The following is a 144,179-nucleotide window of genomic DNA, read 5'->3' as shown; positions in this document are numbered from 1 at the left end:
AGGATTTTGCAAACACAAATTGAAAAGGCTGCTCTAATGGTAATTAGGGGGCAGACTGCATAATAAGACATGAGAAAGAAAAAAGTAAAAGGTGGGATGAAGGAACAAGAGAGGAATCTTTGAAAGGAAACTGGAAGAAATGGGGACATTTCAAGGTAAAGTTCATAACACAGTGCCAGGTGCATATCATCTGGTTTGTATTGAAAGAGTTGTTCCAGGGACCAGATTCATCATGGAAGCAGCCCTAATACTACAGTAAAAGACCCTAATTTTGTTTTTGGACATAACACCCTGGGCACAGTGTAGGGTGCTGATGTAGTGCGCTGATGTAGTGTGCTGCTTGGCCATGATGACTGAGTCAAGAGTAATTATGAATAGATTTGTCTGCATGACTAGAAATATAGACGTGATTATAAAGCTGAAATACAGCTAACTGTATCATAGGCAAGACAGAATGGAAAAGTGTCTAGTATTCAAAGACTTTAGCAAGTCGTGCTAAAGAAAGTAAAGGTATTAGAAATGTTATACAAAACCATGGTTTTGTTGTAGTATATTATGGTGTCGACAATCCACCACTTTAATAAAAACATTTGCTTTTCAGTCTGCAAGTAGAGAACCACTAGTATTTGTTATATGAGTTCAGCATCCTGAAGAAATAATCTCTTTTGTGTCTGATACAGCATTCATTCTCTTCACCATTAAAGTACACGTGCATGTGAAAAGAGAAGTCAAACAAGACACTGGTTTCACAGGAGGTGTGGTAACTTTGTGTTTCCTCAAGGAGAGGTAGACTGATTTTACTGTACCCTTTCCACATAGATTAGCAAATGGATTTTGTGAGAATTCTTAGAAGATAATTATGTATATAACTGTATATCAAGTCTAAGAGAGCTATATATTCTGAATTATGGCACAGTTTTGATTTGAAATCTAAGTAGTGAAGAGAACATTTAAAGAACTCTTTAAAATCTTTTCTGAGCCCTAGCTTTTTCATGTCATAGGTTTAGATACTAAAATATAGATGCCAAATTTATCTCTTTAAAACATACTCGGCAAATCCCACTGAATATAGATATGAAATATAAGCACAGGGGTGTGGCAGCAAATGGACACAAAAATGTTGTAAGTGCTACATCTGAAAACCTGACACAGCCATCTGTTGGTTTTAGACCCAGGGAAAAGCCTGCTTCATATCTCTAACACAATGCAATGTATTATTTCTGCTCTATTCTAAAGCTTATGATTGTAATCATGAATATGGTAGCAAGCCATTCACAAATTTTTGCTTTCTTCCTCCTCTTTCCTTTTGCTCACCATGTTTCATGGTAGGTCTTCCACAGTGTTACAAACTGTCCCTATAATTTCCCAACTATAGTGCACCCTTGGCACATTTGTTTTTAACAAAACCACCTATCACTTGCATAAAAATCAGGGCTGATTGGAGAAAGAGTTCATTGAAAGTCAGATGACCTTGATGTTCACTGGAAATGCTGTTACCCATCGCAGGCACAAGCTATCCGCCTTCACAACTTCTGACTCCAGTGCCCTGCCAACCGAGGGAGCACATGGCATGGGACTGGCAGGGATGACATTGCTACTTGGTGTGGGAAAACCTTCTGTGCTACAGGCAACGGGAAAGCATAGGACTAGTTCTGCCAGGGGCAACTTGGGCTTACCCTTTTCTCTCCCCCTGCATTTTGTCCTGGCTGGTTATTTTCCAGTTACGACTAGACACATGATGCAAGAATTTTTAAGGCAGTTAAGACATATTTAATTTTTCGACTGTTTTATTTTCTTCTAAATCTTTTAATTTCTTTTATGCCTCACTTCATCTCCCCTTCCTTCTGTGCTATAACCTTGCTGAACTTAAATAAAACAGTCCTGGATCCAAGTCTAGACAGTTATATTCAGATTATGAACACTAAGTCAAAATTTTTGCTAGAAATTGATAGGTTGGTTAACCCAAAAATTGAGATAATCTTTAGTACCTCTAAAAGCAGATATTTGAACTCTACTTCTACTCAATCTACTGCATAATGGAATGGGTTGAACTGGTACTCTTTTCTTTCTGCACCTATTCGCATTGCAATTGTTCTCTCAGAAAGTGATTTGTTTTGTGCTGCTTTCCATTCACATCACGATCCAATCAAACCACAGAATATAGGAAAGATCAAAGTAGTACAGCATACTCGCCTACAGTAATTCACAGAATATATGAGGCATTAAAATTTTCATTCCTCATTCTCGTAAGACTATAAAGGAAACAGAAAATGATGCAGAATATGAATCTGTTCTTGAGACAATGATTGTATCAAGAATGGGAAACAGTATAAACCAACAGACCCTTTCTTGTTACTAACTTTATCACACAGAATTCAGCTCACACTTGGGTTGTTCACATTTTTATTTCTTTTTCATATTCTCCTGGTATATTTTTCTTAAACAGAAAGCACAATTGAACAAAAACACCTTTGCACAGGCTTTGCAGAGGCTAATAATTTCCCCTCTTGAAATGTCTGATTTTACTTAGAAAAATTCTGCCTGCTACCCAATAGAAAAGAGGGGGACAGGAAGGAAAAAAGTTGTAATGAAAATGATTTAACACACAGTCCAGATCCGAGCTGCGTCTACAGACCAGATCTTACAATGTAAAAGAAGTCTGCAATTGGAAATAAGTGGAAATAGTCAGTGAAAATTCAAGTCTGGTAACAGTTCACAAAGATTTTTTCCACAATATCTAAATGCCGAATTCGAAAATGTGTACCAAATATGAAGGCAAACCTAGGAAAGTATTTACAAAATTCTTCATAATAGATTTTTTTTTTAAGTAGTTGTGTCTCTCTCTCTCTTTTTTTTTTTTTTTTTTAAATTTTAACTCCAATGTGAAAAACAAGTGTCATTTGAGTTCCTGGAAGATTTTTGTTCATTACAGGGGATTCTAGTTTGCAGAAGAATTATACAGAACTGTGGCAAAGAACAGCATATCAGTGGATCATGAGCTGGCTATGACATTTCAACTCCATGCCACTAGCACTTGAAGTGCAACACTGTGCATTAACACTGTGCTTTAGAGATTGCTCTTGTAAAGTACGGATCAATTTGGTCCTCATTATACCAAATCTGTTTAACAAGTGCTTACCTTCAACTACAAGGTTCTGTTTAGTCATGACTGGTGTTTTAAGATCATTCATATACTTGCTCATATGAAATTCCACAGTGAGATTTGGTCACAATTTTTATGGTCTATCTGTCCCTGAGAGTACTCAGCTATGTCTCACTCTTGACTCATTTTTATTTGGCTACTAAAACTCAACATCCTTTGTATCAGCTCTGACTTTAGAAGCTATACTTCAAAATCAAATTCCCTTGCTTTGGACTCTGTAATTGTACAGATTCAGTTCAGATACACAGGTATTTGGGGTACTTAAAGTGCATTAATATGATCATTATTTCATATTTCATAATTATTACCTGCTCACAGTCAAGCAAGCATTTGTGCCACTATTTATTTAATGCACTCTGTACAGTCCCATGTTTATTTGGCAATCAGTATTACCATTCCACTCTTTCTTGTATTACACAACATTTGCTAATTTAAAATACCATCAGTAGCAGAAAACAAAGTTCATGGTGTACATTCATTTTTGAGATTAATAGACTTCCTTACTGCAAATAAGTCTGCAATTAGATGTCCTACAAAGACACAATATGCCTTATCATGTATACTAAACTATAAAAACTATTTTATCAGAAATAAAACAGGCAAATATATTTTTTTTTAAAGATAGCTAGATCCACCATATTTAGACATCTCATATGATTAGGCAATATGCCATCCAAAATTTAGCTTGTTAGACTTAACATAGATGGCAGTCTCCACTAACTGTGAAAGGACCATCTGCTCACCTTGAGAATCCTTATATCCACAAAGTATAAAAAAATCAATAAGAAATATTAGCAGTTTTGGGCACAGCAATATGAGAAAGATAGTAAGCTATTAGAGAGCTTCCAAAAGAGGGTAACAAAGATGATGAAGGGCCTTGAGGGGAAGCCGTACAAGGAGTGGCTGAGGTCACTTGGTGTGTTCAGCCTGGAGGAGAGGAGGCTGAGGGGAGACCTCATTGCAGTTACAACTTCCTCATGAGAGGAAGAGGAGGGTCAGACACTGATCTCTTCTCTGTGGTGACCAGCGACAGGACCTGATGGAATAACCTAAAATTGTGTCAGGGAGGTTTAGGCTGGGTATTAGAAAGAGGTTTTTCACCCAAAGGGTGGTTGGGCACTGGAACAGGCTCCCCAGGGCAGTGGTCAGAGCACCAAGCCTGACAGAGTTCAAGAAGCGTTTGGATGAGACTCCCAGGCACATGGTGGGACTCTTGGGCATAGTCCCATGCAGGGCTAAGAGTTGGACTCGATGATCCTTCTAGGTCCCTTCTAACTTGGCATGTTCTGTCATTCTGTGATTCTGTGGTTGTCTGCATACTTTGTCAGTGTTTCTTTTCTGGATACCAATCCAATAGAAAGAATGTAAGTAGAGATATTATCCCACCTATCTGCATGGGCTTTTACCTTCTAATCATCTTTGTAAGATATAAAAATACCGAGAAATCTTGAGGATGATGTTGCAAATATTTTTTATTTCCCTTGGATCTGATTTTTATGTTTAGCACATTTGCTTTAGTTACAAGGGCTCAAGATACAAACATTAAAAAGGACTCCGTGATCGCCAGCTGAATTTACATGTAGTACAGACATGTAATTTGCTTTGACTTATCATGAAGATTCAGGCAGAGATCAGGTTTCTGTCAACCTCGTCTAGGCTGCAACAGAGATTTAGGAAAGTGATAATGTCCATCTTTTCAGAACAGGAACTCAGTAAGTAAAAGCTGACAGTATAACGAGTAAAATGCAAAGGACTTCGATTAGTAACCAAGTACCTTATGGAGATAGGTGACAAGTGTGCTAGGGGTTTCTGGGAAGGAAGCAGATAACTGGGTAGATTTAAGCAAGAAGCAATTCATCCTGATTGTAAAAGAGGCTTCATGACAGATAGGGACTAATTAGTAAAAAATACTTGCTAGTATCTAACAACTGATATATAATATGTTTCTTATTACACACTTCTTAAACATCAACAGAGCAGTTTAAATAATGTGTTGGTATTTCATTCAAATAAAACTGTCTTACTAAACCTAAATTAAATTCTTATTTGAGAGACTTAATTTAAAGTGTGACTGTTTTCTCTAATGAACTACCAATTTGTTTTCCCCCTAATGTTCTAATTTATGCTTATAATGATGTCTAAAAACATATGGGTACAAAACGTTGTTATGCCTCATGCCTATCAACCTTGAGATATCATAAACGTCCCTTAAATTTTTGCAGTTCTCATTCTAGAGATGTTAGTTTACAGAATACAACCCACACCCCCAAAATTTTATCAGATGAATTTATTGTGATAAGCACAGTGGATAACTCCAGTTAGTCTGTCTGGAATCTCTCTCCTCTTCAGATAAGATCAATCCCTATTCTCATAATTTACAAATTGTTCCCAGATACCAAACATTATCAACCTTGTTATTTTCATACTGCAGTAAACACAAAAGCTGAAGGAGACATAAAAGGTAAAAGGCTTTTTGCGACATAAAAGGGAATGCAAGGTTGATGTATCCTTTGCTCGTGGTATTTTTTGGCAAAAGATACAATAATGCAAGTATCTTTCTGATTGATTAAAGTATTGAAGCGGATTCTTTGCTTCATAAATAATGCTCTATTACTTTTCTTCAAAGACAAGTAAACCTTGACAGACTGACCTTTTTCAGGGCAGAGAGTTGTTTCAGTGCCATAAATTATACTGTAAAACTAGTGGAAATGCTACTGAGAAGTGTGTGACAAAATAAGATTAAAGATTACTACACACAAAAGATTGTTGTTTTATTAATGGAGTCCTGTCAGTAGGATGAAAAATTCTCAGCTTTTTACTGGATGCTGAGATCACGTCAAAGAGAAAATTATGAATGCATTTTCTAAAAGACAACCAAATATGTCAAAAAAACAATATACTGATTAGTTACCCTCCCCCTACTTTTATGTATTCACTTAAAACAATTTCAGTGCTTTTCAAATAAAGTTTAAGTGGTGCGGTTCAGCTTGTAGTTCTAAAGGATCATACAGCCTGTTGGCCTGCGATGTTACAGGCATGTGTATGAACATTACAGGAAGACACTTTCCTAGAATTGAAGCCTAAGAATCTCCTTTGTCAGGATATATTATACCAAGGGAAAGAGCATATAGTATTTTTGTGTCCATTATTGTAAACAGTGAGCACTCAGTCTGAGAAAGATAGCAAGAATTTGAGAAAGCAAGACTGAGATAACCATGGAAAAATAAACCTAGCTTAAATAAGTAGCTTTAGGCTTTGCTTTAGTATTATTTGATAACTTGCCAAATGGCTTTGTCATTCCTACACATGAAATCTTGTGAAATGAAAAAAAGCAAACTCATTTCAAATGGAAGAGTTTGATGTGTTTGTATATAGGAAGTCTGGGGATTTGTTTTGTTCTATGGTTTTCAATCCCTTTCAATCAATTTACCTGAAAGTTCAGATCAATGACTTTTGGATCAGTGATATTTATCGAAATTAAAAATTATGTTGGGAAGTCAAGGAAAATTACTTGGACCCAAAATGAACGGTATGGAATCAAAGGTTTTCTTGACATCTGAATCAGTACAATTCACTCAAATAATAATTAAAAAAAACTGTAATAGTGCCATGAAAAAAACCCATGTTACACAGAGTCATTATAAATCCCTACCCAGTACAGAACATTATTGGATAAGATGCCCATGTATTGGCTTTCATTATTGTTAGCAGCAAAGACCTGGATCAGAATTACCCCTATTACTGTAAGCCCCACAACAATGACAGCATGTGTCAGAAGCTGTAAACACATTTCAAAAGACATGACAGTTCTTGGATACAGGAGCTAAAGGCTAAAATAATGATGGGTTTGCTCACAACTCACCACCTAATGCAAATGCTGTGTGGTACCTTAGGCCAGCCCTGGGCACTGCACTGCCATGAGAGAACTGAAGGAGCCCCTGTCCTCTAAGCCCACTGGTCTTTTTCCGTACATTTCTTTTCCTTTTTTCCACTTTCAAATTTCTTATTTGGTTGAACATACTGATATCAAATGTCTTCCAAGAAATATTTATATAAAGCTTGCTATTGTATATGACCTTTCTGTTGAATCTTCTTTCTTTTCATATTTCCTACAGTCTTTCTCCTTTCTGCTAATAGCATATCTGATCATACATCATCCATCCTGATTCTTGATATTTCCCTTCAGATTTATTCTTGTGAAGAATAAAATGCATCCCTCTTCTTGAATTTCACCAGCTATCTCCACCTTCTGACTCTCTCTTTGTTCAGTGCCCTCCACACAGGAGTCCCTCGAGTCCTGGCTCTCCTATTGTCAGCTGTCCTTCCATATTCTCCTTTGCAGACCTGCATGTGAGCACAGACACGGTATTTTCCAGATCTGCCAGCTCCAAAACATGTTGTCTTAATTTTGTAAACAACATGCAAACAGCTACTGTTCCCTTCAGCCCATTGTTAGTCATGTCTGTTCATTCTCCTTCCTATGAAACTCCTCGCGAAATTAATAAAGAACTGCATCTGAGTTTGGGAACTCTACAGACCTTATTTTTATCTACAAAAGAGATCTCACACTATTTTAAGATTTCACTGGTATATTTCTGCAGATTCCCACACAGCTCTGTTGCTACTCTACAATACTCTAAAATACTACAGAATTTATCATAAACCCATACTTGATGGAATACTTTATATACATAAATCCTAAGTACCCTGCTGCATTGTATCTCCATTCACAAGCACGCTACATCACGTGGTTGTTCCCCACAAAGAGCAAACCCCTCATTCACAGGTTACTGGCACTCCCACTCCCAGAGTGTGCTCTCTACAGCAAAGGTTTTCCTGTGTGCCAGGAGGCTGCTCAGAGGAATTACTACCCTTCCCCTTCCACCAAGTGAACAGGGTAACCTTCCTAAATGGCTTGTGTGAATACCAGCTAATTTGTTGGGTAATTTGAATGAGCAAAGAGAGATGAATACCAGACTCCAGGCTTCTTGGCTGAATACACTAAGCCACCAAGGTCTGGGCTTAATCTTGTGATTTCTAAGGGCAAATGAATGAGGACAAGAGGACACTGGAATGGAAGGGGATCTCATGTTCCAATACAGGCTCATAGCATGGGGAAGGTGAGTCTTAGATATAATGGACTTAAGAGTGTAAATTTGAACACCCCTTCGCAGAGGATACAAGCTCATACTCTTTCAGCTTTCTCATAAATTGGACAAACGTTGTGTGTTTATTTTAAATCAGATATGAATTTTGCAACATTTGGAATAATGTGTTCATTAGTGCTTTTTTTCAATGTTAACCAGATCTGGTTTGTTTTTCTTGGCCATGTGGTTAATTTTTCCTCTTGCCTTCTCTATTCTGCAGCCACATGGTCTGTCTGTAGGGTGGAATCAACTATCTTTATTCCAGATGTTTAGAAAAAGACACAGACTACAAAGGCATATACACATAAAGAAAGATAAGCTTGCTAGTGCAAGAGCTTCACATTTGTTATTTCAAAGCTTCTGTCATTGGCTACAGTTGCACATACTTCCAGCAGTTATTTGGAAACCATGAGTTCTCACACAAGGGAAACTTCCTTTCTATGCCAATCAGCAGTCATCTGTTCATCTACATTAACTATGAGCTATTTGGACATTCAGTTATAATATTTAATCTCTTATCATTCTGCAGCATTTATGACTCAGAGATTTAGAGTATATCTTGGATGATAAGCATTGTTAAATTCATAGCCACAGCAGTGACTCAAAGTGAAGCTGGAAAAAAAAACATTGCAGCAACTATATATGCAGAATGCCATTGACTCAGAAATATGAGATGTTACTTTGATAACGTCAAGCACTGGAACTTTATTAATTCTGGTTATGTACACAACAGGCTTCAGAATCTTAACGAATCATATGTAAAATTAATATTTTAATGTTTTTGAAGTCATAATCATCTTAATGGCATTTTAATTCAGAGACCTGTGTTGTCTTTCCCTAATGTGTCTCATGTTTTACAAAGAGTTGACATTTTTCTTCAAACTTAATTGCAGATATCTAATTAATGTACAGAAATCCTTCATCTGTGCACTTAATGGTCACTTGTACTCCTTACATTAATAAATCTTTCACGTGCTCCACCTCGCTTTCAAGTACATTAAAGCATAGAAACAAATGTCATTTCATGCTGTGACTTTGCTTAGTCAATGCTGATCTACTTCAACAAAAGGAATGACATAAACATAGGAACCATTCTCCTCCCTATAACACATACAGCAGGTGCAAGAAAATTTCCATACCCTCATATTCTTAATCTTATAGAAAAATTACAGTTTCACGCTTTATAAATCAAATGAATAAATATTTCCCTAAACTGATTCCAGCCAGAGCAAAGAGGGAGCACAGATGAATTTGCCCCACTGAATTTTCAAATCATCGTGTTAAGATAATTCTAAGTTACACAGCATTTTATGATTCCAAGAATTGCATTCTGACTTGGATTTGTTTTGAAATATTATGCCAGACATCAGAGCCAAAAGGTTTATAAAAGAGATGAGAATACAGTAAAACTCAAAAATTCATTTTATTATTCTATCAGTTTAGCTTGACCCACAGCAACCATGCAAAGGGTTTCTATTAGACAGTTCCTCACTTGCTAAATGAATTGGACCAAAGATGATTTTCTTGACTGAGAAAATTCACTAATGTTGACTAAAGAATTTCAGCTCTGTCTATAAATATTAATGTACTTAGTAATAAATTACACACATGAATGACACTTTATTACTTGAAACTAAACTATTAAGAGCCTTATTTAGATTGCACAGAAAAAAAAAATAATGTAATTAAAGTCAGCTAAGCAAAGCCAACCTTACACATACTAAGTGTCCTGAGCAAAATCTGGGCTCAACCCATGTCTCTCTACTCATAACGAAGTGTTTTCCCACACCAAACTGCTTCAGTTATCAACCCAGTATTCCTGCTGTGTCTTTTCCACTTGTAAAGCATTTATGTCTGCTCACTCACCTGGACCTTTCATTCCTGTTTCTGATTTACAGTTTGTGAAAAGACTGTAAGAGGGAGTGCTGAAATAAGTGTGCTGAAAAGGATTCTGGGATCCATGTGAAATCCAGAGATATCCACGCTCTGTGGCAGAGAACAATCCCTGAGAATCTCTGTTCAAAAGAATGGAAGACTGAAGGAAAGACGGAGAGAAATCTTAAAAAAATGACAATATAAGTTCAGTGCTGACTTTATTGTGAATGGGGAAAGCATTTTCAGCATCATTTCAGTCATATGTGGAAATGTGGCACCCTAAAACCTACCAGCACAGACAGCTTTTAAAGGTCTCTCTCCAAGTAATTAACAGAGAGTAAATGTTTCTTATAAAAAGGAATTACATTGCTGTAAGTAGATATCCTTACTTTTACCTATTAAAGTATGTTTCAGAGAAATAGTTACTAAGTAAGCATGTCACCATCTCAATAGATTGTGTTCCTGTGTACTTTTCTAGTTTCATCTGAGTGAACAACACAGACAAAACATGATTAGGAATATCTTATTTCTTGAGCAGCACTGTAAAAAGTGCTCTGTCTGTTCCAAAACTAGGCCTAGGGGCATTTCTGTGCTTACAAAGCTTTCATTGCTTGTGATGAACAGAAAGGAAGAATCCAAACTGACTCTCACACGTGCAGCTGAATTTGAAAGGGTAAGATGGAGACTTAGAAGAAGAAAATGAGTTTTCGCTGATCAGAATTTCCTTGAAAGTAGTGAAGAGTTAGAAATATAGTGCAAACAGATGCCCAGCTGAGTTTAAAAAGACACTTAAGCATCTCATCTAGCAGGAACCCAGTCTTATTTATATACACTATTAAGTGCCAAAATGCTTTAAAGTGCTGTCCTTATCATTATGAAGCACATTCCTTCAGACTGTCTTCATTTCCTATCCTTCACGCCACAAGAATCATTAATGTGAACTGGACTTTCAAGGTGTGGCTGACATAAGTGTTAAAAAAATGCATTATGTTTTAGCTCACAAGCACTACTAGTGGCCAAATATTCCTCAAATACTTATTCTGATTTGTGACAGACTAGGAAAATTAGCTGTTATAAATCCTTAAAATAATGAATCCTCTCCAGAAAATAGAAAGTAATGAAAAGGTTAGAGAATTTAGTATGAGAATACCTTGCTCTTGCACGATAGCATTGAATTTCATTTTAGTAAGAATATTTATTGTGTGTCAAGAAACATGTATATACCAAGTGATACCCATTTGCATAGTTTTTCAATAAAAACCATTCAAATAACATTGTTGGAAATTCAGTAACACTGGGGCTTACTCGCTCTTCAGTGAAAATGCTGCATTTTTATTTGTTTCTAAATTTCCACTGAAAGTTTCTAGAATTTCTAAAATGCAATTAAATACTAAAAATATGGGTAAAGAAATATGATAAATACTTATGCTTAAGATGATGATGTATTTGTCAATATCCAGAAACCAAAATACTCACTGAGCCTGATAGTCTTAGGTCACTGACTCAGCTTCCCTGAAGTAGATAAACTGTAAGAGGAAAAAAAAATAGCATATTTTCTTCCTTGTTTCTGACAGTTACTTCTGTTGAATAGGTGATTTCATCTTTTCTTTACTCTGTTTATTATTCTAGGACAATTGCCAATGACACATTTTCACAACTATTCAAAGGCATCATTCAAGACTTGTTTGCACAAAAATTGTCAGAGAAAATATTCACCTGGAGTACAGTTTCCCATTCTCTGTGGTCAGTACTACCCATCAGAAGTGCTAGGATTTTATTTTTTTTTCAGTAGCAATTAATAGGAAATTGCCACCATCCATCATTTTTTATACAACTGATATTCATATCCACTAGGGAAATATATGAAAGACAAATACCCGAATTGCTGAAGGTTGATCTCAAGGTCAGTCAAAATGATCCACAGGAAACATTTGCAGGCAGCTGAAATTGCTTATAATTTGTCAGTAATCTTTTGGAGCAGTCTATTGTAGATAAGTTGTGTCTTGATAATTTGGAGTGGCCAACATGAGTTTTGATTCAAAGAGACAGGCTTTGAGTAGGTTAAATGAAAGAGAATACATTTATGTAATCTTAAGCCTTCCAAGGCAGAGATCAGTGGTAGACATCTCCCAGTGGTGCTCTCTTACGCTGTGTGGGTTGATGCACTAGTTTGATTTAATACCAGATTATAGAGCCATAACCTTGTACTTCTTTTTTGTTTACTGCATAAAAAAAAAGCACAGTGATTTGAAAAGATGACATTTGTGTGTGTTTATAGAAGTTCTGTGAATATAGCATATTTGAAACAAATATCTTAGAAACATATCAAACCTTTACATTGGATATGCAACTGTATTTAATATACATTTTGAAAATGTCACTATTTTCCTCATCAGAGATGATGACCCATCTAGAAGTTTTGCATGCAAGAAGTAAGACACTAAGCAAAACAGAACCATTGTATCACTATAGCATTGAAAATTCAGGAACATAAACTCCAGGCAGAAAAATAAATATGTAATTTTTGTTGGGCTCCAGAGAGGAGCGATTTATGGATCAAATCACCGAGGGAGTCAAAAGAACAGTCAGAGTAAGTATTAATGTAGTGGAGCAGTCATCCAGTGTTAAGATTAAGGGAAAAGAACTAGAGGGCATTTTCATTTTTTTAATGTTAACATTTGTCAGCTATAAAGAAGGATAATATCAGAAAGACTCAAGAAGATTCTATGATTTTGGACACTACACCCTCAGCACTTGGAATTAACCTTTTAAAATTCAGTCCTTTGGGGATTTTTTTTCCTCCCAAATGCTTTCCTTCCCCTTTATCTTTAAATGAAAATACTATGCCTAAATATTAGAGTACTGGGCACTTCCAAACAGCCAAAGATGGGAATATAAGGGTGGTTATGAATTAACAGCTTTATTTTCTTAAAGTCAGGAGAAATCTCTGAAAATTGTTAGGATTTATTCAGATTCTTCTGCATAAACTGAAGGAAATTAATCCCTGTTCAGTTTTTCTATGCTTTGCAGTCTGCATCTGAGAGAATTCCAACTGAAGAAGATGAAAAGCATGTGATAAATTGCCCCATTTTTCAACACTTTAATTTTTTGTTCATCTTGCTTAAAATTCCAGATTATTTTCTTCATACAATTTTTAAAGCATCACAGCCTCCTAGGAAAAAACTATATAGTTCATTTGTGAGAAAAAAAATTGTGTTTTTCTCACAAGCCTGGTAGCTGTTCTCTGCACCTCTGCTAGCTAGTATCATTCACAGATTTTCGTTTCTAAGGGAAATACCTCTATCACTGCATGTTACGATTGCATCTGTTCTATTTATTTAATTTGTTGGTTTATGTTACACAGTTTTGGCAACTGGGAAGCATCCTCTGGTAAAGTAATCTATCCAGTCCTTCCCTCAGGCATTTCTACATGATGACTCCTAGTTCTTAATGCTTGAAGTTTGTAAGTCCATAAACTTCCACTTCCTATTAAGAAGTTTTATCCTGTTGCTGTTATTCAAATACTAAGGATCTTCTGATACTTTCTAACACATCTTATCTTTGCCAACAGATTTCATCAGCCACCTCCCAGTCTTTGTGCCAAAGTCATCAGTGAAATTTTAGATCACATTGCTCCCAGCACTGAACTGGTGGGGTTCCCATTGCTAATTTCCCTCTGGCCAATGTTTGCTTTTCATCAGCAGACTAGTATCATCCTTTCTAGCCATCTTATGATCTTTCCACTCTGTCTGCTCCAACATAACTTATATTTTTCCATATTGTACCACATCAAATACTTTATTACATCGGTACTGCTGAGATCTCTCTGTCGGAAAAATCTGCTGTCTCAAAAAGGGAAACATGCCAGTTTAGTCTGCACACAATAATATATCTTTGGCAAATTTGTATTTCGTTATAAACACATCTCTACTTATTACCATAGTATTAAATGAGTCTCTCCTTCAGAACTTATTTCCACATCTGGAATAAAGTAAATGTTGAGCCGAGAAATGTATGGTAAACCAGGTAATTTTCCTTTCACTTTTAAGGACAGCATGTGTGTTTTCTACTTTCCAGTTATAGAAAGCATGATATACATGTAAGGATAAAGAAAATAATAAAAAAATAATGGAGTTCCTTTTTACTTTTGAAATTAAGTTTGTAAAGACTGGTTGATCTCTGTCTCACAAGCAAAAGTGCAATTTCACCCCAGTGTAAGGCAGAAACTTTAATAGCTACTCATACACTTTAAGGAGAAACCAAATACAACTTAAATGACATCTAGGCCTTCCCTCATTAATGGTATGATTAAATTTGTTTTGCTACTGAAGTATTAGAAATTTCGCACAAAGATTAACAGATCTCCCATAAGTCTGGTTACTCAAATTGTGGAACGCCTTTTTTCTTTCTTGTATTATTACTGATTAAATTTTTTAAATTTCATTATTATTTATGTGCTAAATTGCCCTTTATGATTATGTTTGTTCTCCATTATTACTAAATATTTCTTGACCACCTGTTTTGAAGCATGATATCTTGTGTCAAGCCAGTAATGAAAGAACTCCCTTTCCATCTGAGAGCTACAACAAAGCCTACATATTATTTATGTACTACTTGTTAGTACATAACAGAGATGAGGCTGCCACAGCTCCATGCCTCCAGGTACAACCAGCAATGAGGCTGAGCATGTGTTCCCAGTAGGCACATGTGCACATATCACACACATATCTAGATATACCCAGATATACATGACTAGCTACAGAGATCAACACCCACAGACACACAGAGCATTAACATGAACATAAGCAGCATCAGCAGGCTCATCCTGCACCCCTCTCTGGCTGTGCAGAACAGAGGGTCATTAATGGCAAAGCTCTGTGTGTGTGTCAAGAGCGGTTGTGCTTCCAGAGCAGTCATGCTCCCTGACCTCTGAACACTCACTCCCTCCAGTCACTGTGACCACAGACACACAAGTCCCTCAGACCATGGTCTTGACCCCATTTGCTGGCATTCACACCCTCATAGACATACACACACACACACACACAGAGAGAGAGAGAGTAGGGAATACAAGACAGGATAAAATGCCAATCAAAAGCATGGCAGGGCCAGGCAAGCGTAGTTACCAGGAACACCCTCACACAGGTCCTTTATGCCTCTAATTTCCCATTCTTGTTTCTCTCCACTAGATCTGCCTCTTTCTCTGCCTTTCGTTCCTCCTCTAAACATCCCATAGCACATCTTGTGCCATCCTGAAGTGCTCTTCTCTTGTATACCCCAAGGAGTCCCACACTCCTAGGCTGTGACCTCCTGAGTCAGTAAATCCAGAGACCCTCTCCCCTTATCTCACCATGATGGTCCATGGGGTGACCACTCTCCTTGATAGCCCTGTTAAGTGTTGTGCCCCTAACAGAGTTGAATTTTCACCTGAGCTTGTGCAGCAACGCTCATCTTTGTCTTTGCAGACACAGTGTGAGGAACAGAAGAGCACCCTTTCACACGCTCTGGTACTTTTAGGAGTAAGCAAAGGTTTCGCCATACTTCTTTATGTTCCAAACATGAACTCTAGCCATAAGTGATTGACCTCTAAGCCTGTAAAAGATCAACCCAAACTGGAAATGCAAGACTAAACCATTCCAGGTATGAAGGGCTCCAATAACCTGTTTTGATAACACATGACCTTGCTTTCTGTCCCTCTCTTTGGTAGTCTTCCTTTGTCAGCTTACCCCATGTCTCCTCTTTTAGAAGACATGTTATTTCCCTTATGAAGATCAGCAAAAGCAGATCTGACTTGCTTAAAAAAAGGAAGTATTGCCCTCTGAATAGGCAATCTGTAGTCTTCTGTGAGAATGGTGAGGCACTGCAACAGGTTGCCCAGAGAAGTTATGGATGCCCCATGTCTGTAAGAGTTCAAGGGCAGACTGGATGGGCTTTGAAAGGTGTCCCTGTCCATGGGAGAGGGACTGGAACTAGATGATCCTTAAGGTCCCTTCCAAACCAAAACATTCTATGGTTCCATGGTCTCTGCAGCTTCAGGAAGCATTTTAGTAGTAGTTCAGTATCTAGGAAAAAGCCTTGTGAGCTCAATTTACACATTAACTTGCAGAATTTCCAGCTGACTTTTGTGCCTGTTCCCATGACAAGTTTGCACTGAGTTACATGCAGTTTGTCCCACACATTTTTGCAAAGACGGAGTCAAATTATTGCTTAGGGCAGGACCAGGGCTGAGTAAAACACTGAACAATGGGTGAACAGATCAGGAAAGAGTGAGAGGGATTCAAAAGACTTTGAAAAACCTCAGGAAATCTTATGAGAAGAGAAAAATATCAGTCATTTTTTTAACCTACTTTTACATTTTATTTCAATCCTTTTTAACCAGGAATTCTATTTCTTGGCAGAACAATTGGACAAAAGTAGGTCTTGTGCAAGTCTCCAATGGTGTTACAGTGAGTTATTGCACATCTGATTCTAACTTGGATAAAACTCAATGAAGTGCTAAATAAATCAATGGTTTCTACTTCTTCCTAATAATATTGTCATGGAATCATTTTATAACTGTGATAAGATTTCAGCAGTGCCTGTCAGTGATCAAATAGCAATTTCTCTGGTAATGCAGCCAACTACTAATGTTTAGTCAGATCCACAGCAATATACAAAAGGAGCAAGAATACCCTAATGAATCTCACCTTGTAAGATTTTACCATCTGCATGGAGTACATTTAAGGTATAGTTTCTGAATTCCAAACAGGAGAACAAAGACAAGAAATGCAGTGACAATTTTCAGATGAGATTTCCAGGGTAGATTTCCATAGTGTAGTTTTGGCATTCACCTTTGGTAAGCACATGGACTTAGGTTGTACATGAGCATCTCTTTCCACCACTGCCACCACTGATAAATAGTCAAATCCACACACAAATTCCCGGGTAACTTTGAGGACAGAAGGTAACATCTCAGTAGAGAGAGAGAAGAGAAGAGAAGAGAACAAGGGGTGTCTCCTGAAGATATTTCATGGTTTCACCTTGACTGTCATCTCTAACGTGAAGGCTGTGCAAATGCTGGCATATGATGAAAAAGCCTATACATGAGATACGGAGCTCAAAATTCATAGTTAATATCCACAAGGACCTTTAGTACTTCGCTAAGAATGATCACCTGCAAGCCCAAATAACCCAATAATTTTGGTAAATGAGACAGCTCCTGAAATATTCTTAGACACAACTAAGAAAGTTTTTTTAAAAAAAAGCAAAAACCATACAAGCCATAACATGAACACATCAGAAAATGAAACAGAAACACCGGAACCATGTAAAGCTTGGAAAAAAAATAAGATGTCAGTATTTCTATATTATTTTTTACCATTTATAAGAAGCTTTTCAGTTAAAATGCTACTACTATTCAATTGTTCATGAGCTACAGAAAAATAATAACAGTTTCCTAAAAATAAGTTATCTGTTTGATACCAGCAAAATAGAAGTTGCATGTGTAGAGCATGACTAGTCTTAAGGGAGTGCTGGTATGGATTAGAAATTAAATTACTAAATTTATTTCTCTCTTTGTCCTTAAAATAAAAAATATCTGCAGATAGATTGTCATATCATACTAAGAAAAGGGGAATCCAAATGAGTTTCGTACGCTTGAATTATTTATTCTTATAAAATATTGTATTCCTTCTTGTCCTTCTTGTTGTGACTTCTAGATTTTTGATGTAAGTCTGTGACATAGCTTCAGATCCCCATTGAAGATCTTTTTTACCACTAAAACATTAGAATCACTAGGTAAATAAATATAGGAGATCAATCCACTGGCTTTTAGAAATAAATGTCAAGTACTTTGTGATCCTGAAGAATCCAATAAGAGGATTACTGAAGACATGTTTCTGATACATGTGACTAATTGCCAAGAGAAAGTATAGATACAAAGAATTATTTAATAAAAAACAAAAATGCACTGACTGGGGGATGAATTTGTATGATTGAAGGTAACGCAGTGAAGTCCAGATGCAAAGCTTCAACCACTGCAAAGCTAAAAGTATTCAAGAACACTTATTGAAGGTGTTCTGGACCTCAGGGTTAGAGTCTGTTCTCACAGACCTTCACGGTGCTGCCTTCCTGTCCCACTTTCTCCCTGTTAAACCTTTGTCCTGTCATAATCATATTGGCAGCTCTGCATCCCTGCTCAAAGACAGAATTACAGTAAAACACTTTCACAGCCCAGGAAGTGAAATAAGGTGAGATGTATTTGAGTTCTATCTAGTCTACCTTTATACGTAAGGTTGCATTTCTAACCCATTCAGACGCAACTGCCTTTGGTCAAGAATACTCTTTTTTTTTTTAAATTCCATGTCAAAATTTTTGTCCCTGTATGATAAGCAGCCACATACATCCATACCTGAAGCATCTAAGGGAAGTCATATTTTCCTATTGATCAGTCCCTAAGATTTGGATCTGATTATGACTTCAGTGTTAGTGTACTTGTGCACATTTTTAAATATTTTGCTAGATTTAGTTCTTTGGATGTAACCTCAGGCAAGTATCTCAGCATCTCTATGAACCAGGATTTTGATGTAAAATGAGATTAAGAATGATTTTCCATCTCTCAAGAACCTTGCAAGAATAGTCTCTCAACATATAAAAAAGCCAAGTAGTATTAATATCAGTTAAGACATTTAAAATGAAACACTGATGAGAGAAAATGAATGTAAAATTTCCCTTCTCAACTTATCTAATACTTTCTTTGCAGAATATGAAATATATTATTGAAATTAAAGTAAATAACATTGAAAAGTTGAGAAACAGACTACACTATGAATTAGGATTATAAATTTTTCAGTTATGTTTTTTGCATTTCCCCTGTGACCATGAAATACTTATGATTCCCAGTTAAACCACACCTCACATTTCTCTGCTGCTGTCTCAAAAATAAATTATTCTAAATGCTCATGTTCCACTTCAGATGAAGGAACAGAATTAGGTAAAGAAATCTTTGTTTTGGGGAACAAAAAAAATAAGGCACACCGTGCTAACAAAAATGTCCTTGTATTCTCTTTGGCAATACAAATGACAATCCTGCCCACTTAATCTCTTCTGACTGACTGTTGTCAATTACTGTGCATACATCAATCTTGACAAGGTACACCTTAATATTTTATTTCTTAAGTGCTATTGAGTTTTAATTGTTGTTGCACTAGCTAGCATTTCTTCATGTATTTGAGTTAAGGCATTAATATTTCAAATCATGAAATGACAGGACTCTCTTTCTGTCTTTTATAATTGGTACACTGTTATTTCCAAACAGTGCCTTTTATATGAAGCACTATTTCATACAAGCTGACAACTTGATCACTGTGATGCTGAAATATTAACTTATATTTTGGCAGGATGACATTTCTTGTGACATACATACATTGTATTTATTTTGATTTTATTCCTAATCCAAGAAAAGTGCAGTGCTGTTCTCTTACCAGAGAAACAAATAAGATATTTCATTGGAAGTATGCTTCCTAGAGATGCTATTTAAGAAATAACACACTAAAATTACTCATTACCTCAAAGCATAAACATTGGCTTAGAAAGATAATTTATGAAATAGCTAGAATTTCCTTTAAAACATTATTACAAAAATAAATATAATAGCATTTAAATGCAAGAAAAAAAAATTGCTGCTAAGTTTAATTGTAGCCATTGGTTCCTTTAACGAAAGCTCCCTAGAGGTAAAGTGATCACTATTGATGCTATTTTCTTTGTTGCAGTTGAATATGTTTCTTAGCCGGTACTGGTACCAAATTGTCCTGTGCTGTTAATTCTGAAAATGATTGCCCTTGATGGTATATACATTAAAAACTCATTAGCATAACTGTGACCATCACAGTGTACCTTGCCAAAACCAGTGCAGATCATCTCCTTCAATCCTTCTGTTGAGTCAGTCATGGCTGGGCTTCGCAAACGAAGATTTGGGAAGGCTCTATCCACATTTGTTACAGGCATGTTGGTGGCTAATCAGGCCAATACGAGACAGACATATCCAATTGCAAAAGGCACAGCAGAAAGACTCCTTAGATGGTATATTCTGCAAGACACGATTCTTTCTGCATTGTCTTTTCTCCTCAAGAGTGATCCTGCGTGCTTTCTCAAAGGAGACAGCTGCGTTATAGATGGTGTGTCTCCAGGCCTCCCAGTTTGAGGCCAGAGTAGACCAGTTATGTGGTCTATCAATATGGCTGAGGCTGAGATGTTGTTTCAGGGAGTCCTTGTATCTTTTCTTCGGTCCAGAGACATTGTCTTTGCCTTAAATGAAGAGTTTATTATAAGAGATTCACATGCACCTTACACATATGTAGAATATTGATTTTGTGTTGTCTTGAAGGTCTTAGTAGCAATCAAAAAACTAGCTTGACCAAGATAAATGTGACTCCATACCAATTTTGTAGGCTAACAGGCTACAAACCTGAGACCATACAACTTGCATTAGTGCCACTCAAACCAGGACAATATTGCAAATCAGGCTACTCAGTAAAGAGGTAAATAGATGGGACTATACAAGGATAAGGATTTTACAATTTGGATAATAACATCCACAATTATCCAGCAAGGTCTTTTTAACTAGCTGAGCAGACAAAAAAATAGAGATATGCTTCCGAGCACTGAACACTAAACCCTTACCAACTGTGGCTCAGTAAATGAGAAGAATTTCTACTTTACTCTGATGCTTTGACTATTCATAGGCAGAGAACAGGCTCACTTTACTATGATGAACTCTAAGACTCTCATATGTGGTATTAGCTATTTTGTAAGTCTTGTACAATTCCACAATCATTACTTTCTCTTGGTTTTAAACAAATAGAGATGTAATTTATTGAGACACTATTTAACTTAAAAAATCTGTCCGCAGCATAGCCAATGCTTAGTTCCCCCAAACAGTGCATGGTTTGTCTGTATACCCTGGGACAGAAAGTCCCCCTTGTGCAGCGGCTTGCTTCCAGCCACCTACAACTGCAAATTCCCTAAAAAGAGATGTAAATACTCTAGTCCCACTGAGTGTTACGCTCTCTAATAGCAGGTGCTGACAAAAGAGGCTCCACTTAAACACTGCAGTGGATTACACCACCCATCTCTTCATGAAAAACTGTTAGAAAATATGCCACAGACAGTAATAATTGTTCATTAAGCTGTCAGATACTCCTCCTATGTAGCTATCAATTTTGTCTCTCTAGAAGAACTGAGAATGGAAAAAAGGAGGAAGTGTTAAAGGTAACAACAACAGAAAAAAAAGTGAAGCTGTATTATTGCTGAGCAAATATTTCACAATGAATTATTTACCTAACCCGCTTAACCTCCACATCTGTCTGTGCAGTATCCGTAAGCAAGTAAAAGGTTTTTTCTCAATCAACTACATTTGTTGCTTAAAATTAACCACATTTTTAACTACATTTTGTTTAAGAGCAGATCAAACACAGAAAGTCTTTTGCAATTATTCTCTGTTTAATAACTTCTATTTTGTCAATGTTAGCTAGTCATCACTTATTAAATAAATCATGTGTCATTGTCTGCTTCCCTATTGCACACAACCAAATTTGGTGCAAATATTTGCATGTGGAAATTCCAAAATTGTTTTAATTGCATTTGTGTCAGTGTTTTCTTATTAGCAAGAGGGCTAATGAAAAATCAATGCAGAAGAGGTTCAGGCATGGCCGGAGCAAAAGTCATTTAAAATACGAAGGAAAAACTTGTGGGGCAAAAGTAGCAGTCTACTTCCACCTTCTATATTAGCCTGGCTGAATTTCAAAAAAATGTAATAGCAAAAGTCAGCAGGCACCTGTAATTTGGTGCACAATATGTTTTAGACACACAGTAGTAAATCACAGCCCATACTATGTTCATGAATCTCGGGGAAGATAGCAAAAATTATGAACTTCATCCATTCATGATGGGATGCCTAAGAAGTTAAGAAATGGGAAGTTAAGAAATCTGACCATGATGGGAAAACCTTATTGAGAGGACTCCCTGACTGAAAAACATCGTACAACCAAACTCCTTTTATGCTACAGACTTTAAAAAAACTTCCATTTTGGAGCACAGTGTGTTGTATGTAGTTCAAACCTGTGAAACCAGTATGCTAATGGAACCAAACTACAGAATGGAAGCCTGAACAAAGAGTGTGCCAAAACCAGAAGAATGGTGAACCCCCATTGCTTTCTAATTTTGGTTGCTTTGGAAGAGGAAGATACCTGATTTCACAAACAACATGTACACTCAAAATTATTGCCATCCTGCTAGGGGACTTGTTTAGTGCATAGTATGCATTATTTATTAGGAATGATTTCTCTCTCTTTAGTAATTATTAAAACCCCAACATTTGCTACCAGAGGCTATACATTTGTCATATGTATATTTATTCATGCTTTACAAGGGAAAGGTAGTATCTTACACAGCATTTCGTTTCCTTATTGGCAGTGCTTGTCGTACAATTATTTACATTTCCAAAGTATCTAAAAAAGACAAGTTATTGTTAAAATAAAACTTAAACTGAAACAAAACAACAAACCAAACACAGTTAGAATGTATCACAGATGAATTTCTGTGCAATACCAAAAGCAAAATGTGTATAAGTCTGTCTTACAAGACATGGAATTTTCCTAGAAATCAAACTGTTGGCACGAATATGTTGTGTGAAGAGGAGCAACTTGTCTTGTTTTTGCAGTATTGCAAAAAAATCTGAGCCATCCTACTTGAAAGGTTTGCAAAATTTATTACCTAAAGATGCTCAAAGAGTTGACAATGCTTGAGGTGTTGAATCCAAGTGTAAGAAAAGACTTTCATGGAAAAATCATTCTGGATGACATGGACTGACCTCATCTCACAAAGACACTGCATTTTCCATTCTACTGAGATCTGATCATCAAGCCAGGCTAACTGAAATAGTTAAAACATTAGCAGAGCTGAGTATCATAGCAGTCCTACTAATGCCTTCCACAGGTCAGCTCAAAACAAAGGTGAGTCATGCAACCATAAGCATTTATTTTACAGGTTGTGCCAAGCCACATATGATTTTCTGTGGAAAATTTTATTTCCCTAGTACTTCATTAGATTTGACATATTTTAGCTCATTGTCTTGCACGGAACTTAAAATAGCCTTTCTGCAACATGAGAAGAAAATTCAAGGAAAAGAAAAGCATGTGGAATTCACCCAACAAAGTGTCTAGAGTAGCTGAAATTTGTATATTGTGATGAAGAACAGGTATAACTTAGGCACTTTGGATGCTGTCATCAATTCCTTTTGCTGGAGTTCTGCCTCCTCAATTTGTTGCCCTTCTTCATCTCTCCCACACAGGGTTTATGCAATGATTACTCAGCATTACAACTCAACCTGTCTGATGGTTAGTGGGAATACACATACTGTGCAAGTGCTGCAAAGCTTAAATTTACAGAGCTTGGTGAGTCAGCTGGCCCTCAGCTGGAGTTGCTGTTTGTTTAACATTATTTAGATATATGCTTAACAGCTTCTCCTAATGTTTCTCATAATGTATGTTTTAGCAGTTTCTCATCTGTTTCTCATAATGTGAACTAATGTATCTGACTAAACTAATAAGGGAATGTGGAGGATGCTGAACACAATCTGCCAGCCCTGACTCTCTTCCCACGCATCACCATCCTTTCATTCAGCTTCCTTTTAAGTGGGTGGGGGGAAAAAAAAGAATTATGAGAATACAAAAAAAAAACAGATTAAGAAAATAAATTAAAACATCAGAATGAATAAATGTGTCCAGTGTTCTTCAACAACCTTGCATATGTATGATGCCTGGTTATACATTTACTTGGACTCATCATCTTATGAAATTGCTACATTCAGTGACACTATCTGCTACATCTTCTCTTAGCGGTTTGTCTTCTATGTCTCATATGTTGAAATCAAATGTCTGTGCACTCTAGGAAGTACAGTTGGCACCAGGAGACAGTATGGCTACGGACCTTTCCTCAGACGAGTCTAATCACACATGTGGTAATACAGAGCATAAATCCTTTGGTTCATGAATTTTCTTCCCTGTCTACCTGTCAAATACCAAGCTCATCTACTTTCCCTCATCAGTAAGCCACTACATGGAAGGAAAAGGTTAAACACTGGATTACAATACCGTCATTTGGATTCTATATTTTCTACTCAGTTGTGTGTCAGTAGTGGAGACTTGGAAATAGCACTTCATTTTTTGTTAAAAATACGGTGTAAGAAAAACTTTTACAACACTGTGCTTAAGCATTCTAGTTTCAGTTGCTTGTGTTGCCTGTTCTTTCAACTTGTAAGGCGGTCAAAAGGTATGTGATGAGGGGTTGTTCAGATGTGCAATTTTACCGTCTTCCACTGGCTAACCAACAATAGGAGACTGCCAAATCAACAGAAGGGCTGAACAAGGTTGCTGAAGTCCAAATGGGATGGAACACAGTGAGTTTGAAACAACCTCACACTTTGTAGCCATCATATTCTGCTTAAGACTGAAAAAAATCAAAAAGACAAAACAAGAGAAAAGGAAAAATTACAGAAATAATTGGGAATGGGTTACAATAAATATTTATATGGTGTAGAAAGGAAAAGAGCAAGAAAATGAAAGAAAACACCTAAAAGGAATAAACATAATGATAACTGCACAAAGATCAGCTAAGCCTTTTAGTAGGTGACCCATATCTAATATATAATAGAAACACCCCTTTAGCTTAAAAAAAAAAAATAAGGTCAACATTTTTCTTTTAGAAACTGATTCACCCTTGGGCTACAATAAAAAAATAAAAAAATAAAAAAATTAGGGATCCTACATTACAGCATGAGCTGCTGACAAAAGCAGAATGTTTAGACAGAGCTCATCCAGTAGCGATACTGTTTGTCTCTAGAAGGGCTTCCACTGGATTCAGAGGACTTTGGATGAAGACCTTCCAAAACTTCCAAAGAGATCAAGTGCCTTTCTTATACAAATTCTAGCAAATGATCAGGTATATACATACCTAACCCTGCTTGCCATATGACAGCTAACAGCTTATTTATGTGGATTAAGACTAGTTTAATGTTACCAGGTAGTATGGGAAAGGTTTTGATCTGATTCACAGGACATTATTTGTGTTTCCTGATGGATTCATAGTAGGTGTTCGGATAGTTAACATCACTCACTCATGCAGTGATGTGAAATATTTCCTTTGTCCTAAATGGAATAAAAGCGTAGCAATCCAGCGCAAGGGGCTGGTTTGCACTCATTTCGACCAGAAAAAGAAATACCTTAAATCTCATCAGAAATCATACTCTTGTATTATTTCTAGCTCAGTTTTATGGAGTGGAGGATTGGATAAGCTTTGGATAAGCCTAAATGAATCAAACCAGAACTCTGAAACTTTTAAAGACCACCACCAACTCAGGACAGATTTGTTTTCAATGACCACAACTTCAAGCAATTCCAAAAGCTTTTTGACCAGACAGAGGTAGTGACATAAACTGTTATTGACTTATTTTTTTCATTTGTCAGAGAAGATAGTAGGGTTGTAAGTACTCATACTAAGGGCACATCATTTCTGTAGTAGTGTGATTATAGTGCAGTGGAGTCTTACAGTGTTACCTCTGTTCCTCTGGCCTTTTTTACATCTTGTATAGAAATCACAGAGGTGTTAAGGATCATTTGATAGGCACGAACTCTGACTCTGTTATCTACCTAAACTTGTTAAAAAATGCCTAAACTGCTGTGTAATATGTGACTTGCCAAGTTTAAAACCCAGTGGGAACCAATGTCCCCTCTCTGAAGAAAGGTGTTAACATGCAAGGTGGTACACAGGCTGAGGCATCTGCCACCACTGTTATAATCATTACCAAATGAAAATAAATTTGAAGTGTCTGAAGAGTGATATGTAAAATCAAATTCTGTTCTGTTTCTGTATCATTAGTATTACCATTAAGGAGAGTTTTTAAATGACCTGCATTTACTTTAAGGTTAAAAATTATTTTCTAGCAGGTAAAATGTAATGCAGGGTTTGAGTTTGGTGATACAAATACAAAGATGAGTTTTACCCATTGAAGCAATTGAGTTTTAAATGCCTATAAAGATTGACAGATTTAACAACACTGTGAACACAGACTATAAAAACCAGATCAAAATAACAGAAGAGGTAGGAAAAAATCAGTTCTTTGTCTTCCTGCATTGCTTTACCACTACAGTTAGCAGCAAAGTTGCTTTAATCTCTGGAGTACAAGAAATACATAGCCAATGATGTATGCTGGCAAAGATGTGTACACATATAGTTGAATAAGTGTCCTGTAGCCTTCACAGAGTCTTACAAGAGTTTGTAACTATTTCTGCAGAGATGTCCTTAGCTCAGTGTTTGTGGGACAAAGTTATAGCTCATAAAGGTTATTGGGTCTGTGAGACAGGAAAAGTATAGGGAGTCACTACAATCATTCTTTGAAATGTGTGTGCTGAAACAGACTTTGTCTCCCTGAATTACATGCAGCCAACAACCAAGTTCTTGTCACGTAAGATAAGGCACTAGGTTTTATGTTGTGGTTTTTTCTCTTCTAAAGGGTTTGCTTTTTTGTTACAACAGGACAGAAAGTTTTCTTTTGTGAGAGGTAAGAATGAATTCCTCATCCTATATAACATAAAATTTATAGCTAAGTAATCAAATTATATTCATCTATAGTGGTAGTAATATATTATGGGCCCACAAAGTGTTATAATGTTGTGGTAATATTGAAACAGACTTCTACCTTGTTAAAGGAAACATTCTGAATTTTCTAAACAGAATTTCAGTTTCCAGAATGACTTTATACTGAAATATTTTAAATTTCCATAGTCCATCAAAATTTGAATAAAAAACAAGTTTTGAAATTATGATCTTCTGGTTGAAGGAAATCTGTTTGGGTTTTTTTTTTATGTGAAAGGGAAAATCCGTAATCACCACAAGCCACCAAGCAGCTGCTTAGCTTGTCTTAGTTTAACAGCTCAAAAACCAACTGCCGTTTCACTTCTTATACCAAAGAGGGAGCTGTGAAAGCTCATCATAATGATAAATTTTCTGACCTGATTCTTATCCTGCCTCTGTCCCTGACCCTCACGTGGTACCCCAGCACTTCACTGCACCCTATAACGGGCCTTAGTCCTACAGCAAGAAGTCTGTCAGGGACTGTAATAAGTTACAATTTGGTGCACAATTTGTATTAGCTACCCTTGTAGTCAGATAGACCTTGTGCAATTATGTTTGTAGTCTCGCATAATATAGTTTTCCTTGTAATTGTCAGGTTATTAGTATAGTGTTTTAATTTTGCTTTCTCACAGTTATTTGCATGTTTCTTAATTGAAAGTCATTAGCATATGTAAATACTCTATTTCCATGGCGTTTTGCAGCGTGAGCTCATAGTGTTGAATTAATTTGGTAGCTAAATAACCCTAAATGTGAAAAGAAACTCGATGTGTACATACAGTGTATAAATATATATACAAATATACAAGAAAATCATATTTTTGGGGGTTGTTTAAAATCTGAATTTTAAATGGAACCTGTCTAACTTTAATGGTTCTAAATACATTTACTCGATTACATAATTGATTATAGGAATCCCATTCACACACATAAAGAATAATATCTAAATTGCTTCCTTTTCAACAGAATTAAATTACTTTTATATCATAACATAAATTATTGTTAGGCAGCTGAAGAAGATACTTAATGGGTCAACATTTACCAAAGGTTAACACAGTTATCACAGATGCCTGCTATTTAGAACTGAGTGAAAAGCTACTGTAAATATATGAATATTTAATTGAAATAGGACTTTCTAAAGGAAATCACAATGGAAAGGTTTAGCCAATGCCTCTTGGAGCTGATAGATCAGTTTTATGTTCTTTAAAAAAAAAGTGTGAATCACTTTGGTAATTCTAAGTAAAGAAAAAACAGCTATAATAGCCAGGTTTATTTAGTTAAACTTGTTGCTCATCTTTAGTTCTACATGCAGTAGACTTTCTGCTCACAGGGCACTTTACATTGACAGGCTGTTGTTTAGTAGTCCAGATAAGTTAGGACTAAAAGCGTTCTAGTACATAACCTTTGGCACTGGACACCAGAATGTAGCACTGAGCTGATCTGCAGAATCGGCACGAAAATATAAACTCAGAGGCTTGACAAATTCATCAGTTGATTTTTGCTATAAGAGCTGTGGTTTATAAGTGTTCTGATAATTCAAAGGATTAAGACTGTTACCAGCAAAGTGTGGCTCACAGATATCTGCATATGCAAATACTCCAGTAGATCAAAGGACATGTCACAGCATTCTTGCTAAAGTAAAATAGTTTTCCATGGGTAAGGGAAGGGAAAGGGAAGGGAAGGGAAAAGGAAGAGAAAGGGAAGGAAAAGGGAAAGGGGGCTTTCCTCGAATCCTACCCTCAGAAATTTGTACACTCTTATGAAAATTATTTGCTCTTGGTTGAGGTTTTCATCCATCTAAATTTGTTTGGCTAGAATAGGAACTGATCACATCATTTTTTCCCCATAAAACAGTGGTGGTATGATTGTATTTACAGTACATCCAGATTCCCACATACTCTTTGAGGAGAGCAAGACAAGCTGTTGGGTCCTGCCATACCTATCTCTAACGTGACGGAGAATGTTACCCACTGGTTTAATCCATTAATTTTATTTCATTATATGCTTGCTGTAGGAAGTACACCTATCCCATAATTGTTTAAAGAGCAATGGTATTTAAAGGTCTATCTCATAAAACTTTTGCATGTATTTAGCATTAACCTTTAAAGATTTCCCCCTACCCACCTCAGTTATTCATCCTTGTTGCAGCCCAGCTGTTTGTCAAGTCTCTTCAGACAAAAGTTTTTCACAATTGTCCTAATAGATTCTAAGAAAAAATAAAGCAATACAAAAAGAAACAAAAAGATAATTTTCGATAATTTCTTAACAAAACTATGCAGCATCAGGATGATGCTGGTATGTGCCACAAAATTCAAAGCAACTATTTGGCAATAAACAGCACAGGAAAATGGCCGTGCCATGATATTTCAAGGTACCAGAACCTTCTACTCCCTATTTGCCAACATTCCAGTGATAAGTCATGGAGAAAGATTTTATTTTATCTATTTATTTATTTACTTATTTATAGACAGGCAAATGGCACATTGTTCTATTTATTCTTGAGAAAGTGAATGAAGCATTTTCACAGCTTTTTCTTTTCTTTGTTTCTTTTGCTGTTTCACTGGGCTATTCTTATCAGCTTATGCCTTTACCTCTTGTACATTCAACTACCTTAATTTAGAGAAGACAAGGTTTCAAAGCTTCTCCAAAGCTTTTTGTTCTTAGCCTTTTCTCCTCTGTAGTGCCCCTTTCTAACCTAAGGAATAACAAGACCCAACTACCATTTCTGTAGTCCTCTGATGACAAATTACTGCTTTATCTCTCTTTGTCAAATCATGTCTCTAGTCATTCACTGGAGCCTCTTTGGCTCTCTCCCCAGGCTTTCAACTTGAATATCCCAACACTACCTTAAATGGTCCATATTAAAATGAAACTCCTTGCCTTGTTTCACCAAAACTTAGCCTGCCTTTTCCCTTTTCTCCTATTTCAAATACGTTTATGATCCTGCTGCTCATCTTGTTTCACAAATAGTTTTATGCTTGATACTTCTTTCATGCTTAGTTTCAAACCTCACATCTTCCCTCCAATATCTCAAAACTCTCTATTTTATCTCATTGCCTGACTATAGAGTTGAAGTCTTTGTTCAGAGTCTGAATTAATCAAGATAAGAAACCACTGATCTCTTTTTCTCTCAGTTGTAGTCTACATTCTGCACAAGAATGTAGACTTTTCTTTGTTTTATTAAGGTAAGGAAAGACTTCCTAAGTTATCCTTACCACAGAACAGCTTCTCCCACTTCCCTCTGCTGTATGATAGGGCCTTGAAATGATCCCTCTACCTTATCAACTTTTCTCTTTTTCATTTTCCCACTAAAACACACTCCATCACTCCTTGTCATTACCTTCTCACCTTTTAATTTTCCCCATGTCCTAATAAAATCCAGTCCTGTATAGAATGAGCAGCCTCACTTCTCTCTTTTCATACCTCTTTTAAAGGTGCTCCAAACTAGACATACATGAATTCTTATCTCAGCTTTCTGGATGGACCTGATTTGTGATTTTTTTATTTATATTAGAAGTTTTTGGAAGGAACCAAGAAACTATATGTCTTTAAAAGTGTTTAAGATACTTTCATTGCTTGACAAGCAATTATTTGTTATTTATCTTTCATTTCAGAAACATATATATAGTTTAATATAGTTTAAACTAATGAGTATAGTATTGCATATGTAGCAGCAGAATTTTAAAGTTAGAAGGCAAATAAGGCTCTTCATTACCATTTAGATAAGCCACAAAAATAATCACACTCTGACATAGCTGTTCTATAGGAAAGACAAAGGTTAGCTTTCAGTTGTTATTAACATTGTCCCTCACTTAAACAATGCACACTTAAACAATGCACTCCAAAATCCACAGAACTACATTTCTAAGGGGAGTTTTCCTTTTATTCCATAACATAGTTGAATTTTGAAGATGATTTTTCTTCATCTGCTAGTCATCTTTCTTTTGATCATTGCAAAAGTGCGACCTTGACCAAGATGTAGAGGTTGGACTATTGTTCCAGGAATGTGCTGTTTGAAGAGTTAATATTATATTGGTCTCTGTAAAAAATCCCAAATCTTTCACACAAGTGAGGTTGCATAAGCCAAGAAATACATATCCCAGTACTTTCACTTTTATGATTTTGGAAACCATTAAATAGCAAAAAAAAAGAACATTTGAAATGTAGCCAAGTAGTCAAGAAAAGAGGACTCTGTGTCTTTAAGCTGGGGAGAAAAATAAAACCCAATCATTCCAAATGTATTGCTTTAGTCATCTGGTTTCATTCTATTAATGACCTTTAACATCTGCAAAAATATTGTGAAAAGCTAATTTTGTTTATACTGAGGTGGTGCAGAACAGTTTCTGGCTGTCAGTCTAGGATGTGCTATAAAATAAAATTGTCTTTCAGGGAGTCTGACAAAAACCTACTGTACAGATTCAGTTTATTTACAACAGCATGAAATGAAAAGAAAACAGAATTTTACAACATGCCAACATTCAAAAAATGAATAGTACTTACATATTTATATATATATTTTAGTAATAAGTTTTCAAGATATCCACTGAGATTAAGGGATCTATTTTGTATTTTGTGGTATTCCACAAAAATTTAACCAGGGCAAAATATTTCTCAGCGAATGTTCTTCTCTAGAATTGTAATAACCTATTACCCTGATTTTAAACAGAGCCCTCCTTAAAACCAGAGTTAGCTCAGGCACAATAGGCCTTTAATTAAACAGAAAGCCTTGCAGAGAAAAACCGTCTGTCTCATGTCTTTGTATCGTAGTCATAAAAAAAAAGTGAAGCGTGGTAGAAGGGGAGTGGTGTGAGGCTGTTTCAGCAGACAAGGAGCATTTACCTTCTCTACCTCCTTCCAGTCCAGATAAGATTCAGGGAGGAGACAGAGGAGGGGCTGAATTAAAATCAGATGAACTTTTGCATTGTACTCTATCCTGAAAGGGCAAATTGTAACAGGTATCACTGCAGACGTGGAGCTCACCCCACACACACACCCACTCGCCTGCTCACCCTGTTCCACCATGCAGTGAGGCTGGGGTCTCCCAGGGAGGTTCTGATCACGGCCCCATGCAGTCTGCTTAGAAGAGAAGCATAAACACTTTGTGCAGAAAACCACATTTTTGCTGGCCTGGAAGTGAAACACAAGCTCACAACAGAGGAAAGCTTCTTTTATGCATTGGAACAAAAGTTAAAACTGGTGACTTCAAGGTGAAAAGCATTGTATCCTAGTAGCAGTCTCTAGGTCTATCCCACATCAAGCATTTTATCTGAGCTAATAAGGTAAAAACCCTATTTTTATTTGTTAAGGGAAGGAAGTTTAGTAAGACACTCAGATGACTACAACAATCTTTCTTCTTAACTGCTTACAGATGACCATAAAGTGACATCTGGGATAATCCCAGACATGAGTACAGACTGGGAGAAGAAGTCACTGAGAGCAGACCCAAAGGTAGGGTTTTGGGTGTTCTCGTGCATGAAGAGCTGGACATGAGCCAACAGTGTGTGCTCACAGCCCAGAAAACCAACTGCATCTTGGACTGCGTTGAAAGAGGAGTGGCCAGCAGGTCGAGGGAGGTTTCTGCCCCTCTGGTCTGTCCTCGTGAGACCCCACCTGGACTGCTGGGTCCAGATCTGGGGTCCTCAGCAAAAGAAAGACATGGACCTGTTCAAGCAGATCCAGAGGAGGGCTGCAAAGATGATCATAGGGCTTGAACACCTCCCCTACAAAGACAGGCTAAGAGAACTGGAATTATTCAGCATGGAGAAGAGATGGTTTTGGGGAGACCTCATTGCAGCTTTCTAATACCTTCATGGGGCTTTTAAAAAGGAGGGAGAGGGACTTTTCATACAGGTTGACAGTTATAGGACAAAAGGCAAGTCTTTAAACTGCAAGAGAGAAGGTTTAGAATAGATGTTAGGAAGAACTTCATTAGTCAGAGAGTGGTGAAGCACTGGAACAGGTTGCCCTGAGAAGCTGTGGATGCCCCATCCCTGGAAGTGTTCAAGGTCAGGTTGGGTTGGGCCTTGGGCAACCTTATGTAGTGGGTGGCATCCCTGCCCATGGCAGGGGGTTGGTATTAGACGATCTTTAAGATTTTTTCCAACACAAACCATCCTATGATTCTATGACATCTCGATGTATTATTTCCTGTAGAGCTGACCACAGTCTGAGGACATCTATGAACAATATATATCCCCTTTGTCTCTAGACTAACTCAGTTCTACTCATATTCCCCTAAGTTATCCAGAAATCAACAATAAATTTTCTTCTCAATTCATAGATTGACCAGAATACTAAATACCAGTAAAGGCAAAGAGGCACAGTAAATCGCACGCCTTGGTAAACTGCAAAGGTGTAGTGTGATACAGCCAAAACCAGTACTATGCAAGGTCTCTGTTTTTCAGCTGATTTATTCATCATTTGAATTCTATGCAAAATATTAAGAACAAATTATGTGTTTCTCAGTGCATAATTTGGGGACTAATGACTAAAACTGTGGTAGTGCTTTCCTTACACATGACTTTGGTGAAACTTATAGTGGAATTCTGAGTAGAGTTGTGTTGTCCATAAGTTTTGAGGAACACTGAAAATCTTGGTGAGGAAGCAGAAAATAACTAAAAAAATTGTTTGATGTCTAGATAAAATGTCTTGTAAGCAATGTTTTTAAAAGTCTGATTTAAAAAAAATAGTAATAATGTTGCAGTGGCCTAATTATGGTATGGTATGTGTCTTCTGGGGGAGGAAGCAGTGAGCACGAATTTCTTTATACAGAGATAAAGATTAGCAAGAATTAATGGCCAAAATTTTCTGACAAAGTAATTAATATTGGAAAATTTTCCAAAATGTACTGTATATAGGTGCCTGGAACAAGAGAAATGGTAACTTCACCATTGCTTATGTCTTCTACTCATTATCACAGAACTCTGAAAATGCTATTTTTTAACTATTTCTTCTAAATAATTTCACCAAAAATATTCATATATGGATTGTTTTTTTTAGGACTATATTCTGCAGCTTCATATATAGCCTGTATATGATATTACTCTTTGAGGGGGGAATTATGTATGGTGTCTTGTTTACTTTGTAAAGCATAAAGGGCAGCTTCTGTGCAATACTAGTTGAGGCATCTTATTTTTGACCTTCCTTGATCAAAATGTCACTAATCTTTGGTGTGGCAAAACACTTAGACACAGTAACATTTTGAATAAAATGGAAGATAAACCCCTTGTCTACTAATTAGGGAAGTAGGTCCTTTCAATATTCTTGTTTTAGACTGGTATTGTTTTTCTAGGATATTGAAAATAGTGGCTCCTCCAATTAGTACACTGAGTTGATTATGTAAATTACATGCATCCCATCTTGTTTAAAACAAGCTGTATAGACACATATAATGAACAACTTTAGGGAAAATCATGCTGATCCAAAAGGATGGATGGCTAGAACATAGAATCTAACACATACTGTCTAAAGCAAAGAAAACACAAAACCCCGTGGTACATAAAAATGTTTGCAAAAACCATGAGAGGTTAAAGATAAAAACAAGGAGTTAAGCAAATCAAGCATAAATGTTTCTGAAGCAGTTCTACTGTCCAAGGACTGTACTGAAATGATATGTGGCAAACAGAAAAGACTAAGATTACAAACGTATAGACAAAAATTGTTATATCAGAAATCAATTGTAATTAATGGGAAAAATAGAGAGTAGGGTGTTTTATTCATTGCCTTTTGATTTGTCAATAATGACTATGGAAGAGGTGAAGTAAGAAGTGAATTTTAGCATCCTTCTCATAGATACTAAACTCCACTATGGCATCTTCAGGTCCCTGTCATACTATTTTATGCAGTAAGTCTGTCCATACCGAAATACAGAGAACAATTCAGAGAGCAGTCACCTCTTTTGGTGACTTTAGTCCTGAAGAACCTCTACAACACATAACTGGTTCTCAGTTGTGGGGGTTTTTGGCTACTCTTTAGCCTAAGTTTGACTTAGTGATCTATTACACGTTGGTAGCACGCATTAATCTATGAATAAAAAAACATAGTAATAATGAGGTCTTTAAATAACCTCACAAAGTTATGGAATTTCATAGAATCATAGAATCGATTGGGTTGGAAAAGACCTCCGAGATCATCGAGTCCAACCCTTGGTCCAAATCCAGTCCATTTACTAGATCATGGCACTCAGTGCCACGTCCAATCTGCATTTAAAAATCTCCAGGGATGGTGAATCCACCACCTCTCTGGGCAGCCCATTCCAATGCCTGATCACTCTCTCTGTAAAGAATTTTCTCCTGATATCCAACTTAAATTTCCCCTGGCGGAGCTTAAACCCGTGTCCCCTTGTCCTATTGCTGAGTGCCTGAGAGAAGAGACCAACCCCCACCTGGCTAGAACTTCCCTTCAGGTAGTTATAGACGGTGATGAGGTCACCTCTGAGCCTCCTCTTCTCCAGGCTAAACAACCCCAGCTCCCTCAGCCTCTCCCCATAGGACTTATGCTCCAGTCCCTTCATCAGCCTTGTTGCTCTTCTCTGGACCCGCTCCAGCACCTCAATATCCTTTCTGAACTGAGGGGCCCAGAACTGAACACAATACTCAAGGTGTGGCCTCACCAACGCAGAGTACAGGGGAAGGATCACTTCCCTGCTCCTGCTGGCCACACTATTTTTGATACAGGACAAGATCCCATCAGCTTTCTTGGCCACCTGGGCACACTGTTGGCTCATGTTGAGTTTCCTGTCAATTAGTACCCCCAGGTCCCTTTCTGCCTGGCTGCTTTCCAGTCCCTCTGTGCCCAGCCTGTAGCGCTGCATGGGGTTGTTGTGGCCAAAGTGCAGGACCCGGCACTTGGCTTTATTGAATTTCATCCCATAATTTGCTAGGTATAAGAGCAGTGAGCAAGAACCTATGCTGTTCTGCTATATTGATTATATTTTCAGGAGGTCAGACTGAAAAGTTAAACTGAGAACCAGAACCTGATATTTTCTTTACAGTATTGGTTATTCTTTTCTACAAATTTTGCATTTATTATTCTCACTCTACCTCCAGGACTCTAACATCAATAAAGTAGATAAACTTGAATATATTTCTCTTTTCTATAAGCCATCTGAAATCCTGTCAGTCAAAGGATTTTTCTTCAAATATTCTCTGCTTTTGAAAGGAATAGGAATAAGGAGTGTTATTACAAGGCTTAATTACTATGCTATATTAAAAATGCTTTGCCTCTTGTTCCTTCTTTTGTATATTTAACTTTGCCTAAAATTGTTGTAATGGTAACTTTATGTCATGAAACTAAAGAAGTCCTCTCTAATTAAAATTTGAACCTTTTTTGATTATTTAGTGTTGGTCCTGTTAACAACTTTGAAGCCTATATATTCCATCAAAATCAATGCAACAAAACACTGTGAGTACAATACAAAAATCTTGTCTACTTCATGCATGTTTCAAAGCTTAGTCTTTGCTCCTTCCCTCTTACTTTAACGCAAGACATACACAGAACAGGTTTTGTCTATAAAGCTGTTATTGATACCAAAATTAGTTTTTCACCCAGAAATTATTTTGCTTTTTATTTTCTAGTATTCTAGTCCAGTATTGTTTCCTGAAATGTATTATGTTATCTGAGCAATTAACAAGAAACTGTTCTATAGTTTCTGCCACTCTGCCAAACACATACTTGCTTTGCACATTCTCTCAGTGCAGTTTCCTTTTTGAAGATTCCTTCACAGACTTCTTGACAGAGCTGCCAGAACTTCAAAAAATATATTAATGAGTCAGTGTGTAGGCTGAGGAAGACAGTACAACTACTTGTTCTTCATGTAAGCTTGCTGGTGGTTTCAGCAACTCAGATCCATCCAGTTTCAGACAATCATACTGAAACACTAAATGATGGGAGAGAAAGGGCTACAAAAGATAACCCAGAGACAAAGGTCAATGGGGTTGCCTTTTTAGTCATTTCCTTTGCTTTGGAAGCAACACACCTACAGAATCTGGGTTAATGCACAGATGCTCATTGTGTTGCCTATCAAAAAGTGAAGCTGGTGATTGCCTGTAACTTTCTTGCTTCTCTAAGTGCTGAATGGAGATCATTCTTGATATAAATTATGCATCATCTGCTTTGCTAGTATTAGTTAAGTAGCAAAGATAAACATATTAAAAAAGATGAGGGAAGCCATTCTAAATTTAAAAAAAAACATACAGGATCAAATATCACATCATCTGAATGCTCACGGAAGAAAACCTTTTGAAATACATACGCTTCTTCAGTCCTCAAAGTAGTGATCTGCATCCATGCTTGTAGCCATTAATGTAAATTCATTGGTTTAGCCAATTATTTATTGCATCTCCTGTATTTTGTATACTTGTGTTGAATAAGATCACATTCTTAATAAAAAGGTAGGGTGAATGATGAGTCAGAAATACGAACTTCTATTCCTTTGGGACCTGTCATCTCACCTTTCTAGTCATGTCTCCAGAGAGGGAGTATGAAATGTATAAACACCCATTACCAATTAAAAATGCTTGCCATGTGGCCCGTAGTGTTCCTGTCCTTTACACTGTCACTTAGTACCAAGCCAAGATTTGTCACTGTTGAACCAGACTGCTCTGTAGCTCTGTAGGCAGAGGTGTCACATCCTTTCTACCAGTCATCTCCCTGCATTGCCCCTGGGAAGACCCCACAGCAGCAACAGTCATGGAGCTGCTGGCTGCCAGCCTAGTGCAGTGTCTGGTCCCTGCACAGAGCTTCCCTCCCTCTTGGGTCTTGGTTGTGGAGAACATTCCTGTGTCTGAGGATCCACTGCCACCACGAATCATCTCAAAATGTACTCATTTTGTGTGGGGGAGACACAGGAAATCCTCCAGAATATCCAAAGAATCTTCTGCCCCAACTTTTGTTTCACTTGCATTGGGGAAAAAGAGAAAAATTCTCCCTTGCTCTCAGCAAAAATGGGGAATAGTCCAAGGAACTGGCAAAAAAAATAAGCCAAATTTAAAAAATAAATAAGTAAAAAACCTTATTAGCTTCTTCTGTGAAAAGGGAAGCATGAGGTTTTTTAGAAAGTTGAAACAAGTAAAAGAGAAACATGCATTAAGGTTAAATAAACTCTTGATCTGTGCTGGCACTTTAGCTCCCTTGTTTAGAGACACCTTTTTATCAAAGCTGCAGTCTGTAGCCTCGGTGAAGCCTTAGCACCTGGTGTAAATGGAGGGGGGAAAATGGAGGATGATACGTCAGCTCTATGGATGGGATTTATATCCTTCTTGGAGTCACTGTGGGTAGGTCCCTGACTGACAAAGAATATAGAACACAAGGTACCTGTAAACCTATCTAGTCAGGTTTTGCTAATACTGACTGGAGCAATTCTCTTACCCACCCTTGGCTAAACCAGTTGCCAACTTCAAGAAGAGGAGACAATTTTCCCACAGATTTAGATAGAAGAGACCATGGGATTCTTCTACTGGAGGTGCTCCTAGGATCCTTGGGGAAATTTAGTTAAAGAAAACTGACCTTGTAGGGGCATGTAGCTTGTATTTACTTCTGCTTTCTTCCTGAGAAACAGTTAATAGTTCCATCTTGGGTTTTCAGTTTCAATCTTAAATTTGTTATAGGGTGGTTGAAAAATGGTTCACAAACATTTCAATGGATTCTTTTTGACTATGTATTTACCATTTATCCAGTATCTCCCAAAGTTTCTCTAAAGCTAATGGATCAATCCTGATTTCTTGAGAAAGCACAAAATGTGATCAGTGTGGTATGACCTTTTTGGAGGGAAAAAGTAGGACTTTGATGTGCAGATATGCAGTCCATATAGGTACTAACATTTTTGGTATATTAATGTTTTATGCAGAAGCCTTTGCTTTCAGTCTGGTACAGAAACTTACATTTTCAGGAAGATCCGACAGGAGCTGGAGAGTTCATTCTTTTTCTTTCTGGGCAGTCACCCAATTATTCAGGCAAAAAGAAAGAACTTGTTACACTTGCAGGCAAACCTCTGTGGGAAACCTGATGTTTAGATGGCAGTTGCAAAGGGTTTTCCACCTTCCTCCAGAGCATCTTGTATGGAGTGGAGACATTCAAGATAAGTTGAAAAATTAAACAGACCAACTCCATGAAGCCAATTATTTTTATACTAAAAACTAGGAAAGAAGTGGGAAAAAAAACCCTGTTAAAACCTAACACAAAACTTGAATTTTATGCTCTTTATCAATTGCCAAAGCGGAAAGGAGGGAAATAGATTAAAATTTTCCTCAATAGTCTGAGAACAGCTGAGCCTGCCCATACGACCTCTGTAACTCTTTGTAACCTTCCAGAGACAAGTTCTTTCTTCCAGTCCCACCTCCACCCTATAGAGAATATCACCATAAATCTGCTTAGTTCAGTACAAGCCTCATACAGTTCCATACAGTTTCCAGCTTTAAAGCTCCAAAGAAGCATATGAACAGATTTCTCTTGCAACTATGTGATCTTGTGTGGTCTTTCATAGGAACAGGATGCTGCAGTTAGTGGACTATGATGCAAGATGATAATTCTGCCCATCTAAGCCTAGAAATTGTCGCCAATGTTAAAATTCCCAAATAACCCACTGTCACAATTTATTTACTATTGGAAAAGAAGTAGAAACTTACAAGAGAAAATTTATAACAAATGTTGAGATTTATCAAAGGATTTGTTGATCCCTTCACTGATAAATCACCCAAAAGTTTTTTAAAAAATTAGCTGGGGCCTGTAATTAATCAGAGCATCTGCCATGGCAGCTGGAGCGGCCCACCAAATAGATGAGTGAAAGCATCCTCCTGCTGAATAGTATTGGGAAAGTAAAAAATAATGGGTTTTAACTAAAGGGATGTGTGAAGAGCAGGACAGGATGGGCAGGGAGATTGTTCTTGTTCTATTGACAATGTATGCCATAAGAAGGATTTTTATGTAGATTCATTTAAAATTTTATCTACTTTGCCTACCAGGATGTTTCCTAAAGATCCAATCAAAAATGTTTATAGATAAATGGAAGAACTACCACAGGCATCATAAATAAGAGGTCCAACTCCGAGGCCCATAAAGCAATCTATAGGAACATTTATATGATAAAAAAGAGATGACATTTGAGTATACTGGTAACTGCTGGTACTTAGTTCAAACAGAAAAGTAGAGCCTGAGATGAGTAAAACTTTGATCACTGATCCTAAGGATCAAACTCTTGTGAGGTTAGTCACTGCTGCTTCCCAGGAACTGAGCTCTCTTCTGTCTGAATAAAGTGTAATATTATGATAATCTTTTCCTAAAGCCTATTCCCAGTCTCATCCTAATATTTTTTTAAAGAAAGTTTCTACTTCTACTTTTCCTGTGCCAAATGAAAAATTAAAAAAAATCATTTATTGCAATTTTCACTTTATCACGTGTACTTTGTTTCCAATAGACAACTGAGTGTTCAACATTATAACATTGATAGTTTCTGACATTGTAATTCTGACATTGTGATACTAATTTTAATTGTAATGCTTTGATGATAAGTATTTATTATATAAAAAGTCATGCTGCTTCATTAGGGATAGGACATAATGAGCTGCCTTATAAAAATCTAGTTGTTAACACACTTTCTTAGAAACTTTATTCAGTTCCCAGTAGCAAATCAATGAAAGGAGAGATTTGAGGGATGTATATTGGACATTTCTTCCTTCTGTGTGTTCTTCAAAGGTAAAGACACCTTTCCTGTCATCAGCATGATGACAATAGCTCTGAGTGACAGAAACGTAGTGGATTTTATAGCCAGAAATATTGGTGCCTATGGATTTGAGGCAGTTTCTGATGGATTCAGTCCTTAATCATGAAGATAATGTTTGCCTAGCACAATGCAGTGTCATGCAGGATATTCAAATGAACCCTGAGGCAGAATAGGAACCAGAAGCAGAACAGCACCCTTAACACACCACCTGTTTATCTTGTCCACGTAGGAGTCTACACACAGTAGAGTTAGTCTAATAACCTAATAAGCTACTCAAAAAGATTCTAAATCTACAGTAGATTCATCCTTGAAGCTGTGAAATTTGGAGCATATGGAAAAAGTACAACTGGTTCACAATTGATTCTCTCTGAAGGAAAATCAATTCTCTGCCCCTGTAGGCAGATGCACCCCTGGGGGAAGGATGTGGGAAATACCCTTTTGTAGTATGAAGAATACTTTTGTCTCCTTGTAGTTTTTATTCTTTTAAATAGCAGTTGTTTATTTAGGGGGTTGCAATTTTAGAAAAAAACTGGGCACATCAGTTACTGGGTAAAGACCAAGTAAGGTACCAAAACAATCATAGGTGTGTTTAGGTGTCTTCAAAATTCAGTTCCACACTAACTATGAATACAGAACACACAAATGCATGGCTATAATTTATTAAAATCTCGTGTGCGTAAAGTGGAAGCTGCTTCCATGTACAGTAGAGTCCTTGGGACTGTACTCAGGGTGGCCTCTAGCAGGACATAGGCTCAGGCACTGAGATAGATACTATTTCTTCACAACACCACCCTTCTTGTGCCATCTTGCTTTTCTCAAAGGTTGTTACATCTTGGCTTGGTTCATGTTTTTCTACATTATGTGTCAGAGTAAGGTCAACAGTGGTTTTGCAAATGCTGAAAGTAGTGGATTTCTCCCTTTATTTCAGTATTATATGTTACCTTAGCTCTAGTTCCATTGTCCAGTTTGCAACTACCATGATTTTTCAAAGCACAGAATTTTTCCAGATAACAACCAGATGAAGGTGGATATCCTGTAAATTTTAGTTGTTGTGCAGTTCTTTCCTATGTTCTCTAATCTTTCATATTGTGAAAATAGTCTGGTAGTCTAGTGCTACAGAAATTAATAATTTGCACTTCTATTATGCTGCCTCTGAGGCTATCTCAGAATCAATATCAAATCAACACATACAACTTAATATCAGAAACAAAATACTGCTCTTCTATAAGTTTGAAAACTCAACAGTGAAAAAAAAAGGTAGACAAATTTGCTCCTAATTTAGGTATTACAACTATGCAAAAAATATTAACTAGTTTATGCACCTCAACACCCGTGGTGAAACTTACATAAAAAAGAATCAAGTAACTTGCTGTAGAAGATTTACATCAGGACAATAAAGCACAGGAATAAATCACAGTCCACTGAACTGCTAGTTCAGTAGTTTAAATTAGAAGACATTTCCCTTGGAAGTGCAGTAAGCACAAATAGACTCGGGTATTTTGGTGTTCAAGTCTATAGTTTAACCAGGATTTGAGTTTCCAGTAAATGTAATAGGCCAAGAGGTTACACATCCAGCACTCCATTTGGCCTATCTTTGATGGCAGCCAAAAGTGACGGCTGTAAAAGGACCTGTATCATAGAAAGTCACAGTGCTATTCAAATTTCCCATGGACAAATATCTTCACAGCTATGACAGGTGGTGTTGGTAGTCTTGACAGATGCATCAAAGATTTAATGATATGGAAGTCACACCATTGCAGTGTTCTGATGCTCTGGCTAATGAGAAATCTCTGTTGGAGCTTGAAACTAAGTGAGTCTTTAACAGGCAAAGCGACAAACAGAGAGCTTGAAAGGCAAAGTGAAAGAAACATTTCTGCTCGCCTTTTTTTGCTAATGGAAGCTCTGACTCACTAGCAAAACTGTTCCAATAAAGCACTGCACAGGAGTGTCACCTCTACACAGAAAGCCCTGAAAAATGGATCTCCTTACAGTTAATCTTTTCACTAGGGTGGTGGCATGATAAATTTTGGGTAGTCTTTGAACAGTTTCTTCTGTGGAGAAGCTCACTTCAGATATTTTCAAATGGCAGTTGGGATCATCACAGTGGAATTGCTGTGTTAGAAATGTCATAAAAATGAAGCCATTTTACATATATGGAAGTGGAAAACCAAAATTTAAGGATTCTCAAAATATTATTTATTTTTAAAATAATTTATATTTTTCTTTATAAGAATTGTAGGAGCAAATATTTAACTTAATATTTTTTAAAAATGCTTATATTTTCCTTTTTTCTTCAAAAATTAACTGCAGCATAGTATTAAGCTGGTAACAGCATAAGTGAAAAATTGTGAATTTCTTTTTTGTCTGTGTGTTTAGTTTAAAAGTATTCTGGTTTGGAATAAAACCAGAAAAAGTGGTTCCCAGAAAAGAAGGTGAAACAATCTCTCCCATAAACACAGAAAGATGAACTAAGACTTAAAATCTTTGGTCTTTGTTGATTTCATGTATGAACTCTTAAACTTAGGAGGCACAAAGTTATGTCTGACCACATTTACACAAACGATTTCTCTAGAATGCATGTCTATCATCAAGCAGAAATATAAGGACAAAACACAGATAGCCCAGGTTTTGTGTGTACTGTGGCAAAGAGTATTGTTTCAGACTTTTTTCCTTTTCTTTAATGTTCTTTATATCTGCAAAATACTGTTATTTGTATTAACATACACTGTACTTGTACTCTAACTAGCCCAGTGGAGTTCAAGAGCAGATAGAATCATGGAATCATTGAGGTTGAAAAAGACATCTAAGACCATCTAGTCCAACTGTTAACCCAGCACTGCTGGTTAAAACATGTCCCCAGGTGCCACATCCATGTGTTTTTTTAACACATAACATTTGTATGGATGGAGGTTTTTATAAATAAATAAATAAATAAATATATCTATATCTATCACTCTTAAGAAAAACTCACGTGCTGTAAGTACTAAAGGAGTCTAAAGAATCAGCTGCAGAACCTGTTAACTTTATGTAGAAGACTACTGATTTAAGTCTGTATCCAGTAAAGGATGCCTCAGCTCAGAAGTATGATCTGGAAAACCTCAGTAAGCTACCACCTGATACCAGAGGTGCTTAATCTTTCTCTTTAATTTAAATTCCTCTTGAAACCCTGCCATCAGACCTGCCTTACACTGAATAGATCTGCATCTAGCATACTCTTGTTTTAGAAACTGAGGATTTTCTCTAAGTCTCCTAAAAGTCTTCACTCAGAAGGTATTTTCAGCTAAGCTCAAAACATGATTTCCTGATCAGTTATGCTTTTGGTGCTTTTCACAGCACACAGCCCACCTAACTTTCGGCCTTTCAGCATTTTTTAGCATGGCTTACATCTGAATTCTCCCCTTGGATCATATTCTAAGCACCCTGCTACTATACCCAGGGTGAAACTGCATCTTTGTACCTGGTCCAGTATTCCAACAGATGTCCTCGTTACGGAATGACACTTTTTTTGGTGTGTAGTGTGTTCTACAAGATATTGAAGACAGCATTTCCTCTGAGGTAGACTCTTATAGAAAAAACCTTGCTCATGCTAGAGCACATTTGTAATTTAACATCCTATAGATTCATCTTCCTCAAGAACAGGGATCCCCTGCAATTAGAGGTCAGAGCATTCAGACACTATGAATGATACTCCAGCTAGAAGCACTGCCATAATGTATCAAAAGCCCTGTCACAGTGCTACAGAAGCTACAAATGGGCTTCAAAACAAAAAAACATTGTGTTATTGAGAATGGGATTCCTTGTCACTTATTCTTGCACAGTATAAACTCTTAAACACTTGGTTTTCCTGATAACTGCAGTGGCGAGGAATCTTTCTACTGATATGTAGGATTTTTAGGTGCTATTACTACCTTATTGAAATGAAACTGCTGTTAACATGAAAGGCTTAAATATGAAACCAGTATGTGGTCGTATAAAACTCCACAACTCCATTGTGTTGTGAAAAATCATATTCCAGTAAGGCCTCCATGTATTGGCCGTGGGCATGAAGAAGATAACAACAATTTAATGTCTAGAATTGTACTACTGAACATAAAATCATAGAATGGCCTGGGTTGAAAGGGACCTAAAAGAGCATCCAGTTCCAACCCCACTGCTGTGGATAGGGACACTTTCCACTAGACGAGGTTGCTCAGAGCTCCATCCAACCTGGCCTTGAACACTTCCACAACTTCTATGGGCAATTTCTTCCAGTACCTCACCATCTTCACAGTAAAGAATTTCTTCCTAATATCTACTCTAAACCTACTCTCAGTCTGAGGCCATTGCTCCTTGTCCTGTCATTACATGCTCTTGTAAGCAGTCTCTCTCCATCTTACTCGTAGGCTTCCTTCATGTACTGGAAGGTCACAATCATGTCACCCCAAAACCTTCTCTTCTTCAGGCTCAACAATCCCAACTCTCCCAGGCTTTCCCTGCAGGAGAGGTGATTCATCTTTCTAATCATCTTGGTGGCCTCCTCTGGACCTGTTTCAACAGGTCGATATCCTTCCTGTGCTGGGGACCCCAGAGCTGAATGCTATAAAAGATAGTAACACTGCTTTGAGAGAGAAGATAATTAGTCTATCATGATTCTTTCTCTTCCACTGAAGAGAAACAGCACCCAAGAAAATCCCAGTCTGACTAGCCAAAATATAAAATTACAGATTTCTGAGATGATTACATTAGAAGTGGACTTGCTGATACTAAACTAATGTGTCACAGGTTTGTAAGTACTTTGCTACCTTCTAAAGGGTGATTTACCACCTAGTTCAATGAGTGGATGGCTGGAAAATGGGCTGTACTGTTACATATATATAACTGAAGCTTATTTTCTACCAAGAGCTTGGTCATAAACTCAAATGCCATTATAGCTCTGATGGTTATGCCTCTTGCCCCATCTTGCCTTTAGTATCAACAAGACCAATTTATATATCAAGGCCACCTTATGCTATCTGTCTTTAAAAAAACAAAAGTCAAAGACAGATCCAAAAACAGAGGCTGATCTTGGACTAAAAAGCAACAGAAAAAAAAAAAGAAAAAAGAAAACTAGAGAAAAAAGTTAACAGACCTATGGAGAATTTTTAGTTAGTATTGTTAGAACACTTCAAAAATAATAGTTTAAAGCTTTTAATTTTGAGCTTTTAATTTTGAGGAAAGAAAATGCAAAATCCAGTCACTGGCAAGAGCAGAAGCTACAAAGAATATTTCATCCCTGCTAGTCAAGGCCGAGCACAATTTTAGGCTAGGGTTAATGTAAAAAAACTACATTAAAGTTTAGAAATAATTGGTGCAGAGGGTGACTGACAAATCAAGTTCCCATGGCACGCATCTTTATATTAAAGCTGATTCATACTAAGAATTAGATAATGGAGCAGGGTTCTGCACTGAAGATTCATTTACTGAGCACTGAACTCCATATTTTCGGGTGTATTGGGACTTCTTTGCAACTTTCCATTTGAGGCTTGGGCTATAGATATCTTGAGCAGGGTAATGTTAAATTAACTTGTTTACTGTATTATCATCACTTTTCTGGTAATTTTACTTGAATTTGGCTTTGCTATTAATTTCAATAATAATAAAAACTCAAGATTTCCCTCTCTTCTGCAAAAATTGTCTTATAGTCTTTTTCCCACAGCCACACCTGTGTTCTGACCCCAAGTTCCACCTTTGTCCAGAAAACATTGCAAACCTTTATGCTGGCTAAAGTTAAGAAAATCTTTTCAGTGCAATGACTCAACGGAAACTGCCTTATTCATATATATTTTATGCTCTGGATAGAAGGATAACACAACAAAACAGCTCAGCTTCTATAAAAAGTGTTTGAGGAACTAATTTTCCTGTTTGTTAGTCCAGTTTTATGCCAATAGAATTTCAGTAGCATACAACATGAATAACACCATGGTGAATCAGTCTTTGAGACTGTGTGTCCAGATACACGAGCTAGAAGCTCCTCTATTTTTGAATCTTTTTAATCAGGTTACCTAAGACACTAAGACACAAAATTTGTAATATTTCCAATAGCCTACACATACAGAAATAGAGACAAAAAAAGCTATAAAGCACTCATAGCACTGATGCAATGCCTCAGCCTTTTGAATATGTGATGTTTTGCTTAGTGGTTCTATTTTGCACAGGGTCTTAAACTATATAAAAGAAGTAAGGATCCAGTAAAATCAGAAAACTAGATCTTCAATTAATGAGAATTATCCGTAAGAAGTAAAGCAGATATTTTTCATCCTTTTTCAGTTGAAGAATAGCTTAAGCATTTAGCCAAAAAAAAATTATTAGACTATCTTTCATCCCAATCCTGATGGTAATGGAGCAATAGGATGGATAACATGCTTAACTTTGTAAGCAGAAGAAACAGACCCCTGTCTTTAAAGATAATAATTTCACTCTTCCATTTACAAATATTTTGTAGTAGAGACACTTGCCATTATGCAAGGATTAGGAATATTATATGTATTGTATGATAAAAAATTAATTAGTAAGGAAGGCCTCTCTGCCTGCAGGCAGGCACTGATAGGAATCAGTGGCTGGCTCCTACCTGTACCTTTCAACTGACACTGATACGGTAAGAGCTAGCCTAAATGCTAAATGTTTGTCTCTTGCTTCTGTTTACCTCATTCAACCTGTTTATTTTTTTTTATTACATAGAATTCAACATGTATAGAAGTATATTTTTTGTTTGTTTTAATTTGCAATATTTTCACTTTTTGAATGTCTGGCAGGAACAAGTAGCTTATGGAGCAAAGACTGAGGAACAGTGCACTAGAGAAGACTAGGAAGCTAAAGGGAATGAGGTTTTGTTCTCTTTTGAAATGCATAAGGAGTCCCGAAATTCTGATATCTCATTCTTGTGAAAAATTGCATTAGTCACCAGAAATGGTACATATATGGTAGAGCAATCAAGTGAAGCCAAAAAGTGACAACCTTCTTCCGTGAAGTGAATCAAGGATAACAACTAGAAATTATAACGAGTTTTTGATGTCAGTTGTGGAATTCCAGACATCACCTGGAAAGAAAACCTGACACAGAAAAGCAGGTAGGAGGACAGAAGGAAGGCAAGCATAGCCTAAGCTCTTGTTAGACTGAATTGGCTTATAGGGGCTTGCAGTCTATCCATCAGCCAAACACTCAACAGTGTATCTGAATGAGGCAAAAATCTGTAGCCAAACATTTCACTGAAATGCCAAAACCAGCACTCAGCTGAAATGTATATGCAGAGGTTTTTGTTTTTCCAGTTGCATTCCAGAGTTGCAGCTCAGCTGCTCCAAGTTTGCTGGTGTTTAGCCACAGAGAAGTGGTTATAAGGTAATATTTTTGAGGCTATCAGAAGAATGGCACCTCTATGAAATTTCAAATGTGAAATTTAAGATACAGAAATTTTTACCTGGCCTGAAAATAGCAAGAAATGGAAATACTTTCATCAATCAGGCTTAAACGCATATAAAAATTATTTATGATATGCTTGCCAATAGATAAATTATCCTGCAGTGAAACACAGAATTTTTTTAATAGGTAAACATTGCTTTAGCATCAGAGTGGAAATAAGTTTTGGACTGCATCTGGTCCTTGAATTGATTCAATCATGGGAAAAAAATAACTGGTTTCAGAAAAGCAATCAATTATCTGTTCTGTAGCAGAAAAAAAAAATATTGCCCCAATATTTAACATGATCTTGCATTAAGAAGCCTTTCACTGTAACATGGTGAAATAATTGCCACTAAACGCAAGTTTATGTCACTCTCTAAGCAATTCTGCCATGACTTGTAAAAACACATGCATTTGGAAAACATAGGGTCAAAAAACCCTCTCCGCCTGAGTTCTCATTGCAGCGCCTTGCTCCCCCTTACTGCTATTAGCCTTTCGTAATGTAAAACATTTCATTTCCAACAGATAATACTTTCAGTCGAAAGGTAATTTTTGAAGTCTATTACTTGCATTTGTAGTGAAGAGCACAATGTAGCATTTTGTTCTAATATGCCATTGAAATTGTTTGAGTAGACACACCATGGAATCAAATACAAAATGTCAAAATGGTTTCCATTAACTATGCACATTTGCACTGCTTCAGTTAATGGGCATGTTTTTGTTCTTCTCCTTCATCTTTGCATCTATAAGACGAAATGATTCAGTTAATGTAACTGAAAAGTACATTGAAAAGGTAGAGCAAATTACAAAAGCATCAAACCACAATTCCACCCACATACTTTATTTTATAATGAAGTTTAATAATGACTAAAATTGCCTTCAGATTTAAACATCAGTCATTTCTGCAATTGTGGTTAATGTGAAAAATCTCACCCACAGTAATGTTTTAGCAAAACATCATAGAAATGGTACATTATATTTTATACTGAAATGTCATAATGAAATCTTAACTAGATATCATTGAAATATATAGTACGTTAAAAGTAATTTGCCACTATTGGGGCAGGACTGAAACAGGCACTATGTCCCCATCAGGATGATAACAGGTAGGGAAAGTTCTTTTTATATTATAAAAGCTCTATTGTTCTTCAGCACCACTATGGTGAGAGAGTCTTTGATACTATCTTTGATACTAGGTATCATCTAAAATACTGCCATAATATCTGAATTATTTGTTTTGTACTGATAGTGTCATAAAATAGAGAGTGTTTTATGAGTGATCATCAATGAGAATATTATTTCCTCAGAAGGACATAAAATGGACTAATCTTTATTTCAAAACAGAAATAAGATATTTTTGAATGGTTGCCTTTCCTAGCCTTGCTTTGTGAGGCTGCAATATGTCACCAAACCCTTATGCCCTGAGTGCACCATGTGTAGGAGCAGGATTCCGAGGAAGGTCACTGAGCTGCTTCCGGCACCCTGGCAAATGTTTCAGCAGCACCAACTGGGTTCACAATCATATAGGTTCCTACTGCAAAGAGCAAAACAGGGAAGGAGAAATGTTCTCACACAGCTCTGTGCCTCGTTCAGAGAGGGCTAAGCATTGTCCTTCTCTGGCTGAATGAATTTTTAGACATTGAAATTTAATTTAGGTCAAAGTTGGATTAACTGCCATGGAAACTGTATTTAAGCCTCTCTTAAAAGAAGGAAAAAAAAAGAAAAAAAAGAAACTCTACATTCTGCATATTCAGGTTCTCTTAGTGGCTGAATGAATGAGCTCTCACGATAATTAAATTTAAAGCCAGCCTGTGCAGCACCTCCCTAAGGAGCTGTGCGGAAAGAGAGGCAACCCAGGCTCAGGGTTGGGAGGGAGAGATAGCTGCTGATGTGCCCCTGCCCTGGCAGCTGCCTGACCTTGTTCTCTTGCCCCTTCCTCACCCACTTACAAGTTAAATCCTACATTCGTTAGGATTTGGGTTTTCCTCATTGAGGTTAAACTTTCTGGCAGTGGTCAGCAGATGGCAGTATGATATCATCAACCCCTTTCCCCCACGGACCCCTGAAATCACAGGGGGGAAAAAAAGGGGTTCAAAAGGCCCATGACATTATATATATAAATTCAGATACAGTTAGTCTCACAGCTGAGACAGAGAAGAGTCAGGTTTTTTCCACTGAGCAAGTGCTGCTTCCACTAAATTTGATGGGCAATGTGCTGCTAAATATCAGAAAGAAACTAAATAATTCATTCTATCTTGATTTATTTACAGTATATATTACTTCTGCAGAACATAACTTTCTATAGACCCCTGAACATCTGAATTGTGGATGACCTAAGGAACCAAACACTCGATTATCTTGCCAGTTGTCTGCTCAGACTCAGTCCCAGTGCTCTTCAAGTCCAAGTTTCTTATAATGGACTTTTTTATATTCCAGTAGGCTGTATGGTGAACTTCCTCAATAAATTAAAATGTACATAGTTCAGATGTGCATAAACACTGTGTGAGTCACACACAGTCTGAGCTGATGATGCAGTATCCTCTGGGGCCACGTTGCAAGACAAAGTATGTGCTCTCCCCTGTTAGACACATGGACACAACCTGCAGTGAGTTTGTAAACCCTCCCTTTCTGCCTCTGCTTCAGTGTAGTTGCAAAAGTCTGTAAGCAGAAATAACACCAAGGTTCTTTCTCTAAGTGACAAATACACATCAGATTTAAAGCCCTCTGTTTATTCACTTGAATGTCAGTTTTAATGGAAATGTTTAGGACTGCAAAAACAAAGTAGAAAGACAAGCAGTCAGGTGGCCTGCAATCTTCCTTATGTGATTCCTGCAACACCATCGCTGTGCAGATATCAGAAGATCATCTCTGTCAGTGATATTGGACCTTGGTATCATCAATGCTGACATAGATGCTTCTTTTTTGCAGGTCTGTGTTTTCTTCAGAGAATGGTCAAAAATGACAAGACCATCACTCCCAACACGTCACGCATTGTATGTTTCCTAAACCCTGTGGGGATAGGTTACAGAGACGGGTAGGCATTACCTAAAAGATCTGTAGTACTTTGGCATGTGAATACTGTTTCTTAAAATGTTTTTTCCCTTTGCACAGAGGAATATGACACCATGCTCTCTAATTATCAGGATTAATTCTCCAAGTTATGGACTAGTTCTATTAAGTCACACCCGCAAGGTTTTGTCTGTCCGCAAGCATAGCAAATAAGACACTGCTAGTTATTCAGTTCTGACTCTATCCTGGAAAAATTCCTTGACAGTGCAATCTATGGGTCACAGCTATTGTACTCAGGTCACTGGTTTTGTATACTGCTATAATAACTAAAGATACTCTATTCAGGGCAGCACCACAAGATGAAAACTGGTCTGGGTTGCTATCAGCTCCTCCTGCTCCCCTCCAGGGAGTTTGTGTCAGTTAGAAAGGTGTTATTCCACAAAATAAAGGGAAGCAATTTGTTGTTCCAAGAGGTTCAAAGGTCAAGAGGAAAAAATCAAATGCAAAATCTCTTATCACCATCCCCTTACTAGATGCAAACTACTGTTACATACAGGTGAGAGAAGAAATAATAATAATAATAATAATAATAATAATAATAATAATAATAAATTAAAATAACCCACTTTGTGGGAGTGGTACATCAAATGCCAGTTACTGAACTACAGAACGGACCAAGATTCAGATATGCCATACACTCTATACAAAAAACCCTAGGTCTTTTTCCATAGATATGTTTTGAGCAAAGCCTAATCTATCGGATATTGCTAATAAGAGACTCTGACATCTGCCCATATCTAACACAGTATCACAACATAGCTGATATCATCACGTTAAAAATAGGGTAGCATTGATTTCCATTAATGCCCCTGGGTTAAACCATTTATTATTTACCTATTGAGCAGATCTATACAGAACAAGAAACTTGTCTGTGCCCTAAGAACTTTGGTATATGTTCAGATGGAAAAGCAAGTAATAGATCTAGGCATTATTAAAACCTATTCCCTGCTACAACACAAAACAATTAAGAAAAGCTGGGTTGAAGTTAAAGTACTGCTGACTTACTCTTTTAATGCCGTGATGCCTAGGAATCTTTGTGAGGGTTTTTTCGTGTTTTTCTGGTATACTTATTAGAGCTTTATCTTCTTGTATTCGAAGTAGAGTAAGAAAAAGAGAGACAGACAAGTGTAGTGGGATTTCTCTCTTTGATCCTGACTAACAGCTGAAATGTGACTGCACATTTTCACTGGAACTGTCTGATTTGTTTTTTTAGTGGATGAATAACAACTCTGCTAGATAGAGCAGGAGATGAGTCTTTTAAGAGGGACATGAGCAAAGAAAAGGTAATATTTTCATGCACGCAGCTAAGGAGGAACCTTTCTACTAGTGATCAGCAAAAAAAAAAAATGCACAGAAGGGAGAAGAATAAAAATGTATAGATAGACCTAAATGTGAAGATGGAGATGGAGAGAAGCAGAGAACTGGTGGCACAGCATTGAAGCAGCAAAGAAGAGATCTACACTTTCTGCAATGAATGGGAGCCAGTGGGAAGACATGCAGAGGAGAATGGTTTCCTGATGGAGAATGGATGAATCAGAAAAATTCCCCTCTTGCCTTTTATTAAATCTATTTGGCTACATTTGGTTTACTGTGCTTTAGTTGTGCTATTAGATAGTCTGTGGAACCTCTGTTCCCCTCTATGTTTACAGAAGATCCACAGAGCTTTTTTATGGTTTTGGAAGATATTTGCCAAAACATTTTTTTGCAGTGGTTTGTAAACACATCTCAGCATAAGAAGCAAGAATCCTTCTGTATCTAAGGGTAGTCCGTTGCAAAGGTGAGTAGGAAGTTCTCATCTAACACATCACACTTGCAGGCACAATCCTCCTTTTGGAGCACAGGCAGACTTCATACCCTTGGGTGCTTCTTAGACTTCAAAGTTTGGGCATGGAAATCAGTGCAGAAAAGGATCTATTTTAAACATATGTCAATCAATCCCATTTGCTGTTTGGAGTCTGTACATGGATTTTCATGTTATTTCTTGGCTGTTAAAGTTGGTGCCAGAGTGAAGGCATTTGTTTTTCTAACACAATGTTCTACATGCGTGACAGAGGACTTCAAAAGTGGAACAAAGCTCCTGCTGTCAGAACAAAATCATAACTTTGATGAGGACATAGATGAGAATGACAGGCACCAGTTGCAAAAAGATACAATTGTTATTCCTCTATATCAAATGAAAATCAATTTTGAAGAGTTCAAAGACTTCAAACCATTCCATTATGCTATATTTAAATGGAAATTAGATGACATCTGCAAAGGTAAGTGGTTGGAGTTTTCTTCTGGCTTTTTCCCTCTTTCACAGCAAATGAAGCACGCACACACACACATACAAAAACCAACCAACCAACCAACCAAACAAACAAAAAACAAACCAAAAACCTCACCCTACAGCATAGAAAGTGACTCTTCATTTTAGCTTAGATGATTAGGAGACATACTCAAAGCCTAGTGACATCCAACACTCTAAGCAAATATTTTTCTTCTGGGTTGTGGTGCTGGTGATTGTCAAAATAATATTTGAAATATTTGAATAGTGAAAACTCTGACAGGACATGTAATGTACAAAATGAACATTAAAGAAAGATTAATAAGCCAGGAAATAGTGCTTCATTCTTTTTTAATGCAACCTAATTACATTGCCATAATATCCCATATGACATTTAAAAGAACCGTAAATTTAGAGGATGCTGATGTTATGTTTTTCTTTCTCCTTTTTTTTCTTTTGCTTTTTCTGAACCCTTTAAAACACCTATATTGTTCTCTACAATTTGCCTTTGATTCTCATGTCTCTGCAGCAATTCTCCTATTAGAGTAGTTTTCCTCATGATTGGAAATAGAAGTTTTTTCTCAAGTTTCTTTAAAATGCCACTAATGATATATTAAGGATTCTTCCCAAGTAAGAAATATGACTGGAGATTGCAAGAGATGTTATTGTCATATGGCTACAGCAGCATTCATATCCACTCCTGGGTAGGCTTGGTATATATTTAATGAAGAACATCTACTAAGTATACCCCCACATCAACTTCTAAAAACCATGAAAAAAAGTATACAGAACAGTACAGCTGAATCAGAGTTTACAAACCTGACTAGTTAAAGAGAAAATTTTATAAGGGTTACTTTCTATGTACACATGACTTTTGAAATAGTTGTCATATTCCCTGCTGTACTACCATTGACCATCCAGTACATGAGTCTGGTTGAACATAACCATAAAGTAGAGAGAAAGACTTGAAGTAATGGGGGAGTGACAAAAAACAAATTAGACCAGTGTAGTGCAAAAAAACCCTCACAAATGGGCATCCTTCTTACAATACAGATTTTGTGAAATGGTGGCAATACTCCTATCATTTATGATTTCCCAAAGAATGGACACCTATTTATAAATGAATGGCTCTGTAATAACTCAGTGACACCTTCATAAATCTCACAAATGTAGAGCAGTGTGTGACACCTCTGATGAGAAATGTGTTTACTCCTTTTGGATTAAAAATAGAAAAACACAATAGAACAAGTTCATTGGCAGGTTCAGGTGGCCACTTAGTATATAATAGAATCAGGAAATGAAAGTGCCCTGTGGCACAGAGAAAAACACCTCTAGCATCCTTTTTTAGAGGACACGAACAAGCGTGTTACTGTGGCTTATGTTGTTGTTGGTTTTTTTTATTTTCAGCATTTATATACCAAAAACTGTACCTCTTTATCGTCAACTAAATATTTATTCATTTCTTCTACTTTTTATTTCTTCATTAGCAAGGTTTTCCCTGCTGTGCAATGGGATATAGGAGTAACTTTGCACATGTCAGAAGCACTCAATTTGGATCAACTGGAGTAAGTGATAACAAGACACATAATCAAGTGGAAGTACAATAGTGGCACATTTCAAGCTGTGAAATAATAGATCGATTCAGAAGACTCTTTCTCATGGGATAATACCTCCATTTGTTCTTATTTTGAGATTTGTTTTTATTCACTATCTCAATGGAACAATGTATTTTTCTCGTAGCATTTTATTTGGAGGCAGCAATTTGAGTTATATTAGACTACTAATTGATGTTTTATAAAACAAATGTTATATTTTAATAAAGATAAACTCAAGTTAATATAAGGAGAGTTTAAAAACCTTTGGATTAAGTTCTAAAGATCTAACACTTCTTACGTGTCTGTGTTCTAGTGGCAGGGAATTTTAATAGTGAAAAGTATTGAGCATCCTGTTTGACAAAAGCACTGCCAAAATTTATTTTTGCAGCAAGGCAGGACCAGTGAACCAAGCTAAACTGAGCTCTTATGAAAACTGAGCTTTTAAATTTGAAATTGCACATTTTTTTACCTTACAGTATAATCTATAAAAGTGTTGCAACTTCATAATTTAGTAAGAAAACATAGAGTATTTTCCTTTTGTCTGCCAAATCTCTGGATTTTTAGTCTGTGACAACAAAAAAATGTCACTAGATGAATTTCGTTGATACTGCTTACTGTTCTCTCTAGATCCTTTAAGTGACAGGTTAATATTAAAGTCTGTTTCCACTATTTTTCAAAGAAATTATCTGTAGAATATTGAATCAAAGTTACAACTCAGAGGTCTTTCTCCATTTCCTGTTTGCTAATCAGACTGTGGCTTCTGAGTCATTCTTTCATTTAAAAACCGAAATGAATTAGATGTGTTCTATTGTTCTCTCTCAATGGGAAAAAAACCAAACCAACCTTATATAAAATTTATTAAACATGTTGGTCTTTATTCAGTAGGCCACTTTACAGGAGTCTGCAGGTTTCAGCATGATTATTCACCTGATTAGAGGCCATGAAAATGGGTCCCTCTTTGGCTGACTTATATTTTTATGCTCTTTGACCAAAGAGAAGCTTTAACATAATTTCCACTCAAAAACCTTTCTTATGGGATAAATCAACCCCTCAGCTTTAAGTGCCTAGTATATTCCAAGCAGTTGACTAGGTCCTGTGAGATCTAACAAAAGGACAGGAATAGGCTGCATTGGGCTGAAATTTGGCACAGCAAGGTCAGGTTCTGATTCAGAGTCACCCTCTAAGAGGAAGACTTTCCTTTCTCCTAGTTTGATAGCTGATTTAGGCACCTGAATAATGGGGAGGGGAAATCCCTTATTTTCAATATATCACTAGATATTTAATTATTGTAAATTGACATTGTTTTCTTGAAGGCATTGATGTCACGCTGATTTAAACAGATGATGAGCTGGCATTAGAAACTTTCACTGCATCTACACCTCTACGTGGCTAAGCCTTCCAACCTTCACTTCCCTTTAGAGTAAAGGACATTCATGGATGTCCTGTCATATTGAGTTATCAAGTTGAAGGAAAATTGTTTTATTTGTCTGGAATTGGGTCTTGTTGGGCAAATTATCTGTCTATAGACATCTCAACAGATAAGTCTTAGACATCTAGCTATATCTAAAGCTCTCTTCCTGTGCTATCCTGGAACAGGAACATTCCCAAAACAATAGAGAGAGGAGCCAGACCTTTTAACACACTTCTGTCTCAGTTGCCTGGTCCATGAGATCATTCTTTCACAGACAGGATCTACATCCTAATCTGCACTGAACTTCCCTTGGCTCTTTCCATGCCAGAGAAATCACTGAGACCAGTGCTTTAGTAGGATTTGAAAAGGATCATGCATTTATACTGGGAGTAAGTGTGCTTTAAATTCAGTTAAACAGGATTTGTTTTAAGTTAGAAAGGGATATAAACATTACTGCTTCCGAGATCAGGAAATTTGTATCTGCTGAAGCTAGAAAAACCTGTTTTCCTCTGAACAGAGACCTTGCACCTCTGCCATGTGGGAATCTCTGTGCCTTCCTGCTGGTGCTGGTACCTGCTGAAAACAATACCAGCAGCTCAGTGAAGGGACTCAGCCCAGATGTTGCCTCAAAGGACAGCTATATGGCAAACAGCACAGCATATCAGGCTTGGGCAGTACTTTTGACACAGAAGTGCCAAGATTACCAGGACCAAACCACCGTGCCCAGCCTGTACAGCTGAAGCCCCTCACCATATAAAACTTTCAAGGCAAATTGCACATATCTGTTCCTGACCTGAAAGTAGTTCGTTCTCATTATTTCCCTGATTCTACATACAGATTATTTTATTAGCATTAACCCGGATGTATGATCTGCAGCATGGATAGAGGATGAAAGTAATGTTTCATGCTCTGAACATTTATCTTCCAGATGCTTGTGATATGAAATAGCTACCAACCACATAAAAGGTGACTAGAGAAAAAAAGAATAGATTGCAGTTACTAGTTTAAGGGGAAAAAACCTCTAAACACAATACCTTAAAATTCGTATTCACTGACCCTTCATCAAGCTCATTAACAGCGTCCTACAGGGATAAACAAGGTTCCCTCATGACTGTTGTTTGAAGGACAGAAGAATTTTTTTTTTATGCTGCCTGAGAAACTGAAGAAGCATTGAGAACATGAATTCCTTCAGATCAACATGACACATAAGCATTAAAACAGCAGATGACCACTCTTCTCACTGCACCTTGGAGCTGAAGAATGTGTTTTTTCTGCCCTACTTTCTTCTTCTTGAAACACAGAATCTTCTATGATGTCATAGAAGGAAGCAAATTTCTTGTGGAGAATGGTGAATTATAAGCAGATTTTGTGGTTCTGCTCTGGGCTATTGTGATTGTCATTTTTTTTTATAATTACAAATAATGTTATTCAGATTCTACCTGTTGAAACAGAGTATATGCTCTTCCTGTCCATGACACTGGCAATGGAAGCATAGTCTAGAAATATTAAAAATTCCTATACAACATTGTTGTCACCACTTTGGTATAACAGAAAGTGAATTAGTTTTAAGATAAGTAGTCTGGTTGTACAGCGTTGCTTTTATCACTTTTTCTGTATGGTGTGATGGCATGGTCACACTCTACTAAATATAGACCTTATATGAAGGAGAAAACCAATATTTCTGTTTTCACTGATCTGCAATAACCCATCCACCATCAAAGTCCCTATTTCCTTTCAATGTGATGATATTATTATGCAGATATCTAGTACTACTCTGGACGGGCTAAGCCATAAAATGTGAATGTCTCTAAAATTGCCTTGGAATATGTTTATTATCAATTTATATAAAATGATCCACTGAAAGTGTGGGGGGGAGATATATATATATAAAAAATTTCTAAAAATAAATGCTGATATAAACCTCATAGTTTATACTATACACAAATCACACATTCAAAAAACAGGTTTTCAAAGCTAGCCCTCAATAGTTAGGAAATGTCAGACTTAGGATTAACATTGTATAGTTGTGTGTGCATTTTTCTATTATTGTCTTTTATTATACAATTAAAAAATAATTCCTTACATGCCACCTACCTCATTCAACATGTAAAATAGTCTTAAGAATGATCTAGTCAATATTCTGAGGTTTTTTTTTCCTTTTCTATCTGCAACATCTGGTCATATTTGTTGCTAAAATGAAGATTTAAAGACAGAAATTTTTTTTTTCTTTTTGGTGACACTCATTACTTCCACAAATGAGTGACACATAAATATTAATTAATTATTTTCACAATATGTTTGTGAGCTGAAGAGTGGCATGACTATTCTGCAATAGCCAGAGTGGTTTCACATAGGTGAAAACAAATATTTCCATTGATTAGCAGGCAGAATTGGAGACACGGGAAGATCAGATCTCTCAGAGCACTTAACGTTGTATAGTAGCTTACACAGTCCTCCTGACTTTAGCTGAAGTTGCAAGTTCCTGGTACTTTCCTGAATCAGATTCCCAGGTGCTGTAGTAAAATTAGTGATGAGCTGTGAAAATCCCAATTTGATGTGACTTCCTGACATTTTATGGCTGTATGTCCTCTTGGTTGGGTGCGTAAATTTGACCAGATGGTCTGGAGTTCAGTTCTTCTTTAAGAAAGGGGTCTGAGACCCCCAAACCAGGAGCAGAGTATGGAAAACATGCTGTCATCTAACAATCATAAGCTGGCTACAACTGTGCTGCTGATGCTACGCAGTTGAAAGTTAGGAGGATGTTCGTGGATATCTGCCTGCAAGATATGCTTGGCACACAAGCCAAGGTATGGTAGGAAAGTGTTCTCCAGGCTGTGTTCAAGGGAGTTTGGCTTTATTTGATCCAGTATTTTCTTGTTGTTCCCTGTGTCAGTCACCAGACAGCTGCAACTGCTGAAAAGTTCTGCCAGAGCCACAATTTTAGACAGCATTGCTCTATTCCCAAACTGTTTCTGGACTTGGAATGGGAGATCATTGCAGTAGATGAAAAGGGTAAACCAGTATGCAATAAATGTCACAATCTTTATTTAAAGAGGAATTTTAATAAAAGTAATAATTTTTTAGTTTCCTCATTTCTCAGTGTTGAAGGTACATGTAGCCAGAAGTGGCGACCCTGAAGGTGAGTCCAATCCCACACCTCCATCAGGCAGTGTCAGCAGTGTGAGCCAGCCACCAGCAAGTGCTTACCTTATTCTAGAGGTTACAGTTCATCAGGTGTGGTGGCCAACCTGATGTATCCAGCCTGCCTGAATTTCTCTGATCCCCTTCTAAATTTGTTTTTAAAAGCATACCTTTTGTGCATGAAAAGTCTACCTTTAGTGTCTTTCAAAGCCCACTGTGACAATTTCATTTGGTAATATTACTTGCACTGTGAGAAGAGTTGTTTGCTATTGATCTTCTCCATTCTACAAATCTCGTTTGTTCTGTTACCTTTTTTCCCAAATTCAGATTTTTTTTTTTAAATTTGCTCTGTAGGTTTGTTAAGGACAATCCACATGTCCGCTTGTTTTTGTTGTATTTGTCTGGATCCTTGGTAGTTCTATTATACCTTTTTCTTTCGCTATTGCATACTTGGGACCACAAGCTTCATCTCTTAAATTTAGAATAATGAAATCTTGAAATATTAATAGATTAATAATATACACTGGGGTGTGATTATGCATTCTGTTAGGCTCCTAATTATTTTCCTAATTATCCTTCAAATTCTAGTTACATTTATAGACACTGTTTAACTCTAATTACCACCACTCGGGAAAGAGATCTTGAAGCTACTGCAAACTGTTCTTCAAAACAACAGCTTAAACTGATGGCCATCCTATATTAATAATCATAGGTTATTTTTTTCCTAGGCTTTACATCCCACTTACAAACATTTAATTTCATCTATCTTTTTATCATATACTTGTAAGTTTGAGTTCCTTGACAACTTCTCATAATCAGCTTTAGATTATCCCAGATAATTCTGGATCCTTTTCAGATTTTTCTCTCCTTATCATTCAAGTGATATCCATTTATGAATATGTCGAATAGCACATTTTTCACATGTAGAATATGTTTAAGCTCCTTTCTTTCTGAAAACCATCTACCCACTCCTACCATCTGTTTCTTATACTTTCACCTGAACCATATGCTCAGAGGCTCCTTTGAAGATGACTGATACATGAGTCATGACTTCTCTATGCAAAGGCTACATTGGCTTTTCCCTAGTACATCATATTTTTCCATCTTATTACTCACTCTGTTCTTAAAAACTGGAATATTTCTAGAAATTTGCTCTTATGTATTTTATTGTTTTATAGTTGTCTGAGTTAATCTAGAAAATCCTAAAAAATTTTGATGTCATATTTGTAACTTTCCGTTCTTCAGGTAACACAAATCATTTAAACGCCATTATTATTCACAGGTAATAGTTCAGTAGTTGCTTTTTTCAGTTGCTTAGGAATTCCCGAAGGAAACAATCCTGAGGGTTTATCCTCTGGAAAAGTGTAGCTCTGGAGTAAGAATCTCTCTGGCCTCTTCTGCAGTAAATGTTGACACAATTAATTTTTAGGTTTTTTTTTTCTCCAGTAGCATCACCTTAGTGAATGCTCCTTTTATAACTTGATTAACTGCTGGACCCACATATTTTCTTGAAGACATTTCCTTCACATTTTAGGAGAAAAAATTGTTTTCATATTTTTACTTTATTAGCTTTTCTCCTGTGTGTTTTTATGCGTGACCCATTGAGTGTTTATAAGAAAAGAAAATTGAGGAAATTCTGTCCTGTGGAAGCAAACAACAGAGGTAGAGAAGAATTTTGGGGATCTGAGCAGAGAGCAAATAGCAGCAATGTAGTTCTTGCAGGTCAGCTGTGGAGCCCTGAGATAACAGTTTGCCATTGCATTGTCATTTTTACCAGCAACAGAACAATAGTGAGACTAGGACACTTGTGTTCACCCAGCAGTGTGCAAATTGGGCAAAGACTTTTTTTTCCCATTCCCCCTTCTTTGACCCCTTCTTTGCCCTTGATCTTGATCTTTATGTCAGCTCATTTGAAAGGTTTTGGTTGGCTTTTTCCAATTATTGTAACTTAAAGTCAGCATCCAATCTGTAAAATATCAGCCCAAACAAGTTGGTGAATTTACAAGTCACTAAAAATAGATCTTTATAATTGAAAGCATGAAAGCAGCATAATAAGAGACAACATGACCACTTCTGCCTAAAATAGCTATGTTAAAGAAACCCACTTTCAGCTATGCATTTTCAGGAGCATTAATAAGGGAGAATCACAATTGTACAGTTACAGTTTCCAAACTGCAAATGAAACAAAATATAAATTATTTCATACAAACAAAACAGATATCAATATTCAACGTCTTTGTACCATTGCTCCTCAAGCATTTTCTGGAAAAGCCATTCTGTTATAAAAGGCTCATATAACTTAGTTTCTACCACTCTCTCCCTCTCACTGTGCTTTACAAGAGCTTCATACTGGAAATCACTCCCCAACTACTTATTCATGGGAGTGCTACGCTGTGTGCTACAAACCCTTGCCATGGATCTCTGGGAAAGAACTGGAGCTTTCAGAGTTCGAACTTTCAGGGAGGTCTTCTGCAAAACCGTGAAACTAATCTGAACCTTACACTTAGTTCAGGTTTCATTCTCTGACCTTCCATCACAGATCCTGTGAAATAAAACATTGTCCTCTCTGTGCAGTCTCAATAACTGGACATTTTCTGGGTCCATGGATTTGAACAATGAGATATCTACTCCAATCTGTGTACATAATGCTCCAGTGCCTGCCTGGAATGGCTGCAATATTGATGCCTTTCAATGTAGATCACATCATTCACAGAGCAGAGTTCAATAAAATGATACTGTAGTTAACAAGTTCTATAACACAAAGTTACTTTAAAACATGGAACTAATCAGAAGGAAGCCTGTTTGTGCATGTCACAGTTACATTGAATTGTCAATAAATAAACAAAGATTTGCTTCACCTATTGTCATGTATATCAAGTAAGTCATTAATCTAAACTAATGAAGCTTAAAATATTTGACAGACAGTTTTTATGGAGCTCTTTCTTAATGATAAGTTTGCTTTTCATTATAACACCAAGAGAGACCATTATCTAGAAAGCAGCACATTATAGCCAAAAAAGCCTTGAATTTACTGCTTCTCTCTTTGTCACTGGCTCACTGTGTGTAGCACTTACACTCCCACTTTCATAGAGCTCTCCTGGATGAATAGCATTACTCAGGAATGAACAAAAAATCCAGATAAGAAATGCAACAGGAAAATAATGTGTCCATTACTTGATCTTTAGTCAGTTTTGTCATTAGATAGCTAGTTAGTTAAGGATTTTTGAACAGGCTTGGAAGAAAAAAAGGAAGGTTAGATTCAAACAGTTTTACATGCATGTCCTTTTTAAATTTGTCTTTGTTATGAGGCAGTACAGAATAAACCCATTAAGAATGTTTCAGAGAAAGCAAGTTCATATGCCTTCTTGAAAATTTCCAAAAATAAGGTTACTGGATTCTGTCCACGGATTTGCAAGTTTGATATTATAGAACAGAAAAATGAAATGCAATCTGGTTTTCACTTTCTTCTGAAAATGTTAGGAAACAATATTGGAAGTCCAACTGCTAAGAGACCAGCTCCATTTCCTATTGTACAAGGTACTCAGACGTGAGCATCTAGTGCCAGTCTGGGTGCCGCAGGGTTTGAAGCATACATCCAGGACAAGCAGCTGTGCCACTGCTGTAAAGACAGATCTGTACTTGCACAGCATCTGGAGATCAGATCACACCTCCTAGAGCATCTCAGATGCCATTAGACACTCCTGGTTTAGCTCCTGAATCAAGCACAGGATGCTTTCTGCATTCCTGTGTTAGAGTGAGGGTTCTTCCAGAGGTAGATACTAAATCTTAATTGGAAGGGAACAAAATCTTCCTTCAAAATGTTCATATTTCTCTTGGTAAGCTATATCATAAATTAATTATCTCACTGTTAAAATAGTAGTGTCATATTTCTAATTTCACTTAAACTGTTTTAAGTCCTAATCATTATACTTTGCAGTTCTTTTCCATTGTTTGAAAGTACTGAAATGCTCGAACTTTTAGTACTCACATGACTCTGGGACCACTGAATGTCATTTCGTTCGAAAGAAAATCATGTCTAGTGTTGCATAAGATGTTCTTTTCACATAAAAGATAAGTTTGACATTATGACTTCCATTTATCCAGGTTGAACAAAGGTGATGTGACCATTTGTGGAATAGATACATGTCAGTGTATATATTCCACTTCTATCTTGTGACTTCTTTTCTAGTTGAATCTTTAATTCAGTTTTGAGTGTTCATTTTATAGCAAGAACATGACACCTTCTGAGTCACTGTTCCTGGTGAGCTCTGAAGTAACTATGCCCAGCTGATGGTTGCTAACTTTGAAGAGTTCTGTATTCAGATGAGAACAGAAAGCTGAAGTATGAAATTGCTTTGTGAAATTTCATCAGAACATTTTAAAAAAAATATACAAAATACAGTGTAAAACTCTCAAATACAAATTTTCCAAGTCAGTGGTAACCAATAAACTGTCACATACAAACCAATCAGGCTAAAAAGACTGAGAGCTGAAATGGCCAATGTAACTCAGATCAAAACCAAGACTTCTGTGGGTGGCAAAATTCTGCATTAATGACAGTGCTTGGGAGTTTGATGACTTTCTATGTGTATAACTTTCCTGTTCTTCTTCTACTTCATACTCTCTGTGTGTACATATCGGTATAAGAAGTTACTTAGCTGAGATTAACTCTTTGCTTTGTTGATGTAATTGAGGTTACCAGAAAAATTTTATTTCTACAGTCAAGAGAACAGGGCACACAAAGGCAGGCTAAGTGACTGGTTTAATAGCTAGGGCAACTCTTTTCATTATCTAGACAGCAGGACTGTTCCCTTCTAAAAATGAATCCAAATAACATCAGGCATGACATTAACATCTGAGAGACACAGATTTTAAAAGAGTCATTCCAAAAACCAAGGAGACTTAGATAATGATGGACTCAACGTTTTGAGGTCATTATAGGATCTCTTGTTGCCATAGAGGCCAGAAGGAAACAAGCTAAATGAAACAAAAACAGAGAAAACTTCAGTGAAAAAAAAGAAAATTAAAATAAGGCGTTTGACTCCCAGCTTTCTAAAGAAGAATACCTAATGATCTCATGTGGGTTTGGAATCTCCAGGAGAGCACAACTAACAAGAAAACAATTGTTCAGAACCTGCTTCTTTTATGTCTATATTATCATATCTCTGAGCAGTTGCTAATGGTACCAAACTGTTGCTCTGACATCAGTGGCACTCTGATTTAAGACATCAATACATGGCTTCTTAAGAGGTCTAAAGCTGGAAGGAATTATCTTGCATATTACCTGAAGTAAAGTTTCAAAAAGACCTGCACAGATCTTTTCCATCAGAAAATTTTTCTGAACATACAGTTTTTGTAAATTAATATTTTGCATGCCACTGTTTCAATTAGGTTTTATGTCTTCCCATCGCATTGAGAATTGTTTCAGAATGTTTCGCCCAAAGTGAAAAATTTCATTGAACTAAGGAACCTAAAACATTTATTTGAAAAATGTCTTGATATTGGCCTGATTTCTTTGAATGTTCAAAGTTTCTTGAGCCTGAGAACTGGCCTCTGCAGAACTTTTTTTCCAGAAGACAGTAAGACAAAGCAGACAAAGATGAGCAAAATCTCAGTGACATAATGCTGAGTGCATCATGCAAAATCTAGTAACTCTAGAAAACTTGAGACTTTATGGTCAGCTTGAAATTTTGACCATCGATGACTTTTATGGACCTAGGCCACTGTCTGACAAAATGTGAAGTATCAAGTGTGGGTGAATCTCATCCTTTTCAGTTTCACATGTGTTACGCAGATGCACCAGAATGGATATGTATGTTGGGATATTAAGAATTACAGCACTCTTAGCAGCCTCTTTCAGTCTAATGTAAATACAATGGCAATCAAACACTGAGAATATCAGATTTTCAGCCCCAAAGCAAGAATTCAAAAGAAGCTATCCTATACACTGAAACTGTGTTATTACAGGAATTCAATGATATACAAGGATCGTTGTTCAGTACATATTTTTCAAGAAAGATCACTTCCCAGATGCTAAGCCTGCACATTTACCATTGTTAGGAAACCTCCAATTATGAAAATTCCCTGCCCTTCAAACTATCCTCTAAAATACCTTATATTTTCTCTTCCTGTTTTGGACCATAGAGAATTCTTTTCACTGGATCCTTAGCTCCTATGAACAGAAAAAAATGTTGTTTGTCAGGTCTCTTTAGTGGTTAGGATGCGGCGCTGTCACCGCCACGGCCCGGGTTCGATTCCCAGTCAGAGGAGTTCCTCCAGGCAGATGGAGCTCATGAGCCCTGTAAGGCCATCCATCTAAGAGAAGGTCACTCTAAACAAACCTACGTCCTGAGGACCTCGCTGCCACTGTCCGAGCTTCGCTCGGCCCCGGTAGTTGAACCTCAGGATTAAAGGGTGGGCTCAGTTCAGCGCACACTGTGTCTCACCTAAAAATCCACTGCGCAGGCTCGAAGGGTAAAGACCTTTCCCAAATCTTCATTCGCGAAGACTGGCCATACATTTGCTAAGTAGAGAATCTAGTCTTCTGAACTGCTGTAGAACTAATTCAAAGTAACTTTAGTACCAGCCATCTGAACACACCATCCTAACATAAAATGGTTCTGTGAATTGCTATAGCGAATCTGGCTGAGATTTGTTCTCACCCAAAAATACTTGTCACTGATGTCATGCAAATTATGTCAAATTTCCCTATGTATAAAGCATAAATGTGGATAGTCGTTCAGTATGAATGGATATCTAATAGATATTTAAGAAGACAACTTCTGGAAAAAAAGTGTTGGGTTGTTTTTTTGAAAACTTCTATAACTTTACAATAAGAGGGTTTCTTTATTTTCTGGGATTAAAAAAAAATCTGTTCTGTTTACTACCTAGCCATTTACATTCTGCCTTTGGATTCTCAAGAAGACAAAAAGTCTGTTTCCATTAGCACTAAAACCAAAGAGAGGCTTTCACCCTAGAAATGTCAGGCACCATTACTTTCTGTAGAGTCTCAAAGCACTGCATCTGTTGATGTCAGAAATGGGCAACATGTCTATCCGTAGAAGAGCAATGAGGTCTGTGAAAAGAATTTGTAAAAAGCTCGGCAACATAGTTTTTATAGATGGCAAGTATCAGCACTTGTAAGTAAAATACCAATTTCCCTTCCCCAAGGAAGAAATACATGACTAAAAGAAGCCACTTGAGCTAAGCTATTTATTTTGCAGGAAGGAAGAGTAAATGCTCTGTATGATTGAGGCAATCTGATTTCCAAAGTTTGTAACACACTTCAGATGCAATAGATGAACACAGTATTGGCATGCGATACTTCAATTTAGGAAGCACTTCAAATAACCAGTGTTGACTTGAGTTAATGTTTTTTGTTGTTGTTGTGTACTCCAAAAGGCATTTTTTCAGAAAGATATTATGCTTAAGAAACAGATCCTAAGCTTAAATGTTCATGAGCAAATTTCAAATTAATAAAATTCCAGAATTGTTAGACTGTGAACTTAACCATATGTTTTTTTACAAGTTACGTAATTCTCATCCACACAACAGACTCACCTTAACTTGGATAGCGATATTATGTATCTAAGGCTTTATAAAAGTATTCGATGTGCATTTCCTAAATAGTTAGATTCCTCATCTTTGCTGCAAGTACATCTGACAACAGTAATTGCCATCATGGACGTGAGTCATATAAAAAGTGAATTTTTTTTCAAACCTGTGAAATTCGTTCTCTTTAACTGAATTAAGATACTTCATTTTAACTATTGGCTTTGCTTGGAAAATTCTTGTAACAGAGCTCTGACCACCCACTCAATAGTTTTTATTAGTTTTTATCTTATAAACCTAGCGAATGAAATTCAGAAATTAGTAAAATGAAAGGGTAATGCTGAAAGACAAGACTCCCCTGAGAGTTCAAATAAAGACCTAACCTAATTGTTTTAAAGTCATTAAAGATAGTATGATACAAGACCACAGCACTGGTAATCCAGTTCTTGAGGTGAAGACCAAAAATGCTCTATCAAGAGTGTGAAGGACTGTCTGGATTTCATGAGGAATGTTCCTTGGCAATCCCATAAATTTTTAGGATCTCTCTTTATAGTCTCTTGGGGAGACAGAATCAGAATATAGAATCATAGAATCAAAGAATCATATAGGTTGGACCTTCAAGATCATAAAGTTCAACCATTAACCTAGCACTACCAAGTCCATCATTAAACCGTGGCGCAGGTACTGTCACATTTACATGTCTTTTAAATATCTAAAGGAATGATGACTTAAACACTTCCCTGGGCAGCCTGTTTCAGTGCTTGACAACTCTTACAGTGAAGAACATTTTCCTAACACCGAAACTAAGCCTCCCCTTTTGTAATTACTGAAGACTGAGGCAAAGAAGGCCTTAAGTACCTCACTCTTTTCCTCATCCTTTGCCATTATGTTTTCCCCCACAACCAATAAAGGATGGAGATTCTCTTTAGCTCTCCTTTTGTTGCTAATGTATTTATAGAAACATTTTTATTGTCTTTTAAAGCACTTAATACAGCTTAAGTTCTAGTTGGACTTTGGATCTTCTAGTTTTCTCCCTGCACAACTTCACAATGTGAGTTGCCTGCCTCTTCTTCCAGAGGTCATAAACTCTCATTTTTACCCTGAGTTCTAGACAAAACTGTTCAGACAGGCTTTCTTCTTTACTGCCATCTTGTCTTTTGATACATGGGGATAGCCTGCTCTTTCATCTTTAGGATTTCCTTCTTGAAGAATATCCAGCCTTCCTGGAGTCTTTGTCCTTCAGGACTGCCTCACAAGGAGCTCTATCAATCGGTCTCCTAAACAGGCCAAATTCCATCACCAGAAGTCCAAGGTGGACTGCTGACTCCTCTTCTTATTTCTTCAAGAATCAAAAACTCTATCAGTTTGTGATCACTGTGCCCCAGATGGCCTCCCATCATCACATCACACACCAGTCCTTCTCTGTTCATAAAGAGCAGGTCCAGCGAGCACTTTCCCTAGTTGGCTCCCTCAACAGTCATGTCAGGATCTTTTCTTCCACACACCCAGTAACCTCCTGGACTGTTTCCTCTCTTTTGTATTGTATTTTCAGCAGACATCTAGTAAGTTGAATATGCAGACATTGGACCCACTACCTATATAGTAAAAGTTGCATTTACTTTACAAGGCCTGGATTTTACTCACTGTGTCTAAAACTGCCATTCAGGACCTTGGCTAAACATTGCTAAAAATTATGGAACCTCTCACTAGGGTCATTAAAAAAAAAGAAAAGTGTCACAAATTCACAAGTGCATTCTGTGTTGAATGTATTATAGTAACTGAACTGTCATCACAGTGTTGTCAGTGCGCATCTATGTCTAATTGAAATACATTTCATTGCAGTTTTATCCATAAACAGCATGAGAAAAGTCTTTCTTGAAGGACTGGGGAATGGATTCTGCATATTTTGGTACTTCTTTTGTTTTGGTGAGATCTGTAACCAGGAACACCAGAAATTATAAAACAGAATAATTATATTAATAAAATTAGCCGTATACTTATGAATTTCAAGAAATTGTGGAATTTAGCCAAATCTTAACTTGATTTTCCGGTCACTAATACTAGCATTGATCTGAGCAGGAAAAATTTACTTATAATTTTCTATTGTAGATCATTTCAAAAGAGTTATGTACTTTAGGCCTGAATACCACATGCAATAATTCATAGCACAGCAATCCATATGCTATGCATCTCTGTTAATCTGTCAAGTGAAAATGTTAAACCAGGAGCAGATGAGAATACTAGATTTATTGTGAAAATGTATTTTGGATTCCTTCTTTGCTTTTCTTACCTAAAAATTTCTACATGCTAGTTATTACTCTTAGGTAAATACTTATTCATGGCTTCATATTCTTTTCTGGTGTACATTGGTCTGCTCTCACCAAGACTCTCATCAAATCACCAGTTTAATATTCATTACAGGTCATCATTTAAGTAATGTAATACTTAGTTCTGGTTGCAAAAGGCATTTTGCAACCCGACATGTCTATCTAGTATTGGCCTTTTTAGCCACCAATGAGCTTGTAACAAACATGGGTAGAGCCCTCCCCGAATCTTCATTCGTGAAGCCTAGCCATGATGATGACTTAGTTCTATCTCTAAAGAAAACATAAATTAATTGAATGGATGGCAAACATAAACGTATTTCTGCAGGGGAAAAATCAGAAAGTATTGTGGGTATTGCTTTAAAACCTTGTTATAAATTAAAGCTACAGACTACTACCAAAAGAAATTTTTGGTTCACTCCTACAGCCAAAATTACCTAATCTTTAAATCTGAATAAAAGCATAAGTACTGATGGATTCACATCAGTGGTTATATCTGGCAGAAGTCAGAAGGGCACACATGTATGTGTCCAGTTTGGGAACCGAAGCAGAACAGTGGTTGTTGACAGTCCATGTGCCTTTGGCTATATCTTTGCTGACTTAGCTGAATCTGGGACACAGTCTAGGTTCACACAGTTGCCCACGAGCCTTCTAAGAGTCCTGGTTTCCCTAGCTTAGTCATAGCCTGTGTGACTGCCAAACCCCCAGTCACGATCACCAGACGTAACCAGTGTGGTCAGAATTCCTATTTTATGGAGCTCATTTCTGGCTGTAATATGAATAAAAAGAAAAAAAAATTACCAATACTTTATCACCAAGCAGCTTCCTGCTCTTACGTAAAGTTAGTCTTGGTATAGCTGATGTGAAACAAAAAGGGTTCATGTCTGTCCTTCCAACAGTTATCCAAGAAGTCTTCTTTTGCTTACCAGAAACCTGTGAAATCCAGTAGTTCTGGATCTCATGTTACCAATGTTTGGCTTATTCATTTTTGTTTAAAAAAAAAGATAGTTTTGCTTCCTATTTTCATCTTAGAATCCTCTGGTTAAGGAAATGGCAACATCCTAACTGAAGAGATAAACAGGGTCTTCAGTGCTAGTCTTTCTGAATTGCTTGTAACTGAGCAATGAATTTAACAAGGCACATATTGACAATTTTGACTTGTCACTCAGCATTTCACTAAGCCATGCACTTATCATGTACTAATATGTCTGATTAAGACCAATTGCAGTTCCTGTGATGACTTTTAGACATACCTTCACTTTTCCTTTCATCCAGAGAGTCAAACTATACTTCTGCAATCACCACCTAGTTCCTTATCAGTCAGTCATGGCTGTGAGCTTTATTAATGCAAAATAATTCTCTCATCTTCTTGTCTCCTGACATCACTTTCCCCTTCAGTTTAATGGTGGGAAGCAATGAAGAAGTAGTATAGATATAGCGCGTGTCAGATAATCATGGTAGCCGGATCATCAGACCTTTCACAGAAGAAAATAGAATTACTGATATGAGAAGGCTGATATCAGATGAAGATACTTTGTCTAGGAGAATGAAAATGAGCTTTTACAGGTTAAGAAGAAAGATAGCTGATGAAAATATACACTAGAGAATATCTATAAGCCCACTGAGGAATATAAATAAAAACCAAACAAATAATGAAACCAAATGTCAAGATTTATACACAAATTGTTAGCAGCTTTATGAAGCATACATATGTGGTGATATTGGAATATTGCTGTATTTCCATCCCACCATCTATTTCCTTGACACTTTTTTTCAGACATAAACCCTTTTTCTAACTCAGCACCAAAGGCATACTTTGGCTGTTACTAGAAAGAGATATTCTTGGATAAAAAATAAGACAACAGAATACTAAATTCCATTTAAAACACTCAGAGACTAGAAAATTCTGAAATTAAGTCTACTAGGTAGTGATCCTGAGTCCATTCATTTCAAATAATCACATAAGCACATAATATTCAATTTAAAAATGTTGATTTTAATGTGCATGATGTACACACACATTATAAAAAGAACATCTGCTATCAACTGTACTTTAAGATTATGAATTAGTTTGGTGTATATAGGATGTCCATATTTTTATAAATATTACAACTTTAATATTTTCATGCCTATTTCAGAATCAAGGTCTCCTAGTAATCATGCTATTCCTTGCGCTACTTTATTCATACCCCATTTTCATAACACGCAGCTTAAGTACTATAATCATATAAAGTACGTGGTGCAAAATGGTCAAATTATTTTAATGTTGCCAAGATGTTTACTTAGCACAAAAACAGTAATAGGATCTACCAGCCAGGTTTCTCTCCATAAGTTCTTTGGACAGAGACTAAAAAATTATATAATAGTTGATAAACTTTCTTGAGAAAAGATGGGTCTCTCCATATGTGTGCAGAAAAAGAGTATAAGCAACAACTACAGAGTTAATACAAATAAACTGCATGCATACTTAAGCTTTGCTTATGGTAAAGAATTTAGTGATATAATGTATTCCAGAAAGTTAGAGCTATCATTGTTTCAACTCTATGCAACATTTGTCACAAGAAAATGTAACGGAGTATTCATTCTGGAATACAGATTCATAGAGGGACTGCTGCTCTGGTACCTTAGCTATGGCATACATAGTCCAACAGGGCTGTAAAGCGGTAGTAGAACATCACTGAGTAGCTCAGGACATAGTAGTGATCATTTCTGGAAAAGCCTATAGCTAGACAAGGACAGTACCACTAACTGGTGATTAGTCAATCTAATGACTGCATAAACTGAACAGAGAATGGAAAGTGAAAGATTTTCAGCTAACTCAATGCAGAAAGGATGCTGAAAACATGAGAGTGGGTGAAGGAAAAAAATTAAAAGAGAACATCAAAATAGTGTTCATGCAGCAGTTGTAAAAATGGTGACAATGTACTGAAAATACTAGACATTGTATGTGGCAAGATTTTGGTAGCAGAAGGCTGCAAGTGTACGTGAGAAGACACCATGACCTACCTCCACGTTTGACAGAGTCACTTCCAGCCGGCTCCAAGATGGACCCACCCCTGCTCAATGCTGATCCCATCAGAGGTGGTGCCTCTGTGATAACATATTTAAGAAAGGGTGAAAACCATGTCAGCCTAAAGGAAGCTGCACAGTAGAGCAGTCTATTCCTGAAGGACCATACCCAGTGGAAAGTATTCATTGTGGAGAAGTTCTTCAAGGAGAGCAGCGCATGGGATGGAGCCAACTGGAGAAGCTGGTGAAGAGCTGTATCCCATTAGTGAAGAGCTGTATCCCATGGGAGGGACCCCATGCTGGAGCACGGAAAGAGTGTGAGGAGGAAGCAGCAGCAGAGAAAAAGAAGATGATTTTTGAACTGATGGCAAGCCCCATTCTCCATCCTTTAGTGCCACTCAGGGGAAGAAAAGAGGTAGATAGATTAGGTGTAAAGTTGAGACTGGGAAGACAGTGGGGAAAGAAGGGGGGCACATGTGGAAGGTGGGCTTGTTTTTGACTTTATTTCTCACTATCATCCTCCATTATTAGTTGTCAATAAATTGAATTTCACAAAGCTGAGTATGTTTTGCCCAAGACAGTAAACAGGGAGTGATCTCCCTGTCCTTATCTCAAGCATTTATGGGCTTTTTCTCCCCCTTCCTCCTGAGGCAGGGGAAGTGATCAAGCAACTTGGATAGCACCTGGTGGCCAGCCAAGGTCAACCCACAGGTATATGCAAAACACTAATTGACTGTCAATCTGAGAAGCCATTTTTATTATGCTCTAGAGAAATATGAACATGAATTGAGGCTAAGGGGATTCTAAAAAAAAACAGCTCAGCTTCTTGCATGAGTATAACAACAGGAACATTCAGAGAAAAAGGTGAGCTGACATTAGTGAAGTATATGTCTCACTAAATGTTACTATGAAATAAAACTTGATGAGCTGCTTGTGATTGCTCAATAAACCAAACTGAGACACTACTATTTATGCAAAAAGGGAACACATAAGAAGAATATATAAACTTATTGTATAAACTTATAGGTCTTGTGAATAAACAAATTATCTGTTCTGACACCAGCTAGGTATTGTTAGTGTGATCAAGATTAAATTGGACATATATTTTGGAATCTCTTCATTTGAAGGGAATTATTAGAAAAGGTTTGCTTGAATTTGTTGGGAAAAAATTTAAACAAACTTTTCTATTAAGTTTTTGCAAGAAACTTTTTTGCCAAAATAAAAATCAAGAAGACCCACAAGTCTCTCTTTATGTTCTTTTTTGTATGAGCTGTCACATATGTAAGAAGACAATAAATAGGTAAACTGAGCACAAACAGGCAACTCTGAAAGAGTGTCACTGTCTAGAAATTACAATGGTGAAAGCAATAAGTCTGAAATCTTCTGTAAAGACTCTACAAATGATACAAATAAGGTTCAGTAAATAGAAAAACTTCCTCCTACCTTCAGATTGGATCTATTCTTTCTTCTGAGGAAGTCAATAAGCATCTACTGCTTTCAGAGCCCAAGAGAAACTATTTCCTCTAATGAAGAAGCAGAACTCCACTCTCACACATGTGTACAAATTGGCATTCACATTTTTCAGTAATCCAAAGCTATAATAACTCGTGGTTGGTTGTGAGCTCACAGATGTCATTCAGTCTCCTGGCACCCAAGCTCCACAGATACCAAATGCAATGATTCTCCTTCCTTGCATCTCACTACTATGAGGACAGATGCATAAGTATTCATGAAGCTTTTAGTTACTGCAATGAATCAGGCCAAAAATACCTGTTCTTTTGTTCTGTTTTTTCTTCATTTCTAACTTGATAGATAGCAAAACACCAAATCCTCAGCACAGGAAGAACATCAACCTATTGAGGCAAGTCCAGAGGAGGGCCACCAAGATGTTTAGAGACATGGACCACCTCTCCTATGGGAAAGGGATAAGAAAATTGGGATTGTTCATACTGGAAAAGAGAGGACTTCAGGATGACCTAATTGCAGCCTTCTCATACCTGAAGGGAGCCAACAAGAAAAATTGAGAGAGAGAGACTATTCACAAGGGCAAGGGGGAATGGCTTTAAACTGAAAGAGAGCAGGTTTAAATTAGGTATTAGGAAGAAAATCTTTACTGTGAGGGTGGTGAGGCACTGGAACAGGTCCTCCTGAGAAGATGTGGATGCCCCGTCCCTGCAAGTGTTCAAAAAAATGTTGGATGCAGATTTGAACAACCGGGTCTAGTGGAAGCTGCCCCTGCCCATGACAGTATGGTGGGAACGAAATGGTCTTTCAGGTCCCTTCCAACCCAAGTCATTCTATGGTTCTATAGATTCAAACCCTCAGCCTGTGCAGTGGTGCTAAGGTGTGTTAGGTGCCCCAGGCTCACCTCCAGCAGGTAGCACCTGCAGGTGTTCTATCTGCCAAGGGTGACAAACAGTGCTGCATGAGTGCCATCAGCTCCATAAACCCCATCACTGTGCATGAATATGTGCCAGCTCCTCAGAGAACCACAAATAGAGGGATCACTGGATTGCTGCTAAAAATGAAAAGGCAGCAGATTGTCACTAAAAGCAAAATAGGTCAATAGATCTAACTAACTCCATAATCACCAAATCACTAATTTGGTGAGTTTCACTGACAGATTTCCTTCACCTTTTTTTTGTCATGGTATCACACATAGAAAAAACACTTATGTTTGTACACTTGAACTAGTAAGATCACCTAAAGAGATCACCTCCAGTGCAAGCTTGGAGGAATCAGCTGAAGAGATCTGTGTCAGCTCACCGGGTCATGGGCTACAACACTGGACAAGTCATAACAGGCTGCATAAACTTCCCTTAGGAAAGGTTTAAGACACCCGATGCTTTTGAGGAGGTGAGCAGATGATGTCTGGAGTTTCTTTTCAGCTTTGTTTCCTAAGATTTTGGGAAATCTAGTGACAATATCCATTTCTCTTTAATAATGGATATGTGGTTTCAGAAGAGCAGTTAACAGCCTAAAAGTGAAGATATCATCAGTGGTGAATTATATGCCTACTGAAAATCTAATCTGTAGCCAGTCTGTAACTCTCTAGCTCTTCTAAGTGAACATTTTTATTTAATCTTAGCTACATTTTACTTTTAAAACTCAATTCACTCATAGCTAAGTAGCTCACATTCTAGGTTTGTAAATAGCTTGTCTGGTAAATGCAGGAGAGATGCTGGCAGCAAACATCCACCTTCAATGTTTCGATTAGTTCTGCTTGGCTTGTACCATCAGTTGACTGAATGTGTGATTGTGCACAGTAGATGGAGTAATGTCTTTATGGTGACTTGGCAATTATTTAACCACTACATTGTACCCCAAACTCCATCTTTCCCAGATAAATAAAACAAGTCCATCATTATCCATCCCGAGCAAGAAGAAATGATTACCGCACACATATAATTCACTATAGAAAGATGTAATAACACACTTTTAATGTGCTTCAAGTTGAACTTGCAAATGCACATCCTGCTGTGGAAAGAACTCAATGCAAACATATTATGTTGGTTTTCAGGAGGCATTGCTGTTCAAAAGTGCTCAAAGTCTGTTGTATCTGTTGCTATTCTGAGTCTCTAAATCAGGCCCCACTTACTGTGATATCAGTAAAGGGAAGGAGAGGATGAATTCTGTAAATTTCCCTGAAAAGCATGCAGAGCTATTCAGTTACTTGTAAAATGCTGGGGGGTTTTTTGAGTTTCTTAAGATTGCAGGGCAGAGGGAGACAGACCATGACTTCTGGTATGTCACAGCAATCAGAACATGACTTCTAGTGTTCCTCTGTGCTGTAATGATGTACAAAAAAGAAATCATAGACAAAATATAATATTTTTATTTTATTTATGTGTTGGACTGTCTGAACTTTAAAGGTCACTTCCAAGTGAAACCTTTTGGTTCTATGATTCCTGAAGTGTCTTCACAACTTTTCTGAATTGTTTTTTCTGAACTCTGACTTGCAGATAAACCCTCAGCTTGAGCAGCCTTGAAGGTGTGATGGCAAGGAAATTAGGCAAGCAGGGATACTGGCAGTATGTCACTGAGCCATCTGATTTGTAGCTGTTCTGTAATGTTCATCTCTGAGCTCTCTGATCATTAAATGAGGAGAGGAAGGAAGTCTCTCCAAAACCAGATTAATTTGGTATCTGGGGAGGTTAAAATCACAAATTCAATTTGTAAGTTTGGTCCTGTCTCTTTCTTGCTTTCCTTTATGTTTACTTGCATTCTCAGGCCATAATTAAAACGTTGGTTGCAATAATTTGGGGTTTCATAGGGTACTGGTCCAAATGAAGAAACTATTTTCTGTGAGCTATGTTGGCTGTTCTTTGAAAAGACTGAGGGTTGAAAGGACTATTCATTCTCTACATCAGCTTAAACTTATCTGGTCTGTCTTTCATCTGCCTACTGACTTTATTACAATTTCATAGTAACTGAAAAAGAGTTTACTTAATTAATTTGATTAGAATTGGCAAGAAAAGTATTTAAACTTTTCTTACCCTTTCTTTTGAGCCATTCTGACAAAACAAAACAGATCAGTATACTACAAAAATACATCAATAATTTTTAGTAATTTTTTTTAAGACATTGGTCTTCAAAAAATCTTTGAAGTAGCTACAGCAGCTATAGCTACCCAGTTACTGTGTGTAGGTCAGTTCCCAGGCTGTGCACAGGCTTGCTGAAGACAAGCAGATGGTACCTGTGCTTCACAATTCTCCTTGTGTGTATTTGCCTGCAGGATTGGCACTGTGTCTCATGTCTTTGAGAAATGCAACTGTTCAGGGAGGGGGGATGGGGAAAGGTATTTTTCCAGTTTACCCCTGCTGCTTTAAAACTGCAGAATCTGGCAGCAGTATAAAAAAATATTTCATTCTTTGTCAGAGTTCATTTTAATGCTTTTTTGGAGATGTGGCAGCAATTTACAATGAGACAGATCAGTACAGTTGGAAATATTTAATTTCCAGAAAGTGGAAGTTCTGGGCTCCTGTGGAGTCCTAAAGCCTGAAGCTAATATATGGGCCCCAACCTTGCTTTCATTTAAGTCATTGGCAAAATTCCCATTGATTTCAAGTGAAGTAGGCTTGGCCCAGTTTCAACAAAGGAGTATTATTAGATTTAACATTTTAAACCCACAAACATAAGGAGCAGTCTTAACATTATCGTTATTGAGCATTTTATTTTCAAATGCATTTGACAGTATATTCAAGCAAAGAAATGTGGCTTATCTTTTAAACTTTCAACTTGCTAGGTTGAGCAAAATGGAAACTGCTTTCAATTAAATAATGCATTGAAAAGTATCAGGACAGAATTGCCTTTGACAGAAGAAAATACTGTATTTATCTCATTGTAATCCATTCATTGGTTTATGGCTCCAGAATCCTCAAGCAAATATCATAAATCCACATGACATCCGTGCATGTTCTAGCAGATGTTGCATTTGGGTCTCAGAGTTCGCTGAGAGATGTGTTAAAACTCATGTAACCAAGCAGCTTCTTGTCAGCCACCCATCTGAGAAGTCTCAGAAGTGCTAGCGATTATGAAACTAAGCACCAGAAATTGGCTCCAAATATGTCCACTGCAGAGAAGAAGACCACGTGAAGCTGAAATCTCCCAGAATGAGCTAATCAAAACACTTTGGAGATTTCTGACATAACAGTTCTGAGAGAAATTCAGTTTTAGGGGCATGTATGCAAACCCCAGAGCTAAAAGTGTTGCCAGGATGAAAGGCTGCTCTAACCAGCTCTGTCTGGCACTGTTTACCCAAGTGATGGAGCATTGTCCTACCTATTGTATCTCGGGGGAGGGGTGAGGGGGTGGGTTGCCTACTCTTCAGTTGTGCAAGTGACAATACCTCATGGCAGACACCGCGTAAACAACAAAAGGGCAAAAGAGCACATGTGCCCGGTGCCCCAAGGAGAGTGAGTTGGATCCTGTTTTGGGTGTATGTACGGTTTAGCAGGAGAGAGAAGGGCACTGAGGAGAGGGCTTCGGGATTTCTGAGCCCCGTTTGAAGACTCCTCTGGAAGTTGTGGTTCTTTGAGGCTCAGGTGGAGACTCAAGAGGGTGTGGGACTGCTCAGTTGTGTCCCTGATGGCAGCAAGCAGCAACAAATTCATCACAAGGAATGGCTTGACTAGACCAGGTGTGCTTGGCTCTCCAGACTCTTCATAAACAGGGCTCTCAGAAGGAACTTCTTCCCCATTCTGTCCTGTGGAGCCTCTGGTGTCTGCTTACTCAGTGTTGCTAGCTGTAATAGACTTGCCTGGGGTACAGCTGGGTGCAGAGGATCCTTTATCCAGAGGACGCCTTCCCCCCTACTGGAATCTGGATGTGAATGTGCTTCTAACTAGTCAGTTACAGTCAGGCTCTAACAATAAAACAGTAATATTTAAACTGTGCTCTTCCTCTATGCCTTAAATGTTGATTAGGTTTTGTTTGCTCAGTTGTGTATAAGATTTCTATGATGTGTTTGATTTTCTTTTGTGCTATTCAAATAAAGGAAACAGAAAATTCAAAGGCAGTCAAGAATAGGGAAGTTATATCCTAACTTCTTGGACCTAAGGGATTTCTGAGAAAGTACTGTGAGAAGCTTTAGGTGATGGCTTGTGAACTGCATGGGCCAAAGTGTGAGCAGGGACTTGGGCTGCCAAGGGCTACAAATTTCCTGTCTATCTGCTCTCACAAAGGGAGGGGGGAAGAGTGACTTGCCACTTTCGGAAGAAGTGATCAAGGCACCTGACATGTTACAGGTCTGCCAGGGGCTCCAGCTGTCACGGACAGATGCTTAACACTGACCATGAGAACACAAAGTATGAAAAAGTACTTGGGATTTGTTTGTTTTCCACTAGGATGAAGTGAAAACTACTTGTCTTGTAATTGGATGCTCAATGAATAAATTTATTGCAACATTCAAGCTTCCTACCGTTTCCATGCTGAGTTCAAATGGACAGGATTAAGGGGCTAGTGATAGTACCAGCAACTGAAAAATGTATGATTGGTTAAAAAATTAACTGTAGTACATTGACAGCTGAAGGAATTTGATTGTATTTACAATATAGAAGATGAACCTCTTCATCCACTGCTCTCTACTACAGCAACTGCAGATGTTGCAAGCACTGTAACTGAAGGAAAATTATTCTGCTAATTTTTATACTGAAAATCCCATTCAAATGAACAATAACTGCAATTTACCATGTATCCAGAATCGTTCTTCTCTGCAGACTTCAATAGAGACCAGTGAGTCTTTCCTCAATCCATCTGATTTCATGTTTGTTTATCATAATACAGAGGGGTCATGTACCAAGTAAACAGGTAGTTTTAGAAAGTTAATGCCTCTTGAGTTATTAGATGAGACTTGGTACCTAAGCAAACAGAGAGATAAATGAGTCAGTTCCAGGAAGGGATTACAACTACATAACTCAGTTTATCCATGGGAGATAAAACTCCTATAAGGAGTCATCTTTATTTCAGGGTATAATAAAAAATAAGTAGTTTTAATTTTTAAAATATATTTTTAGATGCTTGATCCTCTTTCACTGAATGGGGTAGTTTGTCACTGAATCAGGCATTGAGTAGTCTGAGTCAGACCATTATTGAAATCTGAAAACAATTAATGCAGAATGAGTATTTCAGAATAGCTTGCTACATTATACATCTTCAGAATACACATTTTGAAGTATACCTGTGGCTTCCTAGAAATATTCAGTACCTCTAATAAGGGGAAAAATGCCAGGATGAGATTGATTAGGTTTTTTTAGTTAAAAGTGTATACTTTTTTCTTCCTACCGGGTGTAACAACTAAGAAATCTTTGACATTTCTCTTTGAGAAAATAACATAAAACACCAATTCTAAATGCTGTCTCATTATCTACAGTTGATGCTCTTACCGTTCCTTTTTATAATGACCATTTTTCAAATGCCTTTTGAGTCAGTGCCTCACTCTAGTAGCCATTGTGTCTTTGAACACTCTATTTTACCCAGCGCCTAAATTGCTGAGTACCCCAATTCTTGAAGACGAATTACTGCAATGAAAAATATTCAAACATCAAAATGGCTGCTGCGTTTGATAGAAACTGCTTTAAAGATTGAAAGTGGCCTAGCCTAAATATTCCCAGTATTAGCAACGCATTAGAGAAATCAGAAATGCATTTACCATTTAATACATTAATGACTCTAGAGCTGGTCAGATAAATGCATCAGTAAATACAGTGTGTAACTTCCTTACCTCTGTGTTCTCTTTTTCAAGAACTGTTGTTTACACTGATATTTCCTGTGTTGATACAGAAGTTATGCTACCTCTGCTGGTAAATCTGGCTATTTTAATCTGTTTATGTGTTTATGTGTTGATCCAGCAAAAATGTGCTTGGTACATCCTCTGGTGGCAACACATGGAAACATCAGTTGGGTGTGCAAAAAAACTGACTCTTCAGTTTCTGTCTTCACATATTAGAGCTACCTTTTCCCTGCTTAGGCAGAGGAAAACTCGTGGGCAAGAGTGTTCAAGAGGAGCTGCTGGAAAGCAGACCACCTTCAACTCAGGCCAGGCTGCCTCAGAACAGCATCACAGAACTGTTCACCACAGGAGTTCAGAGGGCTCACAGCACGATCATGCCACAACTCTTCATTTTCACCCCTCCATGCCATCCTGCCACCTCAAACTGTTACATTTTTATGGAAGAGAATCAAAATTGTGTAAGTCGGTTGTGGTTTATTATCCCTGGCAGGCCACTCATGCCCAAACAAACTGTAGCAACCCTTTTGAAGCACTGGCACTCAGAGTAGGTGGTGAAACCCCATGCCAGGGAGGGACATACTCTCAGTATTTAATACACTGAGGTGACTCTCAGTATTTAATGCAAAGTAAGAACAAAGTAAGGAGGATTGAAGCAATTTTCCACTAGGATGGATGAGCCTGACTGAGCAGAAGGCGACAACTTGGGCTTTGAGAACCAGCACCACAAAGTCCCCTCACCTTTCTCTCTGCTTCTTCTTCCCAGGTGGCCTAGGGATGACTCCTTCTCAATGCTGAAAGCCAGTGAGTAGGACAATGTCACGTATGGATTTAAAATGTGCACCAGGAATTAAGAAAGAGCTATGAAATAGGTGTGAAATTATATTAATTTAAAATTGATTAGCACATAATTGTCTGAGGAGCATGTGTTAATAGCTTCTTTTCTGATCAGGAAGTTTACTGTTTTATCCAAAACATAGCTATTTGTAATTTTTTTTCTTTTTTTACTCTTTGACCTTCACGATATGGGCAACAGGCAAGATGTTTTACTGTACTACTTTTCACTCCAGCAACAAAGGAGGATTAGTTACTATTTAATCAGCTGCTTTCTTCCCAAGACTTGCTGATGAAGCCCATGAAATTAAGTTGTTCAGATTTTGCAGTCCAGGAGAGTAGATGCTGCCAATGGCAAATTTCTGTTTGCCAAAGTGAGCACCATGAGGGAGGCAGAGAAGACAGGAAAGAGGGACATCAGGAACCACTAGGAGGTGGTACCAGGTGGGATCAGTAGTATCTGATGGTCACTTGCACCACTGTCCTCAGGTGGGATGGTGGCTTCTCTGTACCACAGAGATTACTGACTAAACAAAATTAAGACAAATTCTTGGTGCAGAAAATAGTGGACATGGGAACCATGCATTGGTCAGGGGAGAGGACTGTTAACAGATGCAAACACAGCTTTAAAACAAATAAAAAGTTGTTAGGAAGAAGACAAATTTCTGTGTCACTGCCTGAGGGCACTGCCAGGACTCTTCCTGTTCCTAGGGAGGTGCCTGATATGGGACAGTGTTTGCTCCTGTCTCCTGGCTGGTCCTGGTTGAGGTGGTGGAACAAGACTGTCTCCCAGGTCCTGTCTTGACACCCCAGGGAGCCCCCAGTCCTCATGGTGCCCTGCTGCACTGCGATATCCTGAAGGACCCAAGAGGAATCGGGGAAAGGCACGGGGACATGGTCACTGAAGCTGAATGTGGTTAGCCCAGAGGAAAACCTTTTTAAGGAGATGAGGAAGGCTCACAAGGGAAGGTCTCTAAAGCAAGCTATACAAATACCCATCAGCCACTCTTGCCTCAGTGATGGGATAGGACTAGGCAGTGCAGATCAACATCCCTGTGTTTTTACAGCAGAAACAGGCTCATCTACAGCAAGGGGAGACCTCCTCTGCTGAGCAAATTCTCCTGGCCAAGCCTGCTTCAAGGTGTGTCTCACTGAACTTCGCCGAAGTAAGGAACGTATGAAGGAGGAAAAAGCTTTATTTTGGCTACTCCTTTACAGCTTTCCTTCAACGACCCAGGAAGGATCAAGCTCTTTCACTACTCTTTTCAGCTCAAGACATGAGCACCTGGATCCAGCAGTGAAACTTCAGACTTCCATCAGGGCCACTGGGGTGGCTTTGCCTTTCCCTCCCAAAGCAGACGTGATCTCACTGCAGGTACCATTGAGACCCATCCATTTCCAGACACAGCAGTAACCCCTTTTTCAAGAGACTGACTACATGGCTAGGCAGAACCAGCACCATTTTGTAGTAACTTGCTGTGAAAAATCAATATTTACTGCCTGCAACTTTAGTATTGAATTATTTATTTGAGAATTTAAGTATTTGAACACATATCAAAGCCAATCATATCCTGGGCTGCATCAAAAGCAGCATCGCCTGCAGGTCAGGTGAGGTGATTCTGTCTTCTACTCCACTTGCATGAGACCCCCACCTCAAGTACTAGTTCCATGTCTGGGGTCCCCAGCATAGCAAAGATATTGACCTGTAGGAGCAAGTCCAAAGGAAAACCACCAAGATGATTAGAGGAATGGAGCACCTCTCCTATGAGGAAAGGCTGAGAGAGTTGGGACTGTTCAGCCTGGAGAAGAAAAGGTTTCAGGACGACTTCATTTTAACCTTCCAGTACCTGAAGGGAGCCTACAAGAGAGATGGAGAGAGACTACTTACAAGAGCATATAGTGACAGGACAAGGGGCAATGGCTTTAAACTGAGAGTAGGTTTAGATTAGACATTAAAAAGAAACTCTTTACTGTGAGGGTGGTGAGGCACTGGAACAGGTTGCTTGGAGAAGATGCGGATGCCACTCCACCCCTGCAAGTGTTCAAGCCAGGCTAGATGGAGCCCTGAGCCACCTGGTCTAGTGAAAGGTCTCCTTGCCCATGGCAGGGGGCTTGGAAGTAGTATCTTTAAGGTCCCTTCCAACCCAAACCATTCTATGATTTTGTATTTATTCAAAGTGCATTATTAAAAGGATAAACTGTTAGATACTCTGAGTACTAGAATGTCTTACTACAGCTCTGGCAAGAGGAAAACTTGTGATAAAACATGATAAGCCAGCAATAAATAGCTTCCAGGCCATCTCCTACTGCTCAGAGATGTTTAACCTGAAGTAGCATGTAAGAGATAGATCCTTGACAGAGCTTTGGAGAAGTGGAGCATTTGGGCCATCCCTGCTGATTGTAGGGATTCCCGCAAAACAGGAAATAAAGAGAAATTTTTTTGTATAAAAACACATGTTCTGGAGATCTCTAAGTCAGGAAAAGAAAACAGATCCATTCATATTGCAGCTGTTGCTGAAGGACTAATAGGAGTGACAAAGAGTGGAAACTTCTTTCTGGGAGATGATGTCTGGACATGCACAGAGGTAGGCTATTTATTTGGTTGAAAGGTGACTTAGTCACATTTGGAGAAAAGTGTTACACTTTGGCCAAATCCAATCACTCTACCATCATATCAAGGTATCTTACACAATGAAATGGGCAAAAAATTATAAACATTTTTCCCAAGAAGTGCCTAAGCTCTTTTATATGCCATTAGTCCCCAGTTTTATCCTTTTATTTAAAACTTCTGAAAGTAAAACTATCTTTGTCACTCTCACTGCATCTACAATGAGATTCCTGCATTCCTGTCTAAAGTGGTCAGCACCCTTGCCTGGCTCTTCACTTAAGACCCATCACCTGATCGCAGTGACAGGAAAGATTCTGGATTTATTTTGATCAATTTGTGTCCCTCCTGTTTTCCTTCTCATATTCTCATTCAACTGCCCCCCTAATTGTATACCTGACCTCCTTTCATCTGATAAAGTTCAAAGTTTAGTGTCACTTCTGACTTCGTCTTTGGTAGGGATGGAGCAGCTTTTCCTTAGGTTGCTCTCTTTTGAAGTCTTTGAGGCCAGTGATGCTCTCTTAGACTGCATCTCCATCCTGTGTCTGTCTGAGGCACAAGCACTGGATGTGCCAAGCCTGTAAACCCCTCGAAAGCATGGTCTGACTCCAATGGCCAAACGCAGATCTCAGCAGGCAAGCATCAGGCAAAGGAGTTACCTGGTGTGGCAACCATCCACAACAGCTGTCTCTTATCCATGGCTAGTGCCTTGCCCTAAGCTACAGACACCAGCCAGATGTGGGAAGCAGGACTGGCAGTCCCCTTCTCACAGTCAGGCTGACACTGTCACAGCCAGGCTGAGCACGGACAGCTGCTGATGCCTGCCTCTCCTTGATAAGACCAGTGCTTGCCTAAGTGCCTTGTGCTCTGCTAGTGACTATCTGGCTGCCAGCATCAGGGGAGCAGAGGCTTGCTGAGCCAAGCCAAGCAGCCCACTCTGCTCTGCCTCATGTCTGCTGGAAAAAGGGAATAAAAAGACTTAACTCCTGGCAAGGTCCAAATGAGTGACTTCTCCTCACTCCATAGGAGCATGCCTAAACCCTGTCTCCTAAAAATCAGTTTCACAAAAAGAAAAAAATCAGCAGAGCCCTCTCCTACCATGCTCCAGGGGTCAGTTGCAAGTAGCAACCAAAAGGCAGCTCAGAGCAATGTCCTAGGTCAAACGTGTCTCACCAGTCTCACCCTACAGCACAGTATGGGTCAGTGTGTTGGGCTAAATATCCTCTGGAAGGAGTGGGTCTCAGGGAGTGCCAAGAGCCAGGCCAAGCATGGCTGTTTCTAAGCTAAGAGGTTTGCTAAGGTTCTGTGTGAAAGTGCGACTCTAGGTACAAATCCCAGGCACGTGCTTCCTAGATGATGTGTTGACTGTGTTGTCCAAACTGTATTACTAGATGTTTCACATATTATCTGTCATGGGGCCTAGATATCAAAGAATTATGGGAGAGCATTGAACACACTGTGGATTAATGAAGGAAATTTTACAGTCTGTGTCATTCAGGGATCAGGTGAAGTTAACTGAATGATTCTTTCCGGTCTTAATAGCAGGAAGTTCATTACTTTGCTGACATTAGTGTTACTGAGGCTGTAGATAGACAAGATGGTAAACCTGTTTTAAGATGCCTATTACAAGATCAGAAACCCTGTGGCCATATGACACAAAGCACTAAAACAACTTCAGTCTGTCAGTTCTAATTTGTTCCAAATATTTTGAATTCTTAGTACAACTTCAATCTGTCTTGACAGATCAGTTTTTAGCTCATCCTGCCCACTCTAATTTTATGCCGAATACACATCATCTGTTTACCCGTAGTTGGGATAAAGCCTGGCATATATCCATACACTGTACTATGGCTAATTCATCAGAAATATGCCCGTACCTCATTCAGATTGGATTTGTACCACGGGCTGATCCAGGAACACACAGATCTCACACAGTAGAAGCACAGCCCGTGTATGCCCTGTTGACAGAAATGGTATGTGACAGAAAGAATCTAGAAGGAAAGTAAAAGATGTAAAAGGTATAAAAGCTGGAGGAAGGCTGATGAACAAAAAGGAATGAGACATGACTTAAAAGAAAAAAAAGTTAAAAAAAGCATATGAAACGAAAGATGTGAAAACCACATGCAACACTGCATGTAGTGCAAATACAGTTACACATAGTACCAAACGTAAAGCATTGAGAATATGGACTAAAGGTAACTCAAAACTAGGCAGAAGGCCAATGCAAGCTTCTCAGTTTGATGAAGGAAATAATGGGTGACAATCTGTGGTCCCTTTTATAAAGACCAGGCTTAATAGAGTGAACCTATCTACTTTAGTTTGGGTGATCATAAGTAATTGCAAGTCACTTTGGTCATGCAGTCTGTATTGCACATACAGACTTGAATATATTTTTACCACAGCTCTGAACGAAAGGTTGTATTGCTGTGTACAAACAGGAAGAATGTACTGAGAAAATGGAAGGACTCTTTCTGAAGAAGAAGAAAAAAATCTCATTAAAATCTAATGAAAGAAAATTTAAAAGACTAAGGAGATAAAAAGAACCCTCGTGATCTCATTAAATTAGTAATTGAAAAACTCTTGAGAGCAGATTTAACAGACTTGAGAGATACCTAACTCTTCCCTTGCTCTAGCCAAATGCCCTCCTCTTACAGGTGCAACTTCTTTGGTTTGAGTGACACTTCTGCATGTAGGTGTGCACCACAGCTAAAATGTCAGCTGAAATTTGTTGCTGTGAATCAGACCATGTTTTGATTCTTTTCTCTCATTCTTCTGGCTGCTAGGGAAAGGGACAGGCATAAGGAAAGTGAGGAGAGCAGAGGTATCTTATCACCTGGTCTTTGTTGCCCAAAACTGAATATATTTTGATTCTTCTTAGAAATTGTTGGGAAATCAGCATTATTAAAAAACTGTAAAATCAATCCCATCTACATGCAGCTAAATTTCTTTCTATATGAAAAGATTCCCAAAGTAACACCAGATTGCTCTTTTCTAACTGGTTAATTAGCAAGAGAAGGCATATATTCGAGATCACAAAGTATCTCCTTTTAAGAGATGGTAATGTAACCACATATTATCACCCTTTTCATTTACAGCACAACTGATAGATACTTTCTCAAAAAGCATTCCTTTGTCTTCTCTCTCTCTTTGATAAATAAAAACAACTACACAACAAAACAAAGGTATAATGCAGGTTGGTCTAGAGAGGAACTGAAGGCTAAATGAAAAGAGAAATTTAGCTAATATATCAGAAGTCCTATAAAGCATGACTAAAACCGGTTGAAATTTAACATCTCAGTAATTTAGGGTATTCTAACTTAAATAAAACTTCATTGCCATTCAGTAAAATTCTAGAAATGCCAAGAAGGGCACTTTCTTTCCTTGCAGATGGAACAAAGACGCACCTTCCAAGGGCTTCATTGGCTCCTTTACTTTTGAGACCCCAATACTGAACATACTGTGGGCTCTTCTCTCAAGAAAAATAATCCTCCCAAAATAATTTCAGAGGTTTTGTGAATTAAAAAAAAAAAGTTCTTGTGCAGAACCGCACAGCTTAGCATTCTCATAAAAGAAGTGGCAATGGCAACTTATTGGTTGTTCCTTCATCTCTTAAAAACAGAAAGAAATTACTCATCACTCCGTCCCTCAGCTTCACAAAGCAGTCTCAGGGGAGACCTTATCGCTCTCTAACTACCTGAAAGGAGGTTTTAGCCAGGTGGGCATCAGTCTCCTCTCCCAGGCAACCAACAGTAGGATAAGAGGGCACAGTCTTAAGCTGCAGCAGGGGATGTTTAGGTTAAACATAGGAAGAAGTCCTTCACAGAGAGAGTGATTGGGCATTGGAATGGGCTGCCCAGGGAGGTGGTAGAGTCACTGTCCCTGGAGGTATTTAAGAAGAGAGTGGATGTGGCAGTTAGTGCCATGGTCTAGTAGATGAGGTGGTGTTAGGACAAAGGTTGGATTCGATGATCTCAAAGGTCTTTTCCAACCTAAATGATCCTGTGATTCTGTGATTCTACAAAATTTGACACTCACCATTAAGGACAGTGAAAGAAAGTTTCTGCAGCTTGCAATTTCAAGACACCAATCAGACCTTCCTTCTCTGTATTTATGACCCTCAAATGAAAATGGTATGAAATGAGCTTGTTAGCTCTTTAGTGATTAAAAACAAAGTTAATTGCGATGGAACACTAACCACAGTTGTGGTAATCAACTCTAAAATGAGAATGAATCCTTAATATTAGATTCAATTCTGATAATGAGAAGCTGGATTTAGGAATTTTTGCTTGATTAACCAACCAAGAGACGTAACGTATGGAAAGCCTGAACATAATACACCACTCAAAACTGTATTATCAAGTAGCACACAAAAAGTAGCTCTGCTCTGCAGCCACCCACTATTAAATTCATTTGGGAAAGAATGCACACCAGCAAGGGAAGGTGTCAGGTCAGGAGAAGCAAGAGGAGATTGTATTTTGGAACAGCAAAAAAAGCAACCTGATACAGGTATGAAGAGGAGTTTGGAGGAAAGAGACAGGGTTCAAATTCAAGGATTATAGGATTACAGTTAATCTGCCTCTTTAGTGGTGCCCACTTGAGACACTGCAGGTACTGCCTTGTGTAAACCAGTAATTTTCACAAAACTTCACAAACTTCACTTATTCCCATGAACGCAGATAACAGGGACCTTTGAACCCGGGTATCTAAACTCAAGCAAAATCTTCTTTCCAGGCAGTGGCAAAAACTCTGAAAGTACAGGAATTTTTTTCCCCATCCCATTCTTGGCATTTCAGCACAGTGAGCACCTAGGAAGGGCTGCTGACCACTGTGCCATAGGGAAACCCTGTGAGAAAAGTGTTTATGCCAAACACGTATGTAAACATCTGCCCATGCAGAGCACACTTAGCCTGGGTTGTCCTAGGGTTCAGGAACAATGTGTCATTGCTCTAAAATGATTACAAAGAAAGCACTTGGGGACTACTGTGGGCTTACTGTGCTCACAGCTCAGCTTTATATTCTTGAACAGCTCTGATTCCATTAAAACCAGATAGGCTCCATTTTTCAAGTAAAAACAACAAAAAACAGTATGGCTCCCTTAAGAGTTGAAGTCAAACCAGCTCTGGGACTCATGGTGCTCCTCAAAACCACTGGTGGCTTTGCTGCTAATGGCCCAAACACCATGGAGATCTCTGTTGCAACCACAGTGATGCTGGGAGAGTGGTGCCCTGAGCCATGGGTATGCCCAGACCCCACTGGGGCCACAGGACTGACTTTGCAGCCACCATTACTCCTGAGGACATCAGTTCCAAAACCTTGACTTGCTGCTGTTTCTGTTGGGATTACTGCTTCTTCAAGTTCCCATATGACCTGGAATTTGTGATGACTTACATAGTGGCAATTTGTATTTGATTTCTCGTATTTATTTGTGATTTAATCTGAGTAGATGTGATCTTGACATATGGCTTAATCTACAGTTTACTTTCCAGTTTTAATAGAAACCCGTCTCAATTTTCATACACATAATTTTTCATGAAGAGTATCTCTTTGCCCACAGACCCCTCCTTGATGAAGGGGCATAGGTCAGAAAAAAACAGATGCCAAATTATGATACAGAGAGAGACATCTGCAGATACACATTTTCTTTGTTTGCTTTTTATGCTGGGGAACAAACCCTGCCTGAAGCTCTATAGTATGCAGACATCTAGTGGTTGGATAATATAGTGCAATTAAACATCTATACAGGACACCTGTAAAAATTTTGCACCATCACTTCATCATCTGAAGGCCAGATACCTTGGGTCCTGTTGCAAATGGATTCTTTGTCTCTGCAAGACCTTTTTCATTCATTACAACCCTAGTCACGGGTATTTTGAGATGCTCTGGCTTCATGTGTTTCTAGGATTCCATTTTAAATTGCATGGAACGGGGGTGGTCAAAACATAAAATGCCAAGAAATCAGGAAGGTTCAGAATGCTGCAGAACATCTACTAAATCACAGCCTATAATTCCACACTGAGACGCATGCTCTTGGTAATCATTACTGGCTTTCTTGACAAGAACACACAGCTCTCAAGTTTTTTTGTGATTGTTTTCTTATTTTTCTCTTGAGTAAACTTCTCTTTATCTATGTGAATTGCTGTGTTTCTAATCCATGAATAAATCTTTCAGCTACCTTTGGTTTTCCCTTTTTTTTTTTTTGCTCAGCCACACATACAATTACACAACTAAAGAGACCAAGCCTTTTTTAAATTATGATTCAAGATAATGAAACTCCAACTGACACTTCCAATTGACCCATAGTGCATTAAAAACAAACAAACGAACAAACAAAAAACCCCTAGTATCTTCACAACATGAGTTTAAACACACATTTTCTGGAGATGCTTTATACCTGTTATTTAAAATACTGCTGACATGGTGTATCACATGCAGCTGCATGTGTTTCACTGACTTATCATAGCTTTCATCTGTTTCATGCTCAGCACTGTCAGATGTTTACATGGGAGGCACTTCAGAAAGCACTGTTTGTAGTGTATATTTATATTAGACCCTAAGGGTGGAAAAGAGTTTATGTCTATGGCAGATCAAGTTGCTTTTTTCTCCAACTCAGACACAAACATCACCCTTAATAATAAGCACAGGAGTTGCTTATGTGCTTGAATCTCCTGCCTTCTTGAGTGCTTTACTATATAAAAGACTGGAGTTTGTGTTATGACCTTATTTTTTTATTGTCTTTCATCTCGGGGGATGTGGTGGGGGTGGGAAAGTAACCCAATACAGGGAATGTGGTGAACAGACAGGGTTTGGGATAAGGACTGCTGTCCAAGGACAAGCAGCCAATTCCCCATCCATGGCTGGAGAGGAGCAGGAGAGCAGAAGTCTCGGGGAATAAGGCTGGCTAGGTGTGGTTTCTGATCACTGATTTGGGTGGCTGTGAGTTAGTCAGCTAACTCGTTATGCAATCCAGAATGGACCATTTCCAATACAAGCAAGTTGAGATGTAAATAGAGAGGGAATATTTCCAACCGCATCCCTGCTAGTGAAAAGGACGCTTAAGGAAGTTTCCTTATGCTGTTTTTGCTTAGTTATCTTTATGCTTTCTTTTTTCTTTGTTATTCAAGGCTTAAACAGCTCATTGTGTACTTTGTAGGGCAAATTCTTCTCAAGTTTACCTAATATTTCTCTTCTTTTAGCCCACCTTCAGTTGTTTCCCTGTTATCTGGGGAGGAGAGGGCCTCTTTGGATCAAGATGAGGTCAGGCTGTGGGGAAGGCCAAGCGGAAATAAAGAACTGACACTGTCTCTGTAAACAGCATGAGAAGAACAGCAGTGAGAAGGATTTGACTACAACAAACCGAAGAGTCACAAAAAATAACCCAGCACTGAAAAACAAACCTTGACTTAGAAGTCATCATCTCAGCCAATCAGGGAGAAGACTGAAGAGGTGTTCTGAGTACTGAGTCAATGCTGGGTTTTTTTAACTTTGCAGATAAGGCTAAGTTAAGGTATAACAAGTTCTCCTGGACAAGACTACATGTGTTGTAGGTCAATATGAAGAGTCTGTCTCTGACTTCTGGGTCTTCTTCTTGTGCCTGGTATCATACAGATAGTCAGTCTGTGATCAGAGAGGAATCCTCACATGATACAGGGGAGAAGGCGTATGCAAAGTGATTGTAAAGATAAGTTCCTTAATATGTCTAATGCATTCAAACAAATACTCTGAGAGAAAGCCTCGTGAATAGATGAATAATGTCTTCAGAGCTTTTAAGTATTATATCATTGATTTCTTGATCAACAAGAGTCTAACTGCTCAATGACTCTTGGAAAGTTACAATTCACATTTCTAACAAATCTTTAAAATTATGTGGAGTATTATGTAAATTAATATTTACCTTTAAAAATACTTCCAGACAGCAACTGGATTCAGAATTTTAGCAGCTATAGACTTGAAGAGGAAGTTACTAATTTAGGGCCTTACACTACCTCAGAACACCTTTATCAGTCTTTATGATTTCTTAAAAATTTTAATACAAAGGCAGGCATGTGGAACTCTAATTGGAGAGCAGCAGAGCCTTGTCACACTCAATAAAACCTCTCATGGGTGCAGTGTAACTGAAGTAATACACTGAGAACCCTTTCTGCAAATTTCTCCCTATGGATTCCTACCAAAACCAGAAAGAATAATTTGATTCTTCCCAACACACCACGAATGTGGGTTGACCAATCTTTAATTAGAATGGGTGTGTTTTGTGAATGAATTTGTTGTTATAATTAGATCTAGTTCTTAAGAAAAGATGCAGTTATAATTATTTCTACTGATTTTTTTTTCTTTCGAAGCCAACCCTAGAAAAAAAAAAAGCCTGACAAATGTTGAGACAAATTTACTAACCTCAATTCCTCAGTAGTAGTATTTATATGACTAGAAGTTCACTGCACAAGGCAGTGCTTGAAAGAACAGCAAACAGAGGAAGGGAGCACAGGAAAGGGAAATAATGGACTTTTTGGTGGAGACATTACATCATTTGCTTTGCAATGTATCCGTATTTCACAGCCAAAATAATATCAGCCAGCTCCAAGATAAGGAATGTATTTATTTAGAGAATAGTTCAGATTTCATCATAATGTCAATATTTGCCATATTACTACTATAGTTCCTGTCACTTAACACTCAGTAGTTAATAATAAGTTGCATGGAAAAGGACAAGACCTTCTGAATGAGCTGTGGATATAACTTGTGGATATCACTTGTGCAGTGAACATGGTTCACTGCACTTTTGGAGGGTTCTCTCATTGCTGGGTGAAAGAAGACAAGAACAGGTCTTCAGCTGGCAGAAATCAGTTGACTTCCACCTCATATAGCTTTGTTTCATTTCACCAAGATTTTAGTACCAAACCTGATAACTAGAACAAATTATCAGGCTCCTGTCCAAAACTGCAGACAGCCCAGCCTAGCCATTCCAGGCCATTGCAGAAGAGATTTCTCCCTGCCCTGTGGTATGATGTGGATCAGTGGGAGGCCAGGCTCTGGTGATCAGTGAGTTGGTGTTGGGCTCTGTCTGTGGTTGCTTGGGGAGTCCTTGCTGAAGGCAGAGGGGAAGCAGCCACGGAGGTTGGTACATCCACATGCTGGGAACACTGGAGGTGGGAAGTGTGGTTTTGGACAGCATTGAAACCTTGAATCCATTGACTAGATATTTGGGTCATATTTCATTAAATGTGGGCAGAAGATGGAGAGGGACTCCTTAAACACAACCCTAAGAATTACAAGGGTATTTCTCCTTCTATAGGCCCAAGGAGCAATGTGCCAATTGCTGCTCTGCTAAGCCCAAAATAAACAGATGACCTCGTGGTGGGCTACTTGCTGTACATTTTCTATTCGTTTACTGCAATGCATGCTGCCAAGGGGTAGCTCCAAAGAAAGGACATGCTTCTGCAGTACACCCAGTTATGAACACAGTAAGTGCTCAGCAGTATTTGCTCCCCCTCAGCACACATGGTGTGTGGGTTTGTCCTATGGTTACTGTTGCCCCTAATATACACATAAATGACTCAGAGAGTTCGTAACTCATTATTCAGCAGCAGTTCTGCCCATAACCCTTGACAAGGTGAATTAAGGATGCCTTCTGACACTGCATTTACCATTGCCTGGGGATGACTTTGTGATTGATGATTGATCTGCTCCAAGGGAGTAACCTCCCCTTTGTGAACCCTCAGTCCGCATCTTCATTGTGCCGCAGCCTGGAGCTTGCCATCTGTGCCTCTGGGGTTCTTCCACTCACAGAGGTCTCTGCATAAACCTGCCCACTCATGCCAGTACAGCAGACCTCACTAATAGCTATGGTGTTAAAAGCTACTGCCCCCCATATTACTGACTTCGTCCTTCAGATCTTGGTGTTTCGTAGCAATTAGAAGTTATGAGCTTGACTACATAGTTTAGACTGCCACTCCCTTATCTTCTCTGTCAGGTAAGTCATGTGTGTCCCAGCATTGCAATCCCCATGCTGTGCAGGGAGCCCAGAACATGCAGAGTAGGTCCCAGACTGCCATCCTCAGCAATGTAAAGAACAAATGGAACTGTCATAATTCACAGGAGAACAAAGGCTGATAATTTTCTGCCTGAACTGAACACTCCTTTCAAAGTTCCATGACCCACCAAGTAGAAAACAATCCAGACAATTATGTTTATTGTTATATTCCTTAGTTCCAAACTGTCCTTTATTTCAGTAAGGTTCCTAGTAATGCAAATGTCATTCAGCTTTATTCAGATAAACCATGTTAAGTGTATATGTTTGGCAGAGGAGTGCTCCTTTCTGCCAAAAAAATAAATCTGAATTTGTATATTACTCTTTATGAACAAACGTTTTTCTTAGCTTTATAGAATGCACCTCCCCTCTACAGAAAGGATGGTTACTGACAGAAGAAGAAATTATATGGAATAAAATTAAATCTAATATTCAAAACAATAATGAGTATTTCTACATAGTAGCATTCATACCAAGCTTAAAATCAGCACTACTTGGATCATAGAGGACTATTTAATGCAATGGCAAAGTAACTATAAAAGCAATTATAACTACCATTTAAAAATAATTAACAGTGAGAATTGGAAGATTTAATGTGTTTTCTTCTTTTAATGTGCAGCCCCATTCACAGAATTTCACTGGACCATGTGGACAGACCAACTGTCACAGCCGTCTATCAAGGCTGAATTAGATGAAGACAAACAATACAGGCTTTGTGGTTCAACTGAAGCAGCAGCCTCAGAAAGTTTCCATTTCTCATCTGCAGGCACTGTGGGAGCATTGTCTTCCCCCTCTCTGAAAAGAGAATGGAACAATTATGTTACTGACATTCCTCCACAGTGGGTCTAAAAGACTGTTTATGTCCAGCCAGGGAGACAGGGAAAACTAAAAGCTGGGATTTCATGACAGCAGGTGGGAGCAGTTTCAGGGTATATACTTTCGTGACATAATGGTCCTGATTCTTCTCTTTCAGTGTAAAGCCAGCGCTGGAAGATCTACTAGCAATGGAGGAAATAGCAGCAAAAATGCAAAGTTAAATGCAATGGTAAAATTATTAATTCAAACCAAAGTTCTACAATTGACTTACTGAATCAATCTGGTAATTGATTCTAACGTGGTGTGAATGGTAGTAAACTAGAAAGAAAAATACAGCAGTCACAGAGAATTTTTTACCATTTACTATTTTAGAGGCCCTACCAAGTGAAGTGCTGAGTACCCAGCTCTTATGGGAGTCAGGTGGGCTCAGGAGACAGAAAGCAATCACCCAATTTGTTCTAATAGCAATAATATTCTTATTCATTAGCAGCAGAGATTAATCAATACTCAATTTCATGCAAACACATATTCATGTGCTCTGGCATAACCTTAAGAAATCAGCTGCTCAGGTTGCCCCAGTGCTCTCAGTTCAGAGGCAGTGCCAAACCATTTCTTTCTGTTATACTAATAATTTCCTTTTTTTTTTCCCGAGGTTATTTTAGTGCTAACTATAACTCAGTTCATACACACAAACAATCTGTAAGTCCTTTGGTGCAAATGATCACCTGGGGCTACAAGGAAGAGTCAACACATTTTAAAGAGTTCCCACTCTTTTACTTAAAGAGGAAGGGAGAGTAGAGGCTGCCAGCCACCATTAGCACTGCTAAGAAGTCAATCTTGCCTACACAGAGACAATCTGTGTCATGATTTGCATGTGCTCCCTGGTTGTCATTCAAGATCTCCCCAAAAAAGTTGTCTGGCAGCAACATCATTTAATGGTCCACTTGAAGAACTTTCTACAAGCTGCCTTCTAAGGGAGGCTGTAAGTCCTTCACGCAGCAGCTGGTTTTAGCCACGGTTACACTCTACATAATAGCACAGAGGAGTCTCAGTCCTTCCTGGGGTTTGATATGATGGCATAACATAAAAAACCCCAAATAATAATAACAAGTTATTCTTCATCTCTGAAAAACTCTTGGAATGTTTTTCAGTGGGATGCTGATACAATGAACCAACCCACTCACTGAAGTGAACAGAAGGCTTCCATTTGCAAGGTCAGCAGGTACTGGATCAGTGACTAAGACCAAAAAATCTGAGCAAGAAAGCTTGAAAGAAGCCAGTATCTTTGTGTTCTTAAGGTTCCATACAGGTAAACTAATGCTGTGACACAATGACACTTTCTCAATCTCAATTAGTGCTAAACTAATTAAGAAAACTGTTTTATACACTGCAGTGAGTAGTATCTCGCTTCTTTCTTGGATAATCCCTAGTGTGATGTAAGGGTGATTGAGTATCTAATTACTCCTTAATTGAATGCACATTTTGTACATTTTTAGCTAGTTCAAGCTTAATGCTTTTAGTCCAAAAGTCAAAGCCAGTGAAATTAAGTTGAACTGGGATTGGGGCAGCTATTGTATTTATGGATTACTTTTGGAAAGGAGCCTAATTACAAGCCAGTCCAAAGATTTCAGATACGTTCAATATGGAAATACTTAATATATTGTCCGACAAAAGACTGATTCTATATATTGGTAGTGTTGTTATTCATGTTTACCGTTTATTCTTGTTTCACAGTAATTTTTCTACCATGCTAAATAAATAGCACTGTTCCATAATATATATGGTCAAGTGACACCCTACTCAGGCTAAAGGTTTATGTAGATATGAAGATATCTGCTCCTCTTACTCTGTTGAAAAGTTTTTGGAAATGCAATATTTGAGCTACAATTGTACAAATGAGCATGTGTATTATAGTCAGAAAATTGCCTAGAAGCCTTGCTTGTTTATAAATTATATTTCTGCCCCTGAAATTTCCTTTTCTTGGGTTGAGTACTACATATATTGAGTCCCACTGCTTCCAGTGAAGTCCTCTACAGATAAGAAAACCATTACCAAAGAAAACCTTTCAGGATCAGTGCCATGAAGTGTAAATACCTGCAAAGTCTGAGAGCTGTTATCACAATACCCATGGTTAAAAAAAAAATATTAACAAGGTCAATCTAAACTCAGAAATCAATGTCAGAACATAAAAAAAAAATTATGTTTCCAAGAAAATTTATATCTAATTCTTTCATATAATAATTTAAAGTACCTATATTCCTCACAGAGGAAATTTTCTTGTACAAAACTAGGAAAAATGCAACACTATAAATTTTATCTCAGAAACAAGGAGCAGAAGCAGGAGCAAAGATAAAGCCAAGCTGGTATATTTTTAAGAACCAAAGGTCCCAATGTTCCTACAGCAATAGAGAGAACTTATTTAAAATAGAAGATATAAGAAAATTTCAGTGAAAAGGATTATTTTTCAAAGTCTTCCGAAAGTGTTGAGAAAGTGCAAATAAAGAGACTATGGAGAACTTAAATATCACGGCCACAATAATATGTCTTTCCATCTCATAAGGAGGAAGTAAGATGCCCCACTGCAGTAGCCTTAGGTCAAGATCACTATACAAGACCAAAAACTTTACTCTGCTACTTAAAAGTAGTCAATCTGCTTTTTGGAGATCTATTCCACCTATTTTGTCTTATCATATTCCTTATCATAATTGTTCACACAATGTCTCTATTTTGTTTCCTTACCAAAGGATCTTGCCTTCTACTCCTTAACACTATGACAAATCAAAAAGTATAAGAGTTTAAAAAAATCAAAAGAAATGGGTGGCAAACCCCATTTGGTACTGACTAAACATTGCCATTACCCTATACCTTCCTAAAAACAGCACCTGCTAGTACAATCAGGCATGGATTCAGAGTGTCTTAGAAAAGAGGACTGACTACTTCTGAAATCTTATCATTCCTGAAATGCTTTGCATTTCTTCCAAGAAAAGGTCACGATTTATTGAGTCTACATCAAGTTCTGTGGGCGTTTAACTACATCTATCTAACTAAAATGTACCTTTGTCTTGAGCTCTGGAGATGCATTAATAAAATGTTTTAAATTAAAGTTTTTCTCTGTAGCACTGCTCTGTCATAAACGCTGGTGTTATTCCTGAAATATTGCTAACAACAGTCACTGCTGGCATTCTCTTCCTTGAGTGGCAATTATCACTTGCAAAAAACATTTTCAGTAACCTAAATAACTCAGTAGTTTATCTTTGCTATTTATTTTCAAAACATGGTTGTCCGCTTAGCAAGAGTTTGTTTGCATACTGTTCATTGTATTGTCTTCATCCATATGAAATAATGAGAATTAAAACTTCCAATAAGAGTAAGGACGTCTGCCTACCTAGATCTTCAGTTTCAATGTAGGAGTAATGTTCTGCTTAAAACTCCCTGTGTGATTTCATACAGGTAAAACATAGTGAACTCCCAGTGCTAAACACGTATTACATTACTGACGGAGAAAAGCATATTGCAAGCTTTCTTCTCTGACTTGGTCATACATATGTACCTTGACACTCTTCTAATATCCTTGACATTACATTTCACATGCACTAATCTCTTTCTCTAGAAATGGATGAAGCTTTATCAAAGACGATTTAAGCTTCCTACTATTTTGCCTCACCACTAATTCAAAGCTTTTTTTACCATATGTGAAAATAACATACCATAGTTTCAGTGTGTGCTCAGACTCTAATTTGTGTGTTTTGGCTGCCAATAAGCATGTCGTGAGGGTGTTTTTTATGACAGGCAGTCCTGGCTACATTATCAGTTCCCAAGCAGCAGTGTACAAACCAAGCATGGTTTATGGTAAGCAGCTGGAAATTATATTCTCACAACTCATTTTGCAAAAAGCTGATGAAACAGTGAATTGTGAATAGTAACGAATATGTGATGCTCATAGAGACCCCCAGGTCATAAAGTTTGGGAGCCCTTGTCAGCATGAATTTTCTAAAGCATAAGCAGAGATCTGACTCCTAGGCTACCTTATAACATTTTAGCTTTGAAAAGGAAGGATAGTAATATCTTTCTTCTTTGCTTCTTCTTTACATGCTTAGGGATTTTGACCATTTTCCATTCCTCCACAATTTGTGTATTTCTAACAAGAGCTCAGTAAGGAACTGAACAACAACAATTCCAATATGATACTAACTCTGGAAACACTACAACTCAGAATGGTTTTGTTCCTCATTTAGGGTTTGATCATTCCCTATACTGATGCTCTGGCCTGAACACAGCATAAATACGAACTACACCAGTGACTAGTCTATGACTCTTGGCTGCCTCTGGCTACCAAGTCCATACATTCTGGCCCCTGTGTCAGAGGTATGTCACACAAGCAACAAAAGTTTTTTCTACTCACTAATTCGAATCATAGCAGTGGAGAAAAAAGTTATGTTGACATCACAGGGTTCACTTACAATCTTAGTACGCATCCTATTCCCTGCTATTACAATGAAGTAGTGGAAAACAACCTGAAAAGGCAGCATCTTCAAGCCATTCCTGGAGCTTTTGGTTGCCTGAATGCTCCAAAACTTTTGGTTTGTTTCCAGTAGGCCTCTAGAGGATTAAGGTCCGTAGCTCGTAAGCCAAAGGTGTTTGGCCCTCTGACCTACAGTCACGCACTCAAGCATAAACACATTCTCAAGTACTCTGAAGTGGCAGTGGAGTGTTGGGCACTATACATAAGATCTTAAACACAAAAGAACAATTATTAGTTTTGTTGATAACATGAAGTTCAGTTTCTTTCAAAGATTGAAACTTAACAATTAAACCAACCACCTTTCAAGCACAAACTCTAAACTCATGAAGACAAACAATGACCGATAAAAAGTCACTCACTGAGAATCAGCATAAATACTCACATTTCATCAAATCTAGGAAATTAGTGTTTGCATTTCTAAAGAACTACTGTTGATAATCTTTGTGTTCAGTTGTTTTGGTTTTTTTTTTAAACAGGAAAAAGATAAGAACAGTCATAATAACCTAACGATGCATGGCTGCTGAAAGCTCACTCCAGCTCTGGATCTTCACAATAGGAAAGGATAAAATCCCCAAGTGTTAGAACTTCTGCAGAGTAACTTCTTTGCGAACTTCACAAACTGCAAATGCTACTAGTAAACTGAGAGTAAAGACACGTAGATAGGTAATGTAAATGCCCATTAAAATATAAAGTTCACTGAGATCTGCTTAAACAAAGAAATGCAGACCATAGCATTGCATCACGCTTTCCATTTCTCAGAGGCACGGGGCAGCTCCACAGCTCCCTCTGTGTTTGAATGTCCCTTCATATTCTACAGTGTTACCATACAGTTTGCAATTCCAGAGAGGGGAGTGCACCACTACCTTTTTAGTACTAGCTTGTTCCCACTGGCAACACTGATCCCACTTCAGTGTCCTATGGAAAGGGCAACACAGTTTTGTTGCCACAAGAGCTGCCTAGCACCTTCAAAAGCAAGTAATTTGCACTGTCTGCTCACTAAATGCATCAGTTACAGTCATCACATTTCCCTCTCTCCTTGCTGTGAAACTACTGTTATGCTAATTTCTGCTTGTCTGCTCATCTCATTATCATCCAGAAAGTTTCCGGGAGAATTGGGCATGCAGTCTCTGTTCCTCCCACTCTAAATTACTCCTTCCTGTTCCTCAGGCCTAGCACAATCTTGCTATTTTAATGATGCCTTTTTTTTCTTCTAATCTTGAATGTACAATTAGGAAAATGATAATTATATTAAGAATGTTTTTAATCTGAATTAATTTCTGCTATCATAATTTACAGGACATTGGATAAACTTGCAATCTGAGGTCTACCAAATATGAATGCGTATGTATGAATGTATATATAAAAACTGATGCTTTTTCAGATGTTTCTGTCTCAGTCACGAACAAAAATGTTCAGGAGAACTGGAGTAATATATAGAATTAGACTGAATAGGTATAAGCCATCATCACACTTGGAGAATAATTCTTTATCTATGAATATAAAATAAATTGTGTCTGAGATAGAGACTTCTGAGAAAACACACTGGAGATCAAATTGTTATTTATTAATTATGCTCAGTGGAAACCAAATTAAAGTTTATCACTTTTTTTAAAAAGTATTCTTTAAGTATTATTTTAGCAAATTATTTTTTAGAAAAAGCTCTTACTGTCTTCTATTGAAAGGATCTCATGCTTTTCAATGACTTCTGTAGCAGGAACTTATTTGATCTCCTCTTAGTAAATAGGAGCAATACCACTTATCTACTCTATGCACGGAATCATGCATATACACTCTGATTCATAAATGAATGAAGACATGTAAGCATGCCAACCTGAGTTCAGTATCATTACAAATTCAAGTTGATATTCAAGTGTTTGAAATCAGGCATCTTGCTTATTCACAGATAAAGCTGTTCCACTGAGGTAAAGAGGAGAAAGGCATGTCTATCAATGTTACATGTAAACTAATAAGGATTAAAGAGGGGATGAAACATCCACTGGAAACCACAGATGACACCATTTTCAGTGAAGAACACCCTACTAGAAAAGTACTTATCCATTAGGAAAGGTGGTAAGCCCCAGAATAACAGTCTGCTGGAAAACTCACAATTCACATATTGAGAAACAGTCAGACAGGCATCAAATCATCAAAAAAAAAATAACCTCTGATGAAATGGAAGATTTAAGGGTTTTCTTATTTCATTTTTAGAAGTGGTAGCATTTGTTGTCCCCATTGTTAAGCTTTGCTGTATAAGAATTATAAATCTTTTTTCCAAGATCATCTGAAAATGTCAAGAAATATGTTGGTGCCCATAGCAAGGGCTCTGAGTCAAGCAGGAAGTATGAAAAAAATTAGTGTTAACACTGAGGAAGTCACAATGTTATCCTTTCTCTTTTATTTCAGAAAAGGATCTGGGAGCCCTGGCAAACAAGTTCTACATGTGTCAGTAACGCAACCAGGCAACAATGAAGGCCAACAGCCTCCTGGGCTGCACCAGGAGAAGCATTGCCAGCAGCAGGAGGGAAATGATCCTTCGCTTCTACATCTGGAGCATAGGGTCCAGTTCTGGGTTCCCCAGTTCAAAAGAAACATGGACATACTGGAGACCAGCAATGGGTCACAAAGATGACTAAGCAACTGGAATACCTGTCATAAAAGGATAGCTGAGAGCTGGGACTGTCTAGCCCAGAAAAGATGTTTCAACAGGGATTTTATCAGCCTATATAAATACTTTATGAGAATAAGAAGATGGCACCAGACTCTTCAACTGCATCCAGTTAAAGGAGAAATCCAATAGGTACAAACTGAAATACTGGAAATTTCATTTAAGATTGAGAACCTTTTCCCCTGCAAGAGTGGTCAAACACAGGGACAAGTTGCTTGAAGAGATTGAGTTTTCATCCTCATGATATTCGACACCTAGCTGCACACAGCCCTGACAGCCCACTGTAGTTAACACTGCTTTGAGCAGAGGATCAGACCAGTAGATCTCTGGAGGTACCTTCCAATCACATCTATTCTGTTATTCTGGAAAAAACTTTCTGTTTTTCTTGAAAAACTATTCTGTTAATGTTCTTCACTGTCTGAAAGTAAATCTGTACTCAGATTTCCCTCTGAACTCCTTTAACACCTGACTGGTTCTTTCACTACTGGACATTATGTTAAAAGGTTAGAAATTTAAAAAATTATTTTTTCAAAAGAAACTTATGTGAAAACTGTGACAACTGCAGGAGAGGACAGATGCAAAGGCCATATAATTGGATGTAAATGGGATGCATTTCAAAAACACCCACACAACAGAGTCCAAAAACTCATTAATTCCAGGCTATAGGAGAGAGATCTGTTTTTAGCAACAAAGCAGAGCCAAAAGAGGCCAATCAGATAGCAGCAAACTTATTCTAAAGCTGATTGGGTTAAAGAGAGCAGAGAAGCTACAGAGTTCTACCTGTTTTGTCCTCCTGAAGGCTCCCTTTAGAGCCTGGACAAACTTTTTTTTAGTACTGGAAAGGAGTATTTTGAGATCTGAGTTTTCCCATGATGCAAGAATATTAAAAAAAAAAAAAATCAGTTCTTTCCCTGAGATTGCACACCATGATATTCCATGTTTGTGTCAACTCTGCCTCTAATTCAACAAACTAGAACAATTTACATCAAAGACCAACATATGCCATTTGATCATAAGCCACAAAGGGTTCAGTTTTGTCAAGGTTTAAATCAAGACTGAAGAGCAGATGTTCTGAAGCTTTGGGAGCATGGTGTGTGTAGAGCCTGCATTCTGATTCAGTCAAAACTAATTAGACCTTTCAAACAACCTCTTTCTCCTCCTGTGTATATAACACTTCTGGAAACATTTGTCTCCTCCTTTCCCTGACAGAGTGACAAGGTCATGGCAAACCAATGTTCCTCAAGGTTCTTCAAGTGAATGTACCACACTGGTTTGAAATAAAAAAAAAACATTGAAAACTTCACTGATAGGTGCTCCCGCAGCCTTGGCAGAGGGACATTGTGTCATAAAAGAAGCCCACCAGTGTGTTTGTAATTATAATATTCAAGACATATCAGAGGTTTAAAATATAAGGTAATCTTCTCTTTGAAAGGAAAAAATGTTCCTCTTGAATCATGAGGTAGATGCTGTCTTGCAAACTATTACTTCCCCATCTGCTACTGAGTCTTCATAGCAATACTCAGCTGATGTCAGCAGTCCCAGCTTAAGGGACTTCCTTCATTCCTATGAAGGAAGGTGTCTTCTCTGAGGGTGTCTGAGGTCTCTGTGAGGAGCTACTGTTCCTCAACACCTTGCTCCTGGAGAGGTGTGAATAAATTACTACAAAGTAAGTAGGGTTGTTTTTTTCCCTTTCTGCCTCTTTGTATAGGATAAAGGTGAACAATGCCATGCGATTTCTTTTTCCACTTCATTTTTTTCAGCTCTCCAAACACAACAGCAAGGATATATAATGAAACATTGATTGATTCAGTGCTATTCGTACTGATGTACCCAAAACTAAGAAGACCTGGCCAAATGAATTTTGGATAAATAATTCAATCAGGTGTAGAGAGATAAGCATCATTTCTTCTGTGAGTTACACAATGCCAGGAGTCACAGTTCTTCCTCAGTGCTTGAGAGTCCACAATTAGCATAGCCCTAGAGTGAGGACTGTTATTTTATATTAAAAATTCCATCATTTGTGAATTAAAGTTGCAGATTATTTTGTGAAGCACAGCCAAGATAAATCTTATTATATAGAACAAATCTTTATAAGTATTGACAAATGTAATAAAATTTCAAACATGAAAGCAAAAGGGAAATTTTTACATTTCAATTCCAGCATTGTAAAAGAAAGTCTTTCATGCTTAAAATTCAAACTCAGTGTGTCAAGTAATTTCACCGTTACAGACTTGAATTACCTGCACTGGCCTGAGGGCATTATTCACTCTCTGAGAAAAATTGTACTTTAATATTGCTATGATTTTCCCAAGTAATTTTTATGCAGAAGCTGGGATGAATTTGAAACATCCATTTCAAGATTAAAGTGACAACATTTGGTGACTGCAGAGAACCATGTAATTGAGAATTGGGCTTAGGGATGTGCTCAAAATTAAATATGGGAATGAGAAAATATTTTTTAAAAAGTATCAAGATTTTGCTCTATTTGTTTAACTTCTAGGATGCAGATATTAAATAAGGTTATAAAATACAAATAAACACTTACTTCAAAAATGTTTAGATGCATACACTATACTGAATACTTACACTGTATGGAAAGACCATGAAATTGTTGGTCACTGTCCTAGCTCATTTAATAATTTCTATCCTATGCAGAAGGGAGGATAATTTTCCCATTTGGTTTTAATGGATCCATTTTTTGGAAGCACAGAATTATCAATCTCTTTTACAGATTATCTTCTGTCTGATTATTTATTAACTTCATATCAAGTTGGGACCCAGAGAATGCTCTGAAGAGGCTTAACTCCAAAACAGAGCATGTGAACCAAGTTCCACCATTGACCTAGAAAGGGCAAGAATTTAATGTACAAATACATGTCCTTACTCAGAAGTGTTTATCAATAAGCTTTCAGCAGCATGCTTCCAAGTGAAACTCCGGATGAATTGATTATTTTGTAACTTTGAAGAAATGTGCAGTTAGAAAACCTGATGCTTTTATATAATGGATTCCAACAGTAAATAGGGTAATGGGGAGTACCCAATATTTTGACCATTTAAATAAAGTTTATTGTAGACAGTAGATGAAAAATTTTACTATGCTAAAAAGCAGTATGACTTGACAAAGGAAGCAATAGAACAGATTCATTCTTTTCTTGAAGACATCCCAGATTTGCTGTCTTACTATTTGTATCAAGGTGGGACCATTTTATTTCAAAATCAACCATAAATGCTGGTGCCTTGACTTACTACTTTCAAGGCAACTATTCGTCTTAGAATCATAGAATTGTTTAGTTTAGAAAAGATCTCTAAGATCATGTCCAACCATCAACCTAGCATTGCGAGGTCCACCACTAAACCATGTCCCTCAGTGTCACATCTACGTGACTTTTAAATGCCTTCAGGGATGGTGACTCAAACACTTCCCTGGGCTTTAACTCTCTAAGAATCTCATTGCCAGGTTTTTCATTATACTAAAACATTGATTAACTGAGTATAATGAGGTTTAGGAGTAACTGTTGAGCATTGAGGGAATTTATTTTGTAACTGATAGAGGCTGGGGGAACATGACATGGGAGCTTTTCATAACTGAAGCAGGGTTAATGTAGGTTCACATGCATATTAGCTCTTATGTCATCCTTAAATTATTGCTCTGTGAGCCAATGAAGGCTGAAAAGAAGCAGCAACTACTCTGATGAATGAAATAAGAAAAATTAGCCATAAGAGAAGTTAATTAGTTTCCTCTTGTATCTTCACTAGAGTTGCCCAAGATTCAGTCTTGGGGAAAAAACAGCATTGTAAAGCAGGGAGAATTTTTTTTTTTTTAAAACAGAAAGAAAAAAAGAAGAAAAAAAAAAGAAAAAGCCTCCTTCAAGAATTAAAGGCCTCCTTCCAGACCTACTACCCTGTTTTTTAAGAGATAAGACTGGGAAGATCCACCAATGACTGGTCTTCTAAAAACACAGTAAGAAATCAACCAGTAAACCTCAGTAACTGGGGAATTATACCCCATGACCTATGCATACTGTGCTCTTCCTACCTGCAGCAGGAGAAATTTAAAGCCACAAGAAGTAATTGTGACATAACTCTGTGTGGTGATTCTCTGCCTACTGAAGTCAATACAAATATTTCAGTACATTAAATCACTTACTAGAGTCCAGCTACTAAAGAACCTAATAGTAACCTGTGCTGGTTCGGACTGGGATAGAGTTAATAGTCTTCACAGCAGCCAGTATAGGGCTCTGTTTTGCATTTGTATTGATAACACAGGGAAGTTTTAGTTACTGCTGAGCAGGGCTTTCACAGCATCAAGGCCTTTTCTGCTTCTCATCCCACCCACCAGCAAGCAGGCTGGGAGTGCACAAGGAGTTGGGAGGGGACACAGCTGGGACAGCTGACCCCAGCTGACCCAAGGGTTATTCTGTACCATGTGGAAACATGCTCAGCACGTAGATGTAGGGGAAGAAGAAAGAAGGGAGGGACATTTGGAGCAATAGCGTTTGTTTTCCCAAGTTACCATAACTTGTGATGGAACCTGGCTCCTGGAGACAGTTGAATATCTGCCTGACTATGGGAAGTGGTGAATGAATTCCTTGTTTTGTTTTGCTTGCATGCATGGCTTTTGCTTTACCTACTAATCTGTCAACCCACAAGTTCTCTCACTTTTACCCTCCTTATTTTCTTCCCCATCCCAACAATGGAGAGTGAGCAAGGAGCTTGTAGGGCTTGATTGTGAGCTGGGGTTAAACCATGACACAACCAAACTATTATACCACAGGATAAAATAGAACATTACACTGTCAAAATTTACAGTTGTGACAACGTATCATAACATTACTTAAAATTAATTCAGCAAGTTTTCTCCTTTTCCTAAATCTCCTCTATGAAAATTGTTTCGGATTTTCGATTTTTCCACTAAGTTTTTACTTACCTGACTAAAGATTTACTATTGTTGTTCTTACTCTTCTGCTACTGAAATGCAGCCCTGATAATTCTATCACTAAGTGGCTGAGTTGGTCTGAAGTTATCTCCTAGGATTCCATCAGAGCCCTCTAAAAGTTCAGCACCTTTAACATGTGTCCTCAGTCTTCGAAATTCTTCTATCTGAAAGACATAAAACCAGACATGAAGCTGAGACACATTCTTCACTATGGGACTAATGATCAAAATCAGCCTTGTCCAGTCCATTCTGCAGCTTTGAAAATGGGAGTGTTACCATATATTAGGGTCAATATACATTAATAACATTTAAAAATAGTTGTCAGCACTTCTTTTAGGATCTATGACTTTCTTAGCCATTGCAGGTTACATCCTATGAATCAACCTTACAGTTCTGCATTGAGAGTAATCATTCTGGTGCTCTTCAAATAAGTGCATTTCAGGAATAACTTGGTTGACTACAAATTGTTTTGTAATTCTCCTAGTGATTTGTTTACTGCCTGAAACTGTTGTTGCCTTCTAAACTAGAAGAATTCTGAACAGATTCTTAGCTTTAGAGGATGTCTGTTGACATTCTGTGTGGAAAAATATGGGTTTTGCAATCAAAACAAAATACTGCTTCAAAAGATCTGTAGACGTAGGTACTTAGAAAGTCAAATACAGTAAAAAATAAATATAAAGTATTTCAACTGAGCCAAAACAAATATGTTTCTGGCTTACAGAATCTTTTTAGATTTTTCTAAGTGTAATCTCGTGTACGGTAGAACATGAGCAGCTTCCATCTCCATCCCTGGTATCAGCATCAAGAGCTGCATGATAAAGAACTGAGAAAACAATGCACATCTCAGCAATATTACACTTTATTCTTCAACAGTGCTGTCTTTCAGAATCTGGTATTTTAAGTAAGTAGTTACAACTACTATAACAATTGGGTTTGCTTTAACATATTCACAAGCTGTCTTAGCTGGATACAGTAAATGTACCTTATGGCTGACCCCCCTAACCTCAGCCTCTGTACTTTTATTGACCCTTTGATGTCTCACTATGCAGTTCAGCTCTAACTTGAAACTGAAGATACAGAGAAAGTAAAGTGGAGCTTGCAGTACATAATCATTTAAACATCTAAGATATTATAGAGGTAATTTCTCTGTGAAAAACATTCTATGAAGGATTACAAGGAAAATGTGTGATTCCAGAATTAAATTAAATTAGGTACTAAACTACAGGTAATGGCATTTTTATTCTTATCCTGCCTGCAGAGAATACATTCTTACTGCAGCCTGGAAGACAACTGCCTTCATTGTTGTTTTCCACTCTACAGCAGAATTGATATAGACTTATTTACTTGATTTAGAGGCTAGCTCTGCTCTGCTTCATTTTCCTCAAAAAACAGTGTGCTTGGGAATCAACACTCAGCTTCTGGCAGCTGAGATATAAGACAACAGCTTAGACTGCAAAGACAAAAAGGAGAATGAACTGTAAATCTCCTTGAAAATGCTTTTCGAGGCAGAATTGTGTTTTGGAAGATTCTTGTTGTTGCTGTTTACTTAAAGAAAGCTGAAAACAAACCCACTACGGGCTTGGAATTGAAAAAGTCTTAAGGACTCAAGTGCTGGTAATCACTGAATGGATTTTTGTAAAGGTAGCCTCTTTAACCATCTGAATCAACTCTGGAAAGCCTGAGATAATTGCAGTTTAGGAAGGAGCATTTTACAAAAACGTGGCTTTTGTTTGATCTGTTGAGAATGAGATACTTCAAACAAGCACAGATGAAGGAGAGGGAAGAGCAGACTCTCTGCAAAGCTGGCATTTGTGAGCTGTCTCCTACTGTAACTACAAATGTTCCATCTCAGTCCCCACAGTGAAATCTTTCTCCAGGAGGTACTTCTCACAACATAGCTTCCAGTTTCTTCAGTTAGGAAAGTAGAACTGACCTGATCTCCACGCCTGCTCTTTAGTCTTTAGGGAAGTCAGAAATTCTAGCCCTACTCCAAGGGGGAATTGCTTCTGAGATGCCCAGTCTCCTTGTCTAGTTCTTCATTCCATGTTTCAGACTGCCATGACTGAGATCCTCTATACACATGGTGGTTTGCTTCACTTATGAGGAGTGGTTCTGTCAGAAATGGACACTAGTGTGCTGACGTTACTTTTTCTATTAAATTTCCATGTGACAAGGCAATCTGTGTGCCCTACTCATCCTGCTTTACCACATATGGAACCACTTACCATTTCCTCCCAACACCTCGTAAGTCAATGTTCTGAAGTACACCCTGTCAGACTGCCAATGAAACAGGTGTTTTAGAGGCACATGGCTAAGCACCCTTGGATATTCACGTACTTTTATGTGCCCAGAAGACACTAAGGATGACCTAGGCCTGTTCACACTGAAATTCAGGATCAAGTTCTAACCAGTGAAGAGGCAAATCCACAATGTTAACAGTTGCATTTCTACTGAGTAAAAGCATTTAGTTTAGGTTTTGTAGAATGTTTTTATCACTTCCTGTATTCAAATCCTGAACACTGCATTCTTCTGTCTCAGTTACGTGCTTACTGAAGAACAGAACACACAAAATAAAGAATTTGCATGTTTTCTACAAACATTTCTTCTATATGAGGTGTAAAAGCGTTACTCTTTTACATGCCTCCGTGACACCTCCGAAGAACATGAACCTGCTTCCTTCCCATTGCACAGAATGCCATGAACCTCTGAGTGCTTTATTTCACAGACTACATAAATTTTGCACAATTCCCACTCCAGCTCCATATGCTAGTTACTATTTCTGTGCTTTAGGAGGTCTTGATTCTGAATGAGGTAGACTAAAGGACTAGAGACCTCGCCGTTCAATACAAAACCAGCTAACTCTGACAATGAATATGGCAGAACGACAGCTCCTTGTTGCATCATTATTTAAAATCTCTGCACTGAGTGGCTTAGACAATGTATTTGTTCTGGGCTTCACTGAACCGCAAAGCACATTATTCACTAAAGTTCCATTTTTTTTAAATATAGAGAAAAGGAGCATGAGCAAGTTTTTTTTCAATAATTTCTGCCCTATACTGGCCTGATAGGAAGGAGTTTTCTATTTTCTCCCACTGCATTTCAGCGGTGTACGTGCATGGACAAGGTATCTCACAAAAACAGTCAAATCAGTTCTTTCTGGGCTGGGCTGTATATTTCAATGTGAGACAAGCGAGGATGATAAAAATCACAAAAGAAGGACAGGCATATGCAAAAAGGCTACTGCAGGGTGCAGCTTTCCATACAAACTCCTTTACACTGAGGTCAATAATAAAACTCCAAGAACCAAATTTGCAAGCCCTTATTCTCCAAGGAAGAGTTGCCTGCCCATTTTATCCAGATCTCACAGAATGACCCATGAAGGAAAAATGCTTTCTGATAGAATTGAGGACTCACGTCAAAGAAAATTACTTCCAGTGAGGAAAAAGCATTGTATTCCAGGAAAGCACATCTGGATGCTGCAGTCCTGCCTTGCTATTTTGCTATTCATATAACCTATTATGCCTTTGACAAAATTGTTATTTCTCCTTTGTTTCAAAATAAGAAAATGTGAAAATACATAGATGCGATGATGTACTATAATTGCAATTTTATTCATTTTTTTTCCCCCTTATGACCCGTGGTTTGTTAAGCTAATCAATATTGTTATGTTAATTACAGAAAATGAGAATGGGAATGAGTATCTTGTCTCCAACATATGAATTAATTTCATCAGAGGAAGGAAATAAAATCTTTTCTGTACTAGATTGTTATTCTTTATTTACTTGTTATTGACACTCAGAACCTGATTATTTTATGGCCTGAAAAATGAAAATAGAAAGCCTTGAATTTGTCTCTTACCAGCTATAACCACAGATGGTACTAGTATTTATATAAATCACTTGAAGTTTCATAAGCTGCGTTCATTAGTATCGCACAGAAGAAAGTTCTACAAGTTAATGACAAATGTAAAAATAACGTGTTTAAACCCATTAGAAGTGCATTTGCACTGAAATATATGCTTTAATACTACAAGCTGGCTTAATAAAATAAATGCCTTTACCAGCTTTCCATGGATGAATCAAAATGTATATCCTATATACATCCTCTTATTTTCCATAGGCAAAAGCCCTTGCATTTCTAATTTCTGCTGCACAACCTGCTCTAGATGGACCTGCTTTAGCAGGGCATTTGGACTAGATGATCTCCAGAGGTCCATTCCAACCCCAATTATTCTGTGATTCTGCAATTAAGTGAAATCTGTCATATGCACTCATGCCCACATGCACAAAAGAGGCCAGATATTTCATTGCAGTGAAAATGCTAATTGCAATTTAAAATCTTGGATTTTTAGGCTATAGCAAAATATTCTGACCCACCAAAATCTTATTTTGGGTATCCTGGAGACCTTGCAGTACCTTTCAAACTTTGAATCCCAGAATCACCACCTCTCACTTGTCCCCATATTTATTTTTAATTGACATCTGAAAGCGCTGCCTGATGCAAGTTAATTTTTTATCCCACCCTGGCAAAAATTCTTCATGTTCTTAATAATTGTCTTTCCTGTACAACCTTACCTTTAATGTTGCAATCATAACTACTAGTGGGGAGTTTTTTTCTAATTGATGCTTATCTATGACAAATACAAAGCACTGTGGATCATACTGGCATAAGTCTGCTCCAATCTATCACTCTGCTCCAGTGCCACATCTTACCTGCATACTGCATCAGTGGGAAGGAAAAGCTCCTCCATGACTTGTGTGCCCTTTGTCACTGCAATATTCTTGTTGGATTTGGTTTATACCTATCAAAGTAACGCAGCAACACAAACCAGGTACCCCTCACCTAAAAAAGGTCAAGGCTGTGAATCATAGTCTTTTCTCCAGGCACTATGGGTCACTCTTTTCCCGAGGCACAACATTTTTTTCAGGAGTTTTATCCCCTTTGCACCATATTCTAACATGGTGTTTTATTGTGGTAAATTAATACATAGTAATACTAACTCAAGTTACATTTCCCTAATTAATTCCTTGCTGTCTCCCATCACATGTGGATGGCCTGAACTGTGCCCTCCTCTGTGCACTGACTGGATTAAAAAGAAATAGAGACTACAGAATCTACAACTAGCAATATCATACTATGTCTCAGTGTAACAGCTGTGGACTTTGTACCTCTGATTAAGTCCTCTTATTTATCCATATCATACCTGAACAATTAGCTCCCAAGTTACAAAATACACACTCTCTTTAAAAGTTATTCTGAATCTAATAATGCCAACAGAATGCTACTACCTACTCAGTAGTAAGCAGCCACAAGATTTACCTCTTTATAAACAAATAAATAACAGATTTATGATGGGATACATTTAAGTTGTAGCTACCATACAAATAGCTTATTGGGAGCTATTGCTTTTATCCTATGATCAGACCCAGAATTCAATTTCCATATGAAAATAAACACTGCCAATTTCAAACTGTTAAAGTTTGTAAAATACTGTGCTGGCATCACTAGCAAAATTTTAGATTATTAAAGCTAAAATAATTTAAATCTGAATTTATCACCTTTTATACTTTTTTTCCCTTCTGTTTGTACATTTTTCAGGACAGGCGATAAAAATAAATGTATTCAGCTTCAGGGATTCTAGAGAGTTTCACTTAAATTAAACCCACAGTCCTCCAGCTGGGATTCACAGACTGTGGGAGTATATTCATCAGGAGTTTTAATTGTTTTTACCAGGATTATTTGTAGACAGATTTGAAATGTTTTCTGTAGAAAGGCTCACGAGTGTGAGATATAATGTAAGAAAAAAAAAAACCAAACACTTTAAAATACATATGTGTGAAATTAAATTTAAATAGGTAGTTTCCATTTGACATTTATCATAAAAATGAATATAAAAAGAGCAAGGTAAATTAAATATAGTTCAATGCAATATAGCTAGCCAGTACTATGTTAACATTTTTCATTCTCCAGGACATAGTGTCTCCCTATGCTTTTTTGTTCCTTTAACACCAAAAAGCAGTGATATTTGAAAGCTTACAATTACGAAGAATTTAATTTCTTTGCCAATTGACTTCTTTCTTCTTCTTGCGCTTAAATAAAGAATTATTTTAAATGCAGATGATAAATGATAACAAGGTTTTTCATCTCTGACCTTTGCGTTGCTTTCAGTGACTCAAAAGGTTTAACCTTTACTTGAAAAGCCATGTACTGATCTAATGGGATCTTTAAGGAGAACAGATATAACGTTCTGATATATATATATTTGCACGCTATAACCTTTAGCTCATAACCATATTCCAAGGTCACTTTAAGCACAGCCGTTACCTGCACTTGGGACACAGTCAAAGGGTAGCGAAATAGTATCCAGGTGACACCTTCACTGCAGGGTGGAATGGTTAGAGAGCCCTCATACACCCAGTAGTCACGCAGCAGAGGATCTGAAATTAAAACAAAGATGGAATTTTAATGAAATTGAAATTAATTGTGTCTTTCAATTATGATCGCTTATGATAGCCATGGGCCTGCTCAAATGATGAAGTTAGTATGCAGTAAGCTAAGGTGTGAATTTATAACCTGTCAAGCACTGTCCACTGCTTTCTCATATGAATGTATATAAGCTTGTTGTCATTATATTACAGTAACTTTCCACTGCAGACAAGTATTTTAAATATGAAAATGACACCTTAGAGATGTGAAAAATAACGTGCACAACTCTTTAAACTAACACAGCAAATAAGTAATATCGTGAGAAAGAACTCCTGTTAATGTCAGAACCTACAATAGCCATCCAATTTTGAAGGCAGAGAAGTAGAAGTGATGGAATTTTAACTGACTTTTACATTTAGGGTACATCTCAAGGATGAATTTATTTCATTTTGTAGAAAAAAGTCAGTGAAAGTTCAGCTCAAGAAAAACTTTACAGTTTGCAATTCTGGTGACATATTTTTTGAGATGCACTGGTGCCTTCTAGCTTTGGAAAAATGAGTTTAATTTTACAGGGAAGGGGAAATCATGGTTTATTTTAGAATTTTTTAAGTTTATAAATTTATTTATAGTTTTATAAATAACTATTAGAATAAACAGTTGTCTATGAAGGAAATGTACGATATTTTGTCCAAGCGGAGTTTTGACTCTACATATAACACATATGCTTTTAACTATTTTAATTACTTTAATTATTTTAATTTTAATTTCTCATGGATTCCAATCACACTGCATTTCATAAGGCTTTCCTTTGCTGCTGTAGCCCAAACAGCCTAAGAAGTATGGAGAGGAAACTGTCTGACTGCAAAAGAGGGGACAAGAAACAAACCTAGAGAGGAACTGGAGACAAAAGGTGCTTAATCATGGCATGGAGAGCTAAGGGGAAGATAGAATGGGAGATGGGAAACATAAACTTGCTTGGTTGAACTAACCTGTTTTTTCACTATTAGGTCAGAGGAATATCAGTGGAATTAAATCTTGCTAATGAAGCCTGTGATTGTCAGTGAATGGATTTTGTTTTATTGGTGTAATTTTCTTTCTCAGTTAGGGAATTACATAGCAAATCCACTGACAGTAAGTTGCATTATCAAACACTCAAAAGTTAAGAACTGCAAGAATTAATTCAGCCCATCCTGTGCATGCATTGTGACACTGTCTTGTTACATGATCATGTATGTCTTTTCTGGAGAATCTATCATTTACTTCCAAAGACGGATGACTTTGTTTTAAAAAGCATCTAATAACACTTGGATTTCTCCGTACAGTATTTTCTACTTGGTCTTCTTTCTCCCATGCTCCTCAAATCCTGCATGTTAGAAGGACCATATTTTCTCATTTTTCATATTTCTAGTGCACTCATTTCTTCAGTGCCTGAGTGTTTAAGTGAATTAATTTATCCTTCCCCATCTCTGTGTGGTGAGGAAGGATGTATTACCCCCACACTTTAAAGCTGGGGAACTGAGGCACAGAGAAGTTAAGGTCAAATGCATCTATTCATTTGAGGTGTTCAATATGACATGCTTAGAACCTGATTTCTCTGAGTAGTTAATTTTCTATAGCACTTAATACAGTCAGAGCACTGCTCCCATTGACTTCTCTTGGAGGTGTAAGCACTCAGCACTTCTGCAAATCAGACCCCATGATCTCAAGTCGGGCACCTAGAAAATGAGGAACACATAGTTAGAGATGACCTGTGGAAATTTTGGGTTATGTGACTTGATCAACATCAAATAGGAACTGTGAGGCAGGGGTCCTGTAAAAATAAATTCCAGTCATGCACTTAGGTGATGTTTTATAATTTACATGTGTGAAGAGGCACAGGCAGCCTTAATTCCTGCAATTCCTAATTGCTGAGCACTTCTCTTTGCAACATAGACACTATTGTTTTGATATAATTAATATATTTTAATGTAGTCCTGGGCTATTTTGAAAAATTAAAGATCTTGCCACTATAACACAGAATTTATCTCAGATGGATTCCTCAATTTTTAGAAACATTTGTTTTTAGAAATGCATTTTTTTAAGTCACATTTCTCACTGATATTCTTTAACTGTTAGTTATATGAGTTTGAATTTGCCTCCCTTTGTCACTACTTTTTCTATGCCATGCAACTCTCACTGCATTACGCCATTGTCTTTTGACACTGCCAAAAAAATACCTTGTTATGTGGGTAGCCTTACACTTCCTATTTTATGCCCAAGTAGAGAAAGGAGTTCATACTGCTGCCTCTCTAGGTGGGATGATAAATCCTCAAGAAAACTAGCCACAGTGTTGCTGGCAGTGCAGACTATGGTATTATATCTCACTCACATGACAAAGGTGTATATTTACAGTAAAATCCGATGGACTTCATCCCTATCCCTGTTAGCACCACCAGGTGCATTACCACCTTATGGGGGACACTCTCAGGCTTGCAACTTAGGCTAAGCTTTAGCTCAAGATTGTCTCAGCCTCTCCAATTAGCTAGTAATCCACACACGCAAAGTAAACAAAGGCACCTACCTGGTAATAAAGAGTTGGGATTAAAACAGGGTATTGTTTTGGACTTTCCCTGAAAAAATGAACACAAATCAATTTCATCTCTAGTTTCTTATTAAAATGCTGATGAATGGAGAAGTAAAACACTTTCTGTCTTCTTACAACATTAAGCCCTGCACTCCTGTGCAAAGCAACCTTATTAAGAGTTCCCATTTAATTATCATTGCATTTGTCCTTGCAGCTACACAAACACATATTTTTATTCTATTTTATATTTTATTTCTAAGGTTATCTCAGGAATTTGTTAACTTTCTGTCTTTAGTACCTGGGCTTCTTCCAGGCCCCAGCCTTGAAATTCTCTATACAAAATTCAGGGGTTCCATACAAATTAATTTAAAAAACCTAGGGCCAAAGTGAGCTTTTTCTTAACTAATGTGGATAACATTTAATAAAGTAAAGCAGGTTCCACATATTTAATGCAAAAAAATTTTATGTATACCAAAGTATGTTTGATGCTGACCCTCTAAAAATCATCATTATAACATACTTCATACAACGAAGGCTGTCCTCTCAGTAATGAAACTACAGAGTTCCATACAGTACTGTTTTCTCTGACACCTTCATAAGCAATGAGTTTGCAGTATTAAACATCATGACTGAAGTTTACTATATATTAGTTGACTAAAAGTTATTTTATTTTCTAATTTTTCTACACTTCAACATCCACTGAAGTGAATAGCTAATTTCTTCAGACCAAAGAAAAACATGTCATCAATACATCTCAAAATTCTTTTAAAATCAAAGGTATGTATGATTACTTTTGTTACAGATCATGAAGCAGAGAGATGAAAGTAACTTGCCCAAGGTCATTTAAGATAGCAACATTCTGGATATCTTCTCAGTCCTGCTAGGATTAGCATCTCTCCTTCAGGATCCCCACACATAATCCACCTGACAAGTCAGCATTGTGTTCTTGTTGATTTCCCACTGCAATTTAATATGGGTCCTCATTTCATCTATTCTTTTCCTCTACAAATTAAAACCAGATAAGTTTTGAGATACTGCTCCTGGCATCCACTAAGCATGTTGCGGTGCCTGCGTTCACGCTGACTCCATTATAATCACTGAAAAGGTAGGATTTGCAATCAGTTATTGGTATAGATCAAACTTTCTGGACACCCGAATAGAAATTAACTAGTAAGATAATGTAGTTAATGTAAAATGCTGAGCTTTTCACACAGGCCACCAAATGATGGCTCTCATGTGGTTTCACTACAGACATATCTGAAATCTTTCTCTTGGCTTCATATAGACCCTTTGCTCACTTTCTCTCTGGTCAGTGAAGGAAGCTTTTCTTCAGGCAATGTCTTACCTTGTACTGGATGTCCTGGAGAATTTCAGTTACAGCCTTTAGGCCTACATGCTCTTTTCCTATCTGAAATACAGCAAGTGAAGATGAGTTTCAGTATCTTGCTATTTCAGAAACTGTGAGGCAAAACAGAGGTCAACCAGACCAGTAAGTTCTATAGTTGTTTTTAGATAGGCTACACAAACTTCTGTTAACCAAATACACTGATACACGGCAACTTCAAACAATTAAATCATTACAAAACCACCAGTCAAAAGTAAACAAGGTTTAAATACTTTAAAGCAGAGACAGCAACTCACAGAAAAAGAGTCACAGTTAAGTCCACTAAGTCTTGACTAACCCTGTTTTGCAGCATACACTCTATGTGGAGTCAAAATCATGGAGTATTATGACATATAAATGCCAAGGATACAGTTTGTCCTTACCAGCTTTTGTCAGAAAAGTATACAGAAAGGAACAGAGTGAACAAGCATGACAGACACTTTTTGAATTTGTTCCCACAGCGTTGCAAATCTGGCCCAAGGTATCTATGAAGCTCGGGGGAGTTTTTTCCTGCCTTCAGAGCACAGAATGGCAGATTCCCTCCCTCATGACATCTCTGGGATCCTGCCAGTGAAAGCTGGGCTCCCAGCAGGCTGCAGCACTGCCTTTACCAAACACCTTTAAGGCACAGAAGATGGGGCTCTCAAAAGAAACACATTGTTGAAATAAGAGATTCTAATTTTACATGAACGTAGTTCACCCTGCACACTGAATTCAGCTGCTTCTGACCTAAATAACCCATTCCAGGACCCAAGCTTTTACCTTCAGAACAACATTGTCAAAATTGGAAGACACAGAATGGCCTTCCACTTGACTTCTCTGTCAACATGCACGCATATGAGGTGAGGAAATAAGCCATGAGGAAGTAAGAACATGAGAGCTAGACCTGAAAAATTTGTTTGCTCTTTGTTTCTCTTGGAATCGAATGACATAGTAGTCACTGGAAGGAAACAATTGAATGTCAACAAAAGGTACTTTGTTATTTCTATGAATTTAACAGGATTTTCTTTTGTTTGAGAACAGAATTTCAATTGAAAACCTTCAAAGCAGGTAACAGATATTGAAGTCACTTCAAAGATGCTGTTTCTAAATTAATAATCCCCAAGGGCTGTCACTTATATCAGTGAAAATATTTTCACTGGCCTTAAAATGATGTATCTGAGAAGTGTGGTGCAAAATTATATTTTCATGCCTTTACCGGGAAAAAATGGTCACTGAATTTCCTCTCCCTGATCCTTTAATAAAGAGCATAAATATTATTTTCTTCTGGTCAATTGTAATTATGTGATGCCTTTCTTGGCTAATGAAAAAGCCTTTTGGAATGCTTAAGAACACTGATGAAGGTGAGAGACCAGAAATGGAAAATGTATCATTGAAGTTTCAGATTTATTTAAGAACTTATATATAACTTTCTGACTAACTCGAAGGTTACCTCTGCTGGAATGAGAAGGTGACTTATATAAGCAATTATCACACAGCCCTCTAGGATACAAAACTGAAATCTTTATAACTTCCATTTTTAGCAGTTCTATCTGAGTGTTGAGGCAATAACCAACATACCTTCAAATTCAGAGGTAAAGCTCAAAGGCATTCATAAACTCATTATGAAATACGACAAATTACTAATATTAATGTGAAAGAAAATCCATTTGATCTAAGCATGAACTCTAAACCTCTTCCTCCAAACCCATTTAAATGAAACAGTTTGCCATTCCTCACGAAGAAGATGAGAATCTGGTATTTGAGGACTAAAACAGAAAATCTTTATAGGGTGCAGACCTTGAAAAACCTTCAACAGCAATTAGATTATGGCGTTAACTTCCCAGCTTTCATTACACCTTGTTCCCAGGAAGCTTTAAGCCTCCTCATTGCAGGCTTTTCTGAGGGTCTGTGGCAAGACTTGTTAGCACTCTCAGCCTCTGAAGAAGTAATATGACTACCCGAACAGTAGGTCTGGCCAGAAACGGAAAAAAACACATTGCAAAGATAGTGAAGCACTTGTACATCTTGACAGCCTCAAGGAATGGAGATTGGATGTCTACTTATGGCCAACTATATATTATCTCTTCTTTAACTAACATAATTCCAATATCCTGTTTAAACAAGAATTACTTGGCACATCCATAGAAGACGTGACTGAGAAGTATCTTTTGAATAGAATACTAGCAGTCATACATTGTTTTATTTTATGAAATCATTACAAATTAAATAAAATGGAAAGGACCTCATTATCCTCAGACAAATGACAGTGCTTCATAACAAGTGTAACCCAGGAAACTTACCTGCACAAACAAAGCAATAATAGCTATGCCGTGCTTCTTCCCTACTGCCTCGTCGATGCTGCTGTACAGTGTAGAGTTCCAGTGCATTAGATGAAGCTAAAACAAAGCAGTGCAAATAGACCAATAGAGAAATATGTTTTGCAATAAAAAACCACCAGCAATTAACATCAATTAACAAAACTTTAGCATGTGCATGACTATACATATGTGCATGCCCATGGTTGTGCACGTATAGATAAGTGCATTACTATTATAAATATAAGGAACACCAAGAAAAAAACATCAGCTGCAGATAAAGTGATGCATAGCCACTTACCAAATATATACAGCAAAGGTGTGAATGATTGTACTAATTATGATTTACCAACTCACTCACTTTGAATACTGAAATAACATCAGCTATTGAAGCCCACCAACACGGCCTCTCAACCATCCCACTGTCTCCCAAGGTAGGAGAATTATTATGCACAGAGGCTGTCCAAACACCCGTTAGACTGACTGACTCTACCATCTTAACATCATGCCTCCCGAGATGAGTCACTCAAACGTCAGTAGTAAGAGTGGAAGTGATTTTGGGAAAAGTTAAATGTAGAGAAAGTCAAGCAGAGAAAAGTGGCTGGAGGACCACCTTAGGACAGCCATGAAAGAAAGGGATGGTAAAGAGGAAAATATGAGCCCTCGACTGCCTTCTTCCACAGGGCAGCAGGGCCTGCAGGAGTCAATGCATGAAACCATGGCAGGCACTACATATCGGATAACAAACACAAAGTCTGTTCTGGTGAAGTGTCATAGCACGATGTGGGAAGTGGCGTTTGAGCAAAGTGCTGGAAGACAGATTATCAGGTTGTTGGAAAGGGGGGAAAGAAGGTAGGGGAAGGAAGATGGGGGGTAAAGAGAAAAGTGTCACAGAGTGACAGTTGGGGGGGAAGGAGGGAGGGAGGGAGGAAGGAAGGAAAGAAGGAAGGAAGCAAAGAAGGAAGGAAGGAAGGAAGGGCACTATCTGCTGAAAGATAACATACATTTCGAACATGAGTTTTTCCAGAAATAATGCTAAAATGTAACCTTTGTGACTAGGTTTGATAACACTGTAGAACTTGAACATCCTAAGCAGAGCAGCTTTGAAGTTTATCTGTCAACTTTTGCACATTTCACAGAGATAAAACAGCTAAGAAAATACAAACTCTTAGACTTACTTCCTGTTGTAAAATCATTATTAATATTTTGCTCAGTCATGTGTCTAAAGAAGTTAAAATGTCACCCTGATATCCAACGTTGTTTCCACCTTCAGCAAAATTAGTTTTTAAAACAGATAATATGTCTTCCTATTTTGTGTTTTATTTCTTCACAATAACAGCCTCTGTGAAATGCTTACTGCCCCTTGAACAACAGGAGTTCACTCAGGCATTTCAGCATCCCAGAAGATGAGTTCTTCAAGCAATCACTCTCCATTTAGTTAATCTCCAATAAGAATTTTAGGCACTGCTCTTGATGATTATCATTTCAAAAGTAAATACAAACATTTAAATGAACATACTGTAAATTGATTTAAATTCCAGATTATCATCCAAATAATTCTATTCATTCTGATCAAAATTGTTTGCTGCAGCAAAAACATTCAACATTTTTCTTAAGAAATATAGTAATTCATTTGCACATGAGGACACTAATACAAATAATCTACTTGCCCATGGCTACAAAACTTGTAGATTTACAAATGGTCCCTGTTAGAACTAAGCTATTTATTGCCCATGGATTTACTTTGTGTTGTGCATTTTATCATGTATAAAAAGCTTTGTTACACATTTGATTTGTCTTTGGATTTTAAAGGAACAAAACCAGAGGATAAAATAATATTTCAGCCTCTAAGGCTCCCTTTGGAAGGCACAGAGCCACCACCACCCGAGAAGATAAAGCCAAAGCACTCCACTTTTCCACAGATGAGCCTGGCATTTGCACCAGCTCCTCACTAGAGGGAGATCACACAATCTCACAGTCCTCACCAAAATCCTGACATTAAGAAGGAAATGTGAAAGAAAAAGTTTGGAGTGACTGCAGCAGGGATGGCAGCGTCCTTGGTGCAGCGAGAACAGCGCTGCATGGCACGTGGCACAAAGCTTGTCCTTTGGTGGCTGGAACAACAGCACCAAGGGCAATGGCCAAACCTAAAGAGACCATGACTTTGCCTGTGTCAACAGGTGGGTCTTGGCTGGAGCTGCTGTGGCATTCAATGTGTTGTACTCCTTTGGAGGTGAAGTCTAATCTTATATCTGTCGGCATTTTGACAGCAGCAGGCTTTTTATTAAGATCTGAAAGGAAAATATTGAGTCCAAGAAAGGGGAAAATGAGCAAGCACTTCAAACCGTACAAGCAATGACTCCAATTTATCCAGAAACATATTTTTGTCCTGTTTTAGGCAGCAGGCTCATCAGGGTAGGGACTTTCCTATGATAAGGCTGTATCATGTAGAAAAATTACACCAAAACCTCTGTGTAATGCTGTAATGCGTTAAGAGTTATAGAATTAGCCCGTTCAACAGCCTGACAGGAAGATATGATACAAAATACACTCATGTGATGCATGAGAGAAGAACCATAGTACAAGAGTAACTTTACATCTCTGCATCCTCTCCAAGCCTCCTTCCTTTCCACTAGCTCAACAGAGATCAGAATGGTCTACTCAAAAAAAAAAACAAAAAGACAACAGCAAAAAAACCCACCACCATAACACCAACCCCACTTGACTACAAGGAAGAACTTCTTTCCTGTGCATGTGACCACACACTGGAACAGATTGCCCAGGGAAATTGTGGAGTCTGGATATATTCAAGAACTGTCTGAATGCAAACCTGTGCAATGTGCTCTAGGATGACTCTGCTTGAGCAGGGAGATTGGACCAGGTGACCCACTGTGGTCCCCTCAGCCTTACCCATTCTGTGATTTTGTGATATCACAAAGACGAAAAAGGGATGTATTTAAAGCTAATGACACCCCTAGACTAGGTTCAGGTTTAATAATCAGCATTACTAAAGGTACTGAAGGATAGGGAGTCAGCACTTTCTGGTCCAAAGGTTTCTGTAACTTTGAGGTTCTGCTCAAGGATGTTTAAATTCCATAGTAGGATCCTTGGAAAAAGAATCATCATTTTGTACTGGATTGCTAAAGCCCGAAGTAGAATGAACTTCTGATCTGTGTTTAAGATGCTACTGTGTTACTTCTTTAAAGGTGGTGACAATTACAGTGGATTAGTGATATATTTTTTACACAGGAGGTTGCAAACTTGCTGTCACAGACACTGTGGTGCCAAACACTGTCAGCAGGTTCATAAATGAGCTAGACAAATTATGGACAAGTCAAAAAGAGACACTAAAGAAAACAGGTAGAGAGTACTCCTAGTCCTATGATGGTAAATGAACAGGGAATAAACCAAAAAGCCATCAGGCTCATGTACTTTTCCTACACAGCATCCCTTGTTAACCCTGCTAACAACAGCACACTGGATGGACTGTTCACCTGATACAGCAGGGAATTTATTCTGTTCTCATGTCCTAAATCAAGGTGATATTCAGAATTAGCTATTCACAGAAAACATTCTGTCATTAGGGATTTACAAACCTAAATTAGACAGGCAACCTAAAGGAAAATAATAATCAATACCATAATATTTCCTAACAACAGGCCTATAGGCCTCATATCTTTTGTTTTAACTCTATAAGGCCATGCATGCACACTAAAATAAATAGATGCAGACATGCACTTAAAAAACTGGAAATCAAATCAACTTATTTCTTCTACAAGGTAGGAAAAATGTAATTCAGAGGGGGGCTGGGGAAGTACATGAAAAAATTATTCAGAAAGTGAAGTAGCAAGGAAGTAGTAAGTGAGTGTTTGTAGTAAAGTGTTTTTTCCCAGTCATGTTTTATCCTGTATATTTTTGGTTCTCTGAAGCAGTTCTGACTCTTGTGTGCTCTTTTTTATTTCTAATATGACATCAGATATAAACATCAGATGACAGATTTTTAGAAAGATGGCAAAAAGTCTATAAACATTACAAAATTCGAACTCTTGAGAGTACAGTCCACGAATAATATGGTCTGTAACTCTTTTCAATATTTAGTGGAATCAAATATTCAGAGAGGAAAGACCCCAGTGGTTTCACAAACCTTGAAACTCTCAATATGATATAATGCCCATGCACATAGACAACTTCATATCCATGCATCTGTGTCTTACAACTAGGGATAATCACAGAGGCTATTAGATTAATGTTCTGTATTTTAATAACCTTCACTTACAGACTGATTTGAGATAGCTGCACAAAAAGTGCACACTCATAAGGGGTGCCAGTCCCTGATATGAACACAACCATGAGGGTTTTTTTAAACAATCAGCTGCAGTGCATTGACAGCTTACCATTGTGTGGTTCTCATTCAGAGTACAAAGAAGCCGCACATGTCAGTATGGCAGGAGAGGCTGTGCTCGAATTGTTAGCTAATGTTTTGATACTTGGTAGTTATGATGGTTATACACAACCAAAATCTGTCAGCTATATGGTTACTGATTATCAGTGGCTGGCTTGACATACCAGAGAGTATATTTTTCAAAATAATAAGAAAGGTGTGAGAAAGTCCTTAGCACTCAAAAAATACATTTTTCTCATGGAAAAAAAATGATTTGGAGCCTTTTAGCACTCCAGCTGTAAATCAAAGAATTGTAGCAGTGACTTCTTTAAAATCAGATAAAAACTCAATGAAGGCAAATCATAATAAAGTACTAATAAAGTTGATCTGTTCTGTGAACAGCTCAAGAGACTCTCCTTCACAGGGAAGATTACGAAGTTATTCTGGGTAGCAGAGCAAACTCCTTCAAAGTATTATTCTGTATGAAACAAATTCTGAGAAACTTCTCAATTTTCATCCAGTTCCCACTCAACAAAAAGACTATTGATCCCAATCCTTACTTACAAAAAGCTGACAGACATTAATAACAGGCCTATCATAAGACAAGACTTTCTCAAAACTGAGTAAGGCCCTGATATTCTGTCTTTAAAATCAATAAACAAATGAAAACACTACCCTTAAAACCACTCCTTTCTCTACCACACCTTTTATGTCAATATAAAAAGGCCTGGGATGGTAGATATTTATACAAAATCAGAGTCCCTGGGCTGACAGATTCTGGCAGGAATCAAAGTCACTTTATATGACCTAGCACATTTATCAGTTCTGGAAGCCAGCGTGTCTCAATAAAAAACACCATTACAAAAACATATTTTTCCCCTGTCTGGGGCACTGACTGCTCTGTCGAAATCTGCAGGGTCCTAAGTTCACTGAGAGCAAAAATGATCTTCTAAGTTCTGTTGCTGACCTTATTTTATTCCCAGCTCACACATAAAACATATAATGACAGGATAACTTATGTCAGAAGTCACCTCTGAAGTTCAACCCTTTCACAGCAGCACCAATTTCAAAGTTAGCTACTAATTCAAAGTCAGATCAGGTTGTTCAGGTCCTTGTCCCACTAAGCTTTGCATATCCCAACAATGTAGATTCCACAACCCTTCTAGATATCATTTTCTGTGTTTGCCCTCCTCCATAACGAAGATTTTTTTCCTCCTCGTACCTAATCAGAATCTCTGCTGTTGCAACTTGTGTCCCTTGCCTCTAGTCCTTTCACACTTCCCAGGAGTCTCTGTTCAGGAGCCCAGGCACAAATTGCCTATGATAACTAGAGCAACATCTCTTGACTGACTCCTGAATGATATCTCTTCCTGAAACTGCCTCAGTGAATGACCATGTTTCACCTAAGCTTACTTTCAGATAAGCTTTCCTGACTCTTACAATGTCAGTAAAGTTGCTACTAGCTCTGTCTCTTGCTGCAACATGCTAGTGCGCACCTGCCACCCAAACACCAGACCAAACATAAGACAGGCTAATGCTTCACTGGAAAATACACTCTGAAACAAATCACAACTCATCTTCTGTTATGATGTATCTGATTAATGGTAAGGGGAGAAGAAGGACTCTACTCCAACATTTCTGCACTCTTACATGATCTTAATGTCACAAATTTGATATAAACCCACACAATCTGGAATGTCTTGTTACCATAAAAAGCAGCTCATATGCTGTAACTCCTTTCTTTATGAATACTTATTGTTAAACTACTGAAACCCTAACTTACTATTGGCATTCCTAAAAAACACTGTTCAATGTACTGTGTTTCCACTGGCTAAGTCAGGCAGTTTGGAACAGAGCACCAAGTTCACGCTCCATGGGAGTCAAGGGGAAATGTGCCAACAGCAGAAATCCTCCTGACCTTCCTGGCACTAGAAACAGGCCCTATGGGGGACTTATGCCTGATAAAACCATTGGCAGCTGAGGCAGCAGGAGGCAGCATGAAACACCTGCCTAAACTGGGTGTAGGTCCTGCCTCAATCCAATTGGCAACCACAGCCCATATTACAAGAGCTTGCGACATGGGGGATTCTTCTGTTCATAGGTTCCTGTTTGTGCTCTAAGCACAGTAGAAGACCATAATTTTTAAATAATTCCTCTTCAGATCTATTAAACTATTAGAATATCAGATTATGACACAATCATCAATAGGCTTGCTTGAATCTATGCTGCTGTTGCAATCGCCCACTGCATTTTTTCCACTCTTTACACTCTTTACTGAGAAGCTAATTATTACCAAAGCTTCTTTCTTCAATGAATGCTGCATCATGTGTAAATTAATTTTTTGGAAACCTTTGTTCCTTGGTCAGAACTAGATTATACAGCTATTTCTTGCTATCTGTGTAAGTAGCAATTACAAGCTCCAGAAAAGTCTGCTTAATCTCCTAATATTACAGGAGAGAAGGCATCTCTCTGCAAATCTCTCAAGGATGAGAGATTTGCTATTGCTCTCCTATCTTCCCAACTCTTATTTCAATTCATACAGGCTGTACATCAAAATACTAATATTTAATTAAATACTGCATCACCATATCTTAATCAGAGTTGCACCTAAAACACGTCAGTCTGGAAATTTTGAGCATGCTGGGTTTTGTCATATTTCTGTCACTGCTGAGAGAGTGGAGCTGAAATTCTGTTTTGATTCCACATAAACACCATCTCAGGGATAAGTGAATACCACTAAGGTAAATTAAAGCAGTAGAATTGCTCTGCTAAAGACTGTAGAGATAAGAAATGTTCTCCTGGACTCACCCAAGTTCGTCAAAGATCAGCATATTCCAGTTTCATTCACAACATGCCATAAAAGTGGAGAAGGGAACAGTACAAATGACAAACTGTGGCTACCCAACTAGGGCCAGCATGAAGTCTTTTTCCTGGTTTGAGAGGGATGAAATGAAGCTGAGGACTTATACTAGTAATAACAGAAGGCAACACAGCCTAGTTATACAATAATTATGTCTAATTTCAACAGCACAAATATTGCATAACCAACATTATAGGAGGACAAAATGTGGAAAAATTGTCTTGCCATTTTACATGTGCACAAGAATTTATGAGGTGATACTTGACTTGGCAATGAATTGTTTCAGGAAGCAATTGACTAAGCTGTTGGCAGTGACCATAACATACAGTAATTAAGTTCCAAATCCTCACAAGGAGACTGAACCAAGGATATGACCAGGGCACACAGCTTTAAGAAAAGTGATTTAAAAACCAGAAAGTTAGTTATTAACAGCCTGAAGGAGAGGTTTAGGAAAATAAAGTTAATGGAATTGATACAGAGGTTGTTTGAAAATGTCTTAGGAGAAGTGAGGGTATGTGTACATACTCCATGCCACAAAAAAAGAGAAACAAAAGCCCATAAAGTAACAAAGTCTTCATGGTTAAACATTACAGTTCAGTCAACGTAAATAAGCTTCCTTCAAAAATGCAAATGAAAATAAAGAAAATTACTAGATCATGAAGCCCAGGCAAAATCAAAGAGAAGAGGATGAAATGTTGCCAAGGGAGTTAAGTTATAGATCGGTGTGCTTGGTTTATGTTTCCAGTCTTCAATTTTTCAAGGCTTCTCTTGTGGATAGGTGCCAAAATGCCATTGGGCCTATCTTTGAAAGCAACACTAATTTCACCATAAAAGACACAACTGAAAGCAGATCCAAGAAACACAGATGACAACACTGTTAGCATTAAACCTCTCCTGATTGATATAATGTAGGAGAAGGGAAACAAAATCTTCTACTGAACTTCTGCTTGTTACAATTTATTTAAAGAGTTAAAGATTGAGCAGATCTAGTCTGCGGATTAATGGTCAGGCTCCAAGTATTTTCAGAACAAGATGACATTCCCTGAACAAAGAAGTCTGTAATCTAAGATCGGAGAAATTAGGTGCAAGCAAATCATGCTGGAGCAGAGTACAAGGTATCCTGGAGACACAGTACAAACCTTTGCAGTCATGGTGTGAGATACTACACGTCTCGGGTCAAAAGCTAAATTCACAGCTAAAACATGCTGAACAAATGCTTGAATAGGACATCAGCGTAGTCCAGAATCCTTCCTGACTGTTGCTCTGCTCTCTGTTAATATCTCTGAAAGAGGGCAGAATTTCTGTAAATAAAATTATTTTTGTTAGATCATAAAAGGAAGGATTGCAAAGACACCTTCCAAAGACACTCTCTTAACAAAAAAGTCATCCTAATGACAGCAGAAGTATTCTAGGCAATTGTGAGGCAAACCTTCAGATGTGGTACTGAAAAGGTAAAGAATAGTGGAACTACTGCATCTCAGGAAACACTCCCACAGTTGCTGTGGCAAATCACTTGTGCTAAAGAATTATCTACATTGCAAAATAATATAAACATTACAACATCTAATATTAAACAGGAATCTGTGTTCCCTTTGAAAAGTCTAATCACATGCAGCATCCTCACTTCATATTATACCAAGAACTACTAGTCCATTAAAAAAATGAAATTAACAGCAGGAAATAGTGACATATATGGAAAAACTCAAAAGACAACAGCTACAAACAGTAATCTAAAAAGAAAAGTAACAGGAACCATAAAAAATGTAACTGGGGGCTCTTTCTGTTCTGGCAAAAGAAGCCAAAAGGTTTATGGAGGGGGGGAATAATTTAAACAATTAAAAAAATAAAAACAGGTCAAATCTCATGTCCCTTTTCTAATGAGATGGACTAACTCTTCAAAGAGAGGCTTTCTTCCTACCAAAAAGAAGGGGACATGGGGAGGATGACACAAGGCCAAAAACCCCAGCACTTCTCTCAGCACTCACAAACATGGGCATAAATTATCTTCATGGTTAATGCAACCACAACATCAATATTTTCACACATCTCCTCATTGGCCCACAGAAGCTGCTGACAGGTAACATTCACTTCCCTATTTTTTAGGAAAATCATTGGCAAAAATGTCAGAGAGTGTAGGGGAAATTGTCATTTGTGTGTATTTATTTTTTCTTCGTGTTTCAAAGCACAAGCACAGTTTATGTCTACTGGCACACTCAGGAGATTAAAGGAAAGCAGGAATTAATCAAAATTAACATTTTTCCAACTGTAATAAATGTATACAGGATAAGAAAAGGAATGAAAAAAGTAAAATATCCTTGTTTCTAGATTGCTGACTTTCAATATCAACCAAATAGTAAGAAATTAAAAAGTTACACAATTATTAATGTCAGATTCACAGGTCAGGCTCTTCACTGTGCCAAGTTTCTTGCTCGTGTGTGAAGCAAGGAGCACCACAGAGCAGGATATTGTTCCCTGATAGTCTGGTCCCAGCAAACATGTAGGCTGAAGTGCCCTGGGTCTGCCTTTACCGGTGCTAACAGGAACAAATATACTTTCTTTTTCCTTCCCTTGAACTACGAAGACCAGGAAGGAAAAAGCAAGGGTTTTGGTGAAGGACTCTCCAGCTTGCTTTCAGTCTGGTTCTTGCCAACTCGAGTGGGCATATGTGTGTGTCTGCATGTGCTTTACAGCTGCACAGTTACTTAGAGCGAAGCTTGGGATAAGGACTGGACCTTGATGGATAGTTGATGATATTACAGACTAAAAATGCCATCAAGAAGACAGAAAACATAAAGTGCTATGGGTTAACTATTTAATTCTGAAAGTGTTATTTATATGACTAAGCATTTAATAAAAGCATGTCCAATTCCAAAATGTTGCCTGCAATCTGTTGGCTTGAATTTAAAACCAGACTGTTCACGTGTAGAAGGAATAAAATAATCAGTTTGATTCTCAGTGATAGATTCTCTAATGAAGGCAGAATAGAAAACACTCCTTCCCTGTCAATGCATTAAGTTCTATGAATAACTAATTTGAATCCCACAGTTCTCTGTGTTACAAGGCAAAGGTGTCTCTTAGGAGATGAGAATCTGCAGCTGCATATTATCTTCTTAGATCATAACCTTGACTGTTATCCAGTGAGCAGTTGCTCTTCCATAGTACACTCCTCTAAGAAACTCACTCAGGATTTTTTCCTGTAATGTTGGGTAAGCTTCTTTTGAAATAATAAACTTCGCTATGCCTCTCCAACAGTTTTCTCTTGAATTTCAAGTTCACAGATTGCATAATAGTGTTATGCTTTTCTCCTCTCCCACAGTTCCATAAACTCCACAAATTTTGCTAAACTTTAGCTGCTCCCCAGTTCAGTTCATTATGTGGCTTAATGCTGGGACAGCAAAAAGGCAGGAATGACCAGTATCACATTGACAACAGTGTGTTCTATGGAGTAGGGCATCAGATATCTCTGTGGTTAAATTGCTGAACTGGGATTTACAACCTAAATTAGTTATTCTGGTACTACAATGTCTGAAAGTCTTACTAGCATTCAAGCATCTAGGAATCCTGAGACAGTTCTCTGTCAGTTCTGGAAAAAGCATCACATGTGACTATAGCCAAACAATTTAATGCCTTTGAACTTGTTTTCTACCAGTTCGTTGGCAATAGCAGAACTTGTCTCCCCCAGACTGATGTGTTAAGGATTATATTATATGTGCTTATGAAGCACTTGGGCATAACAGCAAATACATGGAAGCCTTCAAAGGTTTTCAGTTCTTAGGTGTGGTGGTTTGAAACCCCCAAGAATCTAACTTCAAGCCCTAGGTTCAAGTTCTTGCAGAACTAAACCAATAAGCTCAGATTAGATGGAATATGGAGCCCAGAGAAGGGGAGTAACTCCTCATTTTCTTCTCATTCTCTTTTCCTTCACCTCCAACTTCTCTCCACCTGCAAAATTTTCCCTTAGAAGAATTTGTCCTATTCTGCTCAGTCATTTCTAGTTTGAAAAATTTATTTCTTCAATGAATGCTGAAATTCTCCATCCTGATAGAAGTAGATGATTGCAATTGCCACCTCAAAACAGTTTTAGATGCATATGAGCCCAATTCTCCACACAAAACTCACTGTAAATGGCTCTTAAAAAACAGACAAAAGGATAAAGAGGTTTCAGTATAGACTGTTAATGCCACTCTTTGACCTGGAGTCTGGTAGCTTCTATATCTTCCACAATTCAATAAATAAATTGTAGATTTTGCACAGAAGGGAATTCACATTTGCTATCCCTGAATATGTCAACAATTCTTCCACAGAGCTTAAGTGAGAATTTTTTCAGGTGTTAGACAAGCTAAAAGCATGTTCATGCTAGTACCTCAGCCCATTTTTGCACCTGCTTTCAGGAATTCACAATACAAAGCATTCCCTGAAAAATTCAAACTATATGTGACTGAGTGAAACAAGGGTCAACCAAAGCTCATATTGGCAAATTACCCAGAAACAAAGTATACTTCAGAGACTGTGTGTGCCTACTTAGGTCAAACTAACCCTCAACAACAATAAAAATATAACACTGAAAGAACTTAGCACCTAGCAATCTCAGGAGTCATAAACTTGTCATGTGTGCTTTTACGATGATGGTAACTTTATCTTGTTGCTAGTTTCCTGTTTCCCTGTATACTGAAAGGGGACAAAGACCTCACAGCTTTGTCCCACTACAAAAAATCCAAGCAGAAGTCACATCAATTAGGGGATTGCAGAGTGTAAGTACATAGAAAAATGCAGAAAAATACTTAAGCACCTGCATCTATGGGACTAGAATCCCATACAACACAATTCACTAACAGTCCTGGAACTGTGCTAAGACCAACTTTGCCCATGGAGTGCTGTGTAAAGCTAAGTATTATTATTATGTTCCTAAATGGCATCTACATAATGTGTAAAAAACTGCTTCTGTATAAATCACTGAGATTTAGAAAATAAAACTGAAAAAACCTATTTAAATATTGGCATAGTTTTCCTGCGTTTTTACACAATTCTGTCCTCAAAAGTTGGATAGTGTCCAATCATCATATCTGCTTTGAACTATTGTTAGTCTGTTATTCTTAACCTGTCAAGGATATAGCTATTACATGAATATCATCATTTCCTTATAAGACACACTGTATTTAATCACAGATCACAGTATTCACCTGCAATGATTCCAAAATTTAGAAGATTGGCCAAGCCTTTTGGTAACAAGTTAATTTTCTACCAGAAAACTTGGGCAATTTCCGAGAAGAGTTCCAGATCTCAGTGCAGTGCTACACAAACTCTTCTGGAATCTGTTCTTTTTGCCTCCTGTTACATTCATGACTGCCTATTCTTCATTCATGGGTCTTCTGCTGCCAGTATGAGTAGAATTAATTCTTTTTTCACAAGTAGGTAATCAATGCAATCAACTAAGGCAACAGGATTTACTCCTTGGTTTAAAACTTATCTTTTAGGGTTTATTACTTGGATCACAGTCCCATTAAAGTAACTGGTAAAAATCCCCAGATATCAGATATTAGATGTTTGTATTAGGAACTACTGTCAACAAGGATTAAATTCTGCTTGCCATTCACACCTACCCAGTCCTTCTGCAGCTTATAATTCTCTGCATAAAGAGGGAGAGACATGCTTGCATGCATATTGTCTCCCAGATTTTCTATTGCAAATACTCTGTTTTATTTTTTAGCTTAATTAACTAATAAGAAAATTATTAAAAGAGATGGCAAGGTTAAATAACATTGGTAAAAAAATATTAAAAGTTGGCAAAAAATACATTTCTGTTTTGAAAGCATGATGCCTTTTCTCAAGAAATGCTAGAAAGGGGATGCACAGCATGCAGATATCTGATTTCAGAGCTGGGCACAGAGACAACCTCACACTGAAGACAGTAAAGACAAGTAGATAAGCATAATGCTGACAGCCTAACCTGAAGCCCTAAAGATGTAACTCTGTTTGATGAGTACCTTAGGAAATGTTTCTTGTGAACAAAGGAAAACCTAATGGTTTAAATCAGATCAAGGATCGGATATGATTTTTGCATTGTTACCTTCATTGCAGCAGATATTTCAGTGACTCTGAAAGAACCTACGGAATGAATTAAACTGCTCTTCATTATGCAACAAAAAGGAACATCTTTTATTCCTGTACAGAACTGATTCTGGTCCTTCCAGCAACTGGATTTTCTTCTGTTCTAGTCAAAAAATGTAGGACAGACAACAATAGTTTTTAATCTTCCTGCACATCTTGGAAACATTTTTTTAATGATTTTCTGCCAACGCTCTTCTACTGAGAGCTTTCACATGGTTCACAGCTAATGTAATCCTACATTTTAAAGAGGATGGATTACAGAGAATTATCCTCCTATTTATATTGCAAGTGGTGAAAGGAACCTTTTTATTTTCTCTGATACAGTTTTATTTCAGAGCAGTGGCCTGGAAACAACTGTGCCATTATGGTCAGCTTGTGCCTTTGGTCACACCACCACCCGAGTAACTAAGAGGAAGAGACACCTTTAAGGCATAAATTTCCCTTTACTTCAGAAGTAGTGAAATGATTTTTTCTTTTGCTTTTTTCTTCATAAACCAGTAATGGTGTTATCACGTGATTCACTTCCTCCTGCTGGCTTTCATTTCTTTTTTGACTGTAAGTTCATTCAGCCTGGCACTATAGAGAGATCAGATACTATGGGAATCCATGTTTAGCTGCTTCCATTTCACTACATTAACAACAAAAATAAACTGCAGTAATTTGCTATTCCTGTCCTCCTCTATCTCCCTGTTATACATCAAAGGTAAGGTAGAGAGTCAGTTTCACTAGTTCGTCATTTGTTCTTCCCCCTTCTCCAACCCATACTCTTGGCATGAAGGTGAGAAATAAAAATTCCAAATAGTTCCTCTCTTTCCTACACCTAAATCAGGTTCAGATAACACACTTGTATAAGTGCTCTGTGGAAACATGCACAGTCTAATATTTGATACCCACTTCTTTTTGCTGGCAAACAACAGGTTCTCACTGTTAAGACCTTACTAAACATTTAACATATGTGGTGGCCAACATAATGCTGCCTTACATGCAGTAGAAGTTCTTGGTGAGAAAGATTTCTGGAGAAAGCTGCACAAATGTCTCCTTCCAACTTCAGGCCAAAAGGTAAGAAGGCCCTTCATGCTCTTGTTTTCATGGAACAGAGAGAGGAGTATTACACTGATATGTACAGCCCTCTGCTTTTTCTTGTTTTAAAAAGCGGTGTTACAATATTTACCTTTAAAAACTAATTATTGTTTTGTCCTCTTTTCCTGACTGATTGCAAACACAGATGTTTCAGTGAAAATGAAAAGACTTGCATATCACTATCAACATCCTGGTTTCTTCAGTCAAGGAAGGTAGAAAACACATCTTTGCTGAACCTCATATAAAAATGAAAAAAAACCAATTAACTCAGCCTCCAAGCCACATGAACACCATTTTTGGAGAGTAGCTGTTCCAGAGGTTACATAAGCTTCATAGTCTAACCAATTGCACCATGAACCTATATATCCTAACCACATACAAAGGCCTCAGCTGTGTAGTAAGAAATACTGGAGTTCTGAACTACAAGACATGGGCTATTACCCAAATGATACAGGCTAGTGCCTAATTTCTATAAAAGAAGTTATGGTACCAAAGATGAAGAGACTAAGGAATTAACTGCAAATTGCTCTTTCAAACTTTTAAAAAACAACACTCTTTTTTAAAGTCATCATTTACAAAGGTCATTACACTGATAATCTGAAGCTGTTCCACAACTATTTGGCCCAATGTAATAAAATAAAGTCATACAGTTTTCAGTCCTAAAAAAACCAGACTGCTGCTCCAGTCAATAGCTAGTCTTAGACAGTCATCTCAGATCTCTTCAAACTAAAAACCTGGTTTCCGTAGAACTGCTCAGGTTTTATAACAACGTAATAGAGCACATATTCTGGGCCAAGTTTGTTGTGTCGGTAATGTACCCACTTAAACTAAGCACTTCCATTTTCATATTACTGCTTATCCCCCTGACTAGTCTTTCCCCCACAAAGAGAGGAGAATCTTTATCATTTGCCATGGAAATAATTTCTAGTTCCTTAGAAGAATGTCCTACTAGATTTGGTCCACTGGAAGAAGATCCAAACTTACGTGCTTGGTGCTCAACATATTTCTAGGCATGCATTGGTGCACAAACAACTGACAGCTCATTTTGTACGAAAGCATAACTACACCAGACTGCTTCTATGTAGACAAAATAGGAATCAATTGATGTTTGTGTTCAGTAGCTAACAAACACAGTGAAAATTAAGGCCAATACACATTCAGAATATATGACCTGATTTCAAACGACGCATAAACTAATGCCAATGTCTAAACTAAGAAAACAAGATTTCCTGGTCCTTGATTAAAATTATTTAAAAAAAAAAAAAGTCTTAGGTGTATTGCTTCATAAACATTTACAGTGGTCACAAGTACCTGTGAAATTATTGCTTAAGTATAATACTTGATTTGAAGTCATGGCTAGGCTTCGCGAACGAAGATTTGGGATAGAGCCTTGATTTGAAGTATTTAAGAGGGAATTAATATAGCAGCTCTTTGTGCATATAGCAGAAGGAAATGCAGCTCATCTACGGTCAAATAAACTGCTTGCACTTTCTTGCAATATGGAGCAGAAGATGAACCAGCTCAACCAACACACCTGTATGCAACTGACCTTGAATCCATCCAGCTGCACTGTCTTTTTCTACCGTAAGAATTAATCTGCAGAAGGATCTGTTTGCAAAATGAAATATTCACGCTGTATTTAAAGTGTATTATAAGGCATTTTTTTCCTGCCACAGGATTTTTGCATCAGTAATTATTTCTTGGAAATCAGAGTTTAGCTGAAAGCTGCTTAGATGCAAGAGACAAAAACTCTGGCTTGCTCACCTCCAGCTGATGTTCTTCAACTGTGCCAGAATTCTGTTTGTGCAGCTGTTGTGCTGCTTTTAAAGTGGGAGAAGAATGAAATCCCTTCATGACTGATTAACTTTTTTGTTTTGTATCTCTGGGTCAAGAATATTTTCCTCTGGACTCATTTGGAGTAGATAATTTTGGGGTTTCTGCAGATGATCAATAGATTGTTCCCACAGACCACCAAGACTGTTTGCAAGTGATCCTTAATAAACAAGGGGATAGGAAGCCTGATAGATTCCCAAGTTCAGTTCTCAACACAGTTCATGTGAATATTTCTTGATCACTGCATGCTAGATTAGCCTTGAGGAAAAGTACTAAGCAGAGCTGTTTCATAATGAACAGGCTACTTCCTGCCTCAGGGGAACACTGTAGTATTCTGAAGGTCTTCCTGCCCATATAAATCACATTGTATGTATTATGCCATGTAACCAGGATGCAGAAGTCATTCCTTTGCTTTCCCTTTGGTTGATGAGTCTTACCCATTCAAGTAATTCTGCATTTCCAGGATTTGCCTGGAATCAAACTGCAAAGAGGATCTATGTGTAAGTGGCACTTAGGGACTTGGTTTAGGGTAGGACTTGGCAGTGTTAGGTTTATGGTTGGCCTTGTAGATCTTAAAGGTCTTTTCCAACCTAAATGATTCTATGATCTGACTCAAGTCAACATGGAAACACCCTATGAGTGAGTTTTTTTGGAGGATTTTGATGGACCAGTGCAAAGCAGCAAATAGGAGACACCAAAATCTGACCCACAACTCTTAAAGCAAGTATTTGAACAACCCTAAGAATTAGATTGATGGTGCAAGTCCACAAGATTTTTACACTTAGTTAAGCAGTCGTTGCTTTAATATTTTTATATCTTTTTCCATAAAGCGGTTCTACTCCAGTAGTCTGGTACTCCTGAATGCTACAGTAACAAATGTTTTAGTGGTGAACAACACAGAGAAAAAAAGAAATATAGTTTCGAGATCTTGAGGAATTATGATAGATAAATAAGGCAAAAATAACTAAAAGAGCTCTGAAAAGTCTTGAGCTTCTTTAAAACCAATAGTGCACAACAAATGAAATAAAAGATGTAATACTGACATCACTAAATTTCAGGGCTGGTGTCTCTTAAAATTAGTCTTGCAGCCCAGGCCTAAGGAATACTCCAAGCCACTCCTTGACAAGCGTAAGCAATGGGACAGTGGGAAGTGAAGTAATATGATGAACTGCTGCTGCAGGGCAGGAGAAATAGGTCCCAGCATTTTGGGTTGCCTAGGAGCCCAAATGGAACACAAACCCCATGAGCAGCTGAATTTTTTCAGACTGCATCATTACTTTTCTTGTGTTTCAAAACCTTTTAATTCTTTGATATCTTACAGAGCATACACAGGACTATCCCATACACAGGACTATCACGTAATCTTCAATTTTCAGGTATTTAAAGCTATTTCATTAACAAATTGTTCTACGCTTACTCCAAATTGACCTAAATTATTATTATTTGCCATAGAAATATTTCCAGTGGCTATTTCTTCCCATCTGTAGCTATTAGTCAAGGTGACATAGGAAGTGTTGAAATGGCAGATCTTGTTAGAACACTAATAGGAAAAAAAGTTAATAATTCTTCAAGTTAACTTTATGACCAATTAATCATACAGTGGGATGAGTGCTGGAGGCATTCTGTTCCAGATGCATATCCTAATCTACCTGCACTAAAGCACACCTCAGGAAGACAGCTTTGTGGTTGAAATATAAAGCAGGCTGAGCTAAGAGAAATCCTCTTCTGGACTACCAGGAATTCAGACTATGAAATAAAATCTTTTGCATTTTGCGAATGTTGTGCAATGCTGTGTCACTCTTACCTCCATGGGAAAGGCCTTAAAATTAACTGTGTGTTCAGAACCACGCTGGTTTTCTCTCCCCCAGTGAAATCGAACGTCGTGTAGCTCGAACTCATGTCCCCGAGGTAATGGCCCGCCTGTTAACACTGGGAAAGAAGAAAAGTGGTAAGGAACTTGACTTTCAAGGCAGAGAAGCCACTGAAGCAGAGAACCAGTTGTATTCTTCAAATATAATGAGTAGATTGTAGCAAGCTTCTTTTTTATGAGTGGTACCAGAGAGGAGAAGAGTAAAGTTGACAGACTTGACACCTTCACTTTCAAAGTACTGTGCAGGTACAGAACATGAATTGAGGCAGCTATGTGAAACCGCTGTCATACTGCACTCTTTGTTTTATGATGCAGAACAGCTGGACACACCACCAAAAAAAAAAGTGTACCTTTATCAGTCAGAAGAATGAATATGCTTATTGCTCTTATCAAGATATTAGCCATGTGCTCCGAACAGATGGCAGGGGTTCTGAATTGAACTGGGAGAGTTGTCCAAATGCTTAATCTCCATGACCTATATTTGCTATGAGTCACAGAAATTAATAGAAAACTTTGATTGCAAATATATTGCTAGGTAAAGGTGTTCAGTCAGGCTGACCACCTGTCAGACTTCTGAGACACAGAATGCCTCCATATGAAAATATAATCAGACCTACACACCAGAGCAGCAACAACATACCTCACTTAGCTTAAAACAGCTTCTAGGCAGGTAAGGCTTTTCTTTACTTCCTTTATTTAAACATCTGGAATTTCATAAAAGCATTTGTCCACAATTGCAACACAGGCACAAAAAAAATTATATAGCAACTCAATACTTTTGCATTAGTAGGGACTTCCACCATAAGCAGTAAAAACAAGAAATTGTGAGGCCCAAACTACTACAGAATTAATCAGTGGAAATGTTTTGCCCAGGGATTTCTGAATCTGCTTCAGATCAAATATCACACCACATTCTGGAGGCAACTTCCCACTAAAACCATTGAATACTGACTTCTAGCCAGGGCTGGATTTTATTTAAGGGCACTCACAGTCTTTCCCAGAATCCATTAAATTCTAACTTACATTTCATGGACTTGGAATGAATCTTTTACAATCTCTGATAATTAATAAGAATTATTTAGCTGCATAAACTATAGCTTCAGGAAATTAATTCCATAATACAGTTATTTTGCCACACAAACTGTACAGCCTGAGTTTGGAGCACAAGACATAGTGTGATACTAAAACATAATCTAGCAATTGAATCATTTTTCAACTGTACAAATACAAAACTGAAGATACAGAACTATAAAAAACTGAAAGAAAACTGACCAATTTTGGTTTTCATGAGCATCAATTAGGTTGGAGGAAAAAGAAAGACAGAAATTCCAATTAATCCTTCTTTCATATTTCCTCACAACTAATCTACCAGCCATTAGGATTTCTAAAATTAATGTTCCTAATTGTTTAGATTCAGATTTGCTACTTAATCTTGTTTTATCTGTATTCTATCTATACCTATATCCCCTACAGAGAAAATCTACAAATCTGGTGAACACTGCGAGAAACAATGATTGAAGTATTTAAAGAAATATGAATAAATATAAAAAATCATTATATTCAATTAGTGCTATTTCTTAGGAAAATTGAGCATTTTCTCTGTTTTAAAATATTGCTTCTAGGAAAACTCTAACTAGAACAAATGTTCTCTATAGGATGTAGTCATGGATCTCCAGGAGCTTCATAGAGTTTATTTCCGAAGCTTAAGCTACAACATTGATCCCACAATAAAAGTATTTAGATGTATGAAGTAAGTTTATCTTTCCTTTGCCTTTCATTAGATCTTGATTCTTGTCAATGTATGAAACATGTTTAACTTCACTTTGTCGTTCAGCAATTTTTGATCCTCATTAGAAAATGTTTCTGAAACGATGATCCACTGTGCAATCTGCTGCTGGCTTAAGAGAAGTCTCTCTCTTAGTAGGATATGCTCTAAAGCATTTTTCAGTACACAATTCCATTACACAGTTGGTCATGGTTCTTCCACTTAATGCATAACACATGTACCAGCATCAAAACGAAAGCAGCCAGTGAAAATGTTTGCAATTAAATAATGAAAAGGATTTCGGAATTCCAGATGGACTGCATGTCTTGAATTAAAGGATGAAATCAATCACCAGTAATGACAAATTGATTTTTAATATGTATCTTAATCAGTTTACTTTTTTCCATAAAGAAGTTTTCCTTTGACTGTTAACATTACAGTAGATGAGGATCTCTTGCACATTAATTGGACAGAGTTTCAAAAGCATTTAATGCTCAACAGTTCCCATCAAAATAATCTGGTTAAATGGATTTGTCATCAGAGATCCCCTGTGAGGAAAAGAAACTGCAGGAGTTTCCTCAATCCCTGAAAATTGGCCAGAATACTAGGTCAAACACAGCTTATTAACTCTTTTCTCCTCTTGGTAGAGATAATAAATGTTGCCTTTTCATTTCCAAAAATGGAAAAATTATTCCCAACTTACTAATGGAGAATGGCAAATCATGTAACATGAAATCTAAGGAAAAGCTGAAACTAAACCAAGATTTCCTAAATCATAATTCCATACTTCAGTTATAAACTTTAATTCTATTTCACATTTTCTTATAATTCAAGACTCATCAGTCTGGCATCACACTGCATTCAAGTATAAAAAGAAGTCTTTCCTTTCTTCTAATTCTCTTAGTGGTTTTGCACACACATTTAGGTGTTGGTCCCATCTTATTAATTATGGCTACTAAATTATAAACTGCCCTTGGGAAAGGTAGGATTGAAGGAGTTGCATTTTGGCATGCAAGTGATGAGGTCGTTTGTGGTCTCTCTCACTTCCTCCACAGGAGAATTCAAGAATTCTTGATCCTGTGGGGAGAACCTTGTCCCTTGAGAAAAGAGCTCTGCTTCTGATGAAGGCACTAAAACTGACCGGAAGTACAATATTTCTGTTTTATTGCAAATCTGCAAAATTCTGTGGAAAGATGTGTGTTCAATAATACATGGAAATTATCAAGGAAAGGAAATTATAAAGGAAAGCATCATTATTAAAATAACAAACCCTTCCTTTTTAAAAAATTCAGTGTAAAACTGAAGTGACTCCCTCACTCTCAGCACAGCTGTATTTCCAAGTATTACTGGGATATCAGAAGGAAACAAAAGTTGGAATGTCTCACAGTTTGACAATGTTCAGCTGTTTAAATGCCCCCAAAAGGCTGTTACTAGCTAAGACTGGTTAGAATAACATAGATGCTCTTCCAAACACATGGTAAGAACTACCACAGTGCTGGAAAGCACAATGGACTTTTTTCTCCCTACTTTCTTGTCTCCTTCATATAGAATAGTTTATCCAGCTGAAAAACCGAGTAAGATAGTGCAATTTCACTTAAGTTGGAATTGTTTCTCTTATTATTTGCTTCTAATTCATATTTGATGAATGACACCAAAAATGTCATCCTTTAAGAAACGAGGACTGCTTTGCTACCTGGTCCTCACCAATGCTGTGAGCACATATAACTGGCATTTCTATCTTAGTGTCCAAATCTGTACTTAGTACTCAGAACGCACTCAGATTAATGGAAAAAGTTCTTTTAACTTATGTGGTCTTTGGACCAAGGACAAATCTTGCCAGCTGTACAGAATAGTTTGGCACCATACTACCTTAGCAGCAGTCTGGATTGCTTCTGAATGCAGTCAGCTGTTAATGCCAGTGAATTGGAGGACACCACCACAAGAAGTAATTCTTGACATGCTCTGAACAATCTGACTGACCATCCGAATGGGCACAACTGCTCACCGCTGGGAAAAGCTACTGTTCCTACACTCCAAGATACACATACAGCAAGTCTTAAGGCAACACAAGTTTTAGCAGGGAAAGCCAAGGCAGTATTTCAGCATACCTGATTTTGACTTCAGGGCAATCTGAATTGAATGCCCGTCGTTGATCACTTCACAGTCACGACACACTACGTAGTTCGGTGACAAACGCACTTCCAGGAGCGAGGGGTCATATTTAGCTTCTCTCGAGTTCAAGTTAATGGGCGATTGGTACTCCCCGTTAGCATCGGGGAAAATCAGCCCCCACTCCACTCCTGAGGCACAAGGCAAAAGCTGTTACGGGGGGACCCGGCACCCTGCGCTGTGGGACAGCCAGACCCTCCCCTCGGCGCGGGCAGGGGCAGCTCCACCGCACCCCAGCCCGCCGGACCCGGACATGGCCCCGCACCCGCCGCCCCGCGCTGCCCTCCCTTGGTGGGGACCGACCTGTCCCCGCTGCGGGACGGCGCTTCCCCGCTCCCCGCACCTCAGGGCGGCCGGGGGGGGAGAACCTCCTTTCTCTCCGCCACTGAAATCCCCTCGCCATCTCCTCCTCCCCCGGCCGCGGTCGAAGTTTTTCCTCGGTGGAGCCGCCTCCCGCTCCTCACCTTCCTCGTAGCCCCACTCCGGAGCCTCCTCCCGGCGCGGCGGGGGCTCGGCGCCCTCGATCAGGCTCCTGTCAGCCATGGGCGGGCGCCCCGGGAGCGGCCGGGCGGGGTGTGCGGTGTGTGAGCGTGTGCGGGGCGAGGCTGGCTGGCGGCGCTCCGCACCAAGGCTCGGACCTCCCTCCCGCCCTCCCGCCCCCGCCCGCGGCTGTCGGCGTGCGGAGGGGCAGGGGAAGGGGCAGGGGCGCCGCCGGGTGAGGCCGGCAGCGGGTCACTGTCCCAAAGGGCAGGTGGGGCGGGAGAGGGGTGAAATGACAGCCGCTGCCCGGGCTGGCGTCTCCTGCGGGATGCTAATCTCCTGGTCCTCCCTGCGTCTTCTTCGCCTTCCCCCGCGGGCTGCTCCCGTCGCCTGGGGACGGGATGTTTGCGCTGCCCCTCCAGCTGTGGCACAGGAGGTCTGTGCGCCCGGGAGAGCAACTTCAATAAAGGGAAGGGCAAAGCCCTGCCACTGGGGAGGAACAACCCGGGCACCGGGACAGGGTAAGGGCCGCCTGGCTGGAATGCACACCTGTGAGTCCTGGTGGGCATCAGGTCGGACATGAGCCAGCAGTGTGCCCTTGCCGCAAAGAAGGTGAATGATACCTTGGGCTGCATTAGGCAAAGCAATGCCACCAAGTCAAGGGAGGCGATCCTGCCCCTCTGCTAACAGCTGGTGAGGCCACACCTGGGGTGCTGGGTCTAAATCTAGGCTGTCCCAGAACAAGAGACATGGACCTACTGGAGAGAGTCCAACAATGGGTCATGAACATGGTTAAGGTACTGGACCACCTCTCCTATGAGGAAAAGCTGAGAGAGCTGGGACTGTTCAGCCTGGAGAGGAAGAGGCTCAAGGGGACCTCATAAGATACATACAAATACCTAAATGAAAGATGCAAAGAGAACAGAGATAGGCTCCTTTCAGCGGTGCCCAGTAACAGGACCAGTGGTGATGGGCACAAACTGAAACATGAGGTTTATTCTGAACATCAGGAAATACTTTTTACTGTAAGAATGACTAAGCCCTAACACAGGTTGCCCAGGGAGGTTGTGGAGTCTCCATCCATGGAGGTATTCATCTGAACACAGTCCTGGGGAACTTGTCCTGGGCAGCCCTGCTTGAGCAGGTGATTTGGACAAGGTAATCTCCAGAAGTCCCTTGCAATCTTAGCCATTCTGTGATTCTGTGGTTACTCCTCACCCCACAGAACTGTGCCTGTCCTGTGCAGGGATGGAGGCTCTCATGAGGGTAAGGCAACCACTGAATAAGCAAGGGAGCCATGCTCTGTCCCTTTGGTCCTGAAGGAGAGTTGAAACATCTTTACAAAGACCCCTTCACTTAGGCCAGATCCAGAAGTGTGGCATCAGCTCCTCCTGCAGATTATACAAGAGGTAGGGTTTGAGAAAAGTCTCTCCCCAACATAAAGGTGCCTCAGTTCAAGGTTATGAAAGGACCTTTCCTTCTCCTTTGACGAAAGCCATGCATGGAACTAGGAAACATTCATTCTGTCAAGGGAAAAAAGGAACAGAAGGGACCTCTGGTAGAGATCTCTTCTAGGCAGTGGTCCAAACACTTGCGTCAGTGAATGCAAGGGGAATGGGAACCCAGTATCAACGGTCTGAAATCCCTGACAGCAACCAGAAAAGGCAACAGAGGCAGTCAAATAGCATTGCCATAATGGTAAAGGGGAAGTGCCCTTTGCTTACCATCCTTGTCCACTTAAAGACAGTGACCAGACCTCCCTGCATTCTGGTATCCCAAGAGGATAACATCTCGATCCCGTGCTGTTGATCCACCAGGTTTGATCTAGGTGTGGACCTCACTGTGCTTCAGTGTTCCCCAACTCAGCAGCAGTACCTGCGCTTTCTGTGCAGCACTGGCATGGGAGCAGAAATTATCATCAGTGTGAATGTGAGATGAAAGGAGAAGGACTGAAATGAAACTCCATTAATGAAGCAAGAGACTACTGGTTC

The 144,179-nt window shown here is 38.0% G+C and overlaps 1 protein-coding gene across 4 annotated transcripts; it reads right to left on the bottom strand.

Moving 5' to 3' along the window:
• Positions 1-77,499: 77,499 nt before the first annotated feature.
• Positions 77,500-142,327, bottom strand: CA8 (carbonic anhydrase 8). 4 transcript variants are annotated; one of them, XR_010430100.1, is made up of 10 exons: positions 142,012-142,126; positions 141,648-141,839; positions 137,709-137,833; positions 119,628-119,723; positions 117,307-117,369; positions 115,959-116,007; positions 113,297-113,409; positions 106,964-107,136; positions 79,535-79,704; positions 77,500-78,667 (listed from the first exon to the last, which is right to left on the bottom strand). XR_010430100.1 is itself a non-coding variant. In XM_064652348.1 (9 exons), the coding sequence occupies exons 1-8, from the start codon at positions 142,109-142,111 to the stop codon at positions 107,002-107,004; spliced, it is 873 nt and encodes a 290-aa protein (XP_064508418.1). In that variant the 5' UTR covers positions 142,112-142,126; the 3' UTR covers positions 77,500-79,704; positions 106,964-107,001. The 4 variants fall into 4 exon arrangements, 3 of the variants coding, with proteins under 3 accessions (XP_064508418.1, XP_064508433.1, XP_064508409.1); XM_064652348.1 differs by having other exon boundaries at positions 77,500-79,704; XM_064652363.1 differs by lacking the exons at positions 77,500-78,667; positions 79,535-79,704; positions 142,012-142,126 and adding exons at positions 94,179-94,828; positions 142,173-142,327.
• Between the last annotated feature and the right edge of the window lie 1,852 nt (positions 142,328-144,179).

Source organism: Pseudopipra pipra, chromosome 1, assembly GCF_036250125.1.
Source record: "Pseudopipra pipra isolate bDixPip1 chromosome 1, bDixPip1.hap1, whole genome shotgun sequence".
Taxonomy (NCBI): domain Eukaryota; kingdom Metazoa; phylum Chordata; class Aves; order Passeriformes; family Pipridae; genus Pseudopipra; species Pseudopipra pipra.
Note: the sequence above shows the minus strand (reverse complement) of the source record. Positions and strands in the feature narration are given on the sequence as shown.

What these genes read in the sequence shown, in the direction of transcription:
- CA8 (XM_064652348.1), bottom strand. Translation starts at nt 142,111, where the DNA reads ATGGCGAGGGGATTTCAGTGGCGGAGAGAAAGGAGGTTCTCCCCCCCC. An exon ending in TTAAGGCCTTTCCCATGGAG is followed by an intron (nt 119,724 to 137,708) that starts GTAAGAGTGACA and finishes GCTTTGTTTTAG; the next exon opens with CTTCATCTAATGCACTGGAA. An exon ending in TGACTGTGTCCCAAGTGCAG is followed by an intron (nt 107,137 to 113,296) that starts GTAACGGCTGTG and finishes TATGTCTTTCAG; the next exon opens with ATAGAAGAATTTCGAAGACT.